Source organism: Tamandua tetradactyla, chromosome 14 (genome assembly GCF_023851605.1).
Source record: "Tamandua tetradactyla isolate mTamTet1 chromosome 14, mTamTet1.pri, whole genome shotgun sequence".
NCBI classification, from domain to species: Eukaryota; Metazoa; Chordata; class Mammalia; order Pilosa; family Myrmecophagidae; genus Tamandua; species Tamandua tetradactyla.
In genome coordinates this window covers 36198143-36315252 of record NC_135340.1, presented here as the reverse complement: position 1 = coordinate 36315252, position 117110 = coordinate 36198143, and the positions used below count along the sequence as shown (strand labels likewise).

Sequence of the window (117110 nt, the reverse complement as noted above, 5' to 3'; positions counted from 1 at the left end):
CATATCTCCAATGAAACAAACCAATTCAGTATCCCACCCACGACTTGGTGTGTCATATCTCTATGGAAAACAATCCAATCAAAGTTTCCACCCCCCACAAAATTGAATTGGAGTTGAAAGAAACATGGCTGCCCCGACAAGATTGGATCAGGTAAAAGGACATGGCTTTTTAGGGTACATAACAGCTTCAATCTGGCACAGAGACAGTATTTACAAATTATGAATCTGTTAAGGATCTAGTATCCAGGATTTATAAAGAATTCTTACAACTCGATAAAAAGAGAAAAAAAAAGATAACCAATTAAAACATGGGCAAAGACTTGAATAGATATTTCTAAGAAAGATATTTAAATGGCTAAAAAGCATATGAAAAGATGTTCAATGTTATTAGTCAATAAAAATGCAGATTAAACCTATAATGAGATGCCATTTCATACCCTCTAAGATGGCCATAATAAATTTTTAAAAAAAAAAGAAAGTTAACAACTGTTGGTGAACATGTGAAGAAAATGGAAACTTCAAATGCTGCTAGTGGTAATGTAAAATGGTACAGCTGCTGGGGAAAACATTCTGGTGGTTCCACAATGAGTTAAACTATGAGTTACTATGTGATGCAGAAATTCTTAGATATATACCCAAAAGAATTGAAAACAAGTGTTCAAACAAAAACTTGTACATGAATGTTCATAGCAACACTATTCACAATAGTCAAAAGGTAAGAAAAAATCAAATGCCCGTTGTTAACTGATAAATGGGTAAATACAATGTAGTATATTCAAACCATGGAATTACATTTAGCCATAAAAAGGAATGAAGTTCTGATATATGCTACAACACAGATGAATTTTTAAAACACAGTAAGTGCAATAAGCCAGACACAAAAGCTCATCCATGTATTTATCACATTATTATATTTACATGAAATGTCCAGAATAGGCAAATCCATAGAGACAGAAGATTAGTGGTTTTCAGGGGCTAAGGGAAGGAGGAATGGGGAATGCTAATTGGTATGGAGTTTCCTTCCGGAAAGGTAAAAATATTCTGGAATTATATACTGGTGATGGTTGTATAACCTTGTAAATATAGTAAAAACCACTGAATTGTACACTTTAAAAGGGTGAATTTTATGGTAAATGATGTTATGGATAGTGGTGATGTTAGCACAACATTGTGAATGTATTTAACACCAGTGAAGTATACTTGAAGTGGTTAGGTTTTATATATGTTGCCAGAATTTTAAAAAATAGAACTGTACAAAACAAAGAGTGACCCCAAATATTGTTGCCAGACAAAGGTGGTGGATTCTTTTACCCAATGCATTCTTTTGCCCAATACACTCAATGACTAATTCTTGAGACACCAGGTGTTTCACTTTGCAAAAGCTGTCAGAATGCAATATACCAGAACTAGAACGGCTTTTTAAAAGGGGAATTTAATAAGTTACAACTTAACAGTTCTAAACCTATAAAAAATGTCCAATCTAAGGCATCCAGGTAAAGATACCTGAGTTCAAGGAAAGCCAATGGGTCTGGAAGAGCTCTGGCAGCTGGGAAGTCATGTGGCTGGCATCTGCTGGACCCTTGCTCCTGGGCTCTGTTGCTTTCAGCCTGTGTTCCTGTGGGGGTTCCTCACTCTGCTTCTCCAGGGCTGACTTTCATCTCTTGGTTTCCCTTGGCTCTCGCCAGGCTTGCTGAACATCTCATAGCAATGTCTGCTCGGCTCCAAGTATCTTCAAACGCCTGTGTCTCTTCTCCAAGTGTCAACATCTGTGTTAACTCTGGGCTCTGTCAGCTCTGAAGCATCTTTTATTTCTCCCTCCAAAATGTTTCCTCTTTTGAAGGACTCCATCCTTCTTTTGAAGGGTCTTGATTAAGACTCCACCTGGAATGGGTGGAGTCATATCTCTATCGAATCAAAGGTCATACCCACAATTGGGTGTGTCACATCTTTGTAGAGATAATGTAATCAAAAGTTTCCAACCCACAGTATTGAATCAGGATTAAAAGAAACAGCTGCCCCCACAAGATTGGGTCAGGATTAAAACATGTCTTTTCTTGGGTACATAATAGATCAACCCGATACCTCAGGATTTCAAAGAAAGAGCTATGGCTAGGTGTGAAGGAGGACAGCAGATAGTATGACCCCAAAATCTGCCTCCCCGAACTGCAGTAATTCTGATAGTTTCATAGTATCAAAAGATAGGGAAGTTTTAGGATGATGAGCACAATAGCTCCAGATGATGTAATTAGAGGTGATCTAATCATTGAGCATGCACAGATTGATTACATGCTTAGTTACAGAATGTAAAAAAATAATGGCTTTTAATACAATGATGGGCATGATTTTTAGTATTATAAGAGGTATAGGTGACAAACAGGTTAAAGTCTAAGCTACAGCATATGTCAGGCGGGCCCATTTTGGTTAGATCTAGCTTCAGTTATCAAGATAATTTTGGAATGGGGGTGTGTTAATTCTGCACTGACCCAAGGCCTTTCATTAATAAACATCAGGGCCTGTCTTTAGTGATCACAAGACTCCAAAGTAAAAAAAAAAAACGGATAAAATGTGTACAAATGAGGATCAGTCACAAGTTTGTGCAATCACAAGGGCACATGATAAAGGCTATACAATCATTATCAGAGATCAAGGCAATTGGATTACAGTTCAAAGATGTCAGGTAATTTCCTCTGTCTACTCCAATTTACCAGAAACAAAACTAATATCTACATAATGATTCAGCAACCATAATCATCCCTTAAATCCTCATTTCTTGATTACAATATAAACTAAGGACTATGCTTCATAATATAATGATATTGTTTCATCAATTATTAAAATGATACCACACAAATGAAAAATGTTAATAATAGGGAAAACTTGGGGTGAGGGTTTGGGAACTCTATATTTATCTCATTGTGAACTAGTTAACAATTTGTGGACTGGCACTCGTCCCATGAATAAACCTTGCGTAGCTCTGCTCTAGATTTCAAAGGCAGATATAGATAGGTAAAAAGTTGGCATATGAAAAAGGTGCTTTTGTGGATGGATAGGAGAAGAATAGATTGTTCAAATGTCCTGTGGCCTCACAATTCAGTGTGGAACTAATCCCAGCAGGTAGTGGGAGACACTAAAATTCTGTTTAATGATAGTATAAAACCTAAATTGACTTCCCTTCAATTCCATTGAGCTAATAATTCATTATATCTAAAGTCTGTTCTTGTCTCCACTCAAAGCAACTATACCATGACCCTGCTCATGAGCTAAGAGACTGGGAATAAACCTTTCAAGGGGACCTGAAAAACAAAGCTGAGTCTATTGAACAAGTTAGTCTTTGCTTTACTTTCTCCATTCCTGTTTTCTTACACCAAATTTTTATCTGAAAATTTGTAGAATTTTCAGAGCATGAAAGAAAATTAGAGCTTCCTCCTGCCATTGGCCCATGCCTTCGTGGAGCAAAAGACAAAAAATTTAAACCAGTCACTTTTAGGATGATACCATGCCATAATTCTCTGATAGATTTCTGGGTAGGATTCTGAATCATAACTTTCCAATTACCTGAGCTAGAGCTTCTAGTTACAAGGTACATGCAGAGCAAGTGATCTAGAAGGTTTATTTGGAGCCTCAGTATGAGGCATATGAGAAAAGGTAGTAGCATAACCTTTCTTTAAGACAGGCGTACCTATATTTTTATCCTCTGGCTGGGGGAGATGATGGAGGCATTGAGTAGAATTCAGGTTCTTCAGAACTAAGCCCTTCAGGTAATTTATCCATGTAAAACCTGGATTGAGGATGAAGTGAAATGAGAGCAAAACTCAGCACCTCTCAAATTCTCACATCCTCAAAACTTACCTCTAGATCAGCATGAAGTGGCATTTCCCTAAGAGAACGCTGGTGTGCTGGTTTGAAAGTATTATGGACCCCTGAAAAGCCATGTTTTAATCCTGATCCAATCTTGTGGAAGTAGCCATTTCTTTTAATCCTGATTCAGCACTGTGGGTTGAAAATTTGATTAGATTAACTCACAGAGATGTGACGTGCCCAATTGTGGGTGTGACCTTTGATTAGATGGAGATGTGACTGTACGAATTCCAGGTAGGGGTTGATTAGCTTACTTGAATCCTTTATAAAAGGAAACATCTTGGAGAATCATAAATGACAGAAGCGTCAGAAGCCTGAGAGCCAACAGAAACTTCACAGCAGAGCTGACATAGATGCTGACACATAGAAAACAGAGGTACAGATGTTTGGAGATATTTGGAGCCCAACAGACTTTGCCATAAGATGTTAAGCAAGCCAGAACCTGGAGAGAGCCAAGGGAAGCCAAGAGATGAAAGCCAGCCCTGGAGAAGCAAAGTGAGGAACCCGCATAAGAACAGAAGCTGAAAACAATGGAGCCCAGGAGCAAGAGACCAGCAGATGCCAGCCATGTAACTACCCAGCTGACAGAGGTGTCTGTAACACATTGGCCTTTTTTTTTTAACTGATAAATCTTCACATACATACATTCCACACATGGTGTATAATCAGTGGCTCACAATACCATCACATAGTTGTATATTCATCACCTTGATCACTTTTTCAAACATTTGCATCATTCCAGAAAAAAAAAATAAAATGAAAAAAGAAAAAAACTCATACATATTATACCCCTCCTCCCTCCCTCTCATTCACCACTAGTATTTCCACCTACCCAATTTATTTTACCCTTTGTCCCCCCTATTATTTGTTTATTTTTATCCATATTTTTTTACTTATCTGTCCATACCCTGGATAAAAGGAGCAACAGACACAATGTTTCCACAATCCCACAGTCACATTGCAAAAGTTAGATCTTTATACAGTCGCCTTCAAGAATCAAGGCTACTGGAACATAGCTCAACAGTTTCAGGTACTTCCCTCCAACCACTCCAATACACCATAAACTAAAAAGGGTTAAGTATATAATGCATAAGAATAATCTCCAGGATAACCTCTCAACTCTGTTTGAAATCTCTCAGAAACTTTATTTTGTCTCATTTCTCTTTCCCCTTTTGGTCAAGTAGGCTTTCTCAATCTCTTGATGCCAGGTACCATTCCATTCCAGGATTTCTGTCTCACGTTGCCGGGGAACTTTAATTCCTAAAAGTCATGTCCCATTGTTCTAGTTTGCTAGCTGCCGGAATGCAATATACAAGAAATGGAATGGCTTTTAAAAGGGGGAATTTAATGAGTTGGTAGTTTACAGTTCTAAGGCAAAGAAAATGTCCCAATCAAAACAAGTCTATAGAAATGTCCAATTTAAGGCATCCGGGGAAAGATACCTTGGTTCAAGAAGGCTGATAAAGTTCAGGGTTTCTCTCTCATCTGGAAAGGCACATGGCGAACACAGTCACAGTTTCTCTCTCGGTTGGAAGGGCACATGGCAAGCAAGGCATCATCTGCTACTTTCTCTCCTGGCTTCCAGTTTCATGAAGCTCCCCGGGAGGTGTTTTCCTTCTTCTCCAAAGGTCGATGGCTGGTGGACTCTCTGCTTCACAGTGTTGCAGCATTCTCTGCTCTCTCTGAATCTCTCTCTCCAAAATGTTTCCTCTTCTATAGGACTTCAGAAACTAATCAAGACCCACCCAAATGGGTGGAGACATGTCATCCCTTAATCCAGTTTAACAACCACTCTTGACTAAATCACTTCATCCAGGGAGATGATCTGATTACAGTTTCAAACATACAGTATTGAATAGGGATTATTCTACCTTTATGAAATGGTATTTATATTAAAACATGAATTTTCTTAGGAGGCATACTTCCTTTCAAACCAACACACCCCTGCGGCAGGGAGGGCAGTGAGTACACCTGTCGAGTTGGCTTAGAGTGAAAGGCCATTGGCCTTGCTTGAGTGAAGACACCCTCTTGTTGGTGCCTTAATTTGGACACTTTCACTTTATTTGAACTGTAAACCTGCAACTTATTAAATTTCCCTTTTTAAAAGCCATCCCAGTTCTGGTATTTACACTCCAGCAGTTTACAAACTAACACATCTGGCAATCCAGGATAAAATTCCTTTAATAGCTATAGCTTTTCTTATACAAGTCCTTAAATTCTTGGACACAGAAGACATGTTCTTCTTCCCTAACCCTTAGAAAGGGAGAATTGTAGAAAAATAAAAAAGTCCTAGAACTTTTGTTTAAGAGGATCAAAGTCCATGGTAAATTCATGAGTATGATTATTCCAGCTTTCAGCTCAAGTTTTTTTTTTTTTTTTTATTGAGACATAATTCACATACCATAAAATTCACCCTTTTAAAGTATACAATTCAGGACAGTGCAACAGTGACTCGCTAGAGTTCTTGCCTACCATGCCAGAAACCTGGGTTCAATTCCCAGAGCCTGCCCATATGGGAAAAAAGGGTGGGAGGGGCTAAAGTATATAATTCAGTAGTTTTTAGTATGTTTACAAGGTTGTAAAACCACCACTGCTATCTAATACCAAAACATTTTCATCACCCCAAGAAGTGCTATATTCATTAAGCACTCACCCCTACTCCCAGCCCCTGGAAAGCACTAATTTATTTTTTGTCCTTATAGATTTTGCTATTCTGGACATATCATGGATGTGGAATCATACAATATGTGGTATTTTGTGTCTGGTTTCTTTCACTTAGCATGAAAAGTTCATCCATATTGTAATATGATATCAGTACTTTATTCACTTTTATTGTTGAATAATATTTCATTATGTGGATATATCACATTTTATTTATTCATTCATCATGTAGTGAATGTTTGGGCTGCTTCCACTTTTCATCAGCTCAAGTTTAATCTTTGTGAACTTCAATTTGAGAGTACATCTGTGATCTCTCTCAAGAATGCCAATTATATTGACTAATGGCCACAAATGGCCCTGTGAGATTGTAAGGCCCAGAAGACTCATTCTGCTCTCAGAGCCCTGGCTTCTTACCTCACATCTGGAAGTTATTTCTAAGAAGATGAGGCTGCTTCTGTGAGAAGAACTTAGTGCTGTCCTATCCCAGTTCTTTCTAGATGCCCTGGCTGAGGACACTATTGACTTAGTCTTCCTTCCTTCAGTCTTACTTGGCCAAGTGAGAGGCCTTCAGCTCTTGTGCTGGATTGAATAGTGCCCCAAACTTCACAACCACATAGAACTGTGAGTGTGAACTTATTTGGAAATAGGATCTTTGCAGATGTAATCAAGTTAAGGATGAGGTCATAGTAGATTAGGGTGGGCCCTAATCAATGCCTGGTGTCCTTATAAAAGAGGAATTTGAACACAGGCAAACAGGAAGAATGCCATGCGATGACAGAGGCAGAGATTGGAATGGTGTAGCTACAAGCCAAGGAATGCTAAAGACTGCCAGCAACTACCAGACGCTAGGTAAGAGGCAAAGAAGGATTCTTCCTTAGAGCCTTTAGGATCAGCACGGCCCTGCCTACACCTGGATTTCAGACTTCAATCCTCTGAAACTGTGAGAGAATGAATTTTTGTTATTGCAAGCTACTAAGTCTATGGTAATTTGTTGTAACAATGTATTAAGAAACCAATATAATTCTCTATTCAAACAAAGTGCCACCCTACATCATCCCTACTCCTGGCAGAAATGGTCTCCTAGGGTCCAGGGAACAGCAAGTGACACAAGAATTCCAATGCCTCGTTTCAAAGTGTGATTACTAAAGTTCTGGTATACTTTCTTGCAGTTCTAGTAAGGATTAATGTTAAGTCTGAGAAGAAACATACTAGGATATCCATCCTTCCCTCTTGGTCCAATCCACAGGAAAACACAGGCAGGACTGCCCTTTGAGATTTCTCGACACTTTATTTTCATAATATTATGATGAAAGCAGCTTCTTGTGTCTTCGGGCTTTGCATCTTTAGTACAAGTGGTATCATCTTTCTCCTAAGAAAGTTCATTTCTTCACTCCCAGGACAGAAAGTATACATTGCCCTGTGCATCTCCCACCATGAGCTGCAGGGTAGAGCTAGGACCCAGCCAAGGTTCCAGGCAGTTCACTGCCCCTTCACAGCGGAACAGGCCCAGCTACAATGGGAACAAAAACAGGGAAGATGAGGGCTATAAACCTAGAGCCTCTTACTTTTATTTTTCTCTCATGTTAATGCCTTATATTTAGAATCGAGCAAGAAGGACAGAAGAAACCAGGATGTTGACCTTTTTCCCTTTCTCACCCTAAGCCTTTCTTACCCTAAGCTCCTTTGTGGCATCCTTCTCTTTTCTCTTCCTTGTACATACATACTTACCAGTTGCATACTGGGTCTCTCCCACAGTTTAACATCTCTGTCCTTTGAAGCTGTCACCAGCAACTCAGGCAGCACATGAAGGGCTGTGACAGAGCCTGAGTGGATCTTGGAGAAGAGAGAGAGTGGTATGGTGAGTTCTCACTGGGCCCTCCTCAGTCGAGGAAGCACCATAGTCTTGCTGAGTCAGATTGAAAGCCCCTTACCTCAAGCTTGTAACCCTTTCCATAAACTTACCCTTTTACGCTGCCGTGTCTTTAGATCTGGGGGTGTCTGCCAGTTATCCATGCTGGTATCTAATTCCCAGAATATAGGTGGGTCTGACTCTGGATTTGGGGTTTCAGGGTTATTAACTTTTTTCTGCCAGATGTTACCCGTGGTCCACTCTCCTTCAGGGGTGCATGTGGCCATGTTCCACAGTATCCCATCAGAGCTGGCACACAAAAATGAGGACTCTGCCATTCCAAGGGCAGAGTCAGAATGAGGACAAGTCTCAGGCCTCAAGCATCTCCCCACCTCCCCTAGGCTATTCCCTGGCCTCTCAGGACATCCCATTACCACTCACCAGATTCAGGTTTGGCCTGAGTTACCCATATAAGGGCCCTACTAGGATTCTCTAAGTTCAGTTTAAAGTCCAGGCTCTCTTCAAATTCTCCTGATTCCTTTTGCCTCTGTCAAAAGATAGATCATTTTGTTTAGTCTACCTGTATCGCTCTACCCAGTCCCAAAAATGCAAGTTTTATGTTCTGGGCTGGTCAGGATTTTTTCTTTTTTTAGCTATAACTTAGATATAATAAGGTGCATGAATCTTAATTTCCAACTTGATGAATTTTTAAACACACATATGCCTATGCAATCACCCCCCAGATCAAGAGGTAGAACATTTCTATAACCCCAGAAGGTTCTCTTCATGCCCTCTCCAGTCAATACCAGAGCACGGCTCTGCCTAGAGCTAAACACTATTCTGACATCTATCACCATACATTAATTTTTCCTGTTCTTGAACTTCATTTAAGTTGAATCATATGTTTTTTTTTTGTACTCTTTTGTGTCTTGCTTCTTTCAACTAACAAAATGTCTATGAGATATGTCTATGTTGTTCCAGTTATCAGTATTCATTACCACATTCTTTTTTCTTGCCATGCAGCATTCTATTATATAAATATACCAGAAATTGTTTATCCCTTCCATTTTTATAGACATTTGGGTTGTATGGGCTATTATAAATAAATAAAGCTGCTATGAACACTCTTGTACCTGTCTACTGGAGAACAACCACACTCATTTCTCTTCTATATATCTAAAGTGGAATCACTGGGTATTGGGTAGACTTTATTAAGTAACTTTAGTAGGTAAACTTTCTAGGGAAAAGGGGCTCCCAGGAGCCTATATATGAAGTGACCGTCCAGCTTTGGCCACACCCAAACCAGTAAATGTTGAGTGTCTATGAGGTAATGTCTAAGTGTGATGAGAGAGACAAGATGCGGTCCTTGCCCTCCAGGTGCCAATATTCACGGTGACAAGGAAAAAGATAATACAATTAAGAAAATTCCTAGGTTTATAGTTTCCCATGTTTTTTTTTTTTTTAACAGTAGAATCCCTTTTGGTATCAATGAAGTCCAAAGGAACTCCAGAATACAAAGCTCTTAAGTAGAACAACTCCACTTGAAGGAAGGGATTTGGGGCCAACTGCTTTTCCTTTCCCCTTATCCTCCATGATGGGCCCCAAGGTTGAGAAACATTGGTCCTAGACAAACATCTGCTTTAATATATACCCAAAGAGGACTTACTAAGAAAGAAAGAACTTCTGGGGCCATTGGCTGCAAAACAAACACGCCATATTCCTTGTGGGTGGACAACATCGTGAGTCCATTTTCTGCATAGTTGCTCCTGGTTCATTAAAAAAACAAACAAACAAACAAAAAACCACAGTGATTGTATACTCCAGATTGTTTGTAGGTGATTATGTGTAACTATATCTTAAAAAATTGCATTAAAAAATAAATAAAACAGGCTGAGGTCAGGAACACTTCTTTGTAAGATCCCAGTGGTTTAAGCTAAACATCACCTCAGGGTAACCCCTAAACCACTTTTCCTCTTTCTCTAGCTCAGGAGGAGACAGCATTTTGGATCTTACCAGAATACAGAAGGAGCCTCCCCTGGCTTCATGTGCAGTAATTCCAAATCCGCTTTGGCCAGGATGAGGGACAGACCATCAGGGGCCAAGCCTAGGCCTGTCAGGACCCCGAGGTCCTCTTGCAGAACTCGGCTCAGTTGAAGGCTATAGCTTAAACCACGTACATGGACAGAGAAAGATCTTACTTTAGTCCACCTCTCTAAGGCTCCTCAGTTTCCATGAATTCCTCAGGAATGAAGTTTAAAACAACATACATTACCTTCTCTACAAGTCCTGTTCCTTTTTCTTTTTTTTAAATAACAACATTCATCATCACCATCCCCTTACTTGCTCAAAATAGGAATCTCCTTCCCTCCCTACCAACAAACATCATTAAACCCTACAGATGCCTTCTGTAACATCTGCTCTATCTATAGCTCTCCTCTCATCCCCACTGTTTAGTCACAGCCTGCATATGTTTTCCCTGGACAACAGCAAAAGCGGTAAAGTGTTTCCCAACCTTTGGTACCTCTTTACAACCATCCATCCTACATACTGCCACCAGAGTTTAAAATTCACTTGACTACTCTGCTCAAAACTCTGTAAGAGTTATGCCCAAACTTCTTACCACTGTTTGCTCCATAGCCTAGCCCCAGTTTATCTTTTCAACCCAATTTCCCCGACTCCCACCACAAACCCAAGGACTTAGCTGTACCTAGAAAACACCCTGTGCCTTTGTGCCTCTATGCCTTCTGTTAATGTCACCCCTAGTTCAGAAAACTCCCAATCATCCTTAAAACCCAACCTCAAAGATCATCTCTTTCCTACAATTTCTCAAATTCTGTAACACCAGGAATTTTATATATACCTTTATTGTAGTATGAATCACTACGAATATTGTTGGCAATTTACCTATGTGCATTAAAGAACAAATCTCATTTGTCTCTAGTTCACACTGCCTAGCCCAGTGCTTGGCATAAAGTAGGCTCTTGGTAATTATCGATTTAAATTGATATGGTGAGGACCAGAAAACAATTTCCCAGGGACTTTTTTTCCTCTGAAAAATTAACATCCCCCAAAACTATTAACATCCAATTGACCAGTGCATATGGATTTTGTTTAAAATCAGAGGTGGAGTGATTTGAGTAAAGTCCCAGGTATAAGAGACTATTGTTCCTATGACAATAACCCAGCTCCCTCCTTTCACCTGAAATTTCTGGATGTTGAGTCTTTCTGCCGTTCCACTTGCCACTCGCTGACTTTTTCATCAGCACTGAGAACGAAGAAAGTGTGTGCTGAGTACCACAGCAGGGCACTGATGCGGCCTGGAGCCTGGTGGATATAAGTTAGATTAATTATTTTTGACGCATGAGAATTAAATGCTCTTTCCCCCCAAGCATACTGTAACCTGTAACCCTGGCATGTACCAATGAATACATGGTGGGTAGGAACTCACTCAGAGCAAAGAACTAAGGCTGCTCCAACTCACCTGTGCTGTGGCCACAGTTTTAGCTTCCTGCCACAAGATTAGTTTCCCAGCTTGATTTCCAGACACTGCCATGGAACCATCTGGTGCCCAGGCCACAGCAGTGATGCCTACAGGAACCCTAGGTATACATGCGTCATCTGGGAGAGGGAAAAAGTGCTTCCTTAGGGGCTGGGTCACTTCTGGGCTATAAGAGGAGATATTAGGCTACTCTTAACCTTTTTGGTCTCAGTAACACACCCCTCTTTCACACTTGGCCTTTCTCTATGCTTCACTCACCTGCTTCCTTAGGTACCTGCCAGAGGCGTACAGAACCGTCCTCTGAGGTGGTCAGCAGGAGGCCTGAAGTTTCCGAGACCGCAGCTGCACTGATTGCACCACTGTGTCCCAGGAGGGTGTGTGTTTGAAACACCTAGGAGGGAGGGATGGGAATGGGATAGAGGAGAGCTGGCACAACAGAAGGTTGTCCCACAGACCCTCTCCACCCACCTGCCCCATTCCTTGCAGCAAACTCACCAAGAGTGGATGCCACAACCGCGTGGCCCCATCTAGTCCAACAGTCACCACCAGAAGCTCTGATCCAGGCTGGCCAGCTGAACAGATGTAAAGACAGTCAGAAGAAGGGAAGAAACAGACAAGAAGGAAGGAGGCAGGGAAGAAGGGAAAGTGGCTGACATTTCATTACCTACACGTGGCTCCTGGGCAGCTGCACAGTGGCTAATGGGTCCTGCATGAGCAGGGATGCTTGTCAGCTCCACGCCCTGATGGTCCCACACTTTCAAGCTCCCATCTCGACCAACCGACACTACATGCTCCTCCTGCTCTCAGAGCATAGGATCAAGCAGAACACAGCAAGTGTGACCGCCACCACAGAGGTATGGGCTAAGCATCCGGGGCTTGGGAGATGTTGAAGGATGAGAATTCAGGGACAGAGGCAGTGGGCAGCTCAAGAATACAATCCTGCCATGGGGGCATGATACTAAAATACAGCTGTTTTTTTCCAGTTCCCCTCTCTTTCTCCCCAATGCTCTATTCCTGCCCTAACTCAGTCCCAAGTATCTCATTCTATTTCGCGTTTGGGACCATATACTCAATGCATCCAGTCTCTCAAAGCTCCCTTAGCCCTCCCGGGTGAGTTCTCCATTGCCTTCTCACCACAGCCACCACGGTGCTCACGGCACTCTGATGACCCCGGAACTGACCAAGCTGCTGCCCCGACTCTGGGTCCCACAGCCCCATAGAGCCATCGCTGGAGCAGGAGACCTGTGGAGTTAAGAAGCACAGGAGCAGGATTATCAACATCCCTCCAGCATTTCTGAATACTTGTAACATGGGGTAGAGGCATTAAACCTTATGGCTAAGAGCACGGGCTCTCCTGGGCTCAAATTCTGGCTCCCCTATTCATGATCCTATGACCTGGGAAAAAATAATCCTCTATGCCTTAGACTTCTCATCCATTCAGTGACACTAATGACAATGTGCCCATCTGTCACGGTTGCCATCATGATGACTGTGTCTATATAAAGGACTTGGCCCACCACCTGGCAATAGTGAGTATTTAGTAAATAGTAGCCATTGATTGCCCTTGTTACTTACATAATATCAGTCAACAAACCCAGGTGAAAATGGAAAATCTGCCAATGTCAAGGAAATACCTGACTGCCTGGAAGCCAGGAAACCAGACTATGACAAATCTATTCTACTGATATTTACTCCTTCCTGATCTCTTTTTTGAGAATAACATGGGGACTCTGCATGGGAAACTAGGCTTTACCTACCCTTAATACATAATTTGTGACACATTTTTGCCTTAGAAATCACAGCAGTATCATTCAGCTGCAGAGGGAGGGCAACCCAAGTCCCTGGGAGACAATATTATATTCTTATGAACAGCTGGACTTCCTTATCAGAAAGTTTTCTGGCTCATCTGCATCACTTATATGACATTGAGCATATTATTTAACCTATCTGCACTAAATTTCCTTCCCTGTGAAATAGAGGAAATAGCAGTATCTACTTTATACAGTAGTTGTAAAGATTAAATGATATATGTGTAAAGAGCTTCCTTATCACAATGTCTGACCCATACTAAGTGCTAGAGTTTAGAAAATGGTTGGGTGGATACAGGAGATGGGGAGTGTTGTCTTCGCCAGGGATTCTGCTGAGCTTTGCCCCACTCCCACCCCTTCACTCGCCAGCAGGTTGTCTTTGGTCCAGGCACAGCTGGTCACCCAGTCCCGGTGACAGTCCAAGAAAGAGTGAATCAGAACAGGGGTTTCAGGCCTCCTCACATCCCAGCACAGGAGACTCTAGAAAGGTTCCAAGGAGAAGGAGCAGTCAGGGCTAGAGGAAGGGTGTGAGAGTACCAGGGCTATTTCATGCAGGAAGTTGCAAGGAAAAGGAGGTAAAGAAAGGAGGGTGGACAGATTCAGCCAAAAGCAAGAGGGAGCAATGGGAAATGGACTGTTAAGGAATCTTGGAATCAGAGGGGCTGTGGGGCCCAGGGAAAGAAGGCCCCAGGATAACATCCTTCTGTAGCTTACCCGATCCCTGCCCCCCGTGGCCAGTCTGCCTCCATCAGTGCTAAAGCTACAGCAGCTTACAGGGCCCTGATGTCCTCGGAGCTCAGTACCACAGGGGAGCTCTTCTGCCTTCTGTGGCAGGGTCAAGAACTGTCTCGGCCACAGCCGTACCATGAAATCCTCTGCATTGGAAATAGAGATAAATGAAGTCTCCCTGAAAGAAAAGGCAAGACAGGTCTGGGAGGCTAAAGAGAAAGGTAAAATCATCAAAGCCAAGGATGATGTCTGAGAACACGGCTCAGGGGAGTTCAAGGGAAGGGTGGAGAGAGTCACAGGGATGGTGGAGAGGCCCTGGCCAGGGGTCAGCCTCATAAGAGTGCACAGAACAGAAACCCCAGACATGCCACAGCTGGGCTCAGCAACGCAGCTCCCTGTCTCTAACTCCTATTGCACTTCCCAGGGCAGCTGCTCCAGACTATCCTCTTCTCAAGTGTCACCCCACCCCCACCCCCACTACCAGTTAGGAGGAAAGCCATCCTGCATTTCCACCTCAACATCTCTCTCTCCTCTTAAGGGAAACCCCTTCCTTTAGAAAGCAGAACCTCCCACTGGGCAAGAACTCAGAGGATTACTGGAATTGCAAAGAAGTCCTAAGATCAAGGTTAGGGGAGGGGAAGGAACATGGTTTAGACAGACTATTCAAGATAAGTGCATTTAAAAATACTTGAATGCTGTAAAAAAAAAAAAATACATGTGTGCACATATAAACATATTGTCATATACACACATACATATAAATTTAAGGAAGGTAGCATATTTACAAGGAACAATGATTCAGCAACCCTGTCCACTGCCCAGCAGTACCTGAGGCAGAAGCCAAGAGTTCCTGAGAGGTGGCCAGTCCCAGCACAGGCTTCTGGTATCTATGCAGGAACCAGATGGACTGGAGGGAGCTTTCCTTGAGCGCCCAGCCCTGCAGGGACCCATCTTCCCCACCACTGACAAACACCTTAGGGCTTAACCAGGCCAGTGCAGACACTGCCATATCTAGTGCCTGGCACAAAACCCTCTGAGAACCTAGAGAATGAGAGAAAACAAATGAGTAAGAAACTTGGAATGGGGTGAGGGTTAAGGGTTGCCCACTTTCCACCACATCCCTATCCCTTTCCATACCTGAAGAGACGCTATAGATCCTAATGCCATCTGCTCGGTACCCAACAGCCACCTGATCACCATCTGGGCTGAGAGCCACGGAGAGAGCAGGAGAGAGAGAAAGGGAACCAAGGCACCCATGGGGCCGGCCCAGAGACCCTGACCATATCTGAACCTGGGGGGCAGAGAAAAGGGCTTAAAGATCCTGCACCACCTCTGCCAGCCAACCCTCTGCCCCAGTAATTACAGCCACCCCTGATGAAGTCCTCCTTGCAGAGACGCTACTCATGAGAGTGCCCATACACACACCTATACGCTCCTCTCCATAGCTCTCACCAGCCAAATTCCTCTGTGCCTCAACAGTGGTCCCCTTCCTCGTCAAAATAGCCCCTGCCTTTGTGACCATCTCCTCATGACCCACCACCAGCCCTCTACCACCTGACCTTGCCATCCTCGCCAGCTGTCAGTAACTGGCCCCCAGCATGCAGGAAAAGGGCTGCAGAAACAAAGCCATGGTGGGCAGGGAAGGCAGCCAGCCGGGCCCCCTCTTGCCAGGCCCACAGCTCCACCATACTGTCTAGCCGGCCTACAGCCACAATACGCCCGGGAAGATTGAAGACCAAGGTACGGACAGAGGCTCCTGGGGCACCCAGTTCCTACACAGGGAGTTGAAAATTGAAATGTCAGGACCTGCTCTCAACACAAGCCCACAAAGACAGACTGCCAATGAACTTCATTCCTTGCCTCCATCTCCCCCTGATCCAGGGCTTCCTTCCCCAGGGTTAGCCAGGACCTTCTTACCTTGCTAACTTTGAGCCCATCCACCTGGAAGAAGCTAAGGCTGCCAGCCCAGCTGCCTGTGGCTACCATCTGGCCCTCTGGGTGGAAGGCAACACAGTTTAGGGGCTTGGGACAGGTGTACTGGGAGACCAGTTGCCCACGGACTGTGTCCCATAACTGGAGGAGAAAGGCCAGGAATCAGGATGCAAATACAGATACCTGAGATTCTTGGTCCCAGCACTCCATGGAGTTACCCTGTCCAGTATCCTGCCCTCAGCAGGGAAATCTTCCCCAAGCCTGGGGGTCAGCAGCCTCTGTCACACAGGACAACCTAAAGGGGCTAATCATTACCTTTAGGCATCCTCCCAGGCACACAGTGGCCAGTAGCCGGTGGTCTGGGCTCAGGCAGCAGCTGGTGATTTGGTTCTGGTGAGCCCTGGTCTGGAGCACCCTTTCCCATGAAGACAAAATCAGGCTCAGGGGTCCCCTGGCTATAGGCTCCCTCCCTCATTTTCCTCCTTATGAGCTTTTGGCAAATGGGTAAGACCCTCACTCCAAGACATGGGGAAAGACCCCTTACCGACAAGTATGCTGCAGGTCCCAGAGCTCCAAGAGCCCATCAAAGGCAGTAAGAAAGAGAGCAGTGTCCGAGAGGAACAGGCAAGAGGAAATCCCATCACAGCCACTCACCACAGACTTCACCTCCTGTGAGAGCAAGGCAGGGAAGCTCAGCTCAGGCCACTCCTGCCACTCTCTGTGTCCCAACACTCTGGGCCCCAACCAAAGAAGAGGCCAAGGCAAGAAGGGATTGAGCTCTTGGCTCACTACAGTTCCAGGCCAAACAGGTTCAAATGGGGCCTAATCATTCAAATGGTTGCTTCTTCTCTCTCACCCCAAACTCCATACCTATTCTGCAAGTCACAGGGAAATCTAGGCGGGTCTATGGAATGAATGGGCTTATACTCATTCATGTATACATGGCAGGGGGATACAATATGGGTAGAAGAGGAGAGAAAATGGCTGTGGGGGACATACCTCTCCAGCCTAATCTACTATTACTCTCCCATAAGCACCTTCTGCTCTAATCAGTTTACACGAAGCGTTACCTTCCTGTGTCTTTGCTCAGCTCCTCACTCAGCAGAATGCCCACTCTTCTCCATCCTACATCCTCCTATAATGTACAACTCAACTCATATCTATGTCATAATGCTAAGTTTTGGATCCTTTCTTACCTTGTATGGCTCCCAACAAAACTAGCTATTTGGTGGACAAAGACAATGTTCCATAAGTCCTGTGTTCCTTGCAACGCTTAGCACAGTGCTTTGAATGGAACGTATATAGCAAATTTTTGTGTGTGAATGTTTTTTTGACTTGATATGAAGGGAGTGAAGTTTTTCCTGAATCAGCAAGGGTGAAAACAGGTTGAATTTGGCTTGTCTAGGGCTTCAGGGAAGTCTGTGAGGCTGTTCTGAACATAAACTCTGCCATGCCTTGAGTACATACCTGCCACGTGCGCAGGTCCAAAAAGTGAATGGTCCCACTGGCAGTGCCCACAGCTGCTCTTTGCCCATTAGGGGAGAAGGCCACAGCTGTAGGGGATGAAGAAACTGCCAAAGACAGACTGGAGCTAAAGAAATAGGTAGGAAGAAAAGGAGAAAATGAAAGAAGGAAAGTGAATGTGAATCCATCTGTGCCTAAATCTTCACAGTGATCAGCCTGTCCTTTAAACTCCAGTTTCAGAAAAGGCTGCAGACTGCGTCTTTGATGGGCTTGTCAGATTCAGAGCTGAGGGTTTACCTTTGCTGGCCTCCCATGTTCTGGGGTTTATTAAGCCACCGCAGTGCCCGCTGGGGGTGCCATCTCTGAATGAGCTGGGGGGCCTGGTGGCAAAGAGGTGAGTCCAAAGGCTGGTTGGCTGCCTGTTGGGCCAGGAGTAATGGGTACTGGCTGAGAAGTGGAGCTTGCTGCCTCAGGAAGGTGTGAAACACTGCAACATCAGCCTCAGGGAGCTCTGGATCCTCTTTAGAGACCGAAGAAGCTATGAAATAGGCAGAGTACCATGAGGTAGCTTCCCTAGACCTTATTAATCCCAACACCAAATGAAAACTCATGGGTGTGTCTAAAAATGGAAATTCTCACAGTAGTGGCCCTCTGGCCCACATCAGGATCCTCCACTAAAGGGCAAAGCTTTGGCCCCCACTCTAGATGGAAGGAATCAGAATCTGCAGACTCAGGGATCTGCAATTCAAACAAGTTTCCTAGCTAATTTTCTGCCCGCTAAATAAAGCTTGAGAACCTCTGGTCCAAGAGATTTAGGCAAGTCTCTTGAGATTCACCTGTTTTCCCTCTTGGCCTTTCCAACCTAGAATAAAATTCAACTGTTCTTTTCTTTATACCTTCCCCTGAGCAGGTCCCCCGTGTCCACACCCAAGAGCCACAAATCTGAGAAGAAACCACCTAGAACTCATCTCACCATAGAGTCCATGGGCCTCCAGGAGCCGAGAGAGCTGGCCCTGTTCCAGGTGTGCCGCCACCACTTGGAGACTAGTGAGGAACTTTCCAAGTAGGCCGTGGTTTCCACTCTGGAGCTGGTGAGAGTCAGACTGGATTCATTAGGGACATGAAGAGGCTGGTAAAAAGGGTTAATGTCTTAGGCCCTGCCTGTATAACTGAGAATTGGGGAAAAGGTCCTGAGGAAGGAGGGCAGGAAAACTGAAAGGAGAGAGGTACAGGGAATTTGGGAGGGGCTAATGGCAGTGGTAGGGGTGGTGGTGGGTCCTCAGGTTGTCCAAAGCAATTGCTTGGTAGAGAAGTCAGAATACTAACCAGGTGGTAAGGGAGGTCTCCCAGAGCCTCTGGAGGGCAACTTCGGAAGGTACCCGAGGCATCAGGGTCACACATCTTCCAGAGCTGAGCTGCAGGTGTGGGTCAGAGGAACAGACAGTGAGCTGGGATCAGGTCTGCAGCATGTCCCCAGGCTGCAGCAAGAGCCATCTCCCCAGTGGGATGGCAGGTGAGGGGTCCAGCTGGTGAGGAGCTCCAGGCAAGACCTCACTCTCAGTGCCCAAGGTTGGCTCTGACTGCGGTCACCTGCAATGAGGATGTGTGCCGTGCTCTCCAGTCCTGCCCTCTTCCCATATCGACGCTTGGCTGCTGCTCTCAGAGGCCCATCTACGAGACAGAGCCGGGCACCAGGGCGCTCCAGAGGGCCCTCCCCTAGCAAACTGCCCTCATGAGAGGAAGGAAAAGAAGGAAGGAAAGAGAGAGGAGACCTGTTGGTGAGAATCTTGACACAGCTGTGGGCTCCTGTTCCTGCCTCAAATAATGGTAACTAGAGTGGCAACCCCTCTGGGGACTGGAGACAGGTATCAGGGGCTATACCAATGGAATAGGGGATGAAGGAAGGATCATATGGGGCCTTAGCTCAAAGTCAGGACGGCACAATAGGGTGTCGTGGAGTTCAGCTAAGCACACCTTTACCTGCGCAGGTTCTGGATGAGGTAGGCAAATGAGCCCATGGGGTAGGGGTCCCCACTGTTACCAGCAGCCGCTGCTTCTTCCCAGGTCTTGGTCCCCTTGGGTAGTATCCGCCATGCACTCAGTACTCCGTGTAACTGATCCACAGTTAGACCTGAAAACCCCAGCTTTCTGAGGCTCTCCCCAAGCCTCACAGAATACCCCATGGCCCCTAATGTCTCCTTGCTCTGTTCACTGAGGCCCCACCTGAACCAAAGTTATCTACCTCTGGAGTGGGGACCTCAGCCTCCTAACCCAACCCCAGCACTGACCGCTACGTGTGACCTCAAGGGTGGCCAAGGCTTGGGGAAGGACATCGGGGCCATGTTCTTGCTCCAGGGTGCTCAGGATGTGCTGCAGCAGCAGAGGAACAGTGGCAGGCAGGGTCCGGAGTCTCTCAGAAACCTAGGAGAGGAGGGAGACTGGGCTTCAGTTGGGTTGGGAGGGAGCAGCTTTGTTACAGCCTTGGTTTGTATTCAGGAAGGGAGCAGGGTGGGAAGGGATGCAAAATAAAGAGAAATGGTTGGGAGAGAAAGGAGAGTAGGGAAGCCATGAGGATAGGGAATAGGTCACAGGACAAAGGATGATGGGATAGGGTTAGAAGACAAAGAAGCTGGTTGGAGAATGGGAATTGGGACTAGGATAACCTGAGGAGTGGGTGGTTTATACACACAACTGACCTGCTCATATACTGTGAAAAGCCTCAGGTGATCAGTGACCAAGCGCAGGTAGAGTGGTAGGGCTGACCCTCGCTTCACCAGCAGCAGCTGCATCTGAAAACACCCAGAGGACTCAGTATGGGCACCAGCCCTCGGCCCGCCTGCCCTCCACCCTCAGCACCAAGCCCACTGCTGGGCAGCTCCTCCTCCTCAGAGACTCTCCAACTGGGGAAGGTCCACAGCATCACCTCTCTCTACACTGCTCTCTGCCCAGCCAGCCCCTCTGTCAGGGAGACCCTCGTGGCTCAGCCTATGCCCCCAGAAAAACCACAGCTTCACTCCTCCCCAGACCCAGAGAGGTACAGCAAAGGCCATTCACCACGGAAGGAGGGTGGGTTACACTATAAGGAAGCACAGCTGTCGTATTAGAATGCCCCTGGCACAGAGATCTTGAGAAAACCAAGGGGCAGGTGTGTGGGAGACAGCTGGCAGCCTCAGCACTCTGGTCCTCACAGCTCCCAGATACGCCCCAACACCCACCAACCCTGGCCTGGATCCAACCTGGTTGTTAAAAGGCGACTCCTCCAGCCGCTTCCCGTAGAGAGCCAGCTCCTCTCTCACCATCCGGGCCCGGGCAGATGGCTCCAGAGGCCCCAGCGGCACCACATGGGCCTCTTGGCTTTGTTCAAGGGTCTCCCCCAGGCCCGTGTCACTAGACACGCTCAGCACCAGGTGTACTGACTGATATTTGGGCCAAGGGGCAGAGAGGCAGAAAGAGAAGGAGAACAATGTTGGAGGGGTCCCTGTCCTCTCTTCCCAGCCTGCCTCCCAGCCCCACCCCTCCTTCTCACACTCACCCGGGGAAGGGTCTTTGGGATCCAATCTGAGGTGAGCTGCCCATTCTGGTCCACCAACCTGTCGGCCCCATCGATGATCAGAACCAGGGTCTGGCCAGGGTGCAGGGACTGAGCGGACTTGGGCAGCAGCCTCTGCTGCAGCTCCCACACCAGGCCTCTGCATGTGGAGCGGAAGGACCCAGTCAGCAGGACAGGGTGACACACGGGCGGTATCATGTGGCATCAGAAGGCTGGTCTAGGGAGCGATAATACACACCGGTAGGTGTTGGGAAGGGCGTTGGGCTTTTGCAGGAGGCCATGTAGATAGGTACAGAGGCGTTTGAGCAGGGTGAGCACAAGACTCTGGTCAGGGCCGGCCCCGGAAAAGTGGAAGAACACGAAGGGGGCTACTTTGGTCCCTTCACAAGCCTGAAGGGTTGACACGAGGGATGCCTGCATGGTGGGAATAGAAAACATAGTCACACTTTAGATGCACAAGTTCCTTGTGCCCTACCTCCATATTCCACCCAGCCCTTTAGCCCAGGCCTCGGGTACTCTGTACCAGGAAGGCAGTCTTGCCCTGTCCTGACTGTCCGGTCACCAGGCTCAGCCTCCCCTGACGTAGCATCAGTAGCTGCACTGTGTCCTGAAGAAGGCGTGGTCGGGCAGGACTGGGTGGGTTCTGCAGCTGCTGAAAGGTGGCTTGGACCGAGTCATCATCTGGGATAGACATTGGCTGCTCCAGCTGAGACCCAGGCTAAGGGCATACAGGGAAGTGAACACCCATGTCTCCATGTCCTCAGGACCCACAAGCCCAATACAGGATTCCTGCCATGTTACCTCCCCCCTTCTCACCCAGGAGTTCCCAGCTCCCCCTACCATCACCCCACCCTACGTATCACATACACACCCTCCCCTGGCCACCAGTGCTCCTGCTGACCTGCAGGTAAAGTTTCTGGATCATATTCCACACATCCTGCAGAACCATTTGCCCAAACTCTTCCAGTCCCCCAGCATAGGGCCGGCCAGCAGCCACACCCCCCCACTCACACGGGTATCTGGGAGCAAAGCAAGCACACCCAGAGTCAGAACAGGGCTGGTTCCCCTCACCACATCTCTGTGCAGGTGCGCTCCACCTCCCACGGCTCACCTGCGAAAGGTAATCTCTTTTTGTCTGCTCAGGTAGCTTTTCAGTTCTGAGATACGATCTGCAGCCTCTTCAGACTCAGATATAAAGTCAGACTTCCAGGCATCTGGCACAGAGCTGACCCAAAAAAGTAATCCCAAGAGTGGGGCTGGATCTTGACCCCAGCCTCCCTCTATCCCCAACCATTGGACCAGACTGTCATTCCCTGGAACTTCTCCAATGGAGACCCCCAAGCTTCAGCTTGGACCAGACTGTCATTCCCTGGAACTTCTCCAATGGAGACCCCCAAGCTTCAGCAACAAGGCTGATTTGGGACTACAAAGGCAAGCTCTCCAGTATCCTGTTTTTTTCTTTAGCTACCCCCTTCTGAATTCTAAGGAGAGAAGACAAGATTGCTGCACCTGTCTGCCCCTCTGTAGAGATCTGACCCTGAAGGCAACAGGGGAGGTACCTGAGGAAGCTGGAGTCCCGGATATAGATGAAAGCTGGGACAGAGGACTGGAGGCGGAGGCTCCCATTCAGGAACTGCATCACCTCCATTTCTGTCACTGAACGGCCAAGAGGGTATTGTTGGGCCTGTGGGGTGGGGTGGAGAATAGATGGGGCTCAGTCCTAGGCCACACTCACCTCTCCCTCCAGATTCGCATAGACCCCAGGGCTCCCTCCAGACATTAGCTAACACTTACTGAATGCCTGCCATGTGCCAAAAATTTTTAATAGATGATTTTAAATTCACAATAATCTTGCAATGTAGGTATCACTACTTCTGTTTAATAGATGAGGGATGAGGCTAGGGTAGGTCAAGCAGCTATGCCATGCAATATGTAAATGACAGAAGGGGGATCAGATCTGTCTGATGACTTACCCTCTTACCCCTTGTATCCCAGAGCCAAATTTGGAGGAACTTCTCCAAGGCATTCCCTCAGCTAAGACTTGCTCAAAGACTCTTCTGCCTGTGTTCCACTTCAAGGCTCAAGGACCTACCTGTGCAGTCCCAGGGTTTCTGATAAACCATAGCCTCTTCCCACGCCTGCCTCAACCTTTGTTTCCTTCCCCAGACCCTGATCCAGCCCTGTTGTCTGCCTTACCCAACGGAAGTGTGGATGGTCAGGGAGGGTGTACTTGGGGGGGATGTAGCCATAGCGGGAACCCAGAATCCCCACGAACAGCTGTGCGTTCTCCACCTCCCCGAGACACACTTCCAGCTGCCTGCAGGTACAATCATGGGACAGGAAGGTGTCACCGGGGCACAGTATCAGGGAATACAGACGAGAATGGGGAGACAGGCCCCCAGCTCACAAGTAAGCAAAGCGAAGGCAAGCTGCTCTCACCAGCATCCAAGAGGCAACTCTTTCCCTCTGCCAGCATCTGTTCTTGCAGCCCCACCCTGCCCCACCTCAGTTCCACCATCACACCCCTCATCCCTGACCCAGTTCCTCTTCTCTGTGGCCCCCACACCTGTTCCTGCGGGTCTCCTCCTCAGTGACACCCCAGCGCAAGTCGATGCCGTGAAGGCTGATATGGTGGGGGGCTGCTCGAGCCTGCAGTGCCGGCAGCACAGACCTCATCAGCAGGTCCCGCTCCCCATGCATGTCCCGGAAAGTGGACGAAATGAAAAGCCGGATGGTGCGCCATCTGGGGGTGAGCAGAGGGCTGGGCTTAGCCGAGGGCTCAGCCCCACCAACCCAGCTCCCAAGGACACTTGCATGGAGCACACACCAGGAATGAGAGATGGCAGGGAGGTGTCCAACGGGCCTCCAGAGAAAAGCCTGCTGGCAGCCTTGATGGTGCTGCCCGGGAATTTAAACTTACTTGCCACTTCTCACACATCCCTCCTTTTAACTCAAATCGTTATTGTGTACTTCCTATTTGCCCAGGCAATGCTCACGACAACATGTGCGGTAAACACTATCATCACAATCTTACCCATCAGAAAACTGCAGGTTTAAGAGATTAAGCAACCAACCCAAGATTCAAGCTACTATTTGGAAATGCAGGATGAGAAAGCTGGAACTAGAGTTCCCAAGCCCTCTGCCTGAGCCATGGCTACATGTCCATGGTCCATGATGCTCTCTCAACATTCTAACCTCCTTTCCCCAGTAGAAAAATGGGCATGTTCACAATCTGACAATTTTTTCCCTTAGAAAAACCCTTTCCTGCAAAAGAGAAAGCACAGCTTGGTCAGCAGAACAAGTAGCATCTCAATAGCCAGAATTTCAGTCACCAGAATTTCTCTAGATTTTGGCTGCAGCCCCTCCCAATTCACAAAGGCAAAGAAACACACACTGACCCATGCTTGGAAATAGGAGCCAAGGGTCTTGGAGTATTCTCTTCCAGTGGCTGGAGAGACAGGAGCCCTGTCTTTCCTGGGGGTGGTGGAATCTTGAATATTTTGTCCATTTGGCCTACATGTTCTAGAAGACGAGATGCTCCACGCTCTGCAATGAACCTAACATAAATGGCCACAAAATGAATGACAGCAGAACACCAGAGGTCAGAATCAGGAAGGACTTCCCAGGGGTACAGGGCGTATGTGTGAGATAGACTAGGGTAGGTCATCTAGCCTATGCTAACTGGAGCTCCCCAAGAAAAAGACCATAAGCAGTGAGTGCCAACTTAACTAAATGAGGGTACAGAACCACAGGAATGAAGAAGAAGAAGCGAAGAGACCCATCTCCAGCTCCTCCCCCTGTGCCCTCAATCTCTTCAGTGTCCATCCTGTACTCACTTTAGTATCCCGTCACTACAGCCCAAGAGTGTCACATCATTGGGGTTCAAAGCTGGTAATCTGGCAAAGAAAGCAGCAACCACTAACCGTCAAAAAGGATGCCGGGAACAGGGAGTCAGTGCCCTCTAATGCCCTTGGGTGGAAACCTTGCCTCTGGACTTTCAATAGGGTTATGTGCTGATCTGGGGCTGGGGTACACCCTCACTAAGGGGTCCAGAATTGGGTTGAAAACTTTAGAGAAGTTTCTAGTACTTGAAGCACAACAGAGGTAGGAAGACAGAGATGTCAGAGGAGGTGAGGGTGTACCCATCTGGGGAAGGGGTAGAGAGGAAACATGAATCACCTGTCTCCTGGCACTGGGGAAGGAGAGTCAACACCCTTACATGTAATCTGTCCTTCTTAGGAGAACGCCAACAAAGAGGCACTTGGAATTCACATGCTGCCAGAAAAGCTGTTTGGCTGCGTCTATCAATCTCTCCCTCATAATTTGACCAAAGAGGATGACCCTGTCCACCTGTAAGATGAAAGGGGAAGGGCTGAGACCAGAGGATAAAGGGAGAGAAGAGACAAGAAAGAGCTAGAACATCAAGAGAAGAGACTCCCTGAGGATAAGGTGTTAGGAAAGCTCTGAGGGGACCAGGAAACTGCCTCACCTGAGGGTGGCGTTATCTAAGTTCCCAGGCCCTGAGGATAAGAAAAGCCACCTCCCTACTTGGGGGGCATTAAAGTGAAGGTTGGGGTAGGGACAGTGGTGTGCTGGAGCCAGCTCATTCTCAGGCTCATATGAGCTGAGTGTTTGAATTTTTTTTTTGCAATTTAGTGAGCCATTATTAAATATAACCATTATTAAACATAAAACTATGTAACTTACAATTAAGTAAATTAATTCAAAACGAAGGTAACAAATACTCAAAACTCTTTACCTCCTAATAATTTTACTGCATTTTACTATTATCTACTCTTGAGCTTATTTTCATCTACTGTTCCTGTATGGTAGAAATACTACTTAATGGTGTGCTCCTCAACATCTCTTTCCAACTCTGGGTTCAGTGATGTCAAGCTGGTAACTTGAAATTAGCCATGGTAGGAGTAGGTGCAACATGGAAACTGAAAAAGACTGTGACATAAGACTCATTTTTTCAGAGAGCTGGTTGTTAAACATTTACCAGAATACCACTAGGTAGGGAGTTAGTGGAAGATTAGCTGGAAGCTGATCTGGACACTGTACATGGTTGAAAGGTCAGCTTTAAGGGGTCAAGAAATGAGATCCATCCATTGTGGAGGAAAATGTAGGACAAGGGAAAAGTTTTCTCCAGGGCTGAGAAATACTCACAGGGACTCTTTGGGTAGCCAGAGACAGCAGGTACTTTCCAAAAGTATGCAAAGGACAGTCATCCTTTTCATCCAACTCCTGGAGGAAGGAGGCTCACGTTAGGTGGTTGCATGGGAGATTATCAGTAAGGTCTGCTTGGGAAATTTTAAGCACTACTCATATGCATGCCTCATCTGAATATCAGGGCTGCTCCCAGGCCTGTGTCCTTTCATATCTTTTTCTTATTATTGTGAAATATAACATATATACAAAAAAAGCAGTAAATTTCAAAGTACTTTGTAACAAACTGTTATAGAACAGATTTCAGAGTTTGGTGTGGGTGCCACAATTTTAGGTTTTTTTCCTTCTAGCTGTTTCAAGATACTGGAGTCTAAAATATTGATATAATGGTTCAGCAGTCATACTCATTTGTTAAATCCATCTTCTCTGTTAAATCTTCTCCTTCTCCTTTGATCTTTCTCCCAGTCTTTAGGGGTATTTGGGCTGTGCCCATTCTAACTATTTCATCTTGGGAAGGGCTGTTGATAATATGGGCTAGGGGAGTAGAACTAGTTGATATTCTGGAGAGGCTGGCCCCTCTGGGCTTCAGGACTTATCTGGCCTAGTAACTCATCTGAAGGTTGTAGGTTTCTGGAAAGTAATTATAGCACATGGCTTTCATATATCTTTTGATGGTGGGGTGGGTATCTAACCTGGACTTGAGCCTGGAGTGCAGTGGCAGTCTTCAAGATGCCTTCCTCTGCCTTAAGCACAGCAGTCTTCAGAGTACCTCTTCCACACAGCAAAAGATCCACCTGCTCCGCCCGAGCAATCATCATTGCAACCAACAGCAGCACATAGTTCAGTGGGGGCTGATTGGACAAGCATCAAGGTGAAATAAGCCTCCTCAGTTTTGGAATTCATCCTTGCCCATCCAACCCCAGAAGCTAAACACCTCCACTGGTTAGAAAGTCCTGACTAAGAGGAAGAGATCAAGGTTCCCAGTTAGGAGGGGACCAAAAGGAAGAGGAACCAGGAACCCTGCCCAAATTCAACATGGAGATATACTTAAGAGTGAGATATATTTGGGTGGCAGAAATTTAAAGAGTACTAAGTACCAACCATATGTGAGAGGTTAGTATTATAATCTATACACAGGTTGCAGAAATATATTCTTGGAACTGTCCCTAGAAATGAGGGACTGAAACTTGCAAGCAAATTCATGTCATTTGGCTCAATTCTGAGTGCTTCTTTGGGATTACCAGATTTGGGAACAGGACACCTCTCAGGGTTCCAGCATCCTACCAACTTTCCTTTTTATTTTTATTTATTTTTACCCCTTCTGGCTTGCTCTTGGGGCAGAGCCTGTCTGCATCAGCATCTGTTAGGTAGACCAAGAGGGTGCGTCCTGGCAGTGGGGGCAGGCTATGCTGCACAGAGAGGTTCACAGCTGTCTCCAACGCTTGTCGGTACCGATCCAGCATCTGACTGTCATACTTCCACTGTCTGCAGGCAGGAAAGACACAGACAGGTGGACTCAGGGACTCATCTTCCTCGCACTTTGAGGCAGACAGGAAGATGAGAACTTCCTTGCCTCCTCAAGCCCTGCCATTCCCTTTCCACAGACCTTCATTGTCTTGTTACAAGCCGGGAACAAAGCTTCCCTGTGCTCTTCTCCACCCCCGACAAGGCTCTTTCTCTTAATCCATTCTCATAGATGGAGAGAAGTCAGCTGTAGACCCATTCTCTGAAATCACCTACAATATTAATACAGACTTACTTCCCCAGGCAAGATTTAACTGCCACATATTTTTAATTGTATTGTAAAGAATAAATACTAACTCCTTACTAAAAAAGATAATATTTAAAGGAGAAAGAATTGAACATTCACCTCACCTTCCTTCTACTAAATAGCTTTAGTTGACTAGAAGTTCTTTCTAGAATACCAGCTAATAAATATGGGTTAATGAGAGAAAAACCCCACTCTACAACTGCTAATGAAACAATTGGTTCAGGCAAAGATCATCAATGATGAACCATTAACTTTACAGTAAAGAGATCAGGCTATCATCACCTAAAAGCACTGATCAACCTTAGAATCACTATGAATGGGACCACCAGATATTTTGTTCCTCCTAACAGGATACAGTATAAGGTACACAGGAACACCTATAAAATATTTTTGCAAAAAAAAAAAAAAGTTAAACCTGAATTTATTGAAGCCTTATTAATGTTCAGAGTACATGATACAGAGAAACAAGTTAAATGATATCATGAGGAAGTAAATAAATCCAGAACAGGGACATTCTACAGGCCCTCTGAACTTGGTTTCCACAGCAACTCAATGGCCCCAAAACCATTAAAGGATTAGGAGAGATTTAAGAGACCTATAACCAAATGCAACATGCAGACTTTATTTGGATCCTGATTTGGACAAAACAGTGAAAAGATACATTTTAGAAAATTGGAGAATTTGAATACAGGCTGGTTAACAGATGATAATATCAATGGATTATTTTCAGTTTTGTTAGGTGTATTAATGGGATTCTTATCATGTAAAAAATGCCCACTTTTCAAAGAGACATATGCAAACTATGGAGGTGTAGAATAAAATGTATACTATTATTTGGCATTCATTTTAAAAGCATTCTTAAAGAAAAAGAAAAAAGGGATCAGTAAAGTGTGGTAAAATCTAGATAATCAATGAATCTGGGTAACAGTGTTATGGGATTTCATTATACAAATTTTCATAATAATTTTTTTCATTTAGAGAACTCAGTAGTCTCTATCAGCTCTGTCCAACAGAATTAAATGACAATTAAATTAAACTAAAATTGCATATGTAATTTAAAAATTTCTAGAAACCACATCTCAAAAAGTCAAAAGAAACAGGTAAAATTCACTTAAAAATACATTTCATTTAATCTAATATATGTAAGATAGCTTCATTTCAAACATGCTTTTAATATAAAAATTAGTAACGAGATATTTCACTTCTTTTTTTGGCACTGTCCTCCAATTTAGCTGCGTTTCAATTTAAATTGGCCACATTTCAAGTGCTTAATAGCCCCATAGGGCTAGTGACTATCATACTGGTCAGTTGAGGCATACAAATAGAGTGGCACCCAGGCTTGATTCTTAAATGGCCCTGTGGTCATTCACTGATTCAGAAGATGCTTGGTCAGTTGATTCCTATAAAAAAGGTTAGATGAATCCTATATTTGTCTTGACTGAAACTGAATGCAAGGTACTGTGGAAGCACTTAAAAGGACAGAGAGCTGGGCTTCCTCTAGCCTATGAAACAGGCTGTGTCTGTCTTTAAGCCTGCTTGATGATAACTATCTTCATGTGTGTCGAAAGAAAACAGGAGCAGGGGTCAGATGTTACAGAGGGACAGAAACAAGAACAAAAACAGATGTAACAGAGAAGAAAAAGAAAGAAAATAGTGAACCTAGTAGGTCATGCACTAAGAGAGAGGGAGATGCTTAAAGATTTCATAATCAACAAAACCAATAAAACAGCCACAGATAACAGAGCCAAGACCCAAGTACAGATTTTGTCTCATGATCTCTTTATAGGATGACATTAAAGACAAGGTTTGCCGTGCAAGAGGTAAATGGAACCTAGGCAAGTCTGAGTCATCGGGGTCACTGACAAGTACATACTGACAGAATAGCATTTGGGGTCCCCAAATAATTCCCCAAGCCCTCCCTGTGCAGATGACACACACACCTGGCCTTCTGTATTTTCAGCTTCTCTCGTTTGAGTTGCTCATACATCACAGGCATCATCATAGCTGCCCGAAGTTTCCCACGATTTAGGTTGCAAGGCTGCCTCTGACAGCCACGCCTCTTGACATTTCTCAAGTTTCTAATCATTATCCGCCTCATCAGTTGTGTGTTGGAAGGAAACGGCAATGCTGTGTGGCAAGAGAAAGGTATTTGAGCCTGGCGGCTTCTATTCCCTCATCTTGCTGTCCCATCAATACCTGCCCCGAGCCCTAACCTCTGGCAAGCATCTGACCTCTGCCCACCCCACACCCAGAGACTGGAAGGCAAGAAGTTGAAAGTGCCAGCATGATTATCTCTTCTTGGGCATAAGAGACAAACAGGGGACAAAAGAAGGGAGATAATACCTTTATTTCTGAGTTGAGCCTCAAGGTTATCAATGGCATCATGAGCATTAAGGAATCTGAATGGAAACTGCCGACTGTGGATCACAGACTTCTGGAAAGCAAAGGAGGGATTATGCGCAAAAGACAAGGGAGGATAAGGGCATCAGGGATTTTAGGGGAACAGGAAAATGGTCTATTAGATTTGTGGGAAGGCGAAGAAGGAAAAAACGGATATGGAGAAGATATCTAGAGACAGGAGGAGAAACGTAAATTAAAAAGAAAGTCATCTTGTATAATGATATAGCTTTCACAATGTGACTGTGTGATTGTGAAAACCTTGTGTCTGATGCTCCTTTTATCTATGCTGTCAACAGATGAGAGGAACATATGGAATAAAAATAAATAATAGGGGGAACAAATGTTAAAATAGATTTAGTTTGAAATGCTAGTGATCAACGAAAGGGATCAGTAAGGGGTATGGCCTGTAAAATTTTTCTTTTCTGTTTGTTATATTTTTCTGTTGTCTTTTTATTTCTTTTTCTGAATTGATGCTAATGTTCTGGGAAATGATCATGATGATGAATATGCAACTATGTGATGATATTGTGAATTGCTGAGTGTATGTGTTGGGAATGTTTGTTTCTTGTAATTTTTTTTTAATTAATAAAAAATTTTAAAAAAAGAAATAAAAAAGAAAAAATTCATGCATCCCATACTTCTTACACCTCCCTCTCACTGACCACTAGTATTTCCAACTACCCAATTTAAAAATAGTCAATTTTATGTTATGTGAATTTCAACTCAATAATTTTTTTTTTTTGGCATGGGCAGGCACCAGGAATCGAACCCGGGTCTCTGGCATGGCAGGTGAGAACTCTGCCACTGAGCCACCGTCACCCGCCCAATAAATCATAAATCTTTTTTTAATCACTATGAAAAAAAAAAAAAAAGAAAGTCATCATTGGAAAAGATGGAGAAAAAAAGGAGAGGAAGTGACAGAAGGAGCCCTGTATCTTTATATCAGACCACCTCTAAAGTCATTTAAATCACAGAAATTCCTCTTCCTGGGTAGATCTCTGACTTGGGGAAATAAAATTGGAAGTTCTTATATTCCACTGTGATTTCTTAAAGGGTTAACTGAAAGCCCACCCCTGTGTTCCACCATCTATCTGTACCTCCATACTTGTTTACAATCCACACATAAATAGCCTGATGGTCATGACCATCCCCACTCAATTGGAAAAGCCTGGTTCCCGAGACAACAGAATCTCCACGCCCACCCCTAATCAGTGGGCCATAAGGCCAAGTGCCCCTCGCAGTACCGCATGCTGGAGCCGCTGGAGAATGAGTTCATGGTGCCGGGCGCTGATTCCAACACGTAGCAGGTTACACAGGTTCCTAAGTAAGGCCATGAAGGGGAGAGTCCCACTTTCTGCGGAAGGTCAGGCATGGGGTGAGAAAAGAATAAGGTCAGAGCCACGGAGAAAGTTCAGGACAGAGGGAGTGAGGAATTTACATATGATCTATTAGATCTTAAAGGTCTGAAAAAATTAAAATAGGGTTGGCCTGAAGTTTAGGGCAATATTTATATAACAGTTATTTATGGGATGCCTGTTTCAATAAATAGCTCTTCTGTTTCTACTCTGTCTGTTGGATCCAGCCCTGGATTGGGTTCAACAGGCAAAATATATTCTGTAGTCCAAAGTAGTTATCTCCAAACTTTTTTGATGGTTCAAAGAGAAATTTCCTAATATAAGTCTATTTATAAATAGTATACATGTACTACAGTCATTAGTTAATATTTCATGGCACAGTCAACACTTAAAGTAAGGTTCATAATTAATAATTGTAGTGTATATCCATATTTCAAATAGTCTTGATAACTTTTGTTTTTTGGCCAGCTTCTTGAAAGATCTGATTAGTCATTATTTTCCTTTTGTAATATAGGTGACAAAGAGTTAACAATGGAAGCTGGAGAATTTCAGCTCTCCCATTTCTTGTTGTTTACTTGTCCTTGTGATAAGTAAGTTTCTTAATAATAATCTTTTTAAAGTTTATATCAGTTTTAGAGAGTTTGGTTAATGCTGAATGATATAATTCTAAAATCCATTTATGATACAATGATAAGTTGCAAAATTCACATTATGCTGAGCCCAAAAAAAAAAAAATGCAAGGAGCAGCCATCAGTGGTCTTGTATTGTGGAACTCCTACAATTCCCTCAAAAAAGCCTCAGCTATCCTACATGTGACACATAACCATATAACATTTGAACCAAGTGACTATGTTGATTTAATCTGTATAATCAATCTTGGAAAAATTGTATCTTTCTTTCTTTTAGCTGAAAATGTACATAAGTAGAGGTATAATAATTTTCCCTGCATACCCCCAGAGATCCATTCACCCACTTTAGAGACCTTGATTCCAGAAGGTTTTCAAGCCCCCTCCCCACCTAGGCTGTACTATCAGCAGCTTCTACTAGGAGAGAGTGGGCGCCTTTTTAAGGGTGGTGTAAGTCTCATTTGAATTACAGCTAGATGCTTTCAGCCTTCTGTAAGTTCTCCAATCATAATTCTGATTCATAATTCTGTAATATGACAATTAGGTCATATCCATACTGTATATTATGTTTGGTAACTGATGAATTATTAAATCCATTGTCAACTCTTAAGTTTTTCTCAACTGCTGCTATGTAGGAAAGATTTTCTAGATCGTCCTTTATAAGAAATGAAGTCCAAGATCATCTTTGTGGTATTGAAAAATAAATGGGATATTTATCCTTCAGATTGAGAAATACACTGATTTTTTCAAAACAAAATGGTTAATGAATTAATAAATATACCTGAGGTCTCCAAAGAGGAGTTTACCTACCTAGTTATGTTTTACCTTACATTTTATATATTTTTATATCTTAGCTTATTTATTGCCTAAAGTATGTAATCTTTTGTTCCATGTACATAATTGTAATAAATGCATATGCATATATTCTGGTACAGTCTAAAAATTGTCTTTACAGTACATGATCAAAAAAGTCTTTAGACCACTGGATTAGGTTATGGACATTTGCCTCAGCCAAGATAAATGTCAGTTTTAAATTTCATGAGCAATGGTTCTCCCCCAGAGGGAGGAAGTAGGACTACACATACTGGCTGCCATCCAGGCTCCTTTATCCTACTCTACCCCAGAGTATATAAAAATATTGTATCAAAAACAAAAGGGTTGTCAAAAAAAGGCATGTATGACAGAAGAGTGGCTAAACAAACTGTGGTATATACATACGATGGAATATTATGCAGCTTTAAGACAAGATAAACTTATGAACCATGTAATAACATGGATGGACCTAGAGAATATTATGCTGAGTGAATCCAGCCAAAAACTAAAGGACAAATACTGTATGGTCCCACTGATGTGAACGGTCATTCGAGAATAAACTTGAAATATGTCATTGGTAACAGAGTTCAGCAGGAGTTAGAAACAGGGTAAGACAATGGGTAATTGAAGCTGAAGGGATACAGACTGTGCAACAGGACTAGATACAAAAACTCAAAAATGGACAGCACAATAATACCTAATTGTAAAGTAATCATGTTAAAACACTGAATGAAGCTGCATCTGAGCTATAGGTTTTTGTTTTGTTTTGTTTTGTTTTGTTTTGATTTTACTATTATTACTTTTATTTTTTTCTCTATTAACATTCTATATCTTTTTCGGTTATGTTGCTAGTTCTTCTAAACCAACGCAAATGTACTAAGAAATGATGATCATGCATCTATGTGATGATGTTAAGAATTAATGATTGCATGTGTAGAATGGTATGATCTCTAAATGTTGGGTTAATTTCTTTTTTTCCGTTAATTAAAAAAAAAAAAAAAAAGAGAAGGGATAATTGGAGATGAAGGGATACAGACTGTACAACGGGACTGGATATAAAAACTCAGAAATGGACAGCACAATAGTACCCAATTGTAATGCAATTATGTTAAAACACTGAATGAAGCTGCATGTGAGGTATAGGTTTTTTGTTTTTGTTTTTTTTGTTTTTTTTTCTTTCTATTATTGTTTTAATTCTTATTCTGTTGTCTTTTTATTTCTTTTTCTAAATCGATGCAAATGTACTAAGAAATGATGAATATGCAACTATGTGATGTTATTAAGAATTACTGATTGTACATGTAGATTGGAATGATTTCTAATTGTTTTGTTAATTCTTTTTTTAATTAATAAAAAAAAAATAAAAAAAAATAAAAAGATCAAGTCTCAAAAAAAAAAAAAAAAAGGCATGTATGGGTATGTATGTGTTGTATTTTAATTCCTAGGGGATTCGGATGCCTACACTACCAGTGACAGACATGGAGTAAGAGAAATGATAAGTAGCTGAGCAATTCAGGATGCCCTGTGTATATTCTATAAAGAGCAACATACAGAGAAATAAGGTAAACGCCAGTTTCTGCTTATCAAGCTCCAAAATACGAAATCTAAAACACTCAAGCAATCAAAATGTTTTAAAGCTAGATGTTTTCCAGCAGAACGAGGTTGACATTAAATTTCAAATATGAAAGAGGGTGTTAAAAGATTCATATATATATATAAGTTAAACCTTCTACAGTTAAACCAACAAAAAATCAGAGAGAAAGAAAAGATCAAAGGCAACTGTATCTCCCCAATTTGATTTTTTTAAAAATCAGTGTGGACAAATTACCTAAAACTTCCATGTCCTAAATAATTAGGATTTCCACAGAAAGAATATTATGCCATGTGCCAGTCCTACCTTGTTTGGAGTGAGTTACACAGCTATGGATACAAGTAAAATTAGAGAGATGTTTCCTTTTGTGGCACGTGTTGAAAAGTCTGGTGTTATCACCTAACCACATCTGGAAGAATGAACTACCTATGATGCCAAAACTACTCAAAACAGGCGCCACTACCCACTTTGGTATGGTCAATGGCAGACCAATCACTTTCAAGGATACAATCACCAGGCAAGAGCGTAACTACATCAAGCATGGAAATTTCTAGTCAAGGTCTAAAGTGCAGAGGCATGAATGGGGAAGAAAGGAAGAGAACATGATGGTCAAAATCACTCTACCAATGAGCTTCTCCCAGACTGGAGCTTTGTTCCCTCGCAGACTCAACTCGCGCTCCCAGGTCTCTGGCTGAGAGAGCTTCATCCGCTTCCCAGCTCTGCTGGAATCCCACGGCCCAGGCAGGCGGCTTTGTGAAAAGTGCTGTAGACTGGAAGGGTATCTGGGACAGAGGAGAAAGAACTTATCATTTAAAAGACAGCTGAAATAGCTCAGAAAAGGAAAGGTGACGTCAACGCCAGCCAGTCATGCCTGGCTAACCTACTGTTGTTGGGACTGAGAACTGCAGGGTTGAGGCCAGGGAGGTTGAAAAGTCATGTTACCTAGATGGGATGAATGTTCAGGGGACATCTTCTCACCGGCAGCCCAGCAGGGCTTGAACATGCTGGGCGGGATCCTGGATATGCAGTCGCTGTACCAGCTTTTTCAGAGTAAACCTCGGCTGTGTCTTTTTCTCTGGCACTGAACTGTAGATAGCCTCAAACTGTGGAAACATCCCCAAGTCCCAAAGATGTCATGTCATTTGTCCAGAAAATGAAGCCTAAAATCATCCTGTACCTATGAGATAATTTCTCTCTCCAACAGAGATTTCGGCAAAGAGTAGGAATAGGGTGTCAAAATCTCCAACGATAAGCATAAGATAGTAGCTCTTTGTGGTCACTGTTATATTTATATATGATGAAGTATTGATGCTTAACACAGGATGACTAGATTTGGAAAAACAAAATGAGGATAGAATGAACAGAGAAAATTCTTGTTCTTAGAAAGAAGGAAAGGAAAGGGAAAAAACAACCCCGAGTTACATCTCGGAGACACTGAACAAATAAATAGAGGCACCAGCACAATGCAGGCTGTGAGTATTTAAAAAAACTGAAAGACACTGGGTTTCAGAATTTTCCACAGTAGAGGAACCAAGGTTGGGCTATATTAATAGAAAAAAGACCAGCTAACCAACTAACAATGTGTTTTTTCTCAAAATCTTTTTTCTAATAATCTATTTTACTAATGATAATAATGATAGCTAACATTTATTTGGCACTTACTATGTTAAGAAGTAATATATTAAATTGTTAGAAAAACATTAAACATAGTAAATGATTGGATCTCCAAGATAATCCGGTGAAGTAGGTACTGCCGTTATCCCCATTTTATATATAAGGACATGGAGACAAGAGAGGTTAAGCCATTTGACAAAGCTCGAGCATCAGCAAGTGGTGGGGGTGGAATTAAAACTCAGGTGGTCTGAATCCAGATCTATACTTCTAACTGCTAAGTGCAGTCCCTTCTTTGTTATTAAAGCAAACAGATTTTGTTTCTTTAAATCTTCCTATGGAAGACAACTATTTCATAATTTTTACACTCACTTAGGTTGGTTGTGCACCTGTCAGTAAAATATTAATACCAAGGAGAGTAAAATGAGAGCGAGTGAGAGAGAGAGAGAGAATGAGAGAGAGAGAACATGAGAGGTGCCTTTCCCAGTGCTCTCAGAACCTGACCCTATATGGCTGAGAATCCCTAGGCAGGAAATTAGCATACATCTACCATACCCATTAACAGTATTTCAAAACCAAATGAAGGGTTGGGGGTACAAGGGTTGTTCAGTGGTAGAATGCTGACCTGCCATGCAGGAGACCCCGGTTCAATTACCAGCCCATGTGCTTCCCAAACAAGCAAGCAAGCATATGAAAAACCAAATAAACAAAAATTTAGCAAATGGAGCATGCTGCAATAAGGGGACACTCACATGGAAAAAGAATAAAATGTGACCCCCACCACACAGCATATTAAAAAAAAACCACTAAATGGAGAGGGAAGCAGCAGCACCAAACTCAAGATGGCAGCCAGCCAGGAGGCTGATGAAAGCACTGGAAGAAATCCGCAAATGTGGAATAAAAAACCTGCATAACATCCAGTCTGATGAAGCTAATTTTTTGACTTGGCAAAGGCTTATTGTTCCTAATAAATCTCCATATGGTATGGGGGGCTTCAGAATCGAAGAGTACCCGCTCAAACACCAAAGATCACACTTAAAACAAAGATCTACCACCCGAACATCCATGAAAAGGGGCAGGTCTGCCTCCCAGTAACTAGTGCTGAAAACTGGAAGCCAGCCACTAAAACTGACCAAGTAATCCAGTCCCTCATTGCACTGGTGAATGACCCCCAGCCCAAGCACTGGGTTCAGGCTGACCTAGCTGAAGAAGACGCTAAGGACCGTAAAAAATTCTGTAAGAGCACTGGGGAGTTAACAAAGAAATACAGGGAAAAACAACCTGTGGACTAAAATCTGCCACTACTGATTCCAGCGTGTGTGAGCAGAGACCCCAAGCAGTGCATTCAGACACCCTGCAAAGCAGGACTCTGTGGAAAATTGACATGTGCCACCACCTGGTGTCCATGTGTGGCAGTTACTAACTTTCTATAGTTTTCTTAATCAAAAGTGGTCTAGGTACCTGTTAAGAAAGGATTAAAAATTTAAGATGTTCTAAAACAACAACAAAAAACAATGGAATTCTAGTCCTGGAATCCCTGTCCATGCACACATGACAAGGGACTCACCTTCCTCTGTTCAGCTTTAAAACACTGAAGGAATCTTGGAAGATATCTCTGCTTCTCAGAAAATGGGTGTTCTGACTTCTGCAGGGACAGGAGAAACAGTGTTCAAAGAGAGAAAAGGAAGTCATCTCTGGAGAGACCCATTCCAATAGTCCCTCTTCTTCTAAAAAAGGAGTCAGCTAGGAAAGAAGCCTGCTTTACTCTCTCTGCATGCTGCATTCTGACCCAACTCTTGGATTTCTCTATTTTTCTTTCTGGTGGTACTAAGACATCAGTTTTAAAGAATGAGGATGCTTAGTGAAGGGGTTCACTGTCGCTACCATGTCCTTCCAGAGGCCAGGGGCCTGGGTTGTAAATTATGAGGGCTGGGTGGGGACTGACAGGAGGGCGTGGGGGCTTTTGCGGTGGTCGCTTGGCCCGATGCTTCCGAGGATTGTACTTCGCCAGCTGGTATTCATCAAACTGGGCAAATTTGTCAGTCATAGCAGCACGCAGGCAGGCAGGCAGGGGCACCAGCTTGCTCTCCGGTCCTTCAGCCAGACTCTGTCAGACAGAGAGACCCCCAAGAGTGAGGCCGAAACAAACCCTCCAAAACAAATCAGATGACATCACCGGGTTAACCGAGAGCATAGAACAGGGAGCAAGTTCCTAGTCCCAGCTCTAAAAGTACAATTTCTGTAGTATATGGCAAGTCAATGACTTCTCTGATTCTCATTTTCCCATTGTAAACATGAATTCCAGGATAAGATCAATTATTCCGAAACTTCAGAATAGCCTTTCTCAATCATAGTCTGCCTGTCAGGCAACTCTGGTAGAAGGAAGCACTGTCTTGTGTGGGCACCAAAATTGCAGACAACTGAGGCGTAGGCCTGTCTGAGATTTCTGTAGAGGGATGGACTGAGCAAAGGAGAGGGGACCATGTGGGGTCCAAAGCTGGGAAGTGAGGGCTGTACCTGGTAGAACTCAGCCACCTGGATCCAATCAGAAGGCAATTGGACAATGGCACAGAAATATCGTCGCAGGTAGGGGCGGCAGGCTGGCAAGAAGGCAGCAATGGCCAAAACTTTGTTGGCCACATCCCGAATGTTCAGCTGCTGCCTGGTGTACAATGATGCCTAGGACACAGGGTACAGGGGTTGGCATCTCAGTCACTTCTCTCTGTTGCTTCACTCCTTAAGTAAATTCACTCTTTAATCAACATGTATACAACTTCTCCTGAGTCCTCTATATTACCTACAGAAAATGAAACCTGAGCCCTTGGCGAGGCATTTCTAGTCCTCCATAATTCAGCCCCTATCTACCTTTCTAGTGTGTCTTCTCCAGAGTCTACTAATCACCTTTCAAGTCATCGAGGACCTTTGCTCCCTTTGGAAGCCACTTCTCACATCAATATCATCAAAAATTTAAACAGGATTTAAATCTCTGATTAAACCTACCATCTTCCGAAGTCTCATAAAGAGCATGTTTTCCCTCTCCTTTGCTTTTGAAACAGTCATTATCTACTACTCCAGTGGTATACTTATGACATATGGGAACATGCTTGGCTTCCTCAACACTATAAGCTCCTTGAGACCCAGATACAAGCTCCTATACCTGTTGGTATGACCCTCAAGGCCTAGTATGTATACCTTGCCTGTATATTTACTAAACAAATATGAGTATACTCTTTCCCAACCTCATCTTTCCCCACTCCCCACAGAACCCCAGGGACTAGGCCTCAGACTCACCCAGAGACCCTGCTCCCTTCCTAAATGAAGTTTCTTCCACCTTCAATGAGGCTGGGCACGACCTCCCTTCACATACCATAACCACATTCCCCATCTCCCAGCTTTTACACCACAATACCTTGAGGATAAACTCAGGTTCCAACGCAGCAAGTTCACTACAGATTTCAAGGAGGGAAGTGTGGGTGGGGTCACCTGCTTCTTTTATGTTTAAATTTGATGCCAGACTGGAGCAAAGCAAGCTCATTAGAGCCAACTGGGAATTGGGAGAAGAAGGGAAAAGCAGAGGTAAGAATGAAACACTTCAGCATCCATGAAGGCCAACTTACAAAATCTGAGAATGGACCCCAGATTCGGATAGATATTCTACCAAGAGTTTATAAAAGGGAATTAGGAAGTGAGGAATTAGAGCTGACCTCTATTAAATGGATCATGTCCTCTCTTTCTCCTTCCATCCAGGGAGGGGATCTGCTTCAGCCTTCAGTCACCACTCCTCCAGCACCACCACCACCTCCCTTCCCAACCTCCCCTATGTCACCACCAACCTCTCCCAGACTCTAGAATTTTCACCTTCTTTTCCTGAAGGGCCCGGTCCGTGGGCTCAGGACAAGATTCGGAGTCCCCAGAGGTGAGCTTCAGGGCCAGCCTCTCCAACTCCTCCTCCTTTCCCAAGCTTAGACTATAAAAAGGCATCTGGACCTCTGCCCCTTCCTTCTCTTTTGGCTTTTTCTCTTCTTCTGAAGAGGACCAACAAACCTGGGGACGGCAGCAGTTATTAATCATACCTTGCACCCACAGCCCCTCAAACATAGACAGATCTGATGGCAGTTCCCACAGCTAGGAAGAGTTCACCCCTATCTTCTAGCATCCAAAACACTCCCCCTTCACACCCCAGCATTTATCTGTCCTGTCTTTGACTTAGTGCTCCCTCATCATCACATGACACCACCCCCTACTCTATCTCTGAGCCTTTATCCAGATGCTCACAATCTTCTCCCTGCCTTTTTCTCCTTACTGACATCATAGCCTGGGAGTCCCTCAGGATTTAATGCCTTCAGGTTGATGTTACTAAGGAATTTCTGGAGTCAAAAGAAAAAGGAACAAGCCCTTAGCAACCCTGGGCTGCTTAAACTCTCTGAACCTCAGGTTCCTCATTCACTACCACTTACCCAATGGAGTAGTTGGAAGATTAAAGGTGATAATGTATGTTTAACTCTACAAATTGCAAAGCCCTAAATAAATGTAAGATGGCAGTAGTTGTACTCCTGACAACAATCCTGTAAGGTGGATTCTTATTGATCTCATTTAAAGGTAAGGGAATAAGGCTCAAAAGGTTAAGGATCTTGCTCAGGGCTGTGTGGTTTATAACTGGCAATGCTAGTAAGGGGCTCAGATTAGCCTAGTCCCTCGGGTCAAAGAAAGGACCTGTTTGTACACCAATTCTGATCTGTATTACTGAATATATTTACATAGGTGTGTACAAATGGATGAGTGTCTGCACAGGCACATACAGGAAAGTGGGCCCTGGTATAGCAGATGCATCTCAGGTCTCATATATGATCTCAAAAGCATGTGATTGACTCAAACAGCAATAGTGTGCCAGGTCTCCTTTTGAGTAGTGGCTCTTCAAGCACGAGGTCTGTTTTTGCTCTATTCTCTAGAATCTCCAGATCAGACACTCAATAGGAATAAAAATGGCACCTTTGAAAGAGGCTGTGAGGAGAGAAGACATCCAGACAGAGAGCAGCACAAAGGGAAACCAAGGTACTGAAAGCTAGGGATGAGAGCATACAATAGATGCGGCTAGAGTCAAGACAAGTGTCTGCAGCCATTACCAAAGATGCTTCCTGAGCTCTCTCTGCGGTAGAGATGGATTTCCGGGCCATGGGGCAGGTCACAAGGTTTCGTTCCTTAGAGAGGGACTGAGCTCTCCAGACTGAAGGCTCAGAGAGCAGGGAGTTGTTGGTATTCTGACTCCATAGATCAGCTTGAATCCAGTCAGGAATCTGAAGATCCTGAAGCAGAGGTCTGGCAGACATAGTGCTCCTTAGACTGGGGAGTGTGGCCAGACACCGATTTTCCAGGGACAGGACGTCTAGGTGAGCAGATACATGCCCGTGGGGTTTCTCCATGGTCTGCAGGTCAGGAAGCATGGCCAGGCACCGGTTCTCCAGGGAGAGGATGTCTAGGTGGGTGGACACATGCCCATGGGGTTTCTCCATGGTCTGCAGGTCAGGAAGCATGGCCAGGCACTGGTTCTCCAAAGAAAGGACGTCTGGGTGAGCAGACACATGGCCATGGCATTTCTCCATGGCTGGAGCCCAACCAGTATATGCCTAGAAGGAGAGAAATACAGGAGATGAGTACCTGGCTGCACCAGGAGTGCATGTCCTCGTCTGTTATTTCCCCATAGCCTTCCTGGTAATGTAAGTGACCTTCAGGCAGAGAACAAAATTTCCTATTTCCCCAGGGAGTATTCTAAGGGAGAAGGGGAGGGGAAAGGTGAGGCATAAGCTTAAAAGTAGAGTTTAAAACAACAACAATAAAAATTGGCTAGAAAGGAAAGGGACATGCATCTCTTGAGTGGTAAGGGAGATCCCAGGATTATCAGTCTGATCGCAAATTAGCAGACGAGCTAAGCTTAGAATATGAAAGTCTGGATTCCTAGCTTCAGAGAAACAAAAATTTTGATCAAATTTTTTATACTTACCATCTCAACTTTCCTACCTTCTACTAACCCACTCTTCAATCAATTAAATGGGGATTCTGTCCCCACTATTTCACCAACACTATAAATAACAGACTTACTACTATTATGAATAGACACATCTTGACCCTTTTCTTACTTCACAAACCCTGAAGCAGAATTTGACATTCTTGGTCACTTCTTCATCAAACTCTCTCTTCCTTTGGCGTTCATGATGCTACTGCCCTCTTTTTTTTCTTAATCCTCTAACCACAGGTTATTGGAAGGTCTTTTCGTTGCCATTTCTTAAATGCTGGTGGCCCTTAGAGTTCTATTCTAATCCTTCTATATAGTTTTCCAGGGTTATCTCACCTACTCCTGTAGCTCCAAATAAAATTTATATGCTGGCAACTCACAAATTTATCCCTTGGCCTAAATGTCGCGTCTGAGCTTCATGTTCATTTATCCAATTGCCTACTGGATACCTCCACTTGGATGACCCAGAGCTACTCCAAACTCAACAAATCCCAAACTCATCATCATTTTCCCACTCCTACCTCTGTCACAAATCTATTCCTCCTCCTTCATCCATCTAGAAACCTACGTTTTGACTTTGATTCTCTTTCTCCCTTACCCTACAAGGACTTTGAAATAAGATAGACTTGAGTTTCAAGTTACTTAAACTCTTATGTTCCTCAGTTTCTTCGTCTTCAAATTTGAGAGAAATGGCTATCTCACAGAATTATTATAGAAATGAATGAGAAAAAGTATATTAATTGCTGAGAGTAGTGCCTGGCCCTTAGTAAGTACCCAATACATGTTAGCTATTGTAATTTATTATTATTATCCAATAAACTACCAAATCTTGTTAATTCTGTTCCCTGAATGTCTCTCACTCTATCCAATTCTCTCCATTCTTCATGCCCCCACCTTTCTTGAAACCCTTCAACAAATTCCCATATGCCACATTATTATTAATACTTTGGATTGGTGTGGGACATTTGTTACAATTGGTGAAAGCATATTTTTATAATTGTACTATTAACTACAGTTCATGGTTTAACTTAGGGTTCACTGTTTATATAGTACAGTTTCATGGATTTTTTTTCCTATTATCATATATACACTATAACATTTCCCCTTTTAACCACATTCAGGTATATATTTCAGTGCTGTTAATTATGTTCACAATGTCAGCCTACCATCACCACCATATTATTATCAAAATATTTCCACTGTTCCAAATAGGAGCACCGTACATTTGTTTTAAAGAAAATTTAAAATAAAAATAGAAGTAAAAGAACATCCAAAACAACCCATCCCCTGCAACCCGCCCCTGTTCATTTTTTGTCTTTATTTTTCTTACTCCTCTGTCCTTACACTTACTAAAGGGAGTATCAGTCATAAGGTTTTCACAATTGCATGAGCAGACCTTAAAAGCTCTATAGTTATTCAATCATCTTCAAGAATCAAGGATTTTGGATTACAGTTCAACAGTTTCAGGAATTTCCCTCTAGCTACACCAATACACCAAAAACAGAAAAGAGCTATCTATATATTGCATAAGAACGACCCCCAGAATGACCTCGTGACTCTATTTGAAATCTCAGCCACTAAGACTTTATTTTGTTTCATTCCTCTTCCCCTTTGTGGTCAAGAAGGCTTTCTCACTTCCAAGTTGCCAGGGCCAGAGTCATCCCTGGGAATCAGGTCCCACATTGCCAGGGAGATTTATACCCCTGGGAATCATGTCCCACATGGTGGGGGCGGGGGGCAGCCCCTCCTCTTCCAGGCCAAATTCTACTTTCCTTTCACTTTACAGGCCTCAATTTAATAATTAGTTTCTACAAAGAACTTTTGCTGTCACCCAACCCCAGTCTGGCTTAGTGGTTCTCTCTGTGTTCCCACAATGCCTGTACTTCCTCTATCATAAAACACCTATATTGTAATTGCCTGTTTGTCTTTCACTCCACCAAACCGAAAATTCCTGAAGAAAGTGCCTAGTCAATGGAATTCACAGGCTTTTGAGAATCTGGTGAAAGACAGGGAGATTCTTCAGAGAAAAACATGAATATACATTGTTCTGCACTCAATTTCAGAGAGTTCATGGAGCCCATCGATGGATCTCCTAGGATCTCCATAAACCACAAATTAAGAACTTCTGCCTTAGAGGATGCTTGAAATTATACCATCAGTAATGTATTTATTTGGAGAAAGGTTATCTCTTATTCACATTTAAGTATTTTAGAAGTAGTATTAATAAGTAAATCACCTACACCTTAGTGTGAAAGTGCTTACAGCCAAGAATGTAGAACATTTCCAAGAAGACCTGCATAGACTGACAATCCAGGACTAGAAAAGACAACAGATGTCTCACTGGATGTGAATGTGGACAAATTATATCAAGAATGGCTGGCCTCTTATTCTGCCCCATTTGCGGCAGGTACTGTCTCTTTCAAGGAGCATAAAGGGCAGGAAAGTAAAAAGGGTTCAATCTCACTTGGTCTCTAACCTTCTGTCCTTCAATCCTCTGTCCTTCCCTTTCCTTCAACATCCTTCTCCTTTCTCCACTCCAGTCTCTCACTTTCTCTTTCACAACCACACCCCCTCCCCGAGCTACCCGGAAGAGAACGGCAGCTGTGCCCACCCCCGTGGCCCTCCCTCAATTGGTGACTAACCCGCCCGGGCTAGGCCCTTCCCACCCTGGCTGGCGAGCCCAGCGCCCCGGGCCCCAATCTAAAGCAGTTACCTGCGCTCCGACCCCCTGGAGCGACTGGGGTCTGCACAAACTGGGTTCCTGACCTGGGACGTCTCGGTTGTCAGCAGCAGGAAGCAGACGCCCAGCTCTCCGCTCCGCTGATGGGAAGAGGGGAAAGCCAAGGAGGAGCCGGACCGGGAGCGGGGAGGAGCGCGCACGCCGCGGAGACGCGCGAGTGGGTGCGGCGGTCCTGGGGCTGGTAGTGAGCGGCGGGCGGGGCACCGCGCGGGGAGACCAGAGGCCAGGCCGGGCGGTCAGTGCTTACGGGTAAAGGATATCCGCAGCCTTTTCTGTGGCTTGAGTTTAGTTGTTTTCTGTTTGTTTGGTTGTTGTTTTCCTGTTTCCTTCCCTGATTCTCTTTTCATCTGTCCGTGAGACTCCCTCTTCTACCAAATTCCCCTCCTCTTTTGCTAAATTTCCCCTTCTTTGGCCTGTGGCTTCTCCTGGAGTGTAAAACCAAACAACCATTTCTTGAAAAAGATGTTGCCATGTTAGCTGCCTATCCGGACACCGTTTTTCCTGGTATCAAAGATTGTTGGACTCTGAATTCGTCCTAAAGCTACTTGGTGAATATAGAATTAAAAGAAATCTGAACCGTTCAAAGAAAAGGCTTTTAATAAAGTGCAGACTTCCAGTACTTAAAGCACGGTGAACTGAGAGCATTCCTCCTCCAGTCCCTCAGGAGATAGCTGTGGATCACAAAGAATCTATTTGGAGCTATTCTGAATAGCTAATGTGAAACTTTTACTCAGAAGATGGAACCAGGCTTAGGGAAGAGATGAACATGAAAATTTGCATTTCTGACAAGTTCCAGGGTAATGATGCTGCTGCTTATCTGAGGACCACACTTTGTAAACCATTGTTTTAGAATGATTCCCCATACGGGAGAGATAGTAACTATAAACTTTACTACAGTTTCAAAAGGATGGCCCCTGCCACACCCAGATTGCATATATATGTATTTTTACTGGACTTTATTCTCAGAGATTCTGTTCCAGTCAGAGACCCACTGAATGATTCCTAATAGATAGTTCAGCTGAGTTGTGTGGAGCAGAAGGGGTCATAGGGGGAGTGGGGAGCCAGATGAACTATCTCTACATTGCAACAGAGAAAGTTTTTCATTTGGTAAGTGTTCGCAAAGTTCAAATTCAGCCTTCCTCTGCTGTTGACAATGCTAAACACACATCACCGATATTTGCTTCTCTGAGTTGTGCTTTTCTAACTACTCCTTTGAGTTGAAGCAATCTTTCTTCAGATTACTATCGATGATTAAATTAGGGAACTTCACCAATCACATAACTACTCCAGAGTCAAGGAGACATTCAGATGTCTCCACTAGATTGGATTAACTTAACTTTGACAAAGCTGTCTTTTTTTAAATTAATTTTTAATTTTTTAAAAATATAACAACAAACAAATGCAAACATTCTTAACTTTTGATCATTCCATTCTACATATATAATCAGTAATTCACAATATCATCATATAGTTGTATACTCATCATGATCATTTCTTAGAACATTTGCATCAATTCAGAAAAAGAAATAAAAAGACAACAGAAAAAAATTCATACATACCATAACCCTTACCCTTCCCTTTCATTGATCACTAGCATTTCAATCTAAATTTATTTTGACATTTGTTCCTCCTATTACTTATTTTTATTCCATATGTTTTTCTCGTCTGTTGATAAGGTAGATAAAAGGAGCATCAGACACAAGGTTTTCACCATCACACAGTCTCATTTGTGAAAGCTATATCATTATACAATCATCTTCAAGAAACATGACTACTGGAACACAGCTCTACATTTTCAGGCAGTTCCCTCCAGCCTCTCTAGTACCTCTTCACTAACAAGGTGATATCTATTTAATGGGTAAGAGTAACCTCCAGGATAACCTCTCGACTCTGTTTGGAATCTCTCAACCATTGACACTTTATTTTTGTCTCATTTCGCTCTTCCCCGTTTTGGTTGAAAAGGTTTTCTCAATCCCTTGATGCTGAGTTTCAGCTTTTTCTAGGATTTCTGTCCCACGTTGCCAGGAAGGTCCACACCCCTGGGAGTCGTGTCCCAGGTAGACGGGGAGGGCTGTGAGTTTGCTTGTTGTGTTAGCTGGAGAGAGGCCACATCTAAGCAACAAAAGAGGTTCTCTTGGAGGTGACTCTTAGGCCTAATTTTAAGTAGGCTTGACCTATCCTTTGTGGGGTTCAGTTTCATATGAACAAACCCCAAGATTGGGGGCTCAGCCTATAGCTTTGGTTATCTGCACTGCTTGTGAGAATATTAAGAATTCAACTTGGAGAAGGTGAATTTTCCCCCTTTCTCACCATTCTCCGAAGGGGACTTTGCAAATGCTTTTGTATTCACTGTTCAGATCACTCTGGAATTTATCGGGGCATCACTCTGGACAAACCAACAAAATCTCATGCCCTACTCAAGGTTCCATGTACTTATGGTGTTCAGTTAAGCTGTCTACATGAGTTATATTAGGAAATGCACTAGTCAAAATATAAATTTTGTACCAAATAAACAGTTTTTTGCTTTAGTCTCACACATAAGTTAAATTTTAAAATATTAATTACCGTCTATTTTCAACACCCTGCAATAATGACATTCCTTTGTTCTTCTTCATGCAAAAACACTTTTTAAATTTGTACCTTTAGTCACTACCATTATACACTCTAGGCATTCCTAGATTATACCATCTCAGTCTTTATCATCTATCTTTCTTTCTGATTTCATTTGACAAAGCAATCTTAATTTCCTTATTTCCAAGTTTTTACAGGGCCACTCACTTTCTCCCCATATACAGCCTGTACCCCTAATGGTTGATCAGTGGCACTGAGCTTCAGTCTCTAACTGATAAGTATAGTATCCCAACTGATTCCTTTCTGGGATAAAGAAATACCATCCCCCTTAGCCCTTTGAAGCCCCTTTAAAAAGGCTTCTGACACCTAACATAACTGCTTACCTCTTCTAGTGAGTTTTATTATATACTCCTTGCCCTCCCCCACTATGACTCAACAGACATCTACTAAGCTCCTATCAAGTGCAAAGGATAGTGCTAGTACTTTGTGCACTGTAAAAGAAAATGTATAAAACATGCCTTCTCCTAGTCTTGTGGTCTTATAAAGGAGGCAGATGCAAGCAAAAGTCACAAAAATGCAAGGCAACTATGGTGAATGCTATATTAAACTAAGGAACAAACTGTAGAGTTATGTGGAGGAAGGGACCTTGGCAACTTCCTGGAAGAGATGAAATCTGAACTGAGAAGGGCAGGCCTCTGATAAGCTGGAAGGGGAGAAGAAAAAACATTGTTTTTGCTTGATTTTTTCCCCTCTTTTGTGAATTATTACCATTAGATGCATAGCATGTATTTTTCTTAATCTAACCGTAGCCAATTATAAAGCTAAACACAAATTGTAATATATGAACAAGCACTTAATTACTCCTTAGCAACCTGGCACCCCAGGGGAAAGCAGAAGTCGAGCAAGCAGATAATAGGAACCTCCCAGCCTGACTTCTCTGACTCAAAACAACTCTGCATTTGGTCTCTGCCCTGTTGACATTTACCAACATCTTTATTCACCCTCCTTTGAGAGACCCTCCCCACTGCAAGCCATCCTTCCTTGACAAGCCTCCCAAACTAAATAGATTAAGGCTTCATTTCTCACTTCTTGGTTCTGTGCTGATTTAGTGACTCACTTGAACAATATGTGTCAGAAGTGACATTCTAAGACTTTGCACTTCTTCCCAGAGCTCTTGGAATACTTTCCCTGGGAGCCTGAGCTGCCAAGTAAGAAGACCCTGAGACTGCCAAGGTGAAGAGGCCACATATTTTTGCTTCAGCTAGCAGTCTCAGCTAAATCCAGCCTTCCAGCTGTCCTCACCAGGCACCACACATGGGAACAAAGCTGTCTTGGACCCTCCAGACCAGCCCATCCATCAGCTGCACACCACCAGGTTACTTCCATCAATGACACATGGAACAGAAGACTCATCTGGTGGAACCCTGTCTAATTTTTAAAATTTTATTTTTATTGTGGTAACATATACCTACCTAAATTTAACGAAAACTAAAGATACGTATAAGAAAATGGTTATTGTTTCAAGCCAATATGTTTTGGGGTAGTTTGTAATGTAACAATAGATAATGGGAATAATAGACTGAAAAGTTTAAGGCTAGTTTATATCAGATTACTCTGTGGTCATCCCACTCTCCCTACATTTTTATAATCACCCAATTCCTAACACAATGGTACTGTGCAATAGTTACATCTGGTGGAATTGTGCTTCCCAGGAGATAGGCTACTGAGGTAGAGCCTGACCTACATGGCAAGCATATCTAGGAATACGGATCCATGCGATTGGTTATATGCCCTCATCATTCATTCCACAAATATTATTTGATTACCTAGTATTTATTGGTATTGTCAAATTAATCAACATCCAAACTGTCCTAGATTCAAGGCTGCTAGTACAAAGACCACACAATGGAGTGGATTAACAATAGGAATTTATTAGTTCATGGTTTTGGAGGACACAAATTCCAAATCAAGGCATAAGGAAGGCCTGCTTTATCCTTGTGCAGGTAGTGTTCCAGTGATAGCATCCTCCATCAAGTACCGATGTAACTCTCCTTCCTCACTCCTGAGACTTTCAGATCTTTTTTATAAATTCTCCAGTAAACTGAATTAAGACCCACCTTCATTCAGTTGGGCCCGACCTTAACTAAAAATAATATCTTCAAGAGGCCCAATTTACAATGGGTTCATTCTCACAGGAATGTGATGAGGATAAAGAATGTATTTTTTTCTAGGGTACTTAATTCAATCGACTACACAAAAACTAACCCCTGGGAAGTAGGCAATGAAGTCACATTTCCCTAATAGCTGAATAGACAAAGAGTCAGGGTCATCCACTACAGTGAATCATTGGTGATCCCTAAAGGTGAGCATTTCTGCCCTTGTACCCTGGCAGCTGGGCTTTGAAATCAGGGAAATAGCCCTGTTTCTCAGCTTAAAGAGCTCTTATGAAGAAGTCTTTGCACACCATAATGAACAGATTTAGTATAGATTCTTCTGTCTTTTGTATAGAAATGTAATACCTCCTTCTATGCCTTCCTAGGACACTGGTTAAGGACCACTAGCACTAAGTAACTTCTGCTGCTAAAACCCAGTCAACAGGTGACTTCAGTACCTGCTCCTTGCTTATTTGCAAACATGTGTTTGAACAAAGTAAATGACCAGAAACCACTTTGAGTGACAATATTTCACATTTGTAGCAACAATAAAAACTTATCCAAGTTAACTACAAAAGTCACTGTGGCCAGGCATTCTACTTCCTTATCATCAGAGCACTAGCCTCCGAGTTTTTTTCTTAGTCACACTCTAGAAGCTGCTATAAGGTCTGTTGGAACTGTGTGGCCATTTCAGTGATAAGGGGTTGGCATTGTTTACTTATACTTTTGAAAAAAAATCCATAAAGAGAAAAAGTAAAGCCTTCTGATCTAAAAGGGAGGGACTAAAACAAATAATAAGATTAGGTAACTCATTAGCATTGCTTCTTCTGAAGGCCTAGAAAGCTGCATACCAGTGCTATTGACCAGGTCGCTAAAGGCTCTGAACAAATAGAACAACCCTGCCCATCACTTGCTAGCCAGCTTTCCAGCAGTTGGAGATAAATGGATCTTCACTTACCTAACTACTCATCCATTTCTCATTGGACAGTTGTCCAAAGTGTGCAAATGATTTCTCCATGTTCAAACAGCTGGTTAAAGACAGAGCTAAAACTGAAAACAAGTCTCCTGGTTTCCAATCCAGTACTTGGCTACAGAAGCAGCTGCTCCCTTTGACATTTCTCAGGCTTGTTTTTGGGGGGTGCATGGTCTGGGAATTGAAGCCGGGTCTCCCGCATGAAAGGCGGGGATTCTAACCACTGAACTACCCATGTACCCTTTTTTCAGATTTTTGTTTGATTTTTGTCTACAGAAGCCCACTGTTAAAATTAAGTGTTGCCTCAGAGGCCTTTATCATGAACACATTAAAGGAGTGTGTTAGCAGACTGCAAGTCTTGGAAGACAGTGGCCTGCCTGAGTACAGACTCATGTCAAAAAAGCAATTGTATTTTTAAAAAATCAAGATGCCTGATCTCACATAGGATTTGAGTTCTACTTTTGAGTGGATAAGGCATTTGGGCAGTAACCTTTGGATATCAGAATAGTGAAGGAACATTTTAATGGCTTATAGGAATAATGGAACAAAGTGTGAGGATCGAGATAGTCCCGAGAAGACTGGCATATGTGACCACCATGTTGGATTAATCCAAGATGGGAATGGAGATAGTATAGTGGTTGAAACATGCACTCTGGAGTCCAACAGATCTAGGTTTAAATCCTGTTCTGCTGCTTATTCACTGTGTGACCTAGCTTGCAGAAGAAAATGACACTGGTGATCTCATAAACCCTGGATGGGGCCACAGACTGGTCCTGGAGTTTATGGTAAAATCAAATGATGCCATGGCAAAGACGCCAGAGAAGGTCCTCCATTCGAAAAGCTTCACCTGGTATAGGGTACTCATAATAGTCCTTGGCGTGTCTATGAACTCTGCAATCAAAGCCATGAAATTGCTGGGTAGTGCAGTAGAGTGGCAGAAAGTTAGGTCATAATGAGGGATTTATGGTACAGGTTTGTAGGATGCTTTGTTTCCATGGGGACAGCATTGTTAGGGGTAACATCAAAGGTATTCTTCAAAGATCTATATAAGAAACTATGGATAGGGTGTTTTTCCAAAATTAATGCAAGTGAAAGTAATTGATAATAGGTGCAAAAACTCCTTAAGTTTCTACAGTATACTTTTGGTTCTAAAATAGACTCTACCTACCATGTTTCTCTTTGCTTGATAGAGGCCAAACATAAGCTCTGCCAGGTGGTTCTGAATGCCTCAAAGGAACTATAACCTGCTAGGTATAAGCAAAGGACTAGACTGGACCTCTTCTGCAGGGATAAGTAGCCACTTATGATAGAAGAGAAGTCTCGCCCTGTACTGAGAAAAGAGGCATGAGCTTCAGCTCTCATTTTTGGATATTGGCACTCTGAGGTTTTGGCCTCCTACTGACTTGTGATGATTTCTGTTGACTCTAGATGAGAGAGTGAAAAACCACTCAATTCTCTGAAGAGCTCACCACTACCTTTGCCTACAGTGTCCACTTTTTTTTTTCCACTCACTTTTAAAACCAAATAATGAAAGCTAGAGATTTCTGCAATTAATTCCCCCCCCCCCCCATTCACATACTTTTAGACTCTCAGCTGTCAGCTCCATCTGGGATGGAGCCACATCCTCTTGGACTCTGTGATTTGACTTTCTGCCACCCTTTTGGATATGAGAGATAAGGCATAGGAGTGTGCTATCTCTGGAGCCAGGGAAAGAGAAATTTCTAGGTTAAGAGGCTAGAGATAGTTTTCAAACCAGTGCTTGCTGCCGAGAGATGGAGAATAAGGATGACCATAAGATCATTAGATTAAGTAAGAATTAAGTCATGATGACAATGTAGTCAGAGTGGTTTCAGTGGCACGGTAGAGATAAAGGCAAAATTGTGGCTATTTTGAACGCTTTTTATAGTAGAGAAACTTAGACAAAAATGATTCAATCACTTGAATTGATTATTTGAAATCTTCAAGATTATTTATTTAAGCCTGTCTTTGTGTACAAATTACAAAGAACATGTTCACAGAAGGTAAGCCTAAAGACCTAATTCTTCAAAACCTCATCCCCTCCTGCTTCCTTCTTTCTTTCTTCTTTAATCATCCTTCTCTTTGATATATCCTACTTATAATGATTGTCTTTTTTAAACATAGATATAGAAAAAACCTAGTAAAATAATGAAATCTAAAAAAATAAAAGCATGTCAAGTACTTCTGGGTCCAGAATGAAAAAAGGCAGCATAAGGGAAGCTTCATTATCTCTCCCTTAGGAACCTGTGCTATAAGCCTGAGAATCTTAATGAACAATGGAAAGGGAAATCTGCCTAAACAAAGGACTGCCCCTCTTTCCCTGAGCTGCCCAGGGGTTAGAAAAGGAAAAAACAGACAAAATATTTAAAGGCTTTGTGAAGGGATGAAATACACTATTATCAAGTGAAAGCCATTGTCTTCAGAAGGTTCTGGAGAAGGAGGTAGGCTGGCAACTACAGTAGAATTCTCTGAAGAACTTTCCCCTTTCCTATGGAAACACAGAGTACAACATAACCCAATCACTTCTCTCTGACTGGAATGTATTTCTCCTCTTACTGGTGAGTTCCTAGGCAGTCTTCAATATTCAGTTCAAACTATATCCACTTGATAATGCCTTCCATAAGAGAGGCCTTCCCTGGGCAGAGGGAAGTTCTTTCCTCCATCTTTTGTGCTCTGATAGGAATTTGCCCACACTTCTAAGTCTACTGCAAAACTTGCATTTGTTTAAAACTCTGTCTTGTCTACTAGTCAGGTATTCTATGATCTTTGTATCCTTAGTGCCTCATATAGTACCTGGTATACAGGAGGTAATTGATTACTGCATGAGGAAGAAAGGAAAAGAGAAAGAAGCAAAAGAAGGAAGGACGAGCAGGATGGAGGGTGGAAGAGAGGAGGCATCTGACTTCACCCTCCCTGGTGGAGAAAAACAGAAATGAATTCAAGAAAATTTAAAGGAAAAGGACTGAAAGAAGAGAAAACTTCACAGTGTCTTCTTTGCTTCCAACTCTTCTCTCTGCCTCCTCTCTTGGGATAACATGCCACAAATGTCCCATTTTCATTCCTGATTCCACAGTTCACTCCCAAGGGGAAGAAAATAAGCTGGACAGGCCTTTGACTTCTTCTACCTCAACTCATCAAACTATACATCATGATCTTTCCCATTGTAGGCTCCGCCCTCATTCACACCTACCCTCCTCATCTTCTCTACATACAGCACTCTTTCTTCTTTGCTGGATGGCTACCAGCATCTCATGCCCCTTTGCTAAACATAGGTCCACACAAGAACTCCTGCCTCAGACTGAAAGCTAAGAACTCTTAAGGGAAGCCTGTGGTGGCTAGGCTGGAGAAACACTAGATTAGGCCTGCAGAGTTACTTGGGAAAGAATATTGTCAAGAGGGTTGAGGCATCCCAGGATTTGGAAAGTAGAAAGGAGCAAGTGCTGGGAAAGGGCAGTTTATAGTGCTTCTCTCCAACACTTCTCAGACTCTTTCATGAATGACCTTTTCATGTTTTTCTCCTTGATCCATGGGTCAGAGTCATTTTTCTGACTGTCCTCTCATGGTCCCTTCCCCCTTGGTTACTGGAGCTTCTTGACAGGTTGCCAAGCTATACGTACTTTAGCCATCAGGAGTCGTGTCAGGGTCACTAAACCTGGGTGGAGTTGCTTCTGATTCTCCTACGCTTTACCCAGGTGTTCATCTACCTCCCTTTCCCCCAGGAGTTCTGGAACCACCGGTGGGGATCATATGTACAAAAGCATTTTGTGAGCTGTTAAAACACTGTGCAAGAATTAAAAACTATCATGAAGGAAGCCTTCTCTTTCTCCCTCCTCTCATTTTGATTCCTCCTCCCCTCTTCCCCCCACATACTGCTGCGCCTCCTTCACCCAGGAGGCTTGGTCTGGTGCAGGGTGGGGACTAAAGTTATGTGCTGTACAGTGGGCAGTGTCAGGATGCAGGCAGGCATCTCAGCACGAGGCCTCGGCAGAGTTCCCAGGCAAAGCCATCGGCCCAGGCCAGGACAGTAGGCATGGATAAGATGGGAGATGGCATAAGTATGGTGGCTGTAACCCCCCAACACCAATAACTCCCCCTGTAGCACAGCAGCTGCAGCCCCCACATGGGGGGAAGGCAGGGGTGCCAGACAGGTCCAGCTATCAGTCCTTGGTTCATAAGTTTCAAAGCTCAGCAGGTCTCCAGTCTCACCTAACCCACCTGCTACATACAACTTCCCACCCAGAGCAGCCATGATGTGGCCAGCCCGTGGTACCCCCATAGGGCTCAGAAGTGTCCCTGGCTTCTCAAGTTTGGGGTCATAGTGCAGTAGTGAGGCCAGGTATTGGCCGGTTCCACTGCAACCACCGCTCACATACAATCGACCTTCCAGAACAGCAGCTGCATGGGCGAAGCGTGGGGCTGGAAGCACAGGTGCTGGCCTAATGGAGAACAGGACACCAAGTCAGGAAACTTATTATCTTTAACTCTCCTTCTTTTCAAAGTCCCCAAGTCTCCCCAATGCCTCAGAAACACCCCCTTCCCTGCTCACCTCCAGACATTGAACTTGGGGTTATAGGTCTCCACAGAGTTGAGGGCAACACCATTGTCTTGCCCACCCAGAGCATAAAGTTGTCCATCCAATGCCACCAAGGGAAAAAAGCTCCGAGCCTGGCACAAAGGTGCCATCTCCTCCCAGTCCTCTTGACGGGGGTCCCACCTGGACAAAGTGGAACCAGAGGTTGGAAGAGTGATTCTAGGAGTCTGTGGTTGGCTGAGTCAGCAGTTCCCTTCACCTGCCCGCCTAAGGGTCTTTCATACCCTTCCCACTCTCAGGGGCGCATACCTGAGAGTTGAAGCCAGGGTGTTGGTGTGGCTGTAGAAATCCTGTCCCCCACATACGTAGAGTTCACGCCCTGCCAGGCTCGCAGCCCCATGCCGGAAACGCCCCGGGGCAGGCAGGGTAGGCAGCCGCCCCCACTCCACGGTTCTCACCAGTCCCATGCCACAGCAGAAGGCTCGAGCCCACCACACTCCTCTAGAGGGCTGTCCTGTGGCCATGTCCGATGTGATCCCATCCCCACCAATCACCACCAGTGCCTCGTCAGGCTCCCTTCGCCTCTCGGGACCTGGAACCTCACTCTCCACCATCATTTGGTGCAGCAGCTGTGGGGACAGGGGTGGGGGTAGCCCAGCCGCCCTCACCCTCTTCAGCTCCCTGGTGGACATGCGGCCAAAGCGGACACATCGCAGCAGGGCCTTGGCCTCTGACACTTGGGTCTCAGGGTTGGCAGCTAGCCAACACCTTGCAGCCACAAAGGCCTCAAACTCCTCCTGCAGGTGCAGCTCATTGCTCTCCAGGAGCTCAGCCAGGCAGGAAGCTGGTAAAGAGGGGAAAGTGGGGCATAAAGCCACAGCGGGCAGGTGGGTAAGGAGGTAGTGACGGGCTTTACTCCAAAGCCTCTCCAACCCAGGGGCTTCAGCCATGGGGAACAGGGCCAGGCAACGGGCAGGGCTGAGGCCCTGTGCCAAGCCTTTCTGGCACAGAGCCAGGCAGGAAGAACTCTGGTACTGCAGGGCAGCCTGGGCAGCTCTCAGCAGTCCTGGCCACCTTGCCCGCACAGCTCCGGAGTAGGCAAAGGAGACGAGGAGCCGCAGGTCCTGGGCAGAGATGGTGTGCAGAGACACCTCCGTGCCCTGGGATTCCCTCATTCCACTCAGGAGCATGGCCCCAAAGAACTCGCTGCCACAGGCCAGGGCTGCTCGATGCACTGCAGAAGGTGAGAAGAAGAAGAAGGGAACCCGAGTTTTTCAAGACTGCCCGGCACTGTTCCAACTTCACAACCCCAACTTTGGGGCCAACCAACCGAAGCTACAAACCAAACCATAGTGCACATTGAAATAACAATGAAGTTCTTATTAAAATGCAGATTTTCAGGTGCTCATCCCTAGAGATTCTGATTCAGTAGGTTGGGGATGAAGATTCTAGGAATTTGTATTTTAACATTTCAAACAGCCTGGGCGATTCTCATGTTACTGACCTGAAGACACTTTGAGAAGCATTGCTTTAGCTTCTTTGATCTGGGTTAGTTAGAAAAAGAGTCTTGGTAGATCAAGTTGAAAAGATACTATGGACAGCATTTGCTAAGAGGGGACAGAAATTAAATAGAAAAGATGAATGTACAACTTATATAGGTCTTTCTATATCATCCATGGAATAAGATTCTTTACAATTGTAAGAGCCATGGCCATCAGCCATTCTATTAGTCAGATTTTGCTGAGAATGTGACATTACACTCAGAAATGGCTGCAACCCAACCTCATCTGATAGCCATCTCCGGTTGTCCAAGATTTAGCACTTAAGACTTCTCATGCGTCCTAGCTTTTCTCTGTGTATTACCCACCCCCTGTTCTCTCCCCACCTCTCCCTCGCCACCACCCCCCACCCCACCCTGGCTTAGGTATGGTTTGTGGAGTCATGAGATTAGAAACTTCAAAGGAACTTTCAAAATCATCAAATTCAAATTATTCTTTTTAAGATAAAACAGTCCTATAGGAAGAAAGTGGTTTGTTTTTAATTCCATGCAGCAACTACCTGGGCATATAGATCATCACCATTCACTTTACTGATGTCAGGCTACAATGAGCATGCTTCTGTACCAGCAACCTCGCTATCTGCGAGGCCCTCATGTCCCCAAAACCGTCCTAGCAACAAATGCTGTTAAACATCTTGACCTTATTAGCCTTGTACTATAACTCAATTTGCAGTACTCAGCATCAGCTATGGAGTATTCTGGCCAAAATATTTAACCTAAATGTAATCAAGCCTTTAGATCTAACTTTGAATTTATAGGTAATTGAGAAGCTAAAGGAACAAATTAAGCAAAACTGTGAGGGGGAAAAAACATACAAATCTAGAAAATGGGATATTTGATAGAAGAACTAATCTTGATTTTTTAATAAGTCAAGTCATAAAAAGGGGAGAGAGGACCGAACTAGTCTAAAAGATACTTCAGAGATATTCAATTCAGTACATCATAATCCTTGATTATTGAACAAATTAACTCTAAGACTTTTTTTTTTGATTGCTGGAAAAATACAAATATGGGCCAGGTAACATTAAGGAATCACTAGTTTTGGTGGGCATGATAAAGGTATAGAAGTTTTGTGGGAAAATATTCTCTTTTAAAGAGATACATATCCAAGTAGTTAGGAGTCAAATGCCATTAATTAACTTTTAATTTCTGCAAAATGAAAAAAAAAGAATAAGATAAAAAGATGTAACAAATATAATAAAATGTTACTTGTTAAATCTGGATGATGAGTGTTTAGGTGTTTTAATACTCTCTTTAATATCCATATGTGCCATGTGCTTGAAATGCTTCACAATAAAAAATGGGGGGGAAATGCTTAGGCAGGACACATGTGAGGCTTATGAGCTCCATTCTGCATTGACCAATGTAGCCTGTTTGCCTTCTCAAAGGGTAGATTATGTTGATATGGCTTTCCATTGTCTTCTTAAGCAGTAGATAGAGGTTAGGTGCTTTCCAAGGGGTAAATATTAGTGACAATTTTCAAGTACATAGGACCTGAGAAAATCTGTATCCCTAGAAGCAGGCTAAACCATTTCAGCTTCCATGTCACCAGCCCACCTAGACTCTGCAAGGTCAGAGTCAACTATGGAAGGTCTCACAATCACTTGTACCCACCTCTTATTCATCATTATCCTTTAAAATTTTACATGACAAGTTCCCACCACTAAGTTAGAATATTTCTTAGGGAAATGCAAACAGTGAATATGTTCAAGTTCTAAACCTCAATGAAAATTTTATAATTTTTAATTCCCCCCATCTAATGCTATCAGAACTGATAACAAACACTTTACATGATGGTTAAGTTTATGTGTCATCTTGGTTGGGTTATGGTATCCAGTTGTGTGGTCAAAAGCAAGCACTGACCTGATTTTATTGTGTGGATATTTTGTAGATTTAAATTATTAGTCACTTGATTGCATCTATGGCTGATTAAACTACAATCTATAAAGGAGATTGCCTTCAGCAATAAGAGTCTCATCCAATATCCTGAATGCCTCAAAAGGAAAACTGGTAATTTCAGTGGTCAGAAACAAGAATTTCTCCCTCTACTCCAGTCAATCAGCTTCTCCTGGGAAATTCGTCAGAACCTTCATTGGAGTTCCCAACTAGCAACCCACCTTATGACATCTGGACTTGGTGAGCCCATGGCCCTATAATAGAATTCATAATATTTACATACGTATATATCCTGTCAGTTCATTTCTCTGAAGGACTCCAACGAATACACTGAAAGTGTTCTTGAGAAATTCTTAGGATGAGATTTCTGAGTTGGTTCTGGGGTTTTGGAATTGATTCTCTAATCCGTTTAGATCAAAAGCCACTAATGACTCTATGTCTAATGACCAAGATGGCACTGATAGACCATGGTCTGAAATTGCAGTAGAGAAATGTAAAAGATCACTATTGGATACTCAAATGCTTATAAAAGGAAGTCTCTGGGTGACAATGTTTTTGATACCGTAACAGAGTTATGTGAATTAAAAACTATAATGATGTTGGTTGGTTGTTCCTAAATATGCTGGATATAGGTGTTAAAGACAGGGATGAACTCAAGGCTTCAAATTCCCAGCTCAAGCACCACATGAAGGACATGAAAGTTTCTATGCGTGCCCTGAAAGAAACTCTTATTTCTTGTAGTTGTAGACTTGAGATTTCAGAGTCCCATTTTGTGAGTGTCTGAACTATAACATAAACTGAATTTCCAACTTTGCAGGGTGTTTGCTGTTAAAGGCATTTGCTGAGGGCATTGATTGGGAAAGAATGGGATCCTGAAAATTGGAATGGGGACATATGGGCTGATACTGATGATGGTGGGACATTGAAATTCTTGATCCTGGTGAGTCATCTTTGCCAAATAAAATAAACCTGTATCAGTATCCTATTTCCTGACAGTCTTAAAATCATTTTGAGTCCCAGTCATTCTTCTGATGAGTTGCTATGTGACTTTGACCATGTTTTGAAGTGACCATGTTTATCAGTAAAGTGTAAAAGCTGAACAAGATCATTGCTAAACTAACCCTTGTAACTTTAAACTTTTATGTGTCCCTATTCCAACCCCATTTTCCAGGTCCTAGTTGTCTTTGATATGGCTGCATAGGAGGCAATATATGGCCTAGAGGAAGCAGACTGGTTTGGTGGACGAGGACTTGTATCCTGCTTCTTACCAGTTAACATTATTAATTTTAATGTTTCTTACCTGCACCAAGGGAAAAATGGTATCGATTTCACTAGTTTTCAGTGAGAATTCAAAGCAATGGCATGTGTAAAAATTCCTGGTATCTGGCACCTCATTAAATGTTAGTAGAACCTGAATAACACTCAACATCCTCATCCCTACTTAGCTTTTCTGGTGATGAGCACAGTTAACTTCAAAGTGCCACCGCTTAGTAGCTTAAGATTCTGGCAAAACAGTACCAGACCTTGCTCAGTAGCTCCCAGACCCATACGTCTGCCATTGGTATCCAGCACACTTAGATGAAAGGACACAGCATAAGTTTTTCTATCATGCTTATCTGCCTTTTCCTGTGTCCTGAACAGAAGATGCCAAGAAGGCATCTTTCTGCTTGTTCTACTGCCATGGATTATACCCTTGGCTTCAGCCAGCTGGCTGGAAAGTCCTTGTCACTGGGCATAGGAGAGGCCAGAGAATGAAGGGTGAGCTTAAATCTGTCACTACTCCTAGGAAAACAACTTAGCTGCGCATGCCCAGCACTGAGTGGGTCAGGAAAGACACCTAAGGCCATGCAGGGAAATTCTGACTACAGCAGGATTCAAAACAGCTAAGGCAGGGATCAAACTACCTGCTACTTGCACACACCATTCATATAACACTGCACCTGCAGCAATATAACGCCCCACAGGTCCTCACCCCTCAGCCGGCAGCCTCCCGCCTCTAGCTCTAGGTCACACCCGACGCCCTCTCTGTGCAGAAGCTCGATGCTGCGCAGATTCTCCCTTAGCTCCTCCATCTGACTGGGCTTCTTTTCATCTTCTCGGGCACCTCCAGCCTCTCCGCATCTCGACTGCGTCGCGGCTTTCACCCGGGGCGCTCCCAGGGCCTCTGCCGTGGCCAGGACATCCCCCGGAGGGGCGGGGCCAAGCACCCCCTCATAGGCAAAGGTCAGGACGGCCTCCCAGCCCCCAGGGTCCACGTCGAGGCTGAGGGGCGACCGCGGACCTCCGCCTTCCAACAGCCTGTCTCGGAACAGGCTGCTGACTGCGGCCAAGACCACCCGGTGCACCCCGTACACTCGCCCCCCAACCGACACCTCTTCATCCAGCAACAACCTCTGCTCGCGCAGCCGCTGTGCCTCGGTGAAGAACTGGCTCGGGTGCTCCTCGCTGAGCAACGCCTCAGGCGCCACCGCGTCCTCATCGTCGTCCTCCTCTTCCTCCTCCTCTTCTTCCTCTAGGTATGCTAAGGCTGGAGAGCAAAAGTTCCTCAGAGCCAGGGCCCTGGGTCCAGGCTCCTCCAGCGGGAAAGGGGGCAAGCCGGGATCCTCGTCCGGGGAAGGAGGCCAGGAAGAGGCTATTGGGGCTGGCAAAGGGAGGCCGAGGTGGTCCTTCTGGACGGGAAGAGAGATGCGCCCGGAGTCAGAGGGACGATGCGCGGTGCTGGCGACGCTCATGGCCCGGCTCGCTGGATTGCAACAGATAAACAGAGACAAGAGAGGAGGGAGTCAAAGCCAGAGCCTAAGAGGCCAGAGGAACCCCTGCCCCCAGGCCCGCGGAATGCCAGTCCCTTCAGCTGCCCCACCCCTCACCGTCCTGAAGCGACGGCCCGGGTTCCAGCAGCCGGGCTAGACCGATGCAGTTATGGGTCCACCAGGTGCAGCAAAGCTTACAAGAAACGTACGTGTAGATCCAGTGCTAGGGACCGTCCTCGGCCGGTCCTGCCACCATCTCTCCAGTCACCCTCCCGAGGGACCAGCGTTCCCCTCACCCTCTCACTCTTTTCGCCCCAGCATGGCAAAGGGAGCGCTCCCGGCGTCCGCGACGGCGGCCCTACCTGGCTAATTATAGCCGGCGCTGGCGGGCTCGGTGCTGGGCACCCGATGCCCGAATTCGGACACCCAATCCCCTGGGCCCCGACCCGGGATGACCCCCTTTCCACCTATAGGTCACGCCAGAGTGCTGAGCGAGTCAAATTCGTTAGCCAAGGAGCATGCGGGGATCGGGTGGAGTGACCCAGGTCAGAAGGCCTGCATTCACCCCTGCGAGGACAGTGAAGCGTGTATTTTGAATCAGTTCTAGGCTTTGACTGTTAACTTTTCTGACCACAATAAAATCGGGACCCTGTAGCGAACATAGACAAATTATCTCCATAGACTGCGGAGCAATCAAGGCTGGGTGGGGGAGGCGAAGGGGCAGAGGTCAGGGCTACGGACCCTAGGTCACCCACCTTCGGCTCGGGTCTTCCTCTCTGGCGGGTGCTGGGGTCGGTGGGAGGATCCTGCAGCACAGCCCTGTGTCTTCAGAAGAGTCTGAGGAAGTCTAACCTTTGCCTTGGGTGCAGGAATGAGGACCCCATGGAATGTGGGGTCGATCTCTGCTGCTGCGAGACCCGAGTCTTGGATTGGATGAACTGGGGGTAGGGAGTGCAAGTATTCTGACTGTTTGGGGTGGGACGCCACAGCCGCGTCCTTGGCTGGGGATAACATCTCTTCCCCATCCTGAGTCCAAGCCCGCGGCGGAAGCCCCTAAAGCTGGGCAATCGCTCCGTGACGAAATTCCGAGTGTCTTCTCAGGGAAGGGGACAGCGACGCCCCTCCCCTCCCCTCTTCCGCGGAAGGGAGTAAGACAGGTCATGGGCTGCTGAAAGCAGACTCTCTGGTTTATAAAAAGGCTGATTCCGTTTGGGTAGATTGGCCAGACAAGCAGACTTACGGGGAATGTAGGAAAGACTGCCCCAAACGACTCAGGTTAGAAGGGTGGAACTCGCGTGGGGGAGGGCGGGGAAAGTGGGTGTCCAGCACTCCTCGGGCTTTCAGAGCATTTCCTGCTAACCTGAGTACCCCGACGGATCCGAGGTCGCGTTTGGCTGGAGAGAGCTACCTGAGAGAACTCAACCCTCTGCCCGCACTCTCCAAAGTGGCTCCACCAAGAGAGGAAGACGGTGGCTGCGCCGACAAGACCAGGAAATAAGTTATTCAGTTCTCACAGCCACAAGTTGTCCCCGCCCAAGGTAAAGGGGCTTGTGACCAGACTCTGCATTCCTTCTCCCAGCCCAGACGGTTAAGACGCCTCTTATGGCCTCTCCGCAGCGCGACAAAGAGGCCGAAACCTTGAGCCCCTAACAGGAAGAGGAGAGCCACCATTCCACGGAGAGGTATCCTAGGCTGGCTCCTGCCCTCCCCCCGACATCTGTCTCCAAAGACAAGAACACTCACTATGAGTGTTCTATGAGTTCTATGCCAACTCCATGGTCTCCAGACGGCTCTCCCAGAACTGCCCATCTTTGGAAATTCTGCAAGGCTCTGCCACGGTGAGATCCACGCCCCACAGCTAATGCAGACTAAAACCCAATGTTCTGGGCCACTAGTCACCTTCCATTAATGCTCTGGGACTGCCCTCCCCCACTGGATCTCCGGGACTATCAGCTGTCTTCCTGGCTACGGATGTACTGGCTGGGAAGGGGAGTCTTAGAATCTTAGCCTGTCAGTGCTGTCTCAACTAAGATAAAACTTAGCTTCAGTCTCTGCAGAGGTGCAGCTACAGGGCAGCACCCCTGGGGAAAAGACAATCCCTGGAATTCCAAAGCTATGCCGGGCCAGGTCCCAGTGCCCCTTGGCTAGGTCATGAATGTCATGGTCACACATTGGAGCTCAGGGTTCCCCAAAATTGGGGATCCGAGATGGTGAGAGAAAACTTGAGGACAGAAGAGTTCTCAGATGGTATATCCGAGGAGAGAGGAGGAGATTGGGGGGTGGGGGAGGACTCTACTCAGACTGCTGCACCTCCCTCAGCCCTGCTCCCTAGATCCGCTGCATGCTCAACATGTGGGGCAGCATCCACTACCTGCTGGCTGCCTTGGATCACTGCTCAGGCAGGCATAGGTGTGCTCTGGGTTCTCTTGTGCAGTGGTGTGGGGGAACTGAACACAGCCTGAACGAATTAAAGGAATCCACCACTTCCATCCCTGTGCCAGAGCTCACATGGCTCATCATCCTGCTCTTGGCCTCAGTCGCCACCATCATTGACCTATTTCTGCCATTTCCACCAATGGCAAAGTCAGTGATGAGTCTGTTGGTCTGCTTTATATTCCAGGGCTCCCAATCCTGTCAGGAATTGCTGAGACTACATACCAACTCCTATTTTCTCTCCTCTAAGGTGGTTTGTACTGCCTCATCTCACGCAGCCTGGATTTGGAAATTAGTGATCCCATCAGGACCATTTTCACCTTGACCAGCACCCTTGACAAGATTGTGCTTACGGTAGGCTTTGCCAAGGCTCCCTCTGACCTGCTCCAGGTAATGTTCTTCCCCTCTCTCAGTGCACTCCTCTCTCAAATCTGCTTGCTCTCCTAACCACCCAACCAGACCCTGCATCTTCTGTTACTCCAGCCTGGGAAAATCATTTTAAAAATCATTTTAAAAATCAGATGGAGGCATAAAAAGTTAATAAATACTGATTCTGTGACCGCTTACCTTTGTGTTCCATTCTTCTGGAAGCATGGATTGCAGCTGGAAAACATGGACCCCAAAACTGAGTGGCCAGTAGTGGGCTTGGTGACGGTGATCATCCTTCTGGGCATGACTCTGGCAGGCATATAGTAGGAGTTTAAGACAAGTGGCAAGGAATCCAGGGATGTGTGAGGAGGCCATGGATATGGTGGTGAGAACTGGACAGAGGTGAGAGGATCCAAAAGTGGATGTGGGATGGAGAGTATGTGTTTGTGTGTGTGTGTGTGTGTGTGTGTGTAAAACCAGCTGTTGCCTGAGAAGGCCAGGTTAAATAAAGGGAAAGGAGCAAGTTGAGATTCTGGAGCAAAGAGCTAAGGGGATCCTGTGGAGGAGAGCTGAAATTGAAGGGCTTTCCTGAGACCTCACCAACAGCCCTTCAATGGGAAATAAGGAGGACTTATTCTGATGAGCACGAAATAAAACCATGGTGAGCATTAGCTAAAACCATAGTGAGTACTAGATGAAACCAAATGAGAAATGCTGTTTCTTGCCCCCAGATATTTCCAATCTTGAGATGTACTTCTCTAGCAGAGGAAGCAATGCTTTGCAGTTTGAGGCAAGAAGAAAAAGGACATCCATTTGACTAGAACGTTTATGGGAAAAGGCTGGTGGGAAAGGGAACCAGAGGGTTAGGGAAGAGAGTTAGGTTGGGACAAGGAGAGTGAGGAGATGGAGTAGCAGCGAGACAGTGTGAAGTTAGTTGAGAAATGAATAAAAGGGAATGAATGGGGGATGCAAGGGCAATTCAGTGATAGAATTCTCACCTGCCATGCAGGGTCCTGGGGTTTGATTCCTGGTCCATGGACTTCCCCCAAATACAAACAAACAAAAATTCACGAAATGGTGCTGCAATAACGAGATACTCACATGGAAAACTAATGAAATGTGACCCCACCAGACAGCATTAAAAAAAGGGGACGGGGAATGAATGTCTCAAAATGTCACCTTCTCTTGGAGCAGTGGAGCTCATTAAGGCAAATTTCCTCAGAAAAGACCCAAAACTTCTGATTGTTTATATTGTTTGCAAGCTGACCAGCAGACCGCTCACAGTCCTATAAATCTGTCTAGTTTACAAAAGTCTCTTATTTTTCCCAGCCTAACCCAACTCACTGACATTGAATTGAGTAAGAGGGTAATGATCCTGGTTGAGTGAGGGGAAGCCAGGACGTGCTCCTTAAAACTCCATTTTTTCCCCTCTGTTTGTTCGGTTAGGTTGCATTTTCTTGGACAATATGGTCCCACAGTGTCGTAGTTCAGAGGGCAATTTCTTTGGTATGTTCTCTATCTTCTTCCCTTTGGTCACTGGGGTCCTCCCTGCAGCCAATATCTCTGGGGAACCTCAAGGTAAGAAGGATGTCTAGCCAGTGAAAGCCAGTACACTCTTGTCTTCTCTTCCCTCCGGCCTTCATGGTCAAACTTTTTCCCCAGGACCCCTGCTACAGCTATTCCTGAGGGGATCCTCCTTGCCATCATGTGGACCACACTTTCTTACCTAGGCATCTGCCACCATTGGCAAGGCCTTCTACTCCCACCTTCTTGTGCAAAATGACCTGGAGCCCTGATTTCTGCACACACTAAGGAAGAGTATAGGTGATGAAATAAGCAAGAGGCATTTGTCAATCACATTAAAAGTATTTATTTGCAGATAGCTCCCACTTCCTTCATCATTTTTTTCCATCCCTCATATCTGTTAATGTCCTTTGATTATCAGATTTGGCCCTCCCCCCAACTCCTACACCCACATACATGTACACTTCCTCTTTGGCATAGATGGTACCTAGATAGTCCTACTGCTTTGGAGTAGGGATCTCTCCCCATGACAGAGTGTGTATCTTCAATCTCATTCCTAGGCTCCTGCATGATCTGACATGTTTCAGGTAATACAGCTGATGTGGATGTACAGAATGGAAGCTAGCTGGGCCCAGAGTGCCTGTATGGTTGGGAATTCAGCAGTTGTTGACAGCAAGGGTCCTGCTTCTATGGGCTCTCTAATCACAATCAAGTCTGTGAACCAGGGGAAAATTAGAAAGAGAAACCCTACTTAGTCCAGTGCCAGCATGGAGTAGACACTCAACTATCTTTCGAGTATCACTGATAGATACCTTTGAAGATGGGATATATATATTTGGAATACCAGTGGGATTTTATTGGGATAAATCAGAAAAAAAATCAGTATTTTACAGACCATCATTTCTAAATTTTATAAATTTAGCAGAAATTCTGATCCATATATATATATACATACACTATAACACTTCCGTTCTAGTTTGCTAGCTGCCAGAATGCAACACACCAGAGACAGATAGGCCTTTAATAAAACGGGATTTATTTTGTTAGTTCTTCAGAGGAAAGGCAGCTAACTTTCCAATGAGGTTCTTTCTTACGTGGGAAGGCACAGGGCGATCTCTGCTGGCCTTCTCTCCAGTCCTCTGGGTTCCAACAACTTTCCCCGGGGTGATTCCTTTCTGCATCTCCAAAGGCCTGGGCTGAGCTGCCAGTGCTAAGATGAGGTATGCTGAGCTGCTTGGGCTGTGCTACATTGAGCTCTCTCATTTAAGCACCAGCCAATTGACTCAAACATCATTCATTGCAGCAGGCATGCCTCTTAGCCGACTGCAGATGTAATGAGCAACAGATGAGGTTCATGTACCATTGGCTCATGCCCACAGCAACAGAACTAGGGACGTTCACCTGGCCAAGTTGACAACTGAATCTAACTACCACAACATCCCAACAAAAACAGAATCCCACTGAATATTTGCCAATTCATAGAAAGACAATTTTCCACTTCCCTAAACATTTTCAAAATTTTGAGTTCCCACTGTTCACTTCTCAGTGGAACTAATCCCTTGTTAGTTGGGCCCCAATAGCTAGGGGCATTGACAACTTCTGGGAAAGCTAGGTGAAAACATGGGTGGAATGCAGTAATTCAGGCTTTGATTTCTGCCTTACTGTTCCCTTTTCTCAGACCAGAATCATGGTGTCTGCCTTCAATCCCCTGACGTCTGCTAGAATCTTCAGTGCCAATCTGTCCTCTGCCCTCTTCCCTCTTCTACTTTGTTTCAGCCCTCAAAGTCTTTCAGGTTAGTTGGTGTCTTAGGAAGAAGCTTGAGGGAGAAAGGAGAGAAGATAAGTAGACAGGGTCATCCCATGAGTATAATTTCTTGAAGGGAGAGGGGCAAAAGAGGGCTCAGTTCTCAGCAACCAGAAGTTAGATGGTGACTAGGGAGATGAAGATGACTGTGGCTGGCTGGTACATGAAACTTGGTTAGTGAGTGAGTGGGTAAGAGAGTAAGATACAGCAGGAAGGTACTGGAGATTTGCCAATTAACAGAAAGACAATTTTCCACATCCCCAGACATTTTCAAAATTTTGAGTTCCCACTGTTCACGTCTCAGTGCAACTAGTCCCTTGTGGCTAGGGGTCACAAGAAGCCCAGAATTGCAAACAGAAAATTTCCATTTCCTCTTCTTCCAGACAAGTGATGCCCCATCTCTAATCATTCTGCACCACTCATCCCTATGCATAGATGTGAACTGGGGCTGTTTGATCCAGGTGGGCACTCACCATGTGGCACTGTCCTACTCAGTGAGCTTGACGAAAATACGAGACCACATCAAGGACTTCCAATGAGGGAGTCTCTAGACCAGAGGTTGTAAACTGGCGAAATATGGATCAGATCTTCCCTGCAAATAAATTTTTACGGTGTTCACACTGTAAAGCACTCACAATTTTTTAAAATTAAGTGCCAGCATTTAAAATCCAGGCATTTGGTAATCCTGGGGCTGATTCCCTTGGGACACACTTAGCTGGAGCCAGTTGGCTGCCAATCCCATGGGACAGGGCACATGCTCTCGACTTTGCCTGTTTCTAACCGGGCCACTTTATTCTTTGATATTACATGACTGGCTCCTGAAGGTTTTCGAGTTCTCACTCTGTTGCCTGGACAGAGAAAGAAACCAGCTTTCTAAAATCTAGGAGGGGTAGAGAAAGAAAAGGAAAATGTGCTGATTTGAAACTGTATGTACCCCAGAAAATAGATGTTCTTTTTCCTAATCCAATCTTGTAGAGGCAGATCTATTGTTTAGAGTGAGCTCTTTTGATTAGGATCGAAGACCTAAACATTAGCTCTAAGACCATAAAATTTTTAGAAGAAAATGCAGGGAAATAACTTATCAATCTTATAATAGGAGGCAGTTTCCTAGACCTTACACCCAAAGCAGAAGCATTGAAGAAATAAATAAATAAATGGGAACTCCTCAAAATTAAACACTTTTGTGCATCAAAGATCTTCGTCAAGAAGGTAAAAAGACAGCCTACACAATGGGAGACAATATTTGGAAATGATATATCAGATAAAGGTCTAGTATCCAGAATATATAAAGAGATTGTTCAACTCAACAATAAAAAGACAGACAACTCAATTACAAAATGGGCAAAAGACATGAACAGACACTTGTCAGAAGAGGAAATACAAATGGCCAAAAGGCACATGAAAAGATACTCAACTTTCCTAGCTATTAGGGAAATGCAAATCAAAACCACAATGAAATATGATCTCACACCCACTAGAATGGCCATTATCAATAAAACAGAAAATGACAAGTGCTAGAGAGGATGTAGACAAAGAGGTACACTTATCCACTGTTGGTAGGAATGTAAAATGGTACAACAGCAGCGGAAGGCAGTTTGGGGGTTCCTCAAAAAGCTAAATATAGAATTGCCATACGACCCGGCAATACCATTGCTAGGTATCTACTCAGAGGACATAAGGGAAGAACACAAATGGACATTTGCACACCAATGTTTGTAGCAGCATTATTTACAATTGCCAAGGATGTAAACAGCCAAAATGTCCATCAACAGAAGAGTGACTAAGCAAGCTGTGGTATATACATATGATGGAGTATTATGCAGCTGTAAGACAGAATGAAGTCATGAAGCATGTAACAACATGGATGGACCTTAAGGACATTATGCTAAGTGAGATTAGCCAGAAACAAAAGGACAAATACTGTATGGTCTCACTGATATGAACTGACATTAGCAAATGAACTTGGAGAATTTCAGTTGGTAACAGAGACCATCAGGAGTTACAAATACAGTAGATATTGGGTAACTGGAGCCGAAGGGATACAGATTGTGAAACAGGACTGATTGTAAAAATTCAGAAATGGATAGCACAATACTTCTTAACAGTAATACAACAATGTTAGAACACTGAATGAGGCTCATGTAGAATGATAGAGGGAGGAGGGCTGCAGGCACAAATGAAATCAGAAAGATAGAGAATAAAAACTGAGATGGTATAATCTAGGAATGTGTAGAGTGTATAATGATAGTGACTAAATGTGCAAACTTAAAAATGTTTCTGTATGAGGAAGACAAAGGAATGTCAATAATGCAGGGTGTTGAAAATAGATGGTAATTAATATTTTAAAACTTTAACGTATGTGTGAGACAAGCAAAAAATGTTTATTTGGTACAAAATTTGTATTTTGACTAGGCATTTCCTAATATAACTTATGCAGACAACTTAATCAAACACTATAGTACTTGGAATCTTGCGAAGGACCTGAGATTTTGTAGGTTTGTTCAGAGTGATGGCCAGATAAATTCCAGTGCGATTTGAACAAAGGGAAATATTTGCAGAGTCCCCTAAGAGGACTGGTGAGAAAGGGGGGAAATTCAACTTCCCCAAGTGGAGAATTCTTGATATTCTCACAGGCAGTGGGGACAACCAAAGCAATAAGCCGAGCCTCCAATCTTGGGGTTTGTTCATATGAAATTTAATCCCAGAAAGAATAGGTTAAGCCTACTTAAAATTAGGTCTAAGAGTCACCCCCAAGAGAATCTCTTTTGTTGCTCAGATGTGGCCTCTGCCTCTCCAGCCAACACAAGCAAACTCACTGCCCTCCGTCTACATAGGACATGACTCCCAGGGGTTTGGACCTTCCTGGCAATGTGGGACAGAAATCCTAGAAAAAGCTGAAACTCAGCATCAAGGGACTGAGAAAACCTTCCGGACCAAAAGGGGGAAGAGTGAAGAGACAAAATAAAGTGTCAATGGCTAAGAGATCCCAAACAGAGTCGAGAGGTTATTCTGGAGGTTATTCTTACACATTAAATAGATATCACCTTGTTAGTCAAGATGTAATGGAGAGGCTGGAGGGAAGTGCCTGAAATTGTAGAGCTGTGTTCCAGTAGCCATGTTTCTTGAAGATGATTGTATAATGATACAGCTTTCACAATGTGACTGTGTGATTGTGAAAACCTTGTGTCTGATGCTCCTTTTATCTACCTTATCAACAGAAGAGTAAAACATATGGAATAAAAATAAATAATAGGTGGAACAAATGTCAAAATAAATTTAAATTGAAATGCTAGTGATCAATAAAAGGGAGGGGTAAGGGGTTTGGTATGTATGAATTTTTTTGTTTTTTTCTTTCTTTTTCTGAATTGATGCAAACGTTTCAAGAAATGATCACGATGATGAATATGCAACTATGTGATGATATTGTGAATTACTGATTATATATGTAGAATGGAATGATCAAAAATTACAAATGTTTGCGTTTGGTGTTTTTTGGTATTTTAAAAAAGAAAAAAAAATTAAAAAAAAATAAAATAAAAGATATACTGGAGAGGCTGGAGGAAATTGCCTGAAATGTAGAGCTGTGTGATTGTGAAAACCTTGTGTCTGATGCTTTTATCTACCTTATCAACAGACAAGTAAAACATATGGAATAAAAATAAATAATGGGGGAACAAATGTTAAAATAAATTTAGATTGAAATGCTAGTGGATCAATGAAAGGGAGGGGTAAGGGGTATGGTATGTACGAAACTTTTTCTGTTGTCTTTTTATTTCTTTTTCTGAATTGATGCAAACATTCTAAGAAATGATCATGATGATGAATATGCAACTATGTGATGATATTGTGAATTACTGATTATACATGTAGAATGGAATGATCATAAATTAAGAATGTTTGCATTTGTTTGTTGTTGTATTTTTTTAAAAAATTAAAAAATTAAAAAACAAGAAGGGGGTGTTAGAATAGTATCTAGGCGGGCCGCGGTGGCTCAGCGGGCAAAGTGCTTGCCTGCTATGCCGGAGGACCTCGGTTCGATTCCCGGCCCCAGCCCATGTAACAAAAACGGAGAAACAGAATACAATAAAACAAGAAAATGTTTAAAAATGTTTCCCTTTCTTCCTTCCTTCCTTCCTTCTATCCTTCCTTCCTTCTCTCTGTCTTTCCTTTAAAAAAAAAAAAAAAAAAAAAAAAAAGAATAGTATCTAGATTACCCCTCACTCTTGGCTCTGGATAGCAACCTTCAAGGCTAACCACAGTTAGCCAAGGCTCTGCTCTGCTGCCTGTCTCCCTATCCATCACCCCATCAACAAGAATTTATTCAGTGCCAACTTTATATGGGTCCTGAACAATCAAGCCCACTACCAACATAAAAAAATTTTTTTATTGCAGTCAGCTTGGAGTTCGAATGGAGAGGAGTCCATACCCTTCCAAGGATTTCCACACCTGGATAGAGACTAAGGCCCAACATCCCTTGGGCTCCACTTAGGGCACTACTGACTTTGATCCTGTCAATCTTGTTAGTCCCTCCAGGTCACTTCTACTTCATCTGTCCGATACCTGTGGAAGAGTAGGAAAAACTTGGTGGAGGACTAACCTCTAATAATACTTCCATTCTTCTCTGCCCTCATGATCTTGGACCCTTTTTCCTGCTAATTTCTAACTCTCCCCAATATCACCTTATCTACTCCTTCCTAGAGGTGAATCCCTCACCTTTGTGTGACCCCAGAATCACTGATGGGGGTCCTATGTCCAGCCCGAAACATTTCCCAGCCAGCCTGGGCTATCATGGCTCCATTGTCAATACAGAATCTGGGAAAGAAGAGAGAGATGAAACATAGGATCTAAGGGTGGAAAAAAACCACAGTAATGGAAGAAAATAAAGAGTAGAAAAGAGGCTTTACCTCTCATCTGTGGCAAAAAGCTGAGCTCCACGTTCTTGGCACATTGTCTCCATCATTTCCTGTAGTCTCATATTACCTATGAAGTGGTAAGGCACAGGATTAGCTTAGTTTTAGCCATTACTTTGTGGCCCAGCTATAGACTTCAGGTGTATTTAAAATAAGAGACTGGGGAAGCAAGGACTGGGAAGGAAAGAGAAAAAGAAAATGAATAATTTCCCTAAACCCTTGAGATTTAGAGTATCAGGAACAAGACATAATGCCCAAAACTAGGAACTGCTCAATGACACATACACCCTACACCTCCCACGATGAGGGCCTCCTGGGAACCACAATGCGCCATAGCTCGCTCTGTGATTTCTACCAGCATTGCAAACACAGTTTCCTGTAAGGGACAAACAAGGTAGAAATATCAGGAGGCATCCCAACTTAGTTCTGCTCTAAATATATACAAACTCCTCCAGCCCCAACCTTCTGACCTAGATTTTTAGTCTACTACCTGCAGAGAGAAGCAAAGATCCTCAGGAGTACACTCGTCTGTGGCCAGCATCCGCTGGGCTACATCCTACAGTTACAGGGAAAAAAAATAACAATGAATAGTGAACATGAGAGAATGTATCAGCACACACAGAGGAGCACTTATTTTATGTTTCAATTTACCCGGTTTCATACCACACCTTGCTCCTCACTGGCACTGAGCTATATAGAATGAGCAGATTTATTTAAGATTCAAGTGCTCTAGCACTTTAGTATTCTAGTTTTCTCCATATTACTTATTGCCACCTGACGTTTTTATCTGTGTATGTGTTCCTTTCTTTCCTTTTTGTTTTGTGTCCTCTCATTGGAACTCAAATTCCACATCAACAGGGATTTTGTTTTACTCCATGCTGTATTCCTACTGCCTAGGACAGCAACTGGCACATAAGAAATGTTCAACAGACATTCGCTGAATGAATTTACTGAACATGTAATATGGACCAGTACTATGCTATAGGCTGGAAATACAATGTTCAACAAAACAGATATGCTTCATTAAAAATACATCAAAGTACCCCCATTTCCTAACCTCTCCCACACTCACCTCAATGAAAGACAGGATTCCTGAGAATGAGACATCCATCCCCTTAACAGTGTATGGCAGTTCAATTAGTTTCTTGCCTCTGTGGGGGAGCAAGTGTATGAGGCACTAAGCCTATAGTAAGCTGGCAGCTCATCTCTCCATAGCCCCTCCCAAAATTCAATAATAAATATACAGGGAAATCCCCGAAGTCCCACCACCAAGCAGGCTCTCTTCAATTTATGTCCCCTCACCGCTTTGCCATCTGTTCAATGTTGTAGCCTGGGCTTGGGTCATTGGAAATCTGGCAGAGGGAAAAACAAGAGAGTAGTGAATGGGAGAGAATGAAGTCAGATATCCAGGAAGCATAAGAAACTTACTTATTGCTTTCCAGAAATTCATCCTTATCTTGTGTTCTCTGCAGCCCCAATGGCTCACCTTCAGCACGCGAGCAAAACGATCCAGGCAATTACCCACAGCAATATCGATGGTTTCCCCAAAGATGCGGTAACGATGTTCTGAGTATGCAATCACCTAAGGGTGATGAGGATGTCCATGAAATCTCAAGTCTGTAAAGAGGAGTATTTTGCTTTGGGAAAGAACATAGCAAGGATCAACATGGCTTTCAAAGTACCCAAAAAGAAATGGGAAAAACTGTTTTTTATACTTTTTTATCTGAGGATTCCCAGAGCAGATTCCTAATTTACAAAAAACAGGTCAAGACAGAAGCAAGCTATCATTTCAAGTAGAGGTCCCTTATTTACCCCTTGGATGAGCAGTCTTGACAGTGTGGTCTAAGGAAAAGCGTTTTCTTTTTGGAGGCAGAGAATGAGATCCCTTCTAAATTTTTCTAACAGGGCAGTGGCATTTGAAAACAAGGGAAGAGGTAAAGCTGAGGAACTCAAAAATCCCATACCGGGTCACCCAAATCAGCTCTGGCAATCAACTTATGCCTGCTCTTCATAGTGACTAGCTTCTAGTACAGAGACTATTTATCACCCACTGGCATATACGTTCCACACCTCCAAAAGGGAAGAATTCCTGGGGTCCCTTTTCATTCCAAATGCTGCTAGGGGTTTCCTTCCTTTCTGATATAGACCTTGCTTTGTTGTCAATGGATTCCTACTGCCAAAGGGATGGTGATAAAAGGGGAAGGAAAAAATCCTGTCTTTCTTTATATGTTATCCATCACTCTCTACCCAATCATCTTCCCTATTTTTTACATTTAGGCAAACTTCAAAAGGGAAGAGGAAAAGAAGAGAAAACACTACCACTGTTGTTTCTCACTAATTCTTGTAGCCTCCATTGCTACTCTTCATGCTCCAAGGCCTGAACCTTGTATGTCATCCTTTAGGCCCCAAATGGCAACTTTTCCTCCATCTGCTAAAGCTTCCACAGCATTTTCATGGGAATGTGGTCCTTATCTTTAATAATTATTTAACAAAATGTAGTTTTGAAATATAATCCTTTCATCAGCTGGGGACACTGCTGAACTAGCTGACAATTATATCATCAGATGTTCTGTTGAAATCAGTCCTCTGATTCCAATCTTAAACGCCTTATAAGGTAACCTAAACAAAATCTAGTTTCACCTATAAACTTAATACCTTCTACCATTTATGAAGTGCTTAAAAATTTTTTTTTAATTGTAACAAATAAATATAACAACATTTCCCATTTAGGCTACTTTGAAGTATATAATTCAGTGGCGTTAATTATATTCATAAAGTTGTGCTACCATCACCACCATCCACTATCAAAATTCTTCCATCAGGGCGGGCCGCGGTGGCTCAGCGGGCAAGAGTGCTTGCCTGCCGTGCCGGAGGACCCCGGTTCGATTCCCGGCCCCAGCCCATGTAAAAAACAAACAAACAAACAAAATATAATAAAACAAGAAAATGTTTAAAAAAAAAATGTTTCCCTTAAAAAAAAAAAAAAAAAAAAATTCTTCCATCACCCCAAACAGAAACTCTATATCCATTCAGTATTAACTCCCCAATCCCAAACCCACCCTTGGGGCCCCATCATCATTCTTCTGTCTCTACGAATTTGCACATTCTAGTTATTTCACATAATATATCAGAGAACAGACAGTAAAATGCTTTCAAAAGTTATTAATATTTCCACACTCTTAGAATAACAAATTTTATGTATTTACCAATAATACAAAGCAAAACATTCAATTAACCTATAAAAAGAGTTGTGCCCCTTTGTTTTTTTTTACCCCTTTGTTTTAATTGCTAAAATTTATAAAAAGAATAAAGTTCAAATTTACAAAATTCCTTTCATTATTTTGAAGGCATCATTCCTTACCTCCTTCCTTTTACTCACTGGAGATTATTAATATTTACATATTGAAAAGTTATCTAGTGTTCTGATTGTCCTGACCAAATCTGCAACGTCATAAACTCTACCATGGGTTTTTTGGTATACAACATCTTAGATTCAGATGACCTGAGCTTTGTTCTTGCAGTTCTCACTACTTAGGTAGAACTTGGAAGTTGTTGGTATGGTACCTTAGAAATAAGAATGGATAGAATGCTCTAAACACCTGGGTATTTCCTCCACTGACATAGAGTACAGTTGGGCTGGTGGCTCCAGTGATGAGGCGGCCCATCTCAATGTGGCCTATACAGTGGTTCACACCCAGCAATGGCTTATTCCACAGCTGGGCCACAGTACGGGCAACAACTGCCACAGAAGCCAGGGGGGCACCCATGCCTGGACCTAGGGAAGTAGAAATGGGTGTTAAAATCCTATAGAGATTGGGATAAATAGGGGTGGTGGGAATATGGGATGTAAGAGGTAGGGTAGGGGTGGTGACAGTAGAAGCGAGGTACAGGCTGTTTTATCTAGCCAGGCTCCATGTATGGTCTTCCATGGTTAGCTACTCTCTCATTCATACCCTTAGTGTAGGCAACACAGTCAATATCCTGGGAGGTTAATCTGGCTTCCGTTAATGCCTCCTGCAGCAGGTCCAAGACAACGGCTCGGTGATGTCTGGCAGTATCACCTGGGAGGAATCCTAAGAGATGAAAACTAGGTCAGAGATCATAGGGTGTTTTTACTGTAGCAAAGGTAGGCAGAACTACAAAAAAGAAGTTGTATTCATGTAGGAATTAATAGAAAGTGTCCCTTTCATATTCCTTAACCATCCATCTTCTAGGATTTCAGACATACTCTTTCACAGATTCCAGCCTTTATGTAGGCTGCTCAGCTCCTGGAAATGCCTTTCTTCAGAGAACTCCTCCTCAGCTTTCAGGACTCACTGCAAATTTACCTACCCCATAAAGTTTGGTGATGTCCCTCTGTGATGCTACAGAACCCTATACATGATTACACAACTGCATTTAACACACTGTATTTTAACACACCAATTAGAGCATCATCCTTATTTGCAGTTTCCCCCAAATAACCCTAAGTATCTCAAATATTCAGCTATTTTATCAACTTTGTATTTCCAGTGCCCAAGTGCCTCCAACAATGAGTCCTAGACATAAATAAATAAATTTCTAACGAGTAATCTGTTGCACCATCTTTCAGCAAAGCTTTTCAGCTACAAACATATGTGAAGGTGAACTGGGGGATGGTAAGTGAGATCTGAGAATAGTTTGCAAAGAATATTTATGAAAAGTTAAAATGTATCAGGCACTTTCATTCATTTAATTCTCAAGACCCAAAGATACAGGTATTATTCCCATAAGAGGAAGGAATAGAATTCCAAGAACATGAACACTGAACATAAGTATCATAAAGCCAGTCAGTTCTGTCTGACACTTAAGTTGGAAGTCTTTCCACTCATCTCCTCTCCAATTCTAGAATTTTATTGCGTCTGTATTTTACCATTTATAATGCTGTAATGTAAACATTCAGTTTTACGTCAGACTAATCAGAATTATGACATCTATCCAGGAGCCAGCTAATGCTGAGCACATAAAAAGCGCTCAATAAACGCTGACAAAGTCAGAAGATCCAGGTCCGAGTGCCTGTGTCTCTTTTTCACCCACCATCCTGGTATTTTAAGACTGTCACATAATCCCAATGAGCCTCAGATCAAAAGCTGTAGGAAAAGGACAACGCGCCCCACCTGACTGGCGTTTGTGAAGATGGAAGGCGATGTAGTGCGGCAAGTTCGCGGTAAACTCTAAGCCCCCTACTCACTCACCTGTGCCCGGAGGCGTGACGTAAGTCCGTCGCGGGTTCGCTAGCACCGTGCCATCCCGCACCACTCCCACGCCAATCTTGTTCGCGCTGCCTTCAAAACCCAGCACCACCGGCATGGCTGAGCCTGAGAGGAAATGCTGGCAGTGTTCCCGGCGACTTATGGAGCCCCTCAACCGTCCCTGCTGGCCCGCAAATTCCGGAGTGGAGACGAAAAGAACGCGCGCGCGGCTGTTAAAAACACTGTGCACCGCAACACAGCCCAGAGAAATCCCAACTGGACCGCCGAAGCAGCCTTCGACCCCGTCGTCACGGAAACCCGTCAAGGCCCCCCCAAGGCCCTGTCCTCCGAACTGCCAGGAATACTGAGCCGGAATTTGCTCAGCACATTCCTATCCATTCCCCCACCTCTTTTTTCAGCCTAGCCTTCTCCACTTATCGTTTTCTCTTGTACGACGCTGTAATCTTCGGCCAGGGCATCAGAGTGAGTCGTGCACCTGGCAAAGCAATAAACAGCCCGAAAATGGAGGGTTGGGACCTTCAGTCCTCTGGAGAGAAGGGCGGGCGGGCCGCGCTTCACCGTCACGTGCTGCGAGGCAGGCCAATCAGCCGCATCCCTCGGCCACGTGATGCAAATCTCAGACAACGTGACTATGCCAGTTACCCACGTGGGGGCACAGCGTTCTCCATTCTTTGTGCTCGGGTAAGGAGGAGCCTGGCTGTGACCCGAGCAGGTCAGATACCCGGGCGCTCTTTTGCTTTTAAGGTCTTCGCTGGAGGTCTGACCAGCCAGTCTGAGTCAAGGCTCATAATTAAGGTCCTTCATTGACCGGAGGGCATATCTTGCGAGGAGGTGCCTAAGTATTATTAAACTATCTAGTCCGTAGGTGAGGAGCTGGGAGAAGGGCCTGTGATGCAGAGAGGCGGGGAAAGGATTCAGAGATACTGTTGTTAGGAAAGGTGGAGTCTGATGCGGGGACGCCGGCGGGAGAATTCTCTTCTTCACCATCCTTAGCTGGTTACACGATTTCTTTGTGTCTGTAGGCAACGCGGTAGAAATCTTGCTTCGGTGGGTAATTTGCCGAAGGGCTTTCGTTTTAGAGATGCCGAAGCGTGGTAAAAAGGAATCGGTGGCAGAAGATGGAGAAGTGCCGAAGATGGGTAAGAGAACACAACTCCGGGGGGCTGCGGTAGGCTGTCCTCGATGAAGAGGAAGTACGGACCAAGTCATTATATTTTACCAGTGAATTTGAAATCGCGATAGCTGCAAGCTCTCTGAGGGCCTGATCAAAGTGAAAACCACCAACTTTTATCCCTATGTATAACTCATTTTATAGAGCCAGAGACCAAAAAGAGTAAGACGGGGGCAAAGAAAAGCGAAAAAGAGGCAGCAGGAGAGGGGCCAGCCCTGTATGAGGATCCCCCAGATCGGAAAACCTCACCTAGTGGCAAACCTGCCACAATCAAGATCTGCTCTTGGAATGTGGATGGGCTTCGAGCCTGGATTAAGAAGAAAGGTTTAGATGTGAGTGGAATTCAGGGAGGGAAACAAGCATTCTCATGTATTAAATGATGTGGGATCTAATCACCTTTCATTTTAGTGAAGGTTTTATTTTTCCCTTGTTTGTATTTGATTGTGGGGTTGTATAATGGGGGCTTTAGAGTCTTGCCACTTGTGTTTCCTCAGTGTGGAAATTCCCTCATTTCCACAGCAATTGTCTTGTTTCATGTCATCTCTCCCCCAGAATTTTATAAAAGCCTCTTCACTAGACTTCTTCCATTTTGTCTCCAGCATATTCTCCATACCTATAACTAAGTCTTAAAAATCTTAGCTGGCTATGTACAACCTATAGAAAAAAACATGGTCTTTGGTGTAACATCTAAGGCCTTCTCTTATTTTCTCTCTTCTTAGTTGTCTGTTGTTATAATATTTAACATTTTGTAGTTGTTTAAATATTGTACTGCTGAACTATTCAAACTCTATACAAAGGAACTGTCTCACCTGTGAATTCTAAGTACTTAGCATGCAGATTTTCAAAAATGGCTGCTGTATCGATAAACTTTTTCTGCCTTTTTTTGGTTCACAGTGGGTAAAAGAAGAAGCCCCAGATATCCTGTGCCTCCAAGAGACCAAATGTTCAGAGAACAAACTACCCACTGAACTTCAGGACTTGCCTGGATTATCCCATCAGTACTGGTCAGCACCTTCAGACAAGGAAGGCTACAGTGGTGTGGGTCTACTTTCCCGCCAGTGCCCACTCAAAGTTTCTTATGGCATAGGTGAGACACTAGTATCTGAGTGCTTTTAAGCCATTGCTAATACCTCTCTCCTGCCCTAACTCTTGATTCCTTTCATTCTCTACTTTTCCTTTACTTATACTTTATTCTAATTGTTTCATCATTTCTGTAGGTGAGGAAGAACATGATCAGGAAGGTCGTGTGATCGTGGCTGAATTTGATGCATTTGTGCTGGTAACAGCTTATGTACCCAATGCGGGGCGGGGTCTGGTGCGGCTGGAATACCGGCAGCGCTGGGATGAAGCCTTTCGCAAATTCCTAAAGGACTTAGCCTCCCGCAAGCCTCTCGTGCTGTGTGGGGACCTCAATGTGGCTCATGAAGAGATTGACCTTCGCAACCCCAAGGGAAACAAAAAGAATGCTGGCTTCACCCCACAAGAGCGCCAAGGCTTTGGGGATTTGCTGCAGGCTGTGCCATTGGCTGACAGCTTCCGGCACCTCTACCCAAACACTGCCTATGCTTACACTTTTTGGACCTACATGATGAATGCTCGATCCAAGAACGTTGGCTGGCGCCTTGATTACTTTTTGTTGTCCCACTCACTGTTACCTGCATTGTGTGACAGCAAGATCCGTTCCAAGGCCCTGGGCAGTGATCACTGTCCTATCACGCTATTCCTAGCACTGTGACACTTCCTCCTAAAATCACTCAGCCTGGAAAACGAGTCCTCCAAACTAGCATTTCTTTAAAAATATTTCTCGCTAGAGAAATCTGCACTGTATTCCCTTCCTTTCTAAAATAATCTGAATCTTCTATCCAGGCTCATAGTGCAAGATTGAGTAAGCCCAAGGTTTTAGTTTTGTGTGTGTTCTTTTAACATTAAGCAAGTTACTGATATACCCTTTGACCTGTCCATTTGACCTGTCCATGTAAAACTAAATAGCCAAAGTAAAAATAAACAGCCATTGTTTCAGCCTTGCTGTGTTTGTGTTCTACCCCTTTGTAAGGCTACAACTTCTCCTTCTCCCTGTCTTTTCATACATGCAAGTTAACAACTGGAGAGGAGTGGAGTCATGACCTTATTTATTTACAAGCACAGGATGAGTCCTTAACCTCCCCCAAGACAGAGCAATCCTACCCAGCCCAGTTAGATACTACAACTGGAGGGTAAAGAAGGTTGGAAGGATGAATTAAGGGAAATACAGGACTAGGGGACCATACCCCACATTAAATAGTTATATACACCTCAGTTCCCGTGGTTCAGTACAGAGCAGCGGCTGACCATACCCCCACAGGACATGGAATGTGGGGAGAGGAGACTGAGCGTACTGAGGCCAGAGCCAGCCCCTGGTGAAGTGCAATAGCAGCAGCAAGGTCCTAATGGTGCACAAGAGGGAGGGAAACCCCCAGCGCTACCCACCCCCACCCTGCCCTGGAATGTGTAAGGGACAGGAATGGCTCTCAGGGAGCACATAGGAAGGATAAGGCTAGAACCGTCATATTCCAGGTTTAGGGGCAACATTTCACCTACTTCACCCTAAACACAGCAACCCTTGGAGAGCAGATGGCCAGCAGCGGTCTAATCTATCCCTCCAAACCTAAGTGAGGGCCTGGTTCCTTCCTACCTCTCCCCTGGGAAAAGGAAGGCAGCTGCTTGGCTCCACTTAATGGAAGCCCAGGGAGCCTTTTACCCCCAGCTCCCTTTGTAGTGTCACTGTCCCCACCAGGGAGGGGCCAGACAGTCTGTGGGTCATCATGGGGCTCAGGAGAAGTTCTGGACAGGGTGGCTGACCTTCATGCAGGCCCAATAGAGAGCCCGGCCCAAACACAGCACAGCCAGCAGGATGACAAAGGCCCAGCCTGCATAGATACCTCCATATCGTTGTGCATGCTTCCACGTGCCAAACTGATGAAGATAAGAAAAAAGATGAGGTTAGTACTGAGTTCCCACTACTTCCTGAAGAGCCCTAAAAACAGTGACACAAAAACTCAAACTTCATATCTCATTTCCTATCCACACATAACCAACCACCCTTGGGGACCTTTTCTTTTCCCCCCTATTATTTATTTTTATTCCATATGTTCTTCTGGTCTGTTGACAAGATAGATAAAAGGAGCATCAGACACAAGGTTTTCACAATCACACAGTCACATTGTGAAAGCTATATCGTTATACAATCATCAAGACACATGGCTACTGGAACACAGCTCTACATTTTCAGGCAGTTCCCTCCAGCCTCTCCATTACATCTTGAATAACAAGGTGATATCTACTTAAGGATAACCTCTTGAATCTGTGTGAAATCTTTTAGCCATTGATACTTTGTCTCATTTCACTCTTCCCCCCCTTTTGGTCGAGAATGTTTTCTCAATCCCTTGATGCTGAGTCTCAGCTCATTCTAGGGTTTTTCTCAATACCTTGGGGACCTTTTTAAAGGTTAGGCTGCTCAGCCCCTTCTAAGCAGGAACATACTCATATACCATCTCAAACAGACATCTATCAGTTTTTCTTAATGTCTCACGATTGAGCCAGATTTCCTAATAGCAACTCTTAATTCAAGTCACTTCTTCATTTTTCTGTCCTCTGCAGAGAGAGAATGTTTTTGCTTTTCTTTTAACTTTTTTACTTCTATAGTAACAGTGAAGACTATATCAGTTGCCTTCAACTTCAGCTCCTATATGTGTTAGAAAAAAAACAAACAAAAACTCCTCAGTTTCTTGAACCTTTTTTTGGGGTGCCATTTCTCAAATCTTAGGAGAAGAGGCTGAGGAAGAGATAACCAGGAAGAATGAAAGAGGCTGGGTCATGATTACTCACAGCAAGGCCAGTGGCAGTGACTGCCAAGAGTAAGCCAAGCAAGAAGCAGCAGATACATCTCTTTCGTGGATATCTCCGCCCAATAGAAGACCTAAAGGGAGACAAACAGGAACAGATACTTGTGATGACTCCACAGTTTTTATTTCACACATTATCCTATTACCAGCTAAATAATGCCACTTTCTAATCACTTACACTTTCCTGCAGTGAGGGCAACGTGCCAAGGTTCGGTCTGTGAACTCTGTCCACTGTGGAAAAGAAAGAGGCCAATTAATAATAGAAGCAGAGTCACCCTTAATGAGGACCCTAAGCAAGTGGATGGGAAATAGGTTTCCAGAGAACAGACCCTTTCAGGATTCATGTCATTACTGAAAGAGATATAATTACTCCTGTTTTTTTTCCCCTGGCCTCCTCACCAGAAAAGTGTTCTTGCAATGTCCACAGATGACTCTGACACCTACAGGTTGTGGTTCTGGACTCAGAGGTCCTGGATGCACAGGTCCCAGGTTGATAATTCTTTTGCTAGATAGGAGAAAAAGACTTCATGTAAATAACTTTTTACTCCTAATGATTCCTACAGTGTTCCTCCTACACATTACCATTTCCTGCCTCTATCAAGTTCCTCTACTTTGCTGTACATTCAAGATGCTCCCCCCACCCCCAACCCCAGAGACTCCTTGAGGAAGAGTACTACTCAAACTTCAGTTCTTCATTTCTTTCATCACAAGATAATCCAACCAGGCCCAGACGCTCTCCATTCTCCTGAAGGCTATAAATTTCATCCTAATCTTTTACTGCAAGATGAGAAAGATGTTGATACTATTCCAAAGGCACAATAGTCCTTAGCATTTTCTCTTTCTAAGTAAACAGCAGACTTGCTCACCTTTACATTATTTATAAACATTCACCTGCCTTTGGCATGCCAATTTTCCCCACTTAATGCCCCTCACGATTTTAGGTCTCTTACCAGTAGGGCCGAGGGCAGGCAATCCGCTGGGAAGTCACTTTGCAGATAAGGAGACAGTTGCAGGGGCATCGAACATACTTTTTACCTGGGGGTGCGTTCTTGATTGGCTAGAAAATAATAAGGATGTCAGCAAACAAACCTCTAATTCCAATCCTTTGGAATTACATCAGAGTGATAAGGTCCTAGCCAGGAAGGAGAAACGAAAGAAAGGCATCTATCATGAGATGTGCAAATAAGAACCAGGCTTACTATGAAGGTGAGGTATGGTACACATTAACTTTGGTGAATGGCTTCTGGGGAAATGACTGTGAGACTCCTGGAACTGAAACTTGGGTTTCCTGATGAGCACTTGGCTAACACCTGAAGGCCAGGGTTAGAAAGAGGATCCAGGAAATAGAGACTGTACTAAAGATATGAATAACTCACAGTGGCTTCATTGCAGACGCCACATTTGACTACATGCTGATGCATCTTGCCTTCCACGTTGATGAGAGACTGGCAAACTCGACAGGTGATCATTGGGGCACTTCCACTGTCCGGGCTGGTCAAAGGTGAGTAAGGTGGTGGGTCTTCCCCGGGCAACACGGCTGGGTGCCCCTCTGGGAACGGGGGAAATGCTGGAGAGGAAGCAGATAAAAAGTAGGGCTAGGATCACTTGCAGACACCTCACTGATACTCCGCGGGGGACAGGGAACTCATCCTGGTCCACAACCTTTCTGACCGAACCCCGTAGACTTCTCAAAACCGGCACTTCCCTCTGCTTTCTCAGCAGCCCCCACAGTTCCCAGGACCCGTTCACGTTTGGCGAGGGAAGGAAAGCCCACCCTAACACAAGTGCAGTTGCCCCAAGCCTAGCGCTTGGATCCCGCCTCCGTCCCCGCCCCCGCCCCGCCTCTCAGAGCACTCTCGGGAATACCTCAGACCCGCCCCGGCTTACCCTGGGGTAGGGCATGTTTACCGGCTCCGTACGGTGGTGCAGAGGGGGTCAGGCCTCCCCCGGGCCCGGCCCCAGTTCCGCCCGGCCCCACTAAACCGTTGCCGCCGGCGCCACCGTCGAGGGACTCAGAGAGCAGCGGGGAACGCTCTCCATCCGCCGCCATGGCCACCACCGCCGCCTCCCGCCCCGGCCGGGGATCCGGCACCCTGCGCCGCTGCCGTCACCGAAGCCACCGCCGCTGCTACCGGGTCCCCAGGGCGCCTGCGCGCCGCGCGCCTCGCTCACCCCGCAACCAGCGGCCTGCCCCGCCCGGGCCTGCGCCGCAGCACGTGACAGGCCGTCCCTGCCTCTGCTGCGCTATTATTAGTGGATGTAAACCAATTCCTGCTCTTGTGAACGCAGTTCTTCTTTTCCATTGGGGAGTGTCGCGGTCACGTCAGTGGTCACATGATCTGCCGGACGGTGCTGGGCCTGCAGAAACTTCACGTGACGAGACGTTCCCGAGCGATTGGCAGCATGGGCCATCGCGCTACCTGCAGACCAGGACCCGGGGCTAGGCGGCTTCTACCCGCTCGTCCCGTGTTTCAGGAAGCGTTGCTAACCCGATCGCGCCCCACACGTGGTTTACCATCTGCTTTTCATTGGTCCAAAGACTTTCCCCACTGTGCGGTTATAATTGGCCTCTCATTGGCTGGCCACTTCCCTTCCTGTAAAACGCGGGCAATGAGAGTGAGGGAGTTTGGACTTGCCGGTGAGCTCGGAAGTTCTGAGGCGGAGGTTAAGGGTGTTCACGAAAGCTGCTCCACCCAAAGAAGTACCTTAAAAAGTCAGTGTAAAGATGTATCAGGAGGAAATGTATTCAAACAAAGTTATCACCCCTAATCTTTCTCGTTGGAGTCAGTTCTGGAACGCGACAGAAGACAGGCTTCTCCAGGAAGCTTTCACTACATCCTCCAATACCCCTTTAAATTACGAAGTTTTGTTTTTATGAATCTGTCTCCACCACTAGATGGAAATATTTCATTTAGTCTTATCACCCCTCCAATCCGTGGCATATGCCTGATAAATGTTTTTGTTTGAGCGAGTAAAATCCAAGGTTATTTTCGTCGCCTCATTCAGCACAGTCTTTAGACTTGACTCGGGTTTGCCCCCAGTCACGAGATTGCTGATATATAAGGTTATTTTGATAAGTGTTGAAAAAGACCTTAAAGAGCTAAGACGTTCATTTGAACAAACAGCCAACCCACCTACCCACTCTCCTGTTCAAGCGTATTCATCCATACTCAACTTGCAAGGTGGAGTAGCCAAGACTACTCGGTTTGAAACCTATCACGGTACCCTACTAAATGGGTACCCAGACGGATTATTTGCGTAGGGTTCCCCCATCATAGTTGAAGGGAATTCTTTTATGTGAAAGACACTCCTTAAGAAATGTATATTATGGATAAGGAGACATAAGTAATCATGTAAAAATTGGCAGCATAAAATATGGACACTAATTATCTTTTAGTGTATTACAATAGTCATATCAGAAGTCAGGTCTTTTAGTATATTACAATGAAGTCATATCAGAAGTCAGGATACAGCACATGCTGCATATCAAATAAATTAAACAGTGTAAAACAGGTTCGGGGAAAGAAGAGATCACTTTGAGCCAGAGCAGCTAAGAAGACTCCAAAATTTAAAGAGAAATTAATATGTCATTGTGCATAGGTGACTTGAGTTTGAGCTGTCTTGAGTAGGATTTCCATAGGCAGAGAAATGCAGAAAGTAATAATAATATGCAACACTTGTAATTTGCTCACATTTAATAAAGTATTTTCATATATATATATTCCTTTGAATTTGAAAGCCACTGTGAGGTAGACAGGAAGGGCAGAACTAACCTTATTTGGCAGATGTGAAAGCTGAGGCCCTGTAACCTAAGTGAAAGATAGAAATAGGTCTTCTGACTCGTGGTTTAATGCTTTTACACCCACATCATCTGCTAGGCAGAATGAAAATGGCAGAAGCACAGTGATAGCAGAGTGCAAGGTGTTTGTGATGGAACCTCTTTATGATCAAGTTCTGGAACACAGAAATTGCTTAATAAATGGTTACTACATGAGGTGATTAATTAAATTCTCATCTTGAGGTTCCTTTTCTGTGTCATGAGCAGTATTAATTGCTGCAGTTCCAGGAAGTGTAGATATTCAGCTAGGACCCTCTAGTGTAGCTGGTATTGGTTGCTTATGGCTGATAATTGCTTCTGATCAATTGGTATTTTTTTGTATTGCTTTTCATGCTGACTATCTTAAGCATTTCCTAGATTTACTTGTGAGGTGACGTTCTTTTTTTTTTTTTTTTAACCAGTTCTTTCAACTTAGATTGAGAGAACTCTGACTATGGAGGACACAAGGAAGGAAACAGCAAAGATCTGGATGCATTTTTCTTCAGGTTTCCATACAAGCAGCGACTATTACACTATGTGAATGGGCAGAGAATGGAGTGGGAAATAGATGTGCCCCGGCTCTGTGACTCACAGCGTCTCATTTTGATTTCTCTTTTTCCACACATCCTATTTCTTTTTTGCTCTTTTCTGAGGTGAGACTTTGTATCGTTAAGTTTTCCTTGGTATGATATTCTGACTGTGAAAACAATACAGTTCCTTTATTCCAAGCCCAGGGCGGTGAATGTTTCACGTAATGAGGAGAGTGAGCTAACCAAGATGAGGAGTAGTATGGGGAGTGGCGGGAGTTGGGTGGAGTGAGTTATCATATGGTCCTGGTTTTAAGGGATTAATTTCTGTTGATTACACTGAGCCTTTTCTCCCTCAGCTTCAGTAATTTGCTATCCATGCTCTTTCTATGCTCTACTTCATTGCGTTTTGGGGTACAGTCTGCCTGGGTGTCATCTTCTGGAACCAAAGTCATTGGAATTAAGTTTTACCTCCACTCTGTTGTTCCTGTCAGGGTGTGAGGCATAGATAGGAAATCTCAGTCTTATAAAAAAAAATGAAAGTGATTATTTTAACAGGGAAAAAACAAACTAAAATAATATATCAATTTTAGGAATTGGAGAAAATGGAAGGTCAAAGACTATTGGTGGCACAGATGGGCATTTAAAGAGGAGAAAATCTCTCTTATGGTCTAGCTGTAATGAGATCTCAATTGTGAGGAAAGGAATGAGAATCTTCTGAAGAATCTTGAAAAGCCAGTCTGCTTCTATAAATATTGATGTTGGAAGTCCCTAACTGGGGACATCTCCTTAGCTCCGCATGGCAACACTGAGTGACTTCGAAATTGTCCTTACCCCTTCTATTGTTCAGGTCTTCTTACCCTTGAGGGAGGAGGATGGATGTTTTATTAAGTTGTACCTGGACAAGGGAGTCCCTCAGAAGATAGAAGAATGAAGATAAAGCAATTATGTGTTATAATCATTCAGAGATTGTTTGGTTCCTGGCTGCCATGATGAACTTACTCTAAAGAAAAAAAAAACAACAACAACACAGTGCCAGCTTCTTTTATGTGGGTAGAAGTATAGTACTGACTAGAAAATAGTAGAGCAGTGCTGGGCAATAGAACTTTTTGCAATGATGGAAATATTTCTGTGCTATGCAAAGTGCAAAGTGGTAGCCACTAGTCACTTGTGTCTATGGAGCCCTTGAAATGGAGCTAGTATGGCTGAGAAACTAAATTTTTATTTTATTTAATTTTAATTAATTTAATTTAAAATGTAAATAGCCACGTGTGGCAAGGGGCTACTGTTTTGGACAGTGTAGGATTCGCGTCAGTGCTGGTGGGCTGGATGTATCTCCAGTTTTTCTCTGGACCCAGTTCATGATGAGGTGAGTCTAGAAAAGATCAAAAAGGAAAATAGACAATGGAGAATAATAATAATAGCCAACCTTTACTGTGTGCTTACTACAGTACCAGGCATTTTATCTAAAAATTTAAGTATTTTATATAATCTAGGTACCATTATCATCACTATTTTACAAATGAATAAACTGAGGCATAATGAGAAATATACTAGTTCTAGTATCACACAGCTGGCAAACGTGTAGTTGAAGTTCACACACATAATCTGAGTGCAGAGCCCACTCATTTATACTACAGAGATTCATGAAGGAGGTAGCGTGGTAGGTCTGAGGCCATGTTGACAAATTCTGCACCAAAGTGAGATCACAAGGCACCATGGCAATATTTGATCAGTCTTGTATCCCATGTGAGTTACGAGCTTGAGCTAGTACACTATTTGAACATTAGATTGTTCTACATTCGTTTTGATGACAAAATATCTTTACAAAGCTGGATTCAGGAAATCAGCATGGAACTGGAAATAAGGGCAGTGGGTCTGAATCCAAGGGTTTAGAAGTTGTACGTAATCCCATTTATAACCATTTGTGACTGGTTTATTTATTTATTTATTTTTGTATGCTGTATGGTGGGGTCACATTTCATTCTTTTTCCATGTGAGTATCCCCTTTATTGCAGCACCATTTGTTGAATTTTTGTTTTGCTTTTTGTTTTGTTGGTTTCTTTGGAAAGTGCATGGGCCAGGAATCGAATCTGGATCTCCTGCATGGCAGGCGAGAATCCTACCACTGAACTACCCTCGCACCCCCCATTTGTGGCTGTTTAAGAATAAAATAAAAATATATTTCCTTTCAATTTATATTTAAAATTATGTGAAAAATGTTGCAGTGCTCCCACAGGCACTGTGAACTGAGAAATTGGAAACCTCTGGACTGGAGTGTTGAAAACAGATCACAAGGCTGATAAAGGAATAGAGTATTAGGATTTGGCTAAGGAGGGATAATGGGCATTTCATATATTTGGCCATTGAGTAACTCCCATATACTCATGTTCACAGTCCAGTGGATACATGCAGACCTACAATAGCTGAACCTTCCCTGTTAGAGGCTCAAAACCAACTGCAGAAAGCAGTAAGAGATGCAGACAGAGTATAGAAGTCTGAGACAGGGTTCAATGTAACGGAGCCTGGGCTCTCTTGTTTGATAGACTATGCACTACAGATGTGGTGCCTACTAGGCCTCATAGGGTAGTCTCTTTTCAAGGCTACTGGTGAATCTGTGGTCTAAGAGATTAGGGAGTTAGAGGAGATTAAAGAGATTAGAAGGTTGGATGTGAACTTGAATTCAGAATAAATTATATTGTGTAGTTCTGAAGATTATGTCACCTAGTCAAGGTATGCCCTGGGAAACTGTCCTTGCCTGTCACATAAAAGTACATTTCTTTGGTGACTGGAATGTTTATATCTATCAGACGCTCCTCCACATGATGCTGGAGAAACACTACTTACAGCTAAGCCTTGCCCCCAATTTCTCTTTTGTAGATAAAGTAAATATCATCATCTTTTGGTCTGCATATACTTGCTTTAGACAGAATTTGTTAAAAGAAATGGACTAGGTTTGAACTTTCTTAGTTATAAGCACATTCTAATCCTGTCGTTTGGGTAAAATTGGGTTGGATTTAGGGCATTAAAAAATCCTTCAACAGTCACATATTGATGGATAGTTCCTTGGGTAAATTTTCACTTATGGCTGGTCTTATCCATCGTTTAAAATCATGTTTTCAATGTTTCAAATCTTCATTGTCTCACTACAAAGGGGAAACTTTACTCTTATATCATTCTGTTGCTGCCTCTGCTAAAATAATAAGCATAGTAAGAATTTTAACAATAAAACCCATAACAACAACAACAATAATAATGATTTATTGGGCACTGGACTCAGTTCTTTATAACATAGTGTCACTGCACCCCATCCTCCACTCTCACCCCACCTTCACCCCTACCCCCATCAGAACAGGGGGTGGCTAGCTCCAGAACAGCTCAGGGACATAGCCACAGGCTATGGAGGGATTAAAATGGCGAACAGGGAAGATTAGAATTCATGAGAGGGAACAGGGAGAGAATTTCAATAAGGCACAGGGTCATTCATTTGTGATTTGATATCAGGCTGATTAAAGTTGTAAAAGTGGGGAGAGGAAATAGGCGGATCTTGCAAAGACATCATATTATATTGTTCTGTTACAGGAATTTTCACCTTGGGAGGAGATCTGTAGTCACTTGGGTTGTTCTTACTGACTAAATCATGGGATTATATGCAACACCCTCCCACCCCTTTGTGTCTAGGCCTGAGGAATTCTTGCCCCTAGAACTTTTTCTTTTCCCCATCTGGGCCTGGATTCAAAACCCATATTTTCGAAACCTCTGTCGCCTCCGGCACTGTGGCCAAAGAGAACCCAGTCTCCCTTGTCCAGGAAGCAACTTGGACACAGGCTCAATTTTATTCTGGTGTTGCCCCATCTAAGGCTTGCAATTTTCTCTTTTGAAATAGTCCTCCCTGCCGAAAGGTATACGTGTGGTGCCTCCACGCTGGGAGCCCAGGAGGGAAAGGGTTTAGGGCGGGGAGGTGGAACTCATTAGTTTTACCGCCCAGTCTTCAGCGATTGAATCAGGGTGTTTCACCATGGAGATGGGGCCTGGCTGCATGCTCGGCTGCCATTGGCTGGGGACTCTTCAAGGGCTGGGGATATAAACCAGCGCCGAGAGAGCAACGCACTCAGTGCCAACCCCACCCAGCGGCAGCAGCTCAGCGGATGGGATTACGGCCAGCTCAGGGAGAAGGCGCAGACGGGACTATGGAGAAAGAGTGAGAAGGGCACCGAGCCCCTGGGACCCTTGGGGAGGGGAAAGGAGCGTCACCTAGACCTGGGAACCCGACACTCTGGGTCCCAAGGGGGTGGGAGAGGGAGTGAGTGCCTTGGGGATGCAGAGAGGCCTGGCGTGCAGCCCGGTGCCGGGAGCGGTGGGGCAAGCTATCTCAGCGCAGGCTGGGGCGCGCGCGGGAATCGAGCAGGGAGGTGGCGCCACCGGAGCGAGAAGGGGACAGGTTAGTGTAATGTAATCTTCCTGTAAAAGGAACCGATATATGTGTCTTTTGGGAGGGAGGCATAGCCCCCAACTCTACCTAGGGGAAAGTATCGGCTCCCCATGTGCTCTTCACAGACACCCTCACCCCCCCGCCATTCTAGGGTCTAGGCAAAGTTGCCACACTTTGGTGCTGAGATCCACACATCTGAAAACCCTTCTCTCTGCTCTTCGAATTCTCAGTCCAAGTCTCCAGCACTTGGGATCACGGTGACTTTTGGATGCCCAGGGATCCAGAGTGTTCTTGGGAGACTGATGGCTAATGAGAAACTCCTTTGAGTTCTGGCTAAATGGCCACTGGCTTCGAACAATTTTCATTTCCTTTGCACCTCTTGCTGTTTCATTGTTTTCTCTGTTGGCCCTACCTGGCCCCTGCAGTGTTTCTCTTCTCATCAGCTCTTTTGTCCCCTTACCTGCCCATTACCCAACTACTTTCCTCAGGGTTGCCTGGCGTACTGTGGAGTTGTCTGTGTTTTCCCAGGTTCTTCTTTTGAAGAAAATAATTTCCTCTGGAGACTTGGTTAGTTGTGTTCAGCTCTGTCACCTCAGGTCTGCCTTCCCCCTCCCCTCCCAACCTTTAATTTTCCCAGATGAATGCAAGAGAATTGAAGATGTAATTCCAAGGAAAGCCCTGGGTTGATTCTTGCTGAGTGTAGGTGTTCTGGGCAAGTGTATGCCTTTTGGTCTCCCTATTTCTTAGCTCCCTGAAGGGCAAAGAGAAAGGACATTGGGTATGGGCATGGGAAATACCACCGGCAGGGGATAAGCAGGAGAAAAGTTTCAAGTGCTGTGTGGAAGAGCCAGTGGTTTTTGGAGCTTGTTAGAAAGTTTTTTTTTTTTTTTTGCATAGGCAGGCACTGGGAGATGGACCCAGGTCTCCAGCATGACAGACAAGAACTCTGCCTGCTGAGCCATGTTAGAAAGTTTTTAATTCATTTTTAAAACTGAGCTTTTAAGGTAGGTAGGACTACTTATGCATCCCCTTGCTTTGTACCCAAGGAAAGAATTTTTTAAAGACAAAATTAAAACTAGAATCCAGATTGAGGTCTGCTCTTTTCTAGACCAGAGGTTCCTAAACCTGGCTTTTGAAACAGTAGTACTTGGGACACTTTTATACAAATATAGATTCTGAGGCCTCTTGGAAGTACAAATTTGTAGGGGTGGGTCTCAGAACTTACTTTAAACATGTTCCTGCTGAGAAGCATATGCCCCAGCCTTTGACAAACCAGTGTTGTACCCTATCTCCTCTTTTGTGCAATAGCTTCTGTGGTCTTGAGTTAACTCCTTGCAATTTCAAATGGCAGGGTCCTCTGTGGCCTGGGAAATCCAGAAATAAGGATTCCAGAACTAGGATTGGCACTTAAATCTCATAGGAATTGTCCCGTCTCTTTTTTGTCAATCGGAAAAATTGTAAAGGAACCCTTAAATTTGGCTGAGGGAGAAACTGAAATGTGAGTGTCCAAAAGGGGATCAGGTTGTAGAGGCCCTCAAGGTAGTTAGTCTTGATTACATTTTGGGTGGTCTGGTGGGGAGGGGAGGGAGAGTACTAAGGAGGATTTTATTAGGTTTAACCCTGCCCTGTGGGAGGTCTTAATCCATTTGTGTGAGTGCTTTCCTACCCTTCCTCCTAGCCTAGTCCCTTCATTCTACTTGATTTAATTGTTTCACTGCCCCACCTTGTCAAAAAACCCTGTGGTCTCTCCTTCCTAAATCTTTGCCATTAAGCAAGATATTAAACCTGCCAGTCGTAGCAATGTTGATTTGAGGCTAGTATTGGAAACACAGACTTCGTTAACTTTCATCAAGCTTTGGACTAGAGGGGCATTCATGTCAGACTTTTGGTGGGCAGTATCCAGAGAGAGGGGTGGGTGGAGAAGCATAGTGTGACCTCCTATGAGAGAGAAGAGCTTCTTCTCTGGGCAGCTCTTTGGCCAGCTTTTCTGACAACTTCATTGAGAGACATTAGGTATTATTTTGTGATGCCCTCAGAATGTGGCAGCACAACTCACCTTGATTTTCTTTTTTTTCCTCTAGATTCACATATGAAGATTACCAGCATACTGCAGAATGGCTTCTATCCCACACCAAGCACCGACCTCAAGTGGCAGTGATCTGTGGTTCTGGGTTAGGAGGTCTGGCTGATACAGTAACTCAGGCCCAGAGCTTTAACTACAGTGAGATACCCAACTTTCCTCAAAGTACAGGTATAGTCAGGGGATGGAGAGGGAATTCTGTGAAACTTAATCCATGAAGGCAAGTGCTTCTATATCTGGATTCTGAAATATCTGGTTATACTCTACAGAATTTGATTGGTGGCAAATATTGTAAGATAGGAAAAAAGCTCACAATGAATCAGAGGGACTAGCAGGAAATTCCTCTAATAAAGATTCCATAACAGTCAGGGCATGTACACCTACATGAAACTATGTGATGACATCTTTCTGATGCTTATTTGACTCTTTAACACCTCTCAGTGTGTTTCCCTTCCATCCTCATCACCACATATACACGCACCCCTCACATCTCTTCCAGCTTGCAGCTTAAAGGGAAAAAGCAGTTTTTGAAACCTTCCAGGAAAAAGTTAAGCCTCCCCTGTCCTGTGTCTTTCTGCCATTCCCCATTTCTCCAGAGTGCCTTGTCCTTACAGACATGCAGAGATAATATATAGATACATGAGACCTGATTCTAATGAATCCTTTAGAAGAGAAAGGGGCAGGATATCTCCTATATACAACAGAAATCTGATGAGGAGAATATTTTTTTTACTACTCAGCATTCTAATAGCCAGAAAGCCCTGACTTAGAAAAGCATCAGTTAAAATAAGGGTGAGTAAATGGACAAAGGTAGTTTATTTGGTTTACTCATTAATTTCTCAGGTGCTTAACTTCTTGTGGTTTATATATTAATTTCTCATATTTCTATATTGTTTTTTCTTTTCCCTGGAGAGTTAAAGAGTTTTACTTAATATTTTTCAAACCCTTTGGACCAAGACCAGAGACCTGAGCAGGGAAGTGAGAATGGGGGTTGGAGAAGGAAATAATAGAAGAAGGGCATAGCTTCTAAAAAGGATAGTATTAGCTCTATCTGCCACTCCTACACCCAGTGAGAAGGGCACTGCATGGTGATCAGTAGAGTAATTTTAAAAATTTATCAACCCATTTATTTTTTGTACTCCACTTAGGTTTTCCTAATTGTATCACTTTTTGCTGTATGACTGTTTTTTCATAAACTCCTCTGTTTCTGGACATCCCTTCACGTTCCTCTTGGCTCTCCCTAAGAGAGAGGCTGGCCATGCCCATTAGAGGAGACTGCCAGATAAGGAAAATGGTAATAATGGTAATTATGTCTATGTGGAGTGTTATCTTTGCCCTTCCAAGCCCTTGCATGCCCCAACATGGGCATGTATTCTCACCCGCAAAGATAGGAATGGCAAGGAATATTTTGTGGTCATAAGGGAGGAGATTCAAACAAGGGTCCAGATTTCTAGTTTACCTGTTCACTAGCCTGCTCTTTTGGAACCCAGAGTAGACCTTTGAGCTCTTTTTGGAGTCAGAATATTTAGCTTTTGAGAACTGAATTTTTTGAAAGTCTACAATTACTGCATTTCCTTCCTTATTAGCCCGTTATTCTATCTTTAACTCATTTTTTACTCATGGCTTTCTCATTCTTTTGAAATGTCTTTGAAGTGTTTTTCCTTCCTTTGATATATGTTCCCCATTGAACATCCTTATCCTTCCGTAGCTCTAATCTCATGTTGTACTTACATACTTACTTGTATGATTATGATTAATGTCCCCTGCATCTGACTTGGCCTTTCTGAAGACAGAGATAATATGTACTTTTTTGCTTAATGATATACTTATGCATTGAGGACAAGTGAATGGCCATAGTGATACTCAATGGATGTGTTGATAAAAACATCATCTTACTCATTTCCTTTCTTTTTTGTGTACAGTACCAGGACATGTTGGACGATTGGTGTTTGGGTACCTGAAAGACTGCCCCTGTGTGGTGATGCAGGGCAGATTCCATTATTATGAAGGCTACCCACTCTGGAAGGTAAATTAGGAAGACCAGAGGACTACCTATCTTATTACCTAGCTACCTGAGCTAGGTAGATTTTTGGTTCTCATCTTCTCTTCTTTCATGATGGATACCATAAGGGGAGCTATCATTGCTATCTGTGTCAGTGAATTGATGAGATTTTGAGAACCCTTTCTGATCTTTTGCTTTTAAAGGTAACATTCCCAGTGAGGGTTTTCCGGCTTATGGGTGTGGACACCCTACTGGTCACCAATGCAGCTGGAGGGCTCAACCCCAACTTTGAGGTTGGAGATATCATGTTGATCCGTGATCATATTAACATGCCTGGTTTCTGTGGTCAGAACCCTCTCAGAGGCCCCAATGATGAAAGGTACATATGTTGCCCCTTTGTTTATAGATGGGTGGAACTTAAGGACTTAGAAGTCAGGAGAGAACTCACAGTTTGCACTTAATCTGAGGTTATCCTTCCATCTGTGCCTTAGGTTTGGCCATCGTTTTCCTGCCATGTCTGATGCTTATGATCGCAATCTGATGCAGAAGGCTCACTCTGCCTGGAAACAAATGGGGGAGCAGCGAGAGTTACAGGAAGGCACCTATGTGATGTTGGGAGGCCCCAACTTTGAGACCATTGCAGAGTCTCGTCTGCTGCGGAAGCTTGGGGCTGATGCTGTTGGTAAGAAGGGGAATTTGGCTGAAAGCTTAAAGAAGGAGAGATCTTGTAAATAGGGATGGGGAGGAGGAGTAGATGGGATCTGATTTAAGGGAAGAGCACGCTAAGCTGACTTCTAGGGAGATAGAAGTGGCAAGGCTTGTTTTTTTTATATTATCGAACCTCTCCATTTAACACCAAAGGCTTTTACAACAGCTGTAGATAGTACTTACCATGAAAGTCAATGCTACTGAGCTATCCATGACTCGATGATTATTTCTAAGTATTATTGTAACAAATGTCATTATGGCTACCTCCTGTGATTCTGGCTTGAAGAGGGCGTAGGATCATTGGAACTGAACTTAAAATTACTACAAATGAATATAATAATTAAGCATTGCATTGATAATATTTGTGAAAACATTTAAGGCCCTTCGAGGTCTCACTTATTATTTTTTGCAATACCAACAATGAAAGTGGTTCTTTGGATTTTGAAGAGAGTATTTGAGATTTAAAATTCTGAGTAGGTAATGAAAGGAGGTGAGGCTAAAAAGGAAGAATCTTGCTGATCTTAACACTTTTTTCTCCTCTTTCTCCTTATCAGGCATGAGCACAGTACCAGAAGTTATAGTTGCACGGCACTGTGGACTTCGAGTTTTTGGCTTCTCTCTTATCACTAACAAGGTTATTATGAATTATGAAAGTTTAGAGAAGGCAAATCATGAGGAAGTACTGGAATCTGGGAAACAAGCTGCGCGGAAGTTGGAACAGTTTGTCTCCATTCTTTTGGCTAGCATTCCACCCTCTGGCAATGCCATTTGACTGGCCTCGGAGCCATCTGGCCAGCCCCTCCACTAAGGGATCTAAGTAGCTGCTACCTCATTGGGGTCCCCTGCTTCTATCTTTAAGTAGTAGCAGAAAAAAGAGGAGAATCCCTATCTTCCACATTCCCCCACTTCTCACCGAACCCTTTTGGTGCCAGATCCTATTTTGTTCAGTTATCTTCTCAAAGGAGTTTCCATTCTGGTTGATCCCCTAGAGCTGGAGCCTATGACCTACTGCGTATTGGTGGATATTGTCCATAATTTGACCTGGGCCTTCAATCTTGCCACTGTGATTGCTACTAACTTTAAAGCAGCACTTTTACATTCCTGGGGACTCAGTTCTGCCATCCTCTTAGCACTGGTGACCACACAAGGACCAAACCAAAACCTCTTAAACCTTAATGCCATTTTTTTTAAATAAAGAGAAAAATATAAAATAAATTCTTCATTTTTGCGTAACTTGGGATGAGTATGGGGGCTCAGGCCAAAATTGGCATGAAAAGCTGAGAGACCACAGGTCTTGTGTGACTGTGCTACTCAGATAGCTAGCTAAGAACTTAGATAAATATGGTGAGTAAAGGATGAATGAAGGAAAGACAAAATGATGAAAATGGGTAGGGAAGTTCATGAGAAGTGAGGAAGAAAGGGCTACCTTCTGGCACATGATGCATTTCTCTCAATCTAGTTTTACTTCTGTTCCTTTGTCTTTTGATTGCTTCACTCACTGTCTGCTCTTGCATGAATATCAAATTAGTTCATTGATCTCAGCTTCTGCCCCTTATTTGCTGCTTCCTCGTTAAGGTCCTCATCATACTTATTCTTGCTTTTTTTCTCTCCTGTCTTCTCTAACCTCTGTCATAATTAATGGTAACCATACTCCTACAATGTGATAGACTCCCCTTTGCTGCCAGCCACCCCGCTGCTGAACAGATTCCTGCCAGCTCCAGGTGAACCTATAAAGTTGGTTCATATCCAGCTTCTGCTCTTTGAGTACCTTACCTTCCACTGCTTCACTTTTTTTTCACAAAAGCATTTTTTTATTTCTTCATTTAGTCATTATTGTACATTCTAGGCATTCCTAGATTATACCATCTCAGTCTTTATCATCTGTCCTTCTGATTTCATTTGTGCCCCCAGCCCTCATCCCTCTATCATTCTCACATTCAGCTTTATTCAGTGTACTAACATTGTATTATAGTTAGGAAGTATTGTGCTATTCATTTCTGAACTTTTACAATCAGTCCTGTTGCACAATCTGTATCCCTTCAGCTCTAATTAGCCAATATCTGCCATATTTCTATCTTCTGATGGTCTCTGTTCTTAGCTGAAATTCTCCACACTGCTTCATTTTTTGACCGTCTTTTTCTATTTACTTCTGTTTGGTCAGAGCCTCCCTGCCATCTAGGCGTTGCCTTTGGTTGGCTCACTGTACTATTATCTTCACTTATCAACTTGCATCCAGCTGCCTGGTGTGCTTGAAATTAATCTACCACACTATTCCAGGCCTTTTGAGAACAAAGGTGGGTGGATAAATCTCCAATAGTGATGACATTCCAGTTATTCGTAATACAGCATGGAGGAGGTATTTTGGACAAGAAACCTTTCAAACCATCTTTCCTTTGGCAATCCACCTACTTAGCTGAGCCCAGCACAAAGAAAACATCCAAGCGGTGCCCTGTCACCACACTTCCTTTCATCAGTTCATTGTACCTCCACCCACCTCTTCTAAAACGCTGCCTGGACGTTTAGGCAATCTGCTGGTATCTATTTTTTTCTCTGAGAGAATGAGGTATTGTGTATCCTGTAGATATATGCACAAGTATGATTCTAGTAGGGTAGCTTATTTAATCAAGTTGTTGAATGTTTTTATATGAGGTTTTCAGTTAAGTGGATTTTAAAATGAGTGAATATAAAGATGGTGTTTTTCTCTCAAGTGCTCAGAAATTTTAAAGGAGACCTATAAAACCGGTAGCTGTTATTTAAGGCAGTATCAAATAGGCATTAAGTCACATGTTGTGGGAGCCCAAAGAGATGGATTGTGTATAGTGGTCAGTGAGGGTTGGGTTGGTTAGGGTAAATTTCATATGCAACTTTAAGTTTAGTCTTGAAGGATGAGTAGTTGAGAAGAAAATTAAAACTAGGTTGGGAGCTGGAAAAGGATTGATGAAACTTGATTTAGACCTCAGAGGAAAGATATATGGAGAGGATGTGGCAGAAGTCATTACCTTAAATGTAAATTCAAAAATATGTAATCAGATTGAAATGATTAAATTGAAACCATGAATGGAAGTAGCAGGAAGTAGTGGAGAGGAACTGGATTATTTGGCTCTCATACCAGGCTGAGTAGTAAAAACCTTATTTTCTAGGCAAGATGGCCAACCATCCAAGGCTTTTAAACTAAGGACTGGTAGGGAAAAATCACACTGTAGTCATAGAATAGTAGAATTGATCCAGGAGAATTTTTTTCAGGTCGAGTGTTTATGGGCTGATAGCTTTTCACTAAGAACTGCTTTGCAGTGGAAACAGGAAAGAACTCTGATTTATCCAGCAGGGCTCCCCAAGAAAGTTCACACGAGAACCATTCCTGTGCCATAGAACAGTGAAATGGATTAAAAAGATTTTGTGCAAGCAAGATCTAAGCTTGCACAAGGTGAAAAAGTTTGAGATATGGCAGTGAACCCCCTTCATGACCACATCTCAAGGTACTGAGAGTTTCTCCTGACACCTTGGAAAGATGTGATCCATATTGGGTACTCTTCATCTTTTATCTACCAGTGCTACCGCTGGTGAAGGAAAGAATGAAAGTGCCTCATTCATTGAAGGGATCATATATGACGAGAAATAAGACAAGAATAGTTATTTAAACTTTTCACGTTAGTGGTGGTAAGAATAAAAGGAAAAACAAGGCTTGGTATCTGTTTCTGGGGAGCTGATTTGCAATCCTGGCTCTGTCATTGTGTTTTGGAGCAAGTGATATAAGCTTTCTGGGTCTATAAAATGCCGAAGATATATCAAGCAATTATTACATTCTCTCTAAACTCTTGTGATTTTTACATTTTCTTTAAAAAGGAAATACTGGCTTTCTCTTTCAGGTTATAAAAGTAGTACCTGCTCATTGTGAAACATTTGGAAAACACAGTAAAGAATAAAAGAGAAAATCAATAGTCTCACTTCCCAGAGATATCTACTGTTAACATGTTGATTGGTGAAAAGTATTTCCTTCCTATCTTTGTTTCATCCATATACAGCTGTATACAGTATACTATTAGGATTGTATAGTAAATAGACATTTTATTTTTTTTCATTGAATATTTTATCATGAACTATTCCACACACCTTTAAAAATTCCTCAGAAATATTTTTAATATCTTCATATATTCTATGGTATTTATTTTATTTTCAATATTGAAATGAATACTGTATTAGTTTGCTAAGTGCTGTCGGAATGCAATATACCAGAAGTAGAGTGGCTTTTAGAAAGGGAATTTATTAAGTTACTAAGTTCACAGTTCTAAGTCCATACAAATGTCCAAGCAAAGGTATCCAGGAAAAGATACCTTGACTTAAGAAAGGCTGCTGTCTGTCACATGGGTAGGCATGTAGTTGGCATCTCCCGGTCCTTATTCTTGGTTCTGTTGCTTCTGATGCCAGTGGTTTCCTCTTTAAGTGTCTGTGGGCCTTCACTTAGCTCCTCCCAGACACAACTCTGGGCTCTGACTTGCTTAGCATCTTATCGGAAGACACACGACTACTTCTGCTAGGCTCTACATCTCCAAACATCTGCATCTAGGCATCTGCTCTCTATTGGAATTCCAAGCATCTTCAAATGTCTGCGTCTCTCTGGGTTCTAAAGCAACCGGTCTCCAAACATCTGAACTTTCTCCAAAATGTTTCCCCTTTTAAAGGACTCCAGTAGACTAATCAAGACCCACTTTGAATTGGTAGAGGTCACATCTAATCGAAAGGTTACACCCCCAATTGGGTGTGTCACATCTCCATGGAAACAATCCAATCAAAGTTTCCACCCTAAACAATGTCTGCCCCACAAGATTAGATTGGGAAAGAAAACATGGCTTTTCTGGGGTGCATAACAATTTCAAATCAGCACAAATACTTTGTACATACATTTTTTTCTACATTCGGTCTTTAGGACAGATTCCTAGAAGTAAAATTCTTGGATCAAAGGGTATGACTGCTTAAAAGACTATTTTTTTAAATAATTTTTTTATTAATTTAAAAATTAAAAAAATATATATGAAAGAAACAAACATTCTTAACATATGATCATTCCGTTCTACATTATAATCAGTAATTCACAATATCACATAGTTGCATATTCATCATCATGATCATTTCTTAGAACATTTGTATCAATTCAGAAAAAGAAATAAAAAGACAATGGAACAAGAAATAAAATGAAAACAGAAAAAAATGTATATTCATACCATACCCCTTACCCCTCCCTTTCATTGATCACTAACATGTCTGTGCACTCTTGATGGTTCCCAGCCTCCGTCTGGAAATGGATACACTAGGCTGTTTACACTAGCTGGCTGGTCTCTGGTTCTCTGCATCTCAATTCTTCTGCTTTTTCAACCAGGGTCTCTCTGTGCTGTAGAAGACCCTCCCAGGTCACTTACACCCTGGAATCACTCTCCCCATCTTTTTTCTGTTCCTTCTCTATCTTTTCTTTGAAGTAGGGGTGAATTCACCCTATCCTATTCCACCATCTTCCCGGAAGTCCAGAATGTTATTTTTATGTAAATTAATCAGGACAGTGCTAACAAAACATCAAGTTCTAACAGATCAAACCAAAGGTGTCCGTGAAAATATAGGAACCGATTGGAAACAGCTTTCTTCCTTCCCCTGTCTAATTTCCTAGATTTTTCCCTTTCTGAGGCCTGTAATTCCTCTGCTCACTCCCCTCTTATTTGGACCACATATCTTTAACCTTCTTGTTAAGTTTGTCTCCACCAGGTTACTACTTAAAAAACTCTTGATAAATATTGTTGAATTATTTTCCAAAGAAAATTGAACCAATCCTCCCCACCTCTAACAGCCAGGGAATGTGCCATCTCAGTGGATACTCACCAACCTGTTGGGTTTTTTGACATCTTTGTCAATCTGACAGACAAAAATGATATTTTGAAATTTGCACTTTTATTACTAGTAAAGTTGAACAATTTTCTTGTATTTGTTGGTCATTTGTATTTCTTTTTATGGTAATTGTTCATTTTATTTGCTCATTTTTATATTGGGTATCATTGAATTATGAGAACTTTTTGAAAAGATATTCTAAGGTTATTAGCTATTGACTGTAATACGGAAATAGCAAATTTCCCCTTTTTTGTATTTTAATTTTGTGTCTTTTATTTTTCCTTTGGAAGTTTACCCTTTTCAAATAATCAATTTTATTTATTACATTGCTTTTATGCTGTTCATATACATTTCTTCTGGCACTTTACTGTATTCATTGCTAAATATTCATGCTTTTAATCTATTTTAGCTTAGTTAGGAGGTTTGTTCCCCCACCCCATACTCTCGCACCATCTCAGTAATTGATCACTTTTCCCAAGACTGTTTACTTGAGCAACCCATTTTTCTCCATTATTATTATTATTATTATTTTGGCATGAGCAGGCTCTGGGAATCGAACCCAGGTCTCCGGCATGGCAGGCTAGAATTCTGACACTGAGCCACCGTTGCCCACACTCCATTGGTATTTAATGCTTGCTTTATTACATAAGGTATTATATATACTAGAGCCTGTTTCAGGCTAGCAATTTCATTTCATCAGCCTATCTGAATCTTGAGCCGATAATAACCAAGCTGTTTGAACATTTGTAGTTTCAAAATAAATTTTAATTTCTACTAGGGAAACTTCTCCTTTTCCCCTGGCTATGCTTAGAAAAGTAGTTGAGATGTTCTCGAGTGAAAATTTCATAGATTTATATAAACTCTCCTTTATCTATTTTTTTTCTCATGGACAAGCACCAGGAATCGAACCCAGGTCTCCCGCATGGCAGGCGAGAACTCTGCCACTGAGCCTCCGTTGCCCACACTATATGAACTTTTTTGATATAGATCGAGATCCGAGTTTTTCCATCCAGGAACATAATATATCTCTTCATTTTGCAAAATTATTTTTTGTTAATATATTTTACAGGTTTATATGTTAGTTATATATTTACAGTATTATTAACAATAAAGATCTCAGATCTCTTGTTGTATTTAGGAATATTCCTAGATAATGTTTTCATTGCTATTAAAAGGAATTTACACATCCATGAATCCATGATGAAATAGATAAATATTTGAATAAATAAGTAAATGGAGGAAAAAAGACAACTCTCTATTACAGTAGAATTCTAATCAATTAAGGTAGAAGGAATAGTAGAAACAGACAAATTATTTGCCAAATAGTGGCCACAGTAATAATTCTTTCAGGTAAGAGTCAATGGATTCTAAAACTAGCAGGTGAAAGTACAAGATATTTATGTAGTCTCAAAATATCTCTTCACAATACATTTAATTACAAAGGGAAAAATAGTAATGTTAGCGTGGAGAAACCTACAGATACCATCTTAACCAAGTGATCAAAGTTATCAACTTTCTGTACTTCCTAATATGATGCATTGAGAAAGGCAAAACATGACTTTTATGATATTTCTGACAAGAAAGCATAATCTGAATTTAATTATAAGGAATAAACTGCTGAACTTAAGTCATAAGGAAACATCAGGCAAAACCAAATCAAATGGATAGTCTACAAAATAACTGGCCAATGTTCTTCAAAAGTGTCAAAGTCATGAAAAACAAAAGCTGAGGGACACATGATTACTAAATACAGTATATGACCCTGGATTGGACATCTAGAAAAAAAGACATTAGCGAGCAATTGATGAAATTTTAATAAGGTCTGCAGATTAGTTAATAGTATTGTATTAATGTTAATTTCTTAGTTTTAGTATTCGTGTTATGGTTATGTAGGATATTAACATTGTGTAAGGTGGGTAAAGTGCATATGTGGAATTTGTTGTGCCATTTTTGCAACTATTTTGCTGGTCCGAAATTATTTCAAAATGAAAAGTGAAAAAAAATCTAAAAAGAAGAAAAGTATTCACCTTTCCATTTTTCTCTTTTGGTTATTGATTATATGCAGTAAAGCAATTGTTTTTTTTTATTTTAAAAAATTTATTTATTTTTTATTAAAGATGTTGTGGGTTTAAAACAACCATGCATAAAATACAGGATTCCAATACACCACCTTAACACGAACACCTAGCCCTGGTGTGGAACATTTGTTCCAACTGATGATAGTACTTTTTTTTTTTAATTTTCTAAAAAAATATAACAACAAACAAGCGCAAGTATTCTTAACTTATGATCGTTCCATTCTACGTATATAATCAGTAATTCACAGTATCATCACATAATTGCATTTTTATCATCATGATCATTTCCGAGAACATTTGCATCAATTCATAAAAAATAAAAAGACAACAGAAAAAATTCATACATACGATACGCCTTACCCCTCCCTTTCATTGATCACTAGCATTTCAATCTAAATTTATTTTAACATTTGTTCCCCCTATTATTTATTTTTATTCCATATGTTTTACTCTTCTGTTGATAAGGTAGATAAAAGGAGCATCAGACACAAGGTTTTCACAATCACACAGTCACATTGTGAAAGCTATATCATTATACAATCATCTTCAAGAAACATGGCTACTGGAACACAGCTCTACATTTTCAGACAGTTCCCTCCAGCCTTTCTAGTACATCTTGACTAACAAGGTGATATCTATTGTAAGAATTACCTCCAGGATAACCTCTTGACTCTGGAATCTCTCAACCATTGACACTTTATTTTGTCTCATTTCACTCTTCCCCCCTTTTGGTGGAGAAGGTTTTCTCAATCCCTTGATGCTGAGTCTCAGCTCATTCTAGGATTTCTGTCCCATGTTGCCAGGAAGGGAGTCATGTCCCATGTAGAGAAGGGTAGGGCAGTGAGTTTGCTTGTTTTGTGGGCTGGAGAGAGAGAGAGGCCACATCTGAGCAACAAAAGACGTTGTCTTGGGGGTGACTGTTAGGCCTAATTTTATGTAGGCTTGACCTATCCTTTGTGGGGTTAAGTTTCATATGAGTAAACCCCAAGATTGGGGATCAGCCTATTGCTTTGGTTGTCCGCACTGCTTGTGAGAATAACAAGAATTTAACTTGGGGAAGTTGAATTTTCTCCTTTTCTCACCATTCCCTGAAGGGGACTTTGCAAATACTTTTTTATTCATTGGTCAAATCACTCTGGGATTTATCGGGGCATCACTCTGGACAAATCAACAAAATCTCACGCCCCATGTACTTATGGTGTTCAATTAAGTTGTCTACATAAGTTATATTAGGAAATGCACTAGTCAAAATATAAATTTTGTACCAAATAAACATTTTTTGCTTTAGTCTCACACATAAGCTAAAATTTTCAAATATTAATTACCATCTATTTCAACACCCTGCAGTAATGACATTCCTTTGTTCTTCCTCATGCAAAAACATTTTTTAAATTTGTACATTTAGTCACTACCATTATATACTCTAGGCATTCCTGGATTATACCATCTCAGTCTTTATCGTCTATCTTTCTTTATGATTTCATTTGTGTCCCCAGCCCTCCTCCCTAGTGTTTGCCATTATTTATTATTTTAAAATTTTTTGTTCTTTTTTATTTTTAGCAACTTTTTATATTTACCTTATACATAGCCATTTTACTATACTTACTCTAATAATCTGAAAATTGATTTTCCTAATTTTTACTTATATAATTTTGTTTGCAAGTAATGTTACTTGTACCTCCTCCTTTCCAATAATTATAATTCTTATTTCTAACTTATTACTTAGGGCCTTGGCCAGAAATTCCAAAACATCATCAAATAATAATGGCAAATTGATAGCAGCCTTATTTTGTACCTAGTTGCAGTGGGAATTCCTCTATTTTTTTTTTTAACCCTTAAGTATCATATTGTCTCTTAATTTAAATAGAATACTAAAAATTTCTTTATTCTTTATTTTCTAGTGGGATGTATATTTTAAATTGGTGTTGAATATTTAGTTTTTTAGTCAGGATTTGGTCAAGGCCTTTTGTAGTGTTTGAAAGAATAAATTAGTATAAAATAAAATATAAAGACACTGGCATAAGCCATTTAGAAATGAAAACACATCCTTAAATATTAGTGGTTCTCTCTTCTTTTTAGCTTAAAAATTTGAATAGGTGATTTTGCTAGTTTGAAGGTGTTGTATACTCCAGAAAAACCATGCCCTTTAATCCTGATTCAATATTGCAGGGTGGAAATACTTTGATTAGTTTATCTCCATGGAGATGGAAGGCTTCCAGTTGTGGGCATGATCTTTCGATGAGATTATCTCCCTGAAGATGTAGTGTGCTCAGCTGTGGGCGTAACCTTTTGGTTAGATGGAGATGTGACTTCACCCATCAAGGTGGGACTTGATTAGCTTACTGGAGTCCTTTAAAAGGGGAAACATTTGAAAAAACCTCAGATGCAGATGCTTGAAGAACAGCTACTTCATAGCTGACATGTTGCTTCAGAGTTGGATGTTTGGAGATACTTGGAGTGCTGACAGAGAGAGCAGATGTCTAGACACAGGCAGAGCCAGGCAGATGTCACCATGTTCCTTCCCATGAGAAGCCAAGCAAGCCTGAACCTAGAGTTATGTCCTGGAGGAGCTAAGTGAAAGCCCACAGATGTTTAGAGAGGAAAGCACTGGCATTGGATGCTGGAAGCAATAGATCTGGGAATAAGGACCAACAAATACCACCCACGTGCCTTCCTGACTGACGGAGGTGTTCTGGACAGCATCATCCTTTCCTGAGTGAAGGTAACCTCTTGTTGTTTCCTTAACTGGGACATTTTTATGGCCTTAGAACTGTAAACTTGTAACATAATAAATTACCTTTCTAAAAGCCATTCCATTTCTGGTATATTGCATTCTGGCAGCTTTAGCAAACTAATACAGTGATGCAATCACATAGTTAAAAAATTAAGCAACATAAACAAAAACAGTGAAAAGTCTTTTCTCCATTTTGTTCTCTGCCAACCCTTCCCATCTCCACCCCACTAGTAACCACTTTTATTAATTTGTTGTGTATTCTTCCAGGATTTATGCAAATATAAACAAATACAAATGCATGTTCTTATTTTTCTCCTCTTATTATTATTCACAGAAATAAGAAAGCTATATGCACTATTTTGCATATTTTATTTCTTTTCTATTTTTTGCATGGGCAGGTACCAGGAATCAAAACTGGGTCTCTAGCATGGCAGGTGAGAACTCTGCCACTGAGCCACAATGACCTCCCCTGCATATTTTATTTTAATTTAATGTATCTTGCAGATCTTTTCACATCAGTAAATTGGTATGCTTTCTTGATGAGTTAGGTCAGTGTTGTCAAATACATGTCTGTCAACTCAAATTATTCAGAAATAGGAAAAATAAGATCTTTAATTTTTTTAAGCCACTCTGTAGTATGCTTGTTGAGACAAAGAGGTAATGCTATCTGCTGCCTCTTTAAGGCAAAATGTTGGGGAGGATAGAACTATTTGTCCTGTGCTATATCCTCTGTCTAAATTTAAGTTGGCTTTGATTTGCTAAGCCTTTTTTCCTTGTAAATTGGCCTGTGCTTTTCATAATTACCTTTCATTTCTAGAGGACTCATTTTGAATACTGGTTAGTGGCCTATTTTTTTTTCTGGTATTTTAATTTTGGATTTCGATAAAAATGGAAATTTCCCCATCTTTAATCTTTTTGCTTGGTTTTTATTTTGGGCCTAAATTAAATTTGAAAATTGTTTGGAATCAATCTGCCTTTGTTCTCTCCTTTTTTAGGCCAAAGAACCCCCTTTCCTCTCTATTCAGCTTTTGTTTTCACTTCCATTCAGAGTTTGTTCTTTCTTGGAGGCTTGTTTACACAGCTTGCCAACCTCTGTTTTTCTTGTTAATGGTCTCTTCTTGTCATTCATGCTTTTTTTTTTTTGCTGTGTTTCTTTTCAGATATTTTATTTTGTCCTTAGTTTTTCCTTTTGCTGTTTTATTTTGAACAGTTTGCACCTGAGCTCTTGGCATTATTTATAATAAAACATTAGTAGGAATATGGTAGCACTATAGGTGGAGTATGACCTATTTTAGTGCTGTCAAGTGTTCTTTTTACCCATCAGAGGCTAAAATCAATTCTAGCTCATAATATTAATACCAACTGCTCCTACAAAGTAATAATATATAGGTACCACCACTGTTACTCTCCCACCAATTCTGTGGGAGATTTTGTTTGTTACATCAAACAAAATATGAAAGACAATGACTTGCCAACAAGGAATTAAGTAGGTATTCAGCACACTGGTTGTTTCTGATATGCTTTTCATAGAGGTGGGGGGGGGGGTGTCTTCATGCTGGGCATCAGTAAATAGGATTTTAGGCATCCTGTGAAATACCTGAAATGCAAGATTGCCTGTGTGTCTGAATTTTAGGAGCAGGTCAAGGTTAGTAGGATTCCTTGGATGCTTAGTTCTGTGATCTGCCAACTTTTCTTCCCCTCCCCTCCAAATGGAATGGAACCACTGATATTAGAAAAATGCACATGTGGTATTATGGTAAGGGAAATTTTAGATTTTTTCTGCTTACCTGCCATTCTTGATGACTGTCCAGCTCCTAAAATATGTGGTATCTACTGATTTTCCACTTCAGAATAACCTCTGTGGCTAAGTGCTAACACAGGACTCCCAGAGATCCAGGAAACTGATTCCTGTTATGGTTTCACAGCACTGAATTTAGAGGTGTTCTCAGACCAGGAGACACTTACCTGGAGAGTCTGAGGTAGATGCCTTAGAGAACCAAACTGTACCCTGTATTGTACATTGTATAGCCTTGAGATATATGAGTAACTCTGCTTAAGGAAGGGCTCTGGGCACTTTCACACCTGCTTCAACCCTATCCGAGAGAGACTATTATGTTTCCATAGGGAAACTCACTCCAGTGTTTTCTGCAATGATATACCTTTCTGGTGAAGGTGTTGGAGTCAAGGTGCTTGTATTTCTGTCTGAATTAGGAAATTTATTCATCTCTCTGTTCAGTGCCTGAATGTGCTGAGATTATTCTGTGTCTTTTGGATAAGTAAACTCTGTTTGATTTATTCGAGTGATGTCTGTGCTAGGTCTTGTCATCATTCCATACCTGGTATTTACATTTGTCAATATAGTGCCCATTTATCATAACATTTACTTGATGGCCCTATATTGCATTTTTGCTTGTCCATTTTTTCTTGTTTATTTTGACTTTGTTCTTTTGATAATCAGATGTATTAAGCCTCATATTGAATTGCGGGGAAATATGCCTATGTATGTGAGCACGTGTGTGTGCGTGCACACACATATACTTGCATGTGTATACATCTGCATACAAATGCAAAAATAAAAACTGCCAACTTATAAACAGGCATGAAAAGTGATAAGCTTGAAACTCTTCAGTCACTCCAACTAGGCACCTGTCAAATGTATGTTTCTAAGCTGCCGAACAGGGAGAGCTGAACACACAAGGTGGGCACGTTCATTTATCCAACAAAAGTTCTAGGTGTTGGGAATACAGAAAGAATAGACAATGTTCTGTTCTTTGTGCTGTTTACATTCTATTGGGAGACTCACACTGAAAGTAAGTACAAATGCAATGAAATTTAGGGTAATGGTGAGTGCTATAAAATAATCAGAGTAAAGAGATAGAAAGTAATAGGATGAAAGACATTAAAACTGCAAAGAGATACCATTTTACCATGATTAGAATTGCTATATTAACAAACATTGATGATGGTGTGGAGAAACAAGAACCCTCATACATTGCTGATGGGAATTTAAAATGTTGCAGTCACTTTGGAAAACAGTTTGGTAGTTCTCAAAAATTTAAACATAAATCTACCATGTAACTCAGAAATTCCACTTCTATGCATCCACCCAAGGGAAATGAAGGCAAATACCCACACAAAGTCTTGCACACAAAGGTTCATAGCAACATTATTCATAATAGCCCCAAACTAGATACAACTTAAATGTCCAGTTGGTGGATGGTAAGACAAAATGTGTATCCATACAATGGAATACTATGTAGCAATAAAAATGAAAAAACTATTTACACATGCTTTGTCATTGATGAACCTTAAAAACATGCTGAGTGAGAGATGATAGATGCCCAAGACCAGACATTGTATAATTCCATTTATATGAAATTTCCGGAAGAAGTACATTTTTAGAAGCAGGAAATAGATTAATGATTGCCTGGGGCAGTGAATAGGAATGGGGATTAAGTGCAAATAGGCATAAAGGGTCTTATTGGGGGGGATGAAAATGTTCTAAAAGTGATTTATGCAGATGGTTGCAACACGGAGTAAATCTCCTAAAAGTCACTGAATTGTATACTTGAAGTGGGGAATTTTATGATATATAAAATACACCTTAATAAGATTGTTTTAAAAAGAGAATGTAATTGAAAGAACAATACTATTTTGAAGAGATTGTTCAGGGAAAACTTCCTGAGGAACTGGCTGACATTTGAACAGAGGCCTGAAGAAAATAAGGGAGTGAACAATACAATAATTGGGGAAGAGTGTTCAAGCAGAAGGTATAGCGAGCATAAGGGCTCTTAGCGGTAAAAACACAGTGGGGCGGGGTGGGGGGTGGGGAATGGTGGCACAGTAACAGAGTTCTCGCCTGCCATGTCAGACACCCAGGTTTGATTTCTGGTGCCTACACATGCAAAAAAAAAAAAAAAAAGGCAAAAACAAAACAAAACCCCAAACCAAACAAAGAAACACAAATGTAGGGGGAGCGAAGGGAACTCAGCGGTAGAATTCTCACCTGCCATGCGGGAGACCCGGATTTGATTCGTAGCCCATGCACTTATTCCCAAAAAACAAACCAGCGAAAAACCAAATAAAAAAAATTCAGCAAATGGTGCTGCAATAAGGGGATACTCACATGGCAAAAGAATAAAATGTGACCCCTGTCATACAGCATACAAAAAACAAACAAGCAAATAAACAAGCAAGACCACAATGTAAATAGACTGGAAGAAACAAGGGGAATAGGTTGGAGACTACGCAGTTGTTTTAGGCCACGGGAAGCAGTTTGTGTTTTATTTTGAGCAAGAAAGGAGGCTGTTCAAAGGATTTTTAAAACTGATTTACCATTTGAAAAGAATATGTTGGCTGTTTTATAGAAAATCAACAGTACAGGAAAATGTACATAGGGAGAGCAGTTAGGAGACCACTGCAATAGAGTAAACTAAAAGTTGGTTTGGCTTGGGTCAGTATGGTGGCAATGGAGGTGTAAAGAAGTGTGATACTGGACATATCTGAAAGTAGAGCAGACATGTCTTGTTGCTATTTTGGAAATAGGGTATGTAAAAAAGAGAGGAAATAAGAACGATTCCTAACATATTGGCCAGGAATGGTGAATGGAGTTTCATCTACTGAGATGTGAACGTTAAAGGAGGAACAGTTTTGGGAGGGTCAACAAGAGTTTAATTTTAGAGCCATTAAGTTTGAAAAGTCTACTAGGCCTCTGGTGGGTATGTGGAGTACACAGATGAATAAATGAGTCTGGAACCCAAAGAAAGAGATTAGGTTAGATTTGTAAATTTGAGAGTTATTAGCATAGAGATTGCATTTAAAACCAATAATCTGGATGAACTATCTAGGGTCAGAAGTCTAGAAGAAGAAAAGGAGCCAGCAAATGATTTTGAAATGTAGCTTTTAGTGAGGTAGGAAGAAAACCAGGAGGACAAGTGTTTCAAGGAGGGATAGTGATCAAGGTCACTGCCAGTCTTGATTAGCTGTCTCAGTGAGGTAACAAGGATGACATCCTGACTGGAGCGGACTCAAGAAAGAATGAAAGATGAGGAAGTAGGGACAGAATATACTTTTTTGAGGAACTTTTTATATAGGAGAGTGGTAATTGGAGGAAGGATGTTGTGTCAAGAGAACGGGCTTTTTCTCTTTCTTTCTTTTTTTTTTTTGCAAATGTTCATAGAAACTTTATATGCAATAGCCAAAAGTCCACAGACCAATCAGTAAACATATGCTGCTATATCCAAAGAAAAAAAATACTAGCCAACAATAAAAAGTTAACTACTCTTATAAGCATCATTGGTGATTTTCACAAGATTTATGCAGCATGAAGGAAGCCAGAAGAAAAAAAGCAAACACTTTATGATTGATTTTAATCATAGTAAAGTACAGAAAATGCAAAATAATCTATTGTAGAGGAAAGGATTATAAAAGTATGTGAGACACATATTTGGGTGAAAGATACGTTCATCATCACTATGTTAATGGTTTCATGATTTATATGTTCATAAGCTTACCAAATTATACACCTTAAGTATGAGTATTTTATTGTCACATCAATTACTCTTTTTTTCTTTTTTTTTGCGGGGCGGGGGGAGGTACATGGTCCGAGAATCAAACCTGGGTCTCCCGTATGAAAGGTGAGCAATCTACCACTGAACCACCCATGTACCCATTTAAATTTTTTTAACTTTTAAAATTGGATATATATATATATATATATATATATATATATATATATTTGTTTTTTAAACGTTTTTACTGTATACCAATTACTTTTTTTGGGGGGGAGGATGCAGGGATGTAGGGTCAGGGAATCGAACCCAGGTCTCCCACACGGAATGCAAGCATGCTACCACTGAACCACCTTTGCACCCCCCCAATTACATTTTTTTATTACCCCAATTACATTTTAATAAAGCTTTAAAAGTTTTTCAAAACAAAATTCTAGATCTTGCACTCTTCTTGGGAAATCAGATTTGCCAACACTTTATTGTCTCCAGAATCACTCTCCTTATGCTCTGGGAGGGGCAGCACATATTTGTGAGCAATGAATGCCATTTTCATCTGAGTCACCAGAAATGAAGGCTGGGTCACAAAAGTCATATCCCTGGACTATGGGATTTCCCTTTTCTCTACCTTTCTTTTTCTGTCTGTGAAGAAATGGCCTGTGATAAAAAACCCAGATAGTCTACAGAAATCCACAAAACCTTAAGACTACTTTCTCTTTTTCTAAAAATGACCTTGGTTACAAAAGATACACAGGTCTGGAGGTCCTGAGAATCTCTGTATCAATTAAGGTTATCCCTGGCCCCTTGTAGTCTTGAAACCAGTTAAGATTAGTGTACCAAACTCTGGACATCAAGGTACATGGTCCTTGCAGGATCTGGGGTGTAGGAGCCAAGGGTTAATGGAAAACCTGTGGAATTTATTGGGAGCAAATGGCTTTGGGAGTGGGGAGTGGCTTCGGCAGTAAACTGTGGAGACTGCTATCTGCTTAATTGGAGGACAGCCTGGGAGGGAGAGAATGTTTGTTTTTTCTTAAGCCCCAAGGTCTTGTTAGCTATCTTTTGTATGTAGGGAGTAATATACTGAGAAGTAGGCACTCTATTTCATCACGAAATGTATGCATGCTTTTAGTCACATAAACCCTGCAGTATATAAGCAGGAACTAGTTAAGAATAAAGTTGTCTGCTGTGTGTTATGGCTAAGCTTCAGACCCCCTGAACCCTTCTGTCTCTTTCTTTCTTTCTTCCTCATCATTCCTTAATATTGTTCGAGCTCCGTTTCATAGGAAGCAATATCTGGCGCCCAATGTGGGGCTCGAAGAAGAAAAAGAAGACTCCAAGACAATATTAAGGAACCAAGGAAAAGTCTCCATAAGAGGGACATGTGTCCAGCCGATAGAAGAGGACTGAGTCGTATTGGTAAAGTAAGTCATATTGATAAAGTAAGCATTTTCCTTGGAGCATCAGGGTAATGGGTAATCACAATAGGCGGCTGGAGGAGTATGTGTGTGTATGGTAAACGTTGTTAGAAGCTACTGGTGTGCCTGTTAAAACATCTGAATTATTAAGCTTATTTGATCTCATTCAAAAGCATTTTATTGGTTTCAACCTTAAGGCCTAAATGTCTTAAAGCTTAAGTAATGGAAATTAGTTATGAAGCCTTTGCAGTGAGCATAACAAAATGGGAAAGATATTCCTGTTTCTATTTGGTCATTGTGTTCAATCAGGCAATGAACCACCTAGCCCGCGCTTTCTCTTAAATTCTGAGTTGTGTTTTTTCTCAATCTCCCATTGCCCCTTCTGAACCTGTTTGGACAGTTGCTTGAGCTGGACTCAGCAATTGGTGCCCAGACAGGGATCTAATAAGGGAACTCTTAAAGCATAAAGTGAGGAGATGCTCCAGGGACGTCCACCGCAAATACTACAAATGAGCCTTTATGGGTTAAGCAGTGGCCCTTATCTATAAAAAAGTTAGAAGCTCTCAGTTAGTTCAAGAACAGTTTAAAGCAGGACATATAGAAGAATCTCATAGTCCCTGGAATTCTCCAGTATTTATTATAAAAAAGAAATCAGGAAAATGGAGAATGTTAACTGATTTGATAAAAGTTAATGCTGTAATTCAGCCTATGGAGTCATTACAACCTGGCTTGCCCACACCAGTTATAATTCCTAAAAACTGCTCTCTTATTATAATAGATTTAAAAAATTGTTTCTTTACCATACCTTTAGCAGAGCAAGATAAAGAAAAATTAATTTCTGAGCTTGTTCTTAATGAGCTGCCTTTATATAAAAATTCATATACATCTGAGTCAGAAAATATTCAATAAGAACAATGCCATTTGCATCGGTTTAGAAAAAGAAATAGAAAGACAACAGAAAAAGAAATAAAATGATAATAGGGAGAAAATAATAAAATAAAATAAAATAAAAAGTAAAAAATAAAAATAATAATAAAAAAAGAACAATGCCATACCAAACAAAAGTCAGTACTCATTAATGGGTCCTATGAAATTATAACAGATTGGTCCCCTAAAAGGCATGCAATTCAGGATTGTAGTTCTGACTCAAAATGTTCTGTTAAATTACCTTGGTTTAATCTAAATAATTGTTCTACTGAAATTTATACCAATGCTACAAATAAAATCTTGTGACAAGAAATAGGAATGGCAGCCCCATCTCCTTTTGTTAATTTATATCCTTGACAAACAGCAATTTGGAAACTGGCCATGAGTTCAGTTCCTATTCATATTTGAAAAAAAAAAATACTTTTTCAGAACTTTAAAACTGAAAATTCTTGTTAAAAACTATATGTTGATGTTTCAAATATGCATTAACTAAAGTATTTTAGGTATTTAACATTATTTTAACAAATTTAATTTCGATGGTAATTATATATGGTAAAATATTTATTTAAAATAATGACTTAAGTATAAAAAATATGAACAATGTATTTTTATCAATAGGAAAAACAGAATAGCTTTATCCTAAGATGAAATGAATAACTGTTACAAAATGAGAAAAACATAAGACAAAGCCTGAACTAATATAATAATTGCTAAGAGTTTGTAAAAATGGAAATTATGGTCAAAATCAAAATGATTTAATGAGTTTAAAATGACAACATTTTCTTGGACTCTTAGCCTGTTCTAATGAAAAGATATAAAAAAAATTTTTCTAAATAATCATGTAAAAAGCAAAAAGTCTGTGTTTTATCAAAATAACTTATGTTAACTTTTATCATGTCGTTCTCTGTATTAAAAATATTGATTTTCTCCTGGTTATCATTATACTGGCAAGAAACTGTTTCTTTTCTTGTCCTAAACCAGGTGGCTTAATCTATTAATCTAAATAGTATTGCTATAAATGGATCTATTAATGGCTAAAAAATATTCAAATCATATAAATACCTAAATTCCTTTAAGCGAAAATATTTTAATGCTTTGTCCAGTGTTTATATAAACTACTTATGTATAAACTAAATTTATCCCAAAATAACCATGGCTTATGTTGGGAGCAAATCAAATTCAAAAGCTAAATGCAAGGAAAAAATATACTTGTGGAATGTGTTCTATTCACCTGATGTTGCCATTACATGCAACTGATATTGCTATCACCTGACCTTGGTAAAAACCAGTTAAAACGTGCACTCTAGCTGGGAGGACTGGCTACCCTCCCAGAAGGAGGTGCACTTTAATAAAAATATCTAGGTCCCAGAAAGCTCCTCTTGGTCCCTAGCCAGTTTCCAGAGGACCCAACTGGGTCCGGTCATGTAAGCAAATTGGGATTTGACCACCATTAAGGGAAAATATCATAAAAACTACAGGCAATATATTTAAAATTACCAAAAATGCACAGCCGATTATAAAAAAATCCTCATTCCTACATTCCTTTTCAATCAATCCAATGAATTCATTTTACAAAATCTGGTCATTTACTAGGTACATGTCACTATTGACACTCTGCTTTCACTTCTGCTACCTGCCACTTTAGGGATTCTAAATTATATGTTACAGAATCTGTTTGATATTTTATAAAGAAATTCTGATTTATTAAACAAAAGGCAGTTAACAGCTGTGGCTGAACAAAATTTACAATTAATTAAACAATGCATTCAAAAAGGACAGCTTATTAAATAAATCTAGAAAAGC

The 117110-nt window shown here is 42.7% G+C and overlaps 6 protein-coding genes, 2 long non-coding RNA genes and 1 pseudogene across 20 annotated transcripts; 5 read left to right on the top strand and 4 right to left on the bottom strand.

Moving 5' to 3' along the window:
• Nucleotides 1-7787: 7787 nt before the first annotated feature.
• Nucleotides 7788-45236, bottom strand: TEP1 (telomerase associated protein 1). 4 transcript variants are annotated; one of them, XM_077127332.1, is made up of 55 exons: nucleotides 45161-45236; nucleotides 41810-42310; nucleotides 40545-40730; nucleotides 40096-40230; nucleotides 39204-39365; nucleotides 38632-38793; nucleotides 38254-38331; nucleotides 36054-36178; nucleotides 35700-35857; nucleotides 31935-32044; nucleotides 30634-30724; nucleotides 30231-30417; nucleotides 27836-28004; nucleotides 27212-27370; nucleotides 26520-26597; nucleotides 25570-25700; nucleotides 25187-25246; nucleotides 24749-24907; nucleotides 23917-24093; nucleotides 23547-23667; nucleotides 22910-23034; nucleotides 22462-22575; nucleotides 22252-22369; nucleotides 21874-22068; nucleotides 21589-21764; nucleotides 21333-21489; nucleotides 21037-21216; nucleotides 20497-20589; nucleotides 20089-20221; nucleotides 19781-19931; nucleotides 19391-19524; nucleotides 19127-19215; nucleotides 18774-18888; nucleotides 18098-18338; nucleotides 17804-17927; nucleotides 16881-17005; nucleotides 16652-16751; nucleotides 16322-16477; nucleotides 15964-16176; nucleotides 15542-15695; nucleotides 15233-15445; nucleotides 14390-14550; nucleotides 14042-14155; nucleotides 13002-13109; nucleotides 12532-12664; nucleotides 12363-12439; nucleotides 12126-12258; nucleotides 11850-11986; nucleotides 11568-11692; nucleotides 10382-10531; nucleotides 10035-10134; nucleotides 8810-8915; nucleotides 8482-8699; nucleotides 8248-8352; nucleotides 7788-8029 (listed from the first exon to the last, which is right to left on the bottom strand). In XM_077127332.1, the coding sequence occupies exons 1-55, from the start codon at nucleotides 45212-45214 to the stop codon at nucleotides 7907-7909; spliced, it is 7899 nt and encodes a 2632-aa protein (XP_076983447.1). In that variant the 5' UTR covers nucleotides 45215-45236; the 3' UTR covers nucleotides 7788-7906. The 4 variants fall into 4 exon arrangements, with proteins under 4 accessions (XP_076983447.1, XP_076983448.1, XP_076983449.1 ...); XM_077127333.1 differs by having other exon boundaries at nucleotides 10382-10525; XM_077127334.1 differs by lacking the exon at nucleotides 15964-16176.
• Nucleotides 31898-49499, top strand: LOC143655835 (uncharacterized). 2 transcript variants are annotated; one of them, XR_013162280.1, is made up of 4 exons: nucleotides 31898-32014; nucleotides 34930-35046; nucleotides 41636-41738; nucleotides 49179-49499. It is a non-coding gene; the product is annotated as an uncharacterized LOC143655835 (long non-coding RNA). The 2 variants fall into 2 exon arrangements; XR_013162279.1 differs by lacking the exon at nucleotides 34930-35046.
• LOC143655834 (ubiquitin-conjugating enzyme E2 L3 pseudogene) lies at nucleotides 37545-38076 on the top strand (annotated as a pseudogene).
• A 3966-nt stretch (nucleotides 49500-53465) lies between the features above and the next one.
• On the top strand, nucleotides 53466-60111 carry LOC143655832 (uncharacterized). Its single transcript, XR_013162278.1, has 3 exons — nucleotides 53466-53709; nucleotides 59132-59376; nucleotides 59954-60111. It is a non-coding gene; the product is annotated as an uncharacterized LOC143655832 (long non-coding RNA).
• On the bottom strand, nucleotides 54983-62231 carry KLHL33 (kelch like family member 33). 3 transcript variants are annotated; one of them, XM_077127329.1, is made up of 5 exons: nucleotides 62085-62231; nucleotides 61109-61879; nucleotides 55992-56916; nucleotides 55698-55865; nucleotides 54983-55587 (listed from the first exon to the last, which is right to left on the bottom strand). In XM_077127329.1, the coding sequence occupies exons 2-5, from the start codon at nucleotides 61866-61868 to the stop codon at nucleotides 55035-55037; spliced, it is 2406 nt and encodes an 801-aa protein (XP_076983444.1). In that variant the 5' UTR covers nucleotides 61869-61879; nucleotides 62085-62231; the 3' UTR covers nucleotides 54983-55034. The 3 variants fall into 3 exon arrangements, with proteins under 3 accessions (XP_076983444.1, XP_076983445.1, XP_076983446.1); XM_077127330.1 differs by having other exon boundaries at nucleotides 62096-62231; XM_077127331.1 differs by lacking the exons at nucleotides 61109-61879; nucleotides 62085-62231 and adding an exon at nucleotides 57187-57331.
• Nucleotides 62232-72381: 10150 nt separating this feature from the next.
• OSGEP (O-sialoglycoprotein endopeptidase) lies at nucleotides 72382-78785 on the bottom strand. 2 transcript variants are annotated; one of them, XM_077127326.1, is made up of 12 exons: nucleotides 78544-78785; nucleotides 78140-78262; nucleotides 76880-76999; nucleotides 76526-76701; nucleotides 74413-74508; nucleotides 74229-74278; nucleotides 73999-74077; nucleotides 73417-73482; nucleotides 73212-73302; nucleotides 72921-72996; nucleotides 72730-72828; nucleotides 72382-72576 (listed from the first exon to the last, which is right to left on the bottom strand). In XM_077127326.1, the coding sequence occupies exons 2-12, from the start codon at nucleotides 78252-78254 to the stop codon at nucleotides 72537-72539; spliced, it is 1008 nt and encodes a 335-aa protein (XP_076983441.1). In that variant the 5' UTR covers nucleotides 78255-78262; nucleotides 78544-78785; the 3' UTR covers nucleotides 72382-72536. The 2 variants fall into 2 exon arrangements, with proteins under 2 accessions (XP_076983441.1, XP_076983440.1); XM_077127325.1 differs by having other exon boundaries at nucleotides 78140-78784.
• APEX1 (apurinic/apyrimidinic endodeoxyribonuclease 1) lies at nucleotides 78711-81357 on the top strand. Of its 5 annotated transcripts, none has more exons than XM_077127321.1 (5): nucleotides 78711-78869; nucleotides 79237-79296; nucleotides 79473-79660; nucleotides 80223-80415; nucleotides 80546-81357. In XM_077127321.1, the coding sequence occupies exons 2-5, from the start codon at nucleotides 79239-79241 to the stop codon at nucleotides 81061-81063; spliced, it is 957 nt and encodes a 318-aa protein (XP_076983436.1). In that variant the 5' UTR covers nucleotides 78711-78869; nucleotides 79237-79238; the 3' UTR covers nucleotides 81064-81357. The 5 variants fall into 5 exon arrangements, with proteins under 5 accessions (XP_076983436.1, XP_076983435.1, XP_076983438.1 ...); XM_077127320.1 differs by having other exon boundaries at nucleotides 78737-78869; nucleotides 79180-79296; nucleotides 80546-81354; XM_077127323.1 differs by having other exon boundaries at nucleotides 78743-78838; nucleotides 79180-79296; nucleotides 80546-81355.
• Nucleotides 81358-81440: 83 nt separating this feature from the next.
• PIP4P1 (phosphatidylinositol-4,5-bisphosphate 4-phosphatase 1) lies at nucleotides 81441-85406 on the bottom strand. Of its 2 annotated transcripts, none has more exons than XM_077127327.1 (7): nucleotides 85097-85406; nucleotides 84586-84776; nucleotides 84160-84266; nucleotides 83609-83714; nucleotides 83388-83440; nucleotides 83193-83283; nucleotides 81441-82280 (listed from the first exon to the last, which is right to left on the bottom strand). In XM_077127327.1, exons 1-7 carry the CDS (start codon nucleotides 85257-85259, stop codon nucleotides 82137-82139), a joined length of 855 nt encoding a protein of 284 aa, XP_076983442.1. In that variant the 5' UTR covers nucleotides 85260-85406; the 3' UTR covers nucleotides 81441-82136. The 2 variants fall into 2 exon arrangements, with proteins under 2 accessions (XP_076983442.1, XP_076983443.1); XM_077127328.1 differs by having other exon boundaries at nucleotides 85118-85405.
• Nucleotides 85407-91571: 6165 nt separating this feature from the next.
• PNP (purine nucleoside phosphorylase) lies at nucleotides 91572-97990 on the top strand. The gene is made up of 6 exons (XM_077127319.1): nucleotides 91572-91754; nucleotides 94067-94236; nucleotides 95988-96091; nucleotides 96271-96446; nucleotides 96559-96749; nucleotides 97330-97990. Exons 1-6 carry the CDS (start codon nucleotides 91702-91704, stop codon nucleotides 97545-97547), a joined length of 912 nt encoding a protein of 303 aa, XP_076983434.1. The 5' UTR covers nucleotides 91572-91701; the 3' UTR covers nucleotides 97548-97990.
• Nucleotides 97991-117110: the final 19120 nt, after the last annotated feature.

What these genes read in the sequence shown, in the direction of transcription:
- TEP1 (XM_077127332.1), bottom strand. Translation starts at nt 45,214, where the DNA reads ATGTTGAAGGAAAGGGAAGGACAGAGGATTGAAGGACAGAAGGTTAGA. An exon ending in AACCTGAGTTTATCCTCAAG is followed by an intron (nt 39,366 to 40,095) that starts GTATTGTGGTGT and finishes CCTGTGTCCTAG; the next exon opens with GCATCATTGTACACCAGGCA. An exon ending in TGGACCTGCGCACGTGGCAG is followed by an intron (nt 17,006 to 17,803) that starts GTATGTACTCAA and finishes TTGCTCTCACAG; the next exon opens with GAGGTGAAGTCTGTGGTGAG.
- KLHL33 (XM_077127329.1), bottom strand. Translation starts at nt 61,868, where the DNA reads ATGAGCGTCGCCAGCACCGCGCATCGTCCCTCTGACTCCGGGCGCATC. An exon ending in ACCCTGGCTTCAACTCTCAG is followed by an intron (nt 55,866 to 55,991) that starts GTATGCGCCCCT and finishes CACTTTGTCCAG; the next exon opens with GTGGGACCCCCGTCAAGAGG. An exon ending in CCCAAGTTCAATGTCTGGAG is followed by an intron (nt 55,588 to 55,697) that starts GTGAGCAGGGAA and finishes GTTCTCCATTAG; the next exon opens with GCCAGCACCTGTGCTTCCAG.
- OSGEP (XM_077127326.1), bottom strand. Translation starts at nt 78,254, where the DNA reads ATGCCGGTGGTGCTGGGTTTTGAAGGCAGCGCGAACAAGATTGGCGTG. An exon ending in CGTCACGCCTCCGGGCACAG is followed by an intron (nt 77,000 to 78,139) that starts GTGAGTGAGTAG and finishes TTCATCTCTTAG; the next exon opens with GATTCCTCCCAGGTGATACT. An exon ending in CATCGTGGGAGGTGTAGGGT is followed by an intron (nt 72,997 to 73,211) that starts GTATGTGTCATT and finishes ACCACTTCATAG; the next exon opens with GTAATATGAGACTACAGGAA.
- APEX1 (XM_077127321.1), top strand. Translation starts at nt 79,239, where the DNA reads ATGCCGAAGCGTGGTAAAAAGGAATCGGTGGCAGAAGATGGAGAAGTG. An exon ending in TTAAGAAGAAAGGTTTAGAT is followed by an intron (nt 79,661 to 80,222) that starts GTGAGTGGAATT and finishes TTTGGTTCACAG; the next exon opens with TGGGTAAAAGAAGAAGCCCC. An exon ending in CAAAGTTTCTTATGGCATAG is followed by an intron (nt 80,416 to 80,545) that starts GTGAGACACTAG and finishes TCATTTCTGTAG; the next exon opens with GTGAGGAAGAACATGATCAG.
- PIP4P1 (XM_077127327.1), bottom strand. Translation starts at nt 85,259, where the DNA reads ATGGCGGCGGATGGAGAGCGTTCCCCGCTGCTCTCTGAGTCCCTCGAC. An exon ending in GCCTGCCCTCGGCCCTACTG is followed by an intron (nt 83,715 to 84,159) that starts GTAAGAGACCTA and finishes TCTCCTATCTAG; the next exon opens with CAAAAGAATTATCAACCTGG. An exon ending in TCACTGCCACTGGCCTTGCT is followed by an intron (nt 82,281 to 83,192) that starts GTGAGTAATCAT and finishes TATCTTCATCAG; the next exon opens with TTTGGCACGTGGAAGCATGC.
- PNP (XM_077127319.1), top strand. Translation starts at nt 91,702, where the DNA reads ATGGGATTACGGCCAGCTCAGGGAGAAGGCGCAGACGGGACTATGGAG. An exon ending in AGAGGCCCCAATGATGAAAG is followed by an intron (nt 96,447 to 96,558) that starts GTACATATGTTG and finishes TCTGTGCCTTAG; the next exon opens with GTTTGGCCATCGTTTTCCTG. An exon ending in GCTTGGGGCTGATGCTGTTG is followed by an intron (nt 96,750 to 97,329) that starts GTAAGAAGGGGA and finishes TCTCCTTATCAG; the next exon opens with GCATGAGCACAGTACCAGAA.